Source organism: Rhodamnia argentea, chromosome 10 (assembly GCF_020921035.1).
Source record: "Rhodamnia argentea isolate NSW1041297 chromosome 10, ASM2092103v1, whole genome shotgun sequence".
In the NCBI taxonomy this organism is placed as follows: domain Eukaryota; kingdom Viridiplantae; phylum Streptophyta; class Magnoliopsida; order Myrtales; family Myrtaceae; genus Rhodamnia; species Rhodamnia argentea.
In genome coordinates, this window is record NC_063159.1 from 20,334,331 (window position 1) to 20,462,495 (window position 128,165).

Genomic DNA, 128,165 nt, shown 5'->3' on the forward strand with positions numbered 1-128,165 from the left:
ACGAAAAATAAATGATAAGAAATTCAAAGGGACAGGAATCGGAGACAATTGTTGCCAGCCATATAAATTGCAGGAAACTAAAGACAAAGGTATATTTTCAAAACAACATTGAGTTGAGTTTTGAGATTGATTTGGGGTCTTACAATGAATACATTTGGGTATTTTATAAACCTCTACTAACATTTACATACAAAGGCTATTAAAGTTAGACAAGGGAAATGAACACTACAGTCATAATTTTCGTACAATGCTAAATTGAGCGCCATAACTTTTTCTTTTTCTTTTTAATCACTTGTGTCTATAACTTATGTATTGTGTTCACTTAAATGCCATAATTTTTTTTTTTCTAATCACTTTAGTGCCATACAACTTTCAATCAATTATTTGAGTGACATAACTTTTTTTATAAACGTTCACCGCAAGGGACATGCTAGATTGAATTTTCAGCATTTGGATAAACGTTTTTAAAACATAATGGCACTCTAGTGAACGTTTTTTAGGAGTAATGACATTCAAGTGATTGAAAAAAAAATTATTGCACTCAAGTAAATGCAAGACGAAAACAGTGGCACCGGTGTTGTTCTTATCACGTTGAATAAAGAAACAAATTCCTAATCATATAGGGTAGTCACCAGAAGTTACACGATCTCCTATTATCTAGCACACTTATCCAAAACAATCACAAAAAAAACTTAAATTGTTGACAATAGCCATTACCATTCTACAGTAATAACTTTATGTCGATTGCGCTATCCATGGCTTTGTCAATCAACTTTTTAAACCTTGATGAAGACTCTCGTCAATAGCTTTCATCATAACTTCCGTGGCGACCTGTCAATTCCCATCAAAGTCGATTGTTCTCTTCGTCGTTGACCTAACTCTACTCATATCGATTAAGTCTGATACTTGTCCATAATAACAATAAAAAATTGATTATTTTTTGGCTTCAACGGTGCCCTTTTATTTTGGAGACATGAATAATTGAAGCGACGTATCGTAAAAGACTCATGGATGTGTTTCAAATGATACATGAAGAGCGATTAGTGACTTCAGGCAATCTTCTTTGGCCCAAGCCAATGAGCGGGAATGGGAGCATTTAAAGCTAGCTCGTAGGCCTAACATCTTTAAAAAAAAAAAATCCTTAACTTTAACTACAGTTTCTTTTTTATCCTAATTTTTTTCGTCTCATTAAAATAATCCAAACTTTTAGTCCGATCTCAATTCTATCCTAAATATTTTTTTTATCTCATAAAAAATCACTAACTTTATGTCCAGCCTTACTTCTATCTGGGAACTTTTTGTCTTGCAAAACATCATTGACTTTCACTTGACTTCCACATTCGCTTCCATTAATCCTCCGTTCAAAATCACCTTCAATAATGTGGTATTTCCACATCATTGCTCGAGTTTTTCCAAATTTCATATCTAAAAAGACGTCTTTTGGAGATAAATTTTCATGTCATCCCAAACGACATTTTATTGAATTTGAAATTTGTTAAAAACCAAAGCAATTAGGATGGACTTTTTTCAATTGCTCTTGTTCTTAAGAGAAACTTCATTCCATCTCGTTCGGAGATATTCAATTATGCACTCAATCTTCAATCTCTAGTGATAGGAGAGCCCGCGCTCGAGACATTTGGCTTGAGACACTCGAGCGGCTCGCACTCTAGACTTTTCTATCTCTCGGTTGTCAAGTGAAATTTTGGACGGATGGTTAATAGGAGCAGACTTAGAGCTCAAGTAAAAGATGATGGTTTTTTATGAGACAAACAAAAATCTATGGTAGAATTAAGACTAGATATAAAGTTTTAGGTTTTTTAGGAGACAAATAAATTGTGGGTAAAATACCTTACCAAAAAATAAATAAATAAATAAATTGTGGGTAAAATGGGGGAAAAGTGTAAAAAAAAAAGTCCTAAACTTATTGCATTTGTGTCAATTCAGCTTAAACTTTTTATATTTATGTTAATTGAGTACATTCGGCCAATTTTAATCGAAAATCGCTGATGTCATGTGCGGTACGGTTGATGCTGATACGAACTTTTTTTTCTATTCTTTTATTTTTTTTTTAATATTCTTTTTATTGAGAGCTAGTGAGAGCCGTCGATCGACCTCTGTTGGCCTCGCTGCCATTTGGCGACCCCTGCCGGATCCAGGCAATTTCTACTGTTCTATCCTCTGCCTTCTTCAATTCCACATGCCAACCTTTCCCAGCTGATCTGTCCTTCTTTCCGTCTTTCCTTTCAATTTCTTGTCCGTTCCTTGGCACGCGTTCCGAGGAATCTGCCAGATAGTGTCGAGAAAGTTTTTTTTTTTGTTTGATTTTGTTTTTGGAAAATAGATTTCAAGTTAATCCCATTTGAAAGAAAACCGCAATAAATGCCTAAGTACACTGTATGTGAGGATTTGGCATGAACATTTTTTTTTTTGGGAGAAAAAAAAGTTTCAGGTTTTTTGGAAATATGTAAACAAAATCTTTCGTAAAAGATTTTAATTGTCAATCGTAATGCTATCTCTAGGTTTTTAATTTATTCAATATAGTCCGTGAAATGTTAATGCTAAATGTTCAGTCTAATCTTGGGATTGTATGGAAATGTTCAACATTAATTCAAGTCAATAAAATCTGCTAATTTGGCTTCCGATTCATCAATTTTGACTATTAGATGATAAAAAAAAATTATAAGTAAATTATCCAAGCAAGATGGACATGTTGACTTGTCAATTCTAAAAATCCAACTCAGCATATAACAATCCATGTAATCGATTCGATTTGCCGTTTGAGCAAACGGAAGAACTGTATCGAATATTTACCAATAAAAAAAAAAGACATTATCCCATGTCAATTATGCTTGTCACAACTAATTTCAGTCAAATTTCAGGAAAATCAATTCTTTTTTATTTAGGTATTTTTGTCATTGTACTTTCTCCTTAAAATAACAGACCTATGGAGTGAAATAATTTGCGGGTTTATTAAGAAAATTCATTAGTTTTCGTCAGGGCAAGTAAGTTCTGGGTTGGGGTGGTGGGACAAATTTCATCCATTTTACCTCGCCCGAGATCCTGAATGTTAATTTGGGACATGTGCATTATAAGTTCTAAAAATTGTCAGGAAAGTACAATTGAATCCTAACTAAGACTTTCAAAAAATGCAATCAAGTCATTCGGTTGATTTCATCAAATTTGGCTGACAATAAATGTCCACATTTTCTTTTTTATGAGGATTACTATCACGAAAAATTTCAAACTAGTACACTTGTGAGAAATTTACCCCAAACTATTTTTTTATCACAAAAAATCCTAAATTGGGACATTTGTGATAAGTTTATCCCAAATTATTTTTTTACCATGACAAATTTTAAACTGGTACACTTGTGACAAATCTATCCAAAACTATTTTTGGACCACAAAAAATTGCAAAATGGTATATATGTGGCAAATTTATCCCAAACTATTTTTTTAACTACTAAAACCTCAAACTAGCGCACTTGTGATAAATTTATCCTAAACTAAATATTTGACACAAAAAAAAATCCTAAACTGGTACATTGATGACAAATTTACCCTCCGTTAGTTTCCATTAAATTGAGTTAATATCACGAAAAATCTCCAAAATTGATACACCTACAACAAACTATAGGTAAAAATCTTAATCTGGTGTGCCAATCGATCGTTACGTGTCATCCAACTCAGCAATTTGACAGTAAAATTTAACGAAAATTAACGAAGGGAAAATTTATCATAAGTATACTAGTTTGGATTTTTCGTGGTCAAAAAAATAGTTTGGGATAAATTTATCACAAGGGTACCAATTTGACATTTTTCATAATCAATTTTTTTTTTTGGATATATCAATTTGGAATTTTTCGCAATATTAACCATTTCCATAATTTTCTCTCTCCTACTTCGCGTCTTACGTGGCACTTAAGTTAACTAAGAACTAAAATGAAACCCCAAAATAGTGTATCCAAATTATAAGAGAGCCCATAGAAGCCGCAATTGCGTCCTTCTCTATACAAGTTCCCGAACGAGGTTTTTGAAGAGAACTTCGTTGTTGTTTTGTATCAAGCCCTAATTTATTCACACAAAGTCTTATTTAAATTAGGTTCTTTTGTCGAATTATATAAATTTGGTTTAAAAAGTCCAAAAGTTTTCCCAAAATAAAAAGACAAACTAAACAAAAAAAAAAAAAAATACAGGCAAGAGAGTCTTTGTGTGTGTGTTTTTTTATATAGCTTTTAGCCTTTCTTTTCGTTTAGTTTGTCTTTTTGCTTTTGGAAAAACTTTTAGACTTTTTTCAAACTAGTATAGCTAAGATTTTGGGTTAAAAAAATAGGATTTGTACTAGAATGACGTCGTTTTAGTACTTTAGTTAATTTTAACGCCACATACAATGCCACGGAGGAGAGAGAAAGTAATAAAGAATATACCGCACCGGCATCTTGCATTTTCACGAGCGAGATTTTTCAATCATATTTGTTTTTTTAAACAAAACAAAAAGTGACCGAAATCCGAGTACCATAACCTAGATTCCAAAAAACTTGAAACTAGGAGCTCAGTCCCCTTTTCTAGATCGGAAACTAGCCCGCCAAAAATCGATCGGGGCATCATCATACGATACTAATTTCGTTACTATTTAGAGAATTTCGTTTAGAAATTTTATTATAAACTAATTTGGTTCCAAATTCCTATTTTACTTTCCCTTTTTGGTTACGTGGTTTGCTGTGTGACATTTTTCCGTCCTTTTTTCTGCATTCCTCCCTTTTTTTTTTTTTTTTTGGGTCGAAATTCCTTTTTTCTTCATTAGAAAAAATAAAAAGAACAAGAAAAACCATGAACTCGTACGTAAGGGCAACCGGGCAACTTGTGGGTTTCGCTATCACAATCCGCGTCCACTTGTACCCTAGTCCAACCACACTGCAAGTACGAGGATCCCGTTGCTTGGACTTTTCCTTGGCCCCGTCGATCATAAATAAATACACTAAATTTAATCTGTTAAATTACTTTATTAAATAACGCAATAAGCTTAGGATAAAATTAAAATGTTTAGGGCTGCGTTGACTAAAGTGCAATAGGTCTAAGACTTTTTGAACAATTTTTTTCCCCGTCTAAAAATCTCAGCTGATTTCTTCAAAATTCTCAACATCACATCCGTGTCTTCATCAACATAATCAGCTTTTATAGAGAACAACAACAGCCTTCTGATGTTGATGATCTTGAAAAAAAAATCAATGGCGATTTTTGGACTCGGTGTTTGGAATTAGAGTGAAAGTTGAGGAATTTTTTAGATAAAGATTGGACCTAAAGTTGGGGTCTTTTGGAGAACTAACCCGATCTTAAAGCGAGGGTAATATGGAAAGGTTTTAGTGTATTTTTCGGATTATGTAAGTCGTCAATTAATTGGGACATTTCATTTCATGAAGAAAATAAAATACTGCATGCGACCGTAAAGTGTTGACCGTGAGTTGTTGACACGTCGGACTCAAGAGGGGAACGTCTCAAACTTCCCTCTCCCGTCTCTATAAGATACGCCATCGATCCTCATCCCCCTCCAGTTCTTCATCGAGAGCTCTGACCTTTCTTCATTGAAGCTCGAGCGAGGGAAGCTTCCTCTCACGATCTTTTTACGTAGATCCACAGAGACAAGGGTGAAGCGCAGAACAACCCACCTGGGATTTGTACAGAGAAGCCCCGGAAGCTCGGAACCGCGCCCTCGGGTCGGGTGAGTTGGCCTGTTCCTCACGAGCTTTCTTTCTTCTGGGACTCGTGGGCGATCGTCGTTGTGTTTACCGATTCGATGGCCCTTTTTCCCTGTTCTTCGACTGTTCGATATCGATCGCCCGTTGTATTACATACGCCTTGTTTCTTTCGTGGTACAAGATGATCACTCGGATCATCTCAGGGTCCAAACTAATGGGGGGGGGCTCTGAACAGGACTTCTGCAAATTCTCTTATCTTGCTCCTCGTTGTAACATTTAAAAAGAGGGGAAGAATAGCAATTTCTGGTTTCTAAATGTTCTTACCGGTGATATCCGACACTTGTCTAGGAGGACATTGCATTTCTGCATTTTCTTTTTCCTTTCTCGGTTTCCAGATCTTACCGCACTGGTTTTCATTTCTAGCAACAATTTTCCTTTTTTCTTTTCTATGCTGAGGGTTCCGACGTCTTACATTGACCTGACTAAAAGCACAAACTAACGATTTGTATGGTCTAATGTGCCTCGCTTGGTCCCTTCAGAGATACGACAACGTTTCTTAATCTGTCATATGTTTTTCGGGAAATCGGCTCACTTTCTGTCGGCTATTGAATGTGAAAAATTTTCTGGACTTGATCAATTTTCTATGACGTCTATATAATAATCTGGGTACTTTTCTGCATCGCCGAGAAGAGCGAGTCTTGTGAATTTATTCTTTGTGCGCTTGTGTTGTTCTGTGTTGATATTTTTATTTAATTAGTTGAACCCTTTTGGTTGTAGAACTACTTTAGGAGTTAATTAGGGGAGGTCCAATCTCCCACCCGTCGTTTTATTTATGCTCTGGATACCATAGACTCACTCTTAAAATATATTAACTAAGACATTGATATGATGTTTAATGGTCCCATGGGACTTGTCGTCGAAAGAATATATTCCTTAATTCCGCTTAAAGTTCATAATTTCTGCAGATGATTCGAATCTATCATTTTGGCTATGGTATATGCTAGTGCTACTAAAGATGGGGACAGATGACGCCCATCACTTGAAAAGTTGCTGTAATAGCCTTAGTCTCGTGTTCATGCTAAAAAAATTACTTGATGTTTAGATGGGTATACGTTTTTCCTATTATCCAGATACTGTGCTCTCTTACTTTGCTGCATTCGTGTAACATGTCCCCTTGAGCCGATTACTTATAACTGGCGCCCCAGCCGGTTGCTTGAGTTTAATTCTCTGAGTTTGAAATTATCTGTATCTGTCGCAATTACCTTGCATGAGGAGTTTGGGTTTAGGCTTTGTTGCGGTTTCGCAATCAACCTAATAAATTGCGGAGGCATGTGATAGCTTTCTTTCTTTTTCCATTGTTTACGGCACACTGTTTCATCTTTTCATGCCTAGATATGTACATCCATGACTCTGCTGTGGATGTGATTTTAGGTTCTCTGTCTTGCTTGGTCAATGTCTTATTGTGGACGGTCCTTATTTCTCCTTTGCTTATCAGGAGTACGGAGTTTCTCTAAAGATTGATATGAAAGGCTGGATTTTAAGCTCTGTCATACTTCCTTTCCGGGAAACAGACTAAATATTTGGATATTGGAATTCGCAGGCTTCCTTTGTCCAGTCCTACAGCACGGTTGTCATACTTTTGATGGAAAGATAGTACATGGGCTGCTTTTGCTCAAAAAGTGTTAAGCAGACGCCTGGGTACGAGGAGCCTATTGTTCTGGCTGCTGAGACCCCTTGTGAGTACGCATCTATGTCGTAGAGTTAAATGGCCACAGCGGCTTGATATTGAATATGCATATTCATTTTGAACATTAATTCTAGCTAGGATACAACCTGAGTTGAATTTTATCCATCTCAATTCTCAAAGTATCTTCAAAGTGGAACATAATCTCGGTATGGATGGATGAGGGAGACTTCTTCTGATCACTGGACTTATATATATGTTAAGTACAGAGTTCGAGATTCAAGTGTTGGCCTGCTCAACTATTTTTAATCAATGAATGGCAGTTTCTTTCTGCCTCATGGTATGGTCTTGTATTAGGAAACTTGGTGGTCTTTAATAGTGCATGTATATGGAGGTGGTGATTTTTATTGTTCTTTAAATGTAACAGCCCACTTTTAGGGATTCTACTCCTAAGGAAATATTAGCTTTAACCAGCATTCTTTTGGCTAAAGATATTATTAGTTCTTTTACTCATTTTATCCTCTTAGGAGTCAGTATATAATAAAGAAATATTTTTTTTTTCGTTTATTCTTATATCAGTGTGTTCATAAGGTTGATGGCTTTATGTGACTTTGATTTTATGTTCTCCAGTTACCGTAAGCGAAGTGGAGGCGTTATATGAGCTCTTTAAGAAACTAAGCAGCTCAATTATTGATGACGGGCTTATTCACAAGGTGTGTGCTTTTGTATTTGAACTTAGGAGTTATATAAATGTTGGTTGTAGTACCTATCTCGTTAATAGGCCCATTCAATCATTTCGCGATCAAAGCTCTCACATTCATGCTTGGTAGAACTGGATGATGGATTTTATTTATCGCAAACTTTTGCAGGAAGAGTTCAATCTTGCTCTTTTCAGGAACAGAAATAAGAGGAATCTCTTCGCTGACAGGGTCTGTATGCTGTCTCATTTATTTTCTTTTATTATTCTTTGGACTTAGGTTTGTATTTTGTTGACAATGAAAATGATGTATCCCCTGATATGAGCACAAAATAAATGAATAGATCGTTAAAAATCTCATTTGCTGCATTTGAATTGAGAGCTTTGACCAAAAAGGAAAAAAAATTAGCGAACTGTTTTGAGAAACAGTAGTTTGAAGTCGCTGCAATTTCAACTTGCTCTTGGCTTCCTGCTTTTTATTTGTCAGACCTGGGGGTATGTATGTGACATACATGTTCTATCTCTATCTAAATACATATGCATTGTTGATGTCTTCCAGATTTTTGACCTATTTGATGTGAAACAAAATGGTGTCATTGAGTTTGGGGAATTTGTCAGATCTCTGGGCGTCTTTCACCCGGATGCACCAATAGAAGACAAAACTGCATGTAAGAAAAGTCGCATTTTCCCTTGATTCTACTTTTAAATCTTATAGCTTCTTCATTTTACCAAGTTAAATGAACGTGCTTTGTCTAATTTCTGAGGATCTTTCTATCAGTTGCTTTCAGACTGTACGACTTGAGGCACACTGGATACATTGAGCAAGAAGAGGTGAGTGCTTCCTATAATTCCAGTACGGACAATCGTGTTCCTTTAGTTCCTTTTGATTTTGTTTCGTTTAAGGAGACTAAACCTGCCTGAATAGGTTTCTCCACTATACATGCCGATCTGTATGAGCCTTCTGATGCCCCCACTTAGAAATGAGTATCTTCTATTTTACATCTCTCTGCTTATATAATTTGTGGTTGGCCTGGACAGTTGAAGGAGATGGTATTGGCACTTCTACACGAGTCAGATCTTGTTCTTTCAGAGGATGTTGTTGAAACAATTGTGGATAAGGTGCTCACATTTCTTACATTCTGTTTCCCTTCAAACAGAGAGAGGTCAAATGAAAGATTCTTGGTGATTTTTTTATTCTTTTCAACAGACCTTCAGCGAAGCAGATGCGAAAGGTGATGGGAAGATCGACCAGGAAGAATGGGAGGAGTTTGTGTCCAAGAACCCTTCGCTGATCAGGAACATGACGCTACCGTATTTGAAGTCCGTGCTTATAGACTACATTGCACACTTAACTAAATCTATATGAAATGCTTGACTTTTGCATCTTTCTGCTCAACCCTGTCATCATAATGCGCGAATTAGCACGAGGCACAAACTCACTCTCAAATTCCTATTCATCCTAAGCACTTCCTTGTTCATGGCGGGGTCCCATTCATGCCCACTAACCACTTCACTCACCTTGGGGTGTTCGAGATTTTGGGGTTGAGCAGTTGCGCAGTAGTTGGCATAATCCTTAGCGAGACATTCATTGAATAGTTTTGCTTCTTTTCGCAGGGACATTACACTGGCATTCCCGAGTTTTGTGCTTAGTTCCGAGGTAGAAGATTCAGAGGTGTAACCTTCAGATAATGCCCGCATGGTGAAGTTAATCCATTAACCGCCATGAATGAATGCAAGCAACATCGAACGACATCCGTCATCGGCACAAAGAGAGCATCCAACATGATGCGAACCAGCACGGTAACTGGGTCATCCATCAATCAGCCTGTGCTGATGTGCTTAGCCTCTTGCGGATGAGGGTGAGCTCTCCGGAGAAGCTATACATAGGATGTGAGGGTGATAAGTGAATCCTGTCATTTAAATGCAGCTTTCTTGCCTTGTAATTTTAACGAGCTTAATGGGGAAGTTGCAAATATCTCACTAATGTCGCAGTTAAACATATTCATACATTGGAAAGTATCTATCTACCTCACTCATTTGCTAGTAGTTCTTCTCTTGTGATCGTAAATTCTCAAATCTTTTGATTATTATAACTTGCACATGACTAGGAAGTAAATCTAAAACCAATTTAGCAAGCATTTGAAGTGCTTTTTCCTCACCAGCCTCATTCAAGAAAGAAGAGCATATCCTTATCAGTAATCAATGATTCTCCCTAGCCATTAATATGTAGCTGTGAAGAAATTTAACCTACACAACACATTACCAACTTGTAGTGACTTTCCATATCAATCAGTCAGTTTCAAGCTTTGTGGGGTCTGTCAAAATCTTTCCAGAAGAATAGCTTGAACTAATTGGTATTTATTGATTTTATAACGGAAGGATGTGTTCATGGGTTCGTCTCAGTAGTTAGCAAACTCTATACTTCCTGAAGTAAAAATCATTCCAAAGTTGAAATTGCCGACACCAGCTACAACGAGCATTCTGCAGTCAGATACGGAAGTCGGGTTTGAGTCCGTTCGAGTTTAATGTTTCGTCGGTGATAGCTCGACTTGACATGATTCGATTGGAAACCTGTCCAATGTCGGGGTTTGACCGATGTTCCTCATCATCAGAAACAGAGTAGGGACCAGTTGGGTTGGGTGACTGTAAGGAATGAGCTGAAACCTGCAAAAACCATGCCAAACGAAAAAAAAAAGAAAAAGGCGCAACACGACTATTTGCTTTCCTCTCTACGCCTATTGAATATTCCGGATGCTGCTTCTGATTTCCTCTTTCAGTGCTCCAAAATCTTGTTCTGCAAACACGTGGAAAGCCTCGAATTCGGGGGGGACCTTGGGGGAATTTGATAATGAACTTACGGTGATTTTTTTTTCCCCTGGTCCACGAATCATATGCGATGACAATTCGAGGTTAGTCTCACTGTAAGGAGCCTTATTGAAGGATGTCGAAGGCTCCCAATTTCGGTGAAGTAATGAAAACCAAATAGAAACGGCAAGCCAGCGGCTTCGATTTGTATAGAAATGACATGGCTCGGCCTCGCACATATATCAAACAGTTCAAAATTAATCGTGGCTGGTAAACAGAAGCAAGATATCTATCTGATAAGTAGTGTTGACTCTTGGGCTAGATCTGTTTCATCAGCTGGTCGCTTTTCATTCCAACAGGATAAGAAAAATTTCAGTCATAAGCATACGTCCGTAACTCTTAGGACCACGAGAACCATCCAATCTTATCCAGAGTGGCTGGGAAAGATCAGTGACCCACTTTGACTTGAGCCATGAAGAAAGTAAAAATGTCGGTGACTTTCCCCCATGTCCCGGGACGCCCATGAATTCAATGCAATTGCGCTCCCTGGTCAGATGCAGATCGTGTTAAAAACACAAACAGGTGGTGGGTCATCGAGAGAGAAGAAAAAAAAAAAGTGGGCTCACTTCACAGGCATTCATTTCTTCCATCGCCACCGACGCTCCCGCCTTGCGGACCTCTCGTGTCCGAGGCAAAAAGAGCGGTCACAACCCGACAAAATTCATCCGACGCACAAGTCAAACTTGGTAGCGCGAGTGCTTTCTCTCTCCAGCTCGATCTTGCCCACGAAAATTTCTCGAACGTGTCGGCTTTTCTTGTTCATGATGTAGATGCGGAGGAAACACGTTGCGGATCCAACGAGGGGTAGCCCCAGGATCGTTCGTTCGTTTGTTAGTCCCGCAGGGTTCTTGAATGGAATTGAACGACTAAACATGGCAACGAGAAATGGGCAGCGACGTTATAGAATTCTTATTAGTATAGCTTACAAAAAATACCCAAGAAAAAAGGAAAATTTTCAAAACTATACCCATCACATCACAGGGAAGAGAGAACCCACAATGGCTTTTAAAATTTTTTTTTTTTTAGACGGTCAGTCCGGCCAAGAACGCCACCCCGGTGGACGGCAACCAGGAGGATCCGAATATGAACTGCCCGACCGTGAATTTGCCGGCCTCCACTGGGGACGTGATGACCCGGTACCCGGTCCAGTTGACCCGCTGCCCGACCGACCCGCCAGGCCCGTAGTTCATGTACTCGCCGTAGTAGAGCGTGTCGAGCGCGAACGTGGCGTTCCACTCGAGCCAGCCCCGCGGGTGGACGTGGCTGCCGATGTAGGACATCATGTACACGGTCCTCGAGTAGAGCTTCCACGGCCGGCCGAGGTACGAGAGGAAGCTCCCGTTCGAGGCGACGAGGTCGGGCGCGGCCAGGATCCGGCACGCGTGGATCGAGATGCCGGTGTTCTGGTTGGGGTCCTTGCGGTTCTGGGCCGTGATGGTGTTCTTCTGCATGGGCATGGGCCGGCGGGCGTAGAGGCTGCAGTTCTGGAACACGACGGCCGCGTTCCCGAAGATGAAGTCCACGGTCCCGTACACGTCGCACTCCCGGAAGAACTGCCGGTTCGAGTGGACGTAGAGGGTGTCCTGGTACCCGATGATGTTGCACCTGTAGACCACCGCGTGATCGGCTCCGACCCGGAGGGCCACGGCCTGGTGCTTGGCGGGCCCGGCCGAGTTCTCGAACGTGATGTCCCGAGCGATGAACCCGGCTCCCGAGGCAGCTGCAGGGGGGGGGAGCATATCAAGCACCATCGTTAAGCAACACGCGAGAAGTTAACGACCTGCTGTTCAAGTCATTCGATTCATCTATATCTTCATCATTCCTAGCCGACTGGACAGTTTGCATCTAAGTGAAGACAAGATCGAGTGTCATTCGTAAGGAATCATGATCATGTCCCCACCTGCAAGAAGATGGAGTCTCCTTTCTCACGTTCTTTTTCTCCACAGCTGCAGGTTTGAATTTGGGTCCACTCCCAGGAAAAAAATTTTAAAAAAAAAAAGGAAAGAAAGAAGAAGGACTTGCAATGATGACATTGAAGAAGATAAGGTGGTGCAGTACATGGAAGATGGGGTGTGTCCTCTTCCAGCTGGAATCTGAAACCCACGGGTCGAAATCGATTTCTCAATTTCTAAAACTTGGAATCGGACTGTGAGTGCTGTGCAACGAGGCATTGCTGCACAGTTCTCGTCTTGGCAGGGGTGAATCTTCAGCTTTCACGGGAAATTTCTTGGGTGCGGACAAACAGCAAACGACAGTCCCACGTGCGTTTTTACTCGCATTTTCTCCAACACTACACGAACTCTGTACTTGTCTTCTTTCCTCTCTGTTGTTACTGTTACCTCTTTTTTTTTTTTGTTAATAAACCCGCGGGTGGCTTATGAAAGTCCGATGAAAATGCAGGGACCGAAACGAAAAAAAGGGGAGGATTGTTTTTTCTTACCGAAGGACGCGGTGTGGAAGGTCGTCATGTTGTCGAAGACGCTCTTGCTGCCGGAAATGACGGTCTTGCCCTTCCCGTCCCCTACGAACATCAGGTTCGTCTTCTTCCTCCCGACCTTCAGATTATCTTCCTCGTACCTGGATTTTTTCAGATCATATTAACGAGACGGAAATGGAGATTAGAGGAACCCGGAGAACTTGAATAACCAACGACCATCATTAAAGCAAAGGGAAAGGACGAATGGACAAGCCAGGGCGAGAATTGAATAAACGAGTAAGTTCTTGAGAACTTGTCACGTTGGGAACATCGGGGACCGGACCAAACAGGCCGATTTCAGGATCGATTTGGGAACTGGGCCTAACTTTGGGTAAATATAAACATAACTTCCGAAAAATATAGTGTCGCGATTGAGTCGACGAATTTTTTGTGCTTCCGGGTTCGAAATCTAAACTCCGGCATATCTATCTTTTCATTAAAAACTAAGTAAAAAGAGACTAGCAATGGTTCACGAGGGGGCGGGTTAGGATCCTTAGGAACACCCTACATGACCGGAACATTTATCATAAAGACAGTTTGGAAGGAGATGACATACCTTGCTTGGAAGATAGAAAAAAAATAATAACTGTATAATAATAATAATAATGAATTTCTGAGAAAGTATATTAGTTCCTGACGTGTAAAATAATGAATTTCTGAAAAGTAGTGCGTCATTTTAATATTTACATGCCTATGTAAGTGGGAAGGCTAAAAAGCAACCAAAAAAAAAAAGGCTTATTTTTTTACCTCCCAGCTCGCACGTAAATGATGAACCGGCGGGTACCGTATTCCGGCGCCTTCTTGATGGCCTCCGAGATCGTCGTGCACGTCCCGTTCCCGTCTTTCGACACCGTCACGTCCGCCTGTATCGCCGTCACCGGCATTTGCAGCAACCTCCTCTCCTTCTTCCCCAGCCACCACGGCATCTCGTCCCCGTCGGAGTTTCCCATCAACCTCCTCCTCCTCCTGTTCTGTATCGGCACGCCGTCGAAGTCCTCGCCGGACGTCGCCGAGAATATAGCCAGGCAGTTGCTCACCAGCTCCGACAGGTCCCTCAGCCTCGCCGACATCAGCTCCTTCACTCCCCCGGACACGTCGGCGAGACCCTCCGTGCACGTGTCCTGGTTGGTCATCGCCGCGCTCAGCCACGTCACCACGTCCTACGCGCAAAAGCACTGTCAGGTTCTGACCCCCGATGGAATTGACAAGCTAAAACGCAAGCTCATGGCCTTACCTGAGCCGACCCGGACGAGGACTTGGCACCGCGGGGGTTGACGTAGTAGAGGGAGCGGCGGAGGGCGTCGACGGAGTCATCGAGGAGCTCGAGGCAGTCGTCGAACGCCGACCTCACGCGCGGCTCCATCGGGAGGTGACCTATGGTCGACGATACGTAGAGGGCCCTGCTGAACCGCTGCAGCGTGACGTTGAAGGAAATGTGGACGAGGTCCTGGTCGCTCGCGGCCTTGGCGGCGGGGAACGCCGCAAGCGCGTCGAGGCAGAGGGCCGGGTACCGTGTCAGGCCGCAAGTGCGGGAGATGGCGCTCGTGGGGGTGAGGTTTGGGCCGGACCGGCCGCCCGGGCGGAGCTTGAGGAGGAGGACGGTAGCGGAGGCGGCGGCGGAGAGGAGGAGGGCGAGGGAGAGGATGGCGAGGAGGACAAGGCGGAGGGTGCTGTTGCGGCTGCTGGAGGAGTCGGGGTCCACGTGGCGGTCGGAACCGCCGGGGTCGGAGGGTCGGAGCCTGCCGTAGTTCATTTGCTGCGGGGAGACAGTGCGGCGGTGGTGTTGGTTGTTGTGGGGGGGAGGGGTGGGGGGGGGGTGGGGAGAGGGCAGAGAGGGGGAGGGAGAAGATGGTGGGTTCTTTTCTGATATGTTATGTGTTGGTCTAGGGGGGAGTGGGGAGTGAGAGGACGGAGGTTGCTCTTATATGGTGGAGTGAAGTGGTGGCGGTGGTCGAGATGGCGGCGGCGGCGGCGGTGGTGGAGGAGGAGGAGGAGGAGGAGAGGAGGGTGGTGGGTAAGGTGTCTGTGTCGGGATGCATGAGCTGTCTCCTACTCTCTTAACTATTGCTCTCTGCTCACTGCCACTTTGTAGCCACTGAGTTGAGCTCTAGGCCAGTAAAGGTCTGCAATTTGGGCCTTTTACACTATTCATTTATCAATAGTGAGAACATAGAAAATTTTTGTCCTATAAAGAGAAAAACACTATTTACTTATCAATTATTCTTTACTATTTTCCTCCCTCGAGAGTACAGGAAATATTTCATATATCATTAAGTAAAACCATGACCGCAATAAGCCAGTCATTTAGGGGAACTAGCATAATGAATTACTGTCTAAGTTTTTCGGGGAACGAAGTCGAACTCACAAGCTTGACTTTAAACCGAAAGCATGAAACACTGCTCCTACTTAATCAACTCCGAAATTGCATGCATCACAATTAGAAGCTGCTAGCTTGACAGTATGATAGTATTGTCGGTTATTTCTGATCGCACGATCTCCCAAATAATGAGTTCTTTATACAAAACACGCGATAATGAAGTATGGATCTATTATTGAGATTGTAAAGTCTCTAACGGTATAATCGTAAAAGCGCTTCCCATCATAATTTATGATGCAATCAAAATCATTTAAGACATGTTTGTTTCCATTTGTATAAAAGTAAAACGGTACCTTTCGTTTTCTTGCCAAAATTCAAACTCTCACTCCGACCTCCTTAATTAGGTTTTTGGAAATGCAAGGTACCCCATTTGAAGTAAAACAGTTCCTCACAAATGCGTGCCTTTCCAATATTCTAAACCTCTCGAAAAGGGTAATTCTAAATTTTTAGTCACTCTGTTGGACAGGACCCTTTAACAAAGCGCGAGATTTGAATTACACAAAAGCAAAAAGCATAAGTCAATTCGGATAGACCCTCAAATCTTTCGTACGAAACTTTTGTGATTAACTCAACCTAAATGGGCTCGGGTCTAAACAATTGTCACCCTAGAAGTAAGCATGATTCCGGGCTTCAAAGCATGTAGAATAGGATTCAGATTTCAAAAATCGAAAAAACTTGTTTGAACAGATAGAGCCTAGGTTCTAGGTAAGTGAAATATGTAATTTATAACAATTTTTTTTTTCCTTAGTACATATGTTCGCGCAATCTTGCGGTATTCCACGACATCTAATATTGTGTATGTAATTTGAAATCACTAGTCTAAGCTTTTCTTTCCATTTTCGGCAATATTTATGATCGAGATTTTTACTTTGTTAATGTTTTATATGAATTAATACATATAAGTACAAGTAGTTGTCAGTGTATTGTAATAATAAATATTGATAATTAAAGGTGATGATTCAATTTAATTAAGAATATAGGTGGCGCCTGGATAGGCTCTGAAATTTGCTCATTGTTTTTAATCGCTTAGGGTAAAGACTTGAGGAGCGGTATGATCAATTACGAGGATGGGACGCCGGTTTCATAAAGGACGACGCGACGTCGGACTTGCGGAACGCGCAACAGGTTCTCGACCTCACATCCGGTTTTAGTACAGCGACGAGCAAAATCCATGTGCACATTCGAAAAGTTTGAACGATGCGGACAACGATGTCCCTCGGTCCCTTCCCCGACCGTACATCGTGCTCGCCTGCGAAAGTCGCAATTATCCGTTGACCGGATTAGATTAATTATTTGCCGTTCGGTCACCACGGGCACGGACCTCCCAAAATATACAAATTTACGTAAAACAATGTGCAAGAGATAGTTTATGTTGTCGACTTCGTTGTAATAGTCGGATTCCAGGACTTGGAATTTTGGAATTGGACAAGTTCTCCCCCTCCTATCATTATTGTAGATCCCATGGGAATATTTATTTCCCCTCATTTTCCTTCGAAACGGCATGAACTTCGAGGGTAAAATGGTCATTTCAGCTTCAGCTGCCGAGCATACCCCGTATGCTTGGTACGAGAATGTACGTGAACATTCAAATCTGATCAAATATAGGTTCCGTTTATTTCACAAGTGACCGTATCACTTAGGAAAATGAGACAACCGAAATTGTTTTCACAATCGACGGAAAATATTTCCCTACCAAAATTTAGATGCAGCTTGTTGGAAAGTAATTTCGTCTTTGAAAAATCGAAAGTCATATTTCAAGATATGACTAGGTATCGACGCTTGGACCGGATTCTCTGTACTTGGGGCATGGGAAACTTGACACTTGTTCCCGGGCTGTCGGCATTGGGGTAAAAGAAACGTTAATAAATGCATTTTTGTATGTATGTATGTATGTATACGTATTCTAAACAATTTCCAAAGAGAGAGAGAGAGAGAGATGTGTATGACTTTGCTGACGATACATATACAGTACAAATTGAATTGTCAATGCGCCCGCCTGTCTCAATCGAAACGAGTAACGAGGTGACGGGGTCCAAAAGAAACATTTCGAGCAAAGTCATGTGCTTGTTGTCACTAGAAGATTTTGCAAAGAATGTAAACAACATATGAAGCAAGAAGCATCCGGACACCATCTCACATTAGGTCCTCCAAAAGCTTTTATTATTCTCCCCATAATAGCATCAAATCCGAAGAAAAAGAAGAAGAACAACAATCATCATCATCATCATCATCTTCTACATATGTCATTAGCGAATCGCTTTCTCGTCCGCGGATGCATCGATCCTTTCCGGTCTCGTCGACTAGTCTTTATCGGCGATGCCCGTTCAGTGCCTTTCGAAAGGGGGGATGCCGAAAAAGGCACACTAAAGACGACCACCCAAACGACATAACAGCCAAAACCCACTTCCCACGTCTTGGATCGAATCACCTTCTCGATCGAGACGATTCGTCGAGCTTGCTCTCCAAGGGGATCCAAAGCTCCGCGTTACTCGCTGAGGCTTTATGATTTAAAATTCCCCGATTTCGATTCATCCCGTCGCTTTTCATGAGCATCGGGCGACAGCACATGAGTCGCCGACAGCGGTACACAGCACGGTGAGAGCGAAGCGTCCCCCACAGCCTCCCTCCTCCCATCATAATGATCCGCCGAACAGAGAAGACAGCAGAAAAAGAAATGAAAAAGAAGACAGGACAGGAATTAACGTGGGCAATGGGCACTCGAAGTCGCTTGAATCTACTAGTACTGTCCAACCCCACGAGCGTCGCTATTTCTGAACGGATGAAATCGGTGGATGATCTCACCTTTATTGACCACTTGCCGCGCTTTATGGTTTTTATAATTGACGGCCTTTCAGCACCGACACCTTTTGACGACGGAACAGCTACGTTGTTCGAGCTACTGTACGCTGATTTACGTCCTCTAATTCGTTGCGCTTTAATTAGGGGTTATTTTCGACCAAAAATACATTAGGGATGAGCGGTTTTTTCGCCCGTAAAAGAAAAAAAAAAAAAAGGCATGAGCAGTTTCAGATTCTATCTAGATTAACCTACCCGTCGGAATCGATTTCTTTATTTTTGAAACTTGGAACATATCCCGCCATAGGTTCTAGAGTCGATTTTAGGGTCTGTTCAGGTTGCACACTTGTATTCTTAATTGAACAATTGCATTAAACCATCACATTTAATGATTATCCTTTGTTGCTACAATCTACTGACCATATCTTATGTTTAAACACACAAAAAATTGAAACATTAAACAAAGTAAAAAACTCAATCACGGATATCGCTAGAAATGGAAGTTCGGACTAGCAGTTTTATATTATCCTTTTATCGCCAGATGTAATGGAATACCATATGATTGCGCAAAAATATAGAACAAGAAAAACACAAAAACTTATTCTAAATTCCAGTTTGGAATCTGGAACCTATCGGCCAAAATCGATTCCCTATTTTTTGAATTTGAAACCTACCTTATACATGCCGGAATCTGGAATCGAATCGATTCCTACGGACCTAGTTCTTCGATTCCCGATTCTACCCTAAAAACATGCTAATCTATAACCTTAATTGCTATTGTTCTTTGATTGACGAGAGTGTAATAATTCCTTCACTTAAGATATTTTTTCAGAGCATAGATTCATATTTCTTTCCCCAGAGGAGGGAGGGGGGCTTTCAATCTTCATAGTACAAATCTCCATTTCTAGGGATCGCTCGACTCCCATAAATCTAAAAGAACAATGTTAAGATTGTCAAAATTCGGTTTGCGAATTTAATTCACGAAGCGACTATGGAGGCTCTTATTCCACTTCGTTTGAACAAATGATTATAGTTTACTCCATCATTCAATCGATCATTCTTCTAAACGAGTCTCGATATCCCTAGCGTGACTGTCGGAACACTTAAAACTCAAAAGGGAAGAAACATCGAGGGATCACACAAATCCAACCCAAAGCCGAGGGAGACCAAATGGCGTGCAAAAAGGAATGACACTGGCTCTGATACCACGTTAGAAAATTCAATCCAAAAGTTTAAAGCGATAGGTGGAGGGAGATCGCATAAATATAAAGGGCATACAGGATCCGTTCACAATCGTTATGGGGCAACAACTTCAACACACTTCATCCATTCCAATTCATACTGGCCTTGAACAAGCTAGACATTAGTGAACTTGAAGAGAAAGTTTTCTTTCTTGTTTTTGGGCCAATGTGGATCGACAAGCTTTTGCGCGTCCCGGGACATGACATGCTTTGTGGACGCAACAAACTCAAAACGAAGGGGCAAGTTGACAAAGGATGATGGCGAGGTGGCGAGCTCGTCGGGGAACCGATGAATTGAGGCCACGAACCGATGCAACAAGGCACGTGAAGATCTTTCCGGGTGGTGGTGGAGGGGGTGGGCACACCGGGCCATGCCCCTACACGAGATCACATGATCTTGTTGAGCAACTTATATCGTCATAATTTCTCAGCTCTTTAATGTCTCGTAGTCTCAACCAACTAGAAATTATTCAAAAGGAACATGAAATTAGACGGTGGTTTATTTAGCCTATCCCCGAAAATGTAGACATTGATGGGGAAAGCTTGTGCTCACTCCAACCAGATAATCATTTTCGCGACTCGTATTTATATACCCAATCGAGCTTCATGATGATCCTGTTAGGTGCCGCGGTTCGTCTACCGATCATCCAATTACCACATGATTGGTCCCATCTTACCCACGAAAACAAGAAGAAGAACCAGACCATGATTGGTTTGGTTGGAGTGGATAGGCATTGGGGCTAGTTGGGGGAGGGCCACTACTCTGTAAGAACTAGATCGGTTTGATTAAGCCATTGGTATGAGCTTCACAAGCATCCTATTCCGGATATAATGCTTTCTTCTTCATCACTCGTTCGGTTTGGGGGAGGGCCACTACTCTGTAAGAACTAGATCGGTTTGATTAAGCCATTGGTATGAGCTTCACAAGCATCCTATTCCGGATATAATGCTTTCTTCTTCATCACTCGTTTTCTACTTGGAAAAAGTTGGGAACTTTAGAAGTTAGAGAAGCACCCATCTCGTGGGATTGCAATTATTCAATGTGGGCTCTTGCCTTTAGGACAATTTGAAAAGAAAGCAATCGCAAACATGTAGATATGATGAAAAGGGGCGCCTTAACAAAGCATTGATCTTGACGTTTACATCTTAGAGTGCCCACTAATCCCACTTAGCGTCACATGATCACTAAACATGTTCCGGTCGCATCCGAAGTATGCCCATGATTTGGGAATTCAGTCATAAATCTATTGTACGGATGTTAATCCAATCCCAAACTTTTCAATTTTATCAATTTTGTCATAAGCCTTTTGTACGAAATTCCAGCGCGGAAAACTCTGGCCGTCAGAGTCTGACGTGGCGGTGTGCCACGTTGGGCTGCCGGTAAAGATTGGATCATCACGTCAAAAATTGCCGGTGAAAATTGACTAGAAAGGCTGCATGAGAATTTCGCGCAAAAGTTTAGGATTAAATTGACAGAATTGAATAATTCAGTACTAAATTGACATTCGTATATTAAGTTCAGAGCTGATTGGATAACTTCACCAATGATACGTGTGTCATTTTTTTAGTACTCAGTGATATGAGACCCCAGTTTTCCACTAGCAATGCTAGCCGTTGGACCTCCAACCCCATCATTGTACATAATTCACACAGTCATGGTGCATTAAAGGCCAATGCTCCCTGTCGACATACTTTTCTCCCTAATCTGCACTGTATGCAGGTCGATAGCTATTGGCCAAAATATGATTAGAGGCCTACATTTATCTTTTCATGTGACTTGAGAGTCTTCGATATGCCCCTCCACTTGCAGTCAACATTGAAAGCAAAATTCAATAGGGGGATGCAAGCCACAATGATGAGGATGTCGTGTTCTAGTTGAAAGCATAAGTCAAGTACTCAGACATCATTCATCGTGTCCTAGTGCCAACGACATACAGGTGAGTACGGCGTCGATTTTAAATAGTCATTTATTTAGGGTTCCTACCGTATCCCAATGTTATTCTCTTGAAAAAGAAGAAGGAAACTCCTATTTACCTAAATTCGTAATCTTTCGTTTTCCATGAGATCATGATATCAAGGTGTTGCGCCAAACTTTTCGTACTACGGACACTACACTGGGTTGGAAACCGGGCACGTGAACAGGTTTTTTGAGCTCAAGGGACTATGAATGAGAGGTGGTGGAAGGTTATCGCTCAAGCATTAGACAAGAGAAGCAGCTTTTCAATCCAATCAGCCGAATTTGTCAATGGACCCTGGACGGGTGGGTGCGTTTACATAAACATAATCGGCAAATCATTAGTTCCAATAGCTTAATAGCCACACAAACTATGTGTAATTTTTGGAGAAAAAGGGACTTTCCTCAATCTAATTTCCCTCAAAAATGAGGGAAAAAAAGAACATTGGACGGTTATAATTTTTTGGCGTTTCCAATAATTAGTAGACAAATTGGAAGATCATGATATCGACATTGTCTTGTGTCTTTTTGCCACTCCGGTCGGGCCCTACATGGCCAAGACTTGGCGCCAACACCGTAATATCATGAGTCGGTTCAACCGTTCAAGCGTCGCGTAAATCAAATTCCGTTCACTGTGAGTAGTCCTGTCGTGCTCCGGTCACTTCAATAGACGCTGGTACAGCGCGTATTCCTTTGGTAGCCGCTTTTTGAGGCCCACAAGCAGATTCTTTGCCAAGCTTTTGGGCTCGGATTATGCTTTTTAGGGTCCAACGGGCCTCTGTTTCCAGCTAAATTGCTCAAGCCCATTTACCCAGGAACGCCGAATTTGACCCGAGGCCTAAAAGCTCCTCAAGGGTCTACTATTCTCCTACGCTTTTGCCGTGGTTGATCCGGCGGGATATGGCTTTCAAAAACACTGTTGAGAAGTTTTCTCTTGGCCACCTGGGGGCGTAAGTGATTCCTGAAGCCAAGTGGGCTACCGCGATACTGGCAGTAATGAACGGGTAATCCTGGACGGGTTTATTGGAAGTCGATTTACGTGAAACTTGGTGAATCTTTTCATCTTTTGACATACTGATGTGTGATCTTTATTTGAGCTACATGAAATGAGATCACAGTTTAGCAAATGATAGTAACTTAGGCTGAATCCGTGATCAGAGGAAGATTACTGAACAATGAGTACTATTATTACAAAGGAATCTAGGCACAGAGGTCAACCATTCACAGCCTCCCAAACGGGGTATGATCTGGCGTCTTTCCAGAGCTTTTGTTGTTGCAGGCATTGGGCTTCATTGCTTCCGATGAGGAAATGTGCAGCACCGACCGACATTTGGTACGATAATACCACACATTAGCTGCCCTGACTGAATGCAAGAGATGCTCCACCGCTCCCAAAGCAGACTTGAAGCGGGAGCACCTGTGGAGTGTACTTGAGATACACATCACAACTAGCTTGGAATCACCTATTGAAGTGGCCGGCGTGCGCATCATTCCTCTGAGGGTGACGGCATAAGCTGGGCCATTTCTTGCCCGATCAGGAAGCACGGACATGCATTAAGGCTATCTTTAGCAGTCAATCCGCTCGAGATGTGATGGCCCTGAATGGCTAAACTCATCCATCTCCGAAGTATTACAGCCAACGCCCTTGAGAGAAGGTACTGTTTCTGCTTCCTTCTGCTGCAATGCCGCTTCTTCCTCCCTCATTCCCTGTATTTATGGAGGCCACAGGAGCTCATGACCGTCGAAGAGTGAGAACTCCGTAATTTGCACAAAACTAAGAAAGATTTGTAAGTCAATCACAAATTGCAAACAAGAAAGACTTGCGGTCAGTGTGCACTCCACAAATCAGCCATGTGATGCGTGGTGAACTTGAGTATCAAGAAGGAAAGCCGAATTCAAAAGTCAACCAACACTAATTTCTTGGACAAGTCGAAGTTCTCGAGTAATCGAGTGTACTGTATGTCATTGTGAGCTCACAAGATCCAAACCTTAATGAAACCTTAATGAAGATATCCCAACTAATTTGATTACCTTTGGACTTTAGGTGAATCAAAGTGGGGAGCTCATGCAAGTCTCGCTCGAGCGTATATTGCTTCAGATGTATTCGCACCTCTTGCAGAGCCGTGTTTTGCCAATATAATACTGAATATTGCTTCGTGTCGAGAGAATTTCATTCTGTGTATTGTTTGTTAGTACCCTTTTTCTCTGCTTCACGGTGCGGATTGATCCATGAACCGAAACCATGCAGTATTGCCAGGATGTCATAGGAACTGCAGTTGTTCTGATCGAATTCTACGGTCCATCCTTTCTGCACCAAGAGCATCTTGAGTTTCACAGTAAGATCCCTGTACTCCCAAATTAATCATCCATTTGAGCAACTTCAGTTGAAGTCAATTTGTGATATAAAGCCACAACTTTCAGTCAAATGAATTCCCCTTTTTTCCCTTCTCATGCCACTTTGCAGAAGGTCTTCAAGTTAGATATGATCCTTTCACCAGATAGAAACGTTCCCTACTCTGGAGTGGCAGAAGGCAAGTTGGGGGTCCACTTATAGAGTAACCAGCTTGCAATTCCGATACGACATTCACCGCGAAGGACCAAAAAAGGGAGCCGATCAAGCCTACCCTGACTGATCAATTGCAGCTATTATTACGCCGTCTCCATAAGTTAGGAATGGCTAAGACCAGCTACTACTTTGGAGCTAGGATACCTATGCAGCAGTAGTAACTAAATATACCCTTAATGCAGTAACAATAGCGATACATTAATAAGCTCATTAATTTGATTAATGCGAACTAGGTGAGCACAACACTACTGGAAGCTCCACCTCTATATAAGTTAGTGCACAGTAATCATTTTGCCGGAAAAAAAGGGCGATTGCTTGCCCCACTTAAAAGCAAGACAACGAACTCAGAGGAATCAGGGATGATGAGAAAGAGAAAAGCCAATGTTGATCTTTCGCCCATTGAGATAGAGCAAGAGATGGGGAAGGAGGCGGGCAAATAGGGAGCGGACGAGCCGTTGAGTCGGAAAGCTCGTCTATTTCACGCACCTGGATTGAGCTGTTGCATCATATCGATGTTGGTTAGTCGAACAAAGCTGAACGTGGATGCCATCAAAGCCGGTCTAGAGCACCCGCCGTATCCTCACTTCTCCGACGTCCTGGTAAATTATTTAACAGATAAGACGTGATGGTTATGACGGTGATAGATTTTTTTTTTTTCAGAACCGTCTGTGAATCTAAAAGAATCACGAATGAAGTTTTCTTTATGTTCATGTATCAATTTAAGTACCGTCGCCTTGTCGAACTTGGGTTTTTTCCTGACGTTAATGTGTGGGGCAGAAGTCCTAAACTATTTGATAAGAGAGGATTCTAAGATTTGTTTGCTCATCATATCACTTTTTAGTTAGCACAATCAAACAAGCATTGTCTCTCTGCTTGTATAGACACGTTGAAACATGATGATCAATGTCAACATGAAAGAGAACTGTTGAATTAGGTCATGGATGACGAAAAGCGAGGGGAGATGAAATGGCGGAAAACCAAGATCGATGTGGATAACCACGTGATCGTCCCGCGTATAGACTGTGACAACGTCGAATCTCCGGACAAGTTCGTGGAGGACTACGTTGCGAACCTCACAATGAACCCCATGGACCTGTCCAAGCCACTTTGGGAGCTCCAACTCCTCAACCTATCGACCTCCGATGCCGAGGCAGTCATCATCCTCTGCACTCATCACTCCATCGGCGACGGCGCATCCCTCATGTCCTATCTCTTCGCCAGCTCTCACCAGAAACCATCTCTGCCTCATAAGTCTTCACTTAAGGACAAGAAAGAAATCTAGAACGTCGGTTTTCGCAAGAGGATGGGGTCTCAGCGACGGTTCCTCAACATGTGTACCAGTTTATGATTTTTTGTAGTCAAAAAATTGTTCAAGGTAAATTTGTCACATGTGTACCGGTTTGGGATTTATTGTGGTAAAAAATAGTTTGGGGTAAATTTGTCGGAGATATTCCAGTTCGGGATTTTTTTTTTTATAAAAAAATAATTTGAGGTAAATTTATCATAAGTATATCGGTTTGGGATTTTTCATGATATTAATCCTAATTTTTAATACACTACTTTTTTATTCTATGTACAATTACAATCTAAATATCAAGACATTTCTTAAAAGGTATACTTCTTAAGTGTATTGTGGCGCACGTTAGAGAAGACCCTTAGCTATTAGTTGTGATTTATTTCTTTCAAATAATAAGAGAATGTGAAAAGATAAAAACTTCTATTTTAGGAACTAGTTTGAAAGTTAAAAGGATATATCACATTTTAAAAATATACCGATATCTTCTAACTAATAATTCTTCTTTTAGGAGGAACAACAATAGTAGAATGAAACGAGTTTTGGGCTTAATAAACTTACTAGTCTTCAGGCAAACGTGTTCATGATTAGTTTTCAGTTCTTATGTAACATAACAAATAGATAAGAAAATTCGTAAATTCAATTGGAGGGTGATTAAATGAGGGAAGCATTCTAAACTATGTGAAGTTAGTTATTGCACTGTAAGAACAATTGAGGAATTTTTTTTTATCGGAAAAAAAAAACCATTTATTAATCGGGATAATGCTCGCGAGGTATATATAGAAGGCTTTCAAGCCTAGCAAATTTCAAATAACTGCAGAAAAAAGCAAGTACCGGAAAGCAACTATCAAAGTACATTTTGCAGCTAGAAGCAAACTCTCATCTTTCAAGAACAAATCTTTCACCGTAAACATTGGGCGGATCGCCAAATTCAGTGATGAGTACAAGTCGAGAACTCCCGCACCATTTGCAACGGCTTTCTTCCTAGTTATATCGCGAATATTTTAGATAAACCTCTTAAAGAATTAGAGGGACTAGTATACTACGATGTGTGGTTTGATTGAAATTCTGATTTTACTGATTCGAAATGAGAAGCTGTCATCCCGATCAATCGAATTGGGATGCCGGTAAGCATCCGGGTTCGACGTCCTCATCACCTAGACCGAAAGAACACGGATCAAATACCTGAAAGGAACTCCCGGATCTATACCTAGATCTAATTCGAGAGAATAAAATCCCCAAAATCTAGGCTAAATTTAAAATGGGAGAGGACAACGGCCTAACCTCAAAGAGTTTATGGTGCCACATCACAAAATGGATTTTAACAAGTGCATTTTCTTAGTGTAAAGTGGATAGTTAACTCCTCGAAAGCTTTTTGACAAAAAAAAAAAAAAAATTCCTTTGAAGCTGAAATTGCCTAACAATTGGAGTAACAGGTGCATAATGGTTAAATAGGAAATCTAAAAGTGAGACAAAATCTAATTTTGACTAGAGCTCTTTAATATATAGATTGATATAAAATGTGTAATATAGGATTATGGTACCGTACGCTAAATAAGGGCATGTCCGTAAACAGAATCAAAATGTATTTCTTATTATCTCGACAAAATGTAAACTATTATCCAAATTTCAGAAAATTATAAAAATAAAGAATATATCAATTACGTGTCAACACTTGATTGTTACGCAAATTTTATGATTTTTGGATTAGAAAAAAAAGTGGCGTAAGTGTGTGAGCGGCTAGATTCAAATTAAACAAAAAAGTAAAAAGTAAAAACCGATCCAAACAAGCCTAGATAATCGAATGATAATTTTTTTTTAAAATGAACATACATTTATATACTACGATTAACCATATGTTTTTAAAACCAAGCTTGTGCGATGATAATGTGGACGTAGATTAGAACTAGAGGGCGCAAGTTGATGTAATTGCAATATTTTGGAAACTTAGGCGGCGCTTCGTAATTTCAATAAAGTTGGAGGACTTGACAGCAAAACCACAACCTTCTGGAGTTCTCCACGAAGACGAGCGATTCAACGAAGGTCGTCAAAACCCCTTCAATTTCTTCGCCCAAACCCTTTAAAAACCCCCAGAAATCATACCACTCTCACTCTAACACGCCGAGCCGAGTGTGGCGATCCGATTCGCAGAGTGCGCGAAGGGCAATCTCGATTCGATTTCTCCAGAGCTCACCGTCCATGGCGATCATCTCCGACTATCAGGAGGAAGAAGAGAAGCGACCGGAGGCGAAGCCCTCGGCCTCATCCTCCTCTTCTTCCGCGGCGGAGTTCAGCGCGAGATTCGATCCGTCCAGCCCGCTGGGGTTCATCGAGAAGGTCTTCGAGTTCGTCGCCGAGCGTAGCGATTTCCTCGCGAAGGAGACGGCGGAGAAGGACGTCGCGGCGGTGGTGAGGGCTGTGGGGGAGAAGCAGAAGCAGAAGCTGAAGCAGGTTGAGAGGGAGAAGGAGAGGGAGAGGGAGAGTGCGGCGGCAGCTGCTGCTGCTGCGGCGGCTAAGAAGGTAGATGAAGAGAAGAAGGTGCAGGAGGTGGAGATGAAGGATGCAGAGGAAGAAAAGGAGAAGAAGAGCGGAGCTACAGGTAAGAGCCTTTATTTTTCTTGTGATTGTCGTAATTTGTTGCTTGCTACGTACGAAAGCGATGAATGCCTGTCGAGACGCTACTGCAGTTGAGATGTCTGGGAGATTAGATGAGAAGTACAATGGTAGGAAGATTTGTATGGTGATCGCTCTTGATGTGGCTCTTTTCTTCCGCTCCAGTAAGGCTGTGATGCTTCTGTGATGTTTTTGTGGTCATCGTCATCTATTTAGCTCGTATGTTTTCTCTGGTTGGTTATTCAATGGTGATGGGCAGGGAAACTGTTTCATTCTATTATGCTATTGGTTTTGTGCTCCTTTGTTCAGCAATCTGAACTCTCCCAAATAATTACATTTCTCTCGTGGAGATCTCTCCTATAATCTGTTTAAGCGTGCATTGGCTTAGTCAAGTACTCTAGTGATGGAATGTTTGCTGTAAGCTTCTAGCTTTTGGTTTTGGAGATGTCTTCTTATTGCAGTGTTTGGTTCTTGCAAGTTGTCTGGTGTGCTTATGCTTGGTTGTGTCTCCCTTTTTCGTTGGAATTAGCAAAAGAGGCTAATTTGCCAGTGTTATCTTGTTTTTCTTGTCATTCAAGCTGGAAAGCTATGAGATCTGATTATGGGTCAATTGTAATCATAGAATGTCTCATTGTTTTGTGGCACTTAGCCATTGGTTAATTCCCTTCAGCCTTTGGGGTTTAGCAAACTGTGGGAAGAAAAAATTAGGGCTCATAAATTAAAATTGTCAAAGACCAATTTAAAAGTGATAACTTGACCACCTCACCATCATCGTGTGATGTGGACCAATAGTTATGACTTTGGCAATCCCCATCCCCAAAATGTGAACTGAGCCTGATTTTAGCTCTTGCATTGAGTACGATTCAAATAGCTTTAGCTGAGATGACCAGTTAGGTTACCCAGTGTGCTTTGGAAAGGGCAGCTCTATAAGGGACTGTCTTGTTATGATTCCTTTTACGAGGCGGATGCATATGTTTAAAAGATATATTGTATAAAATATGCCATGTTGCTGCCGTAGCTGCTCTGACATTGTTTCTGGTTGAACAGTGCCAAACAAAGGCAATGGCCTTGATCTTGAGAATTATTCCTGGACTCAGACTCTGCAGGAGGTTACCATCCATGTTCCAGTTCCTAAGGGTACCAAAGGAAGGTTTGTGGTATGTGACATAAAGAAAAACCACTTGAAAGTTGGACTCAAGGGTCAACCTCCCGTCATAGAAGTGAGTGTGCTACTTTGAGTTTATTTAATCTGCTTGCTTTATTTAGGTATGTCTTTTGACCATGTCTGATTACTTGCAGGGGGAGCTTTTCCAGACTGTCAAGCCTGATGATTGTTACTGGAGTTTAGGTATGTAGTGGATTGAGTCAAGAATATCACAGGCTACGTGAATTCAAACACAAACAAGAATGATATGCCTCCTGTTGTTAAGTGAATAAATAATATGGTTATGCCTATGTCGCGTGATCATCTTAACGTTTGAATCTACAGAGGACCAGAGTGCGATCTCCATTCTCCTGACCAAGCACAATCAAATGGAGTGGTGGAAATCTTTGGTGAAAGGGGATCCTGAAATCGATACTCAGAAGGTAGAACCAGAGAATAGCAAATTGTCTGACCTGGACCCAGAAACTCGACAGACAGTTGAAAAGATGATGGTAAGTAGCTCTCTTTCTTGAGCTCCTCCAGGGTATTAACATAATAAACACACATTGCATGTATTACGTTGTAGATGAGCACAATGCTGGTGGCCTTGGAGTGTTTGTCTTGCAAATGCAGTACTGACATTTTGCTTTTAACTTATCAGTTTGATCAGAGACAGAAGGCAATGGGTCTTCCTACCAGTGATGAGATGCAGAAACAGGATATTCTAAAGAAGTTCATGGCAGAGGTGCGCATTGGTCGCTTTTCTTATAATTCATCGATCTTGTATGTGTAAATTAACATTGCTAATTCCGTGTCTCTGGCAAACTCTCTTGCAGCATCCAGAGATGGACTTCTCAAGAGCAAAGATTGCATGAGGGGGGGTGTTCAACTGCTGCTTCTGTAGCTTGAATTATACTATGATCAAAGATGCGTGGCTTCTAACTTCTCAAATCTGGAAGCATTTGGATGTTTACTTTGGGCACAGATGGCCGAGCTTGTTCAGTTATTTTGGTGGTTTTGACTAGGGTTTGTGGTTTGTGGTTTACAATTTTCTTTCTTCCTGATGACTGCTGAAAGAAGTTGCTACTGTGAAAACACTAATGAAGAATCAGTCTCGGTTGAGCACAATCTAGACATAATTTCAACATGGTCCTCACAAACAGGGCATATATAAGGTGGTCTAGCAGTGTCTAGCCGAAATTCGTATCCTCGCTGCTGCCATGACTTAAGGATCGTTCAGTGCCCTCCTAGGGCAGATTGTTCAGAACGAATGCAATTACAGTTTTCAAATAGCTCTCCCTGCATATCATAGCAAGTAATGGCTGGTCTGTCTTACGGCAATCCTGTAATATTTTGTTCTGTCCGGCTAACGAGCGTCCTGGAGCATGTTAGCGGAGGAGATATCATAATGCACTAGTTGTCACACTTTGAAGTTTAAGCTGTGTAAATCATATAATAGAAAGGATTTTACATGTTTCGATCGGAGTCTACTTACCAAATACAAGCAAGGCCAAGCTGTTGATAGGACGCACTCTGGAATTTGCCCGGCATTCTTTTACCTTTTTTTTTTTTTTTTTTTTTTTTGTGAAAAAAGGAGTAAATTCTGGACGTTAGATTAAGCCCGCCTTTTCAATTCAGTCCAGATTTACTTAGCCAAGGCAAAAGTTGGAAAAAAGAATTTGTTTTCAGTTCCCCAGAATATTCCGTTTATTCTAATTGAAATTCCTTCAGGAGTCCCAGTGGTTAAATGATGATCGCGCATAAGCAGTCGAATATCCCTTGCTCTTGGACCGACTATAGTATAAGCAGTATTGATACGTGACATGACATGACATATCGGCATTTTTTTTTCTAACTGGCTATATGACTTAAGTATATATGTTTTTGATAGATTTATATTTTGACTCTTAATACATTGAAAATGCATAAAATTGATCTCGCGAGCGTCGAAATGACGCGTTGAGATGTGGACTCGCGTGTCGTTGGCGTGTCTTGAGCGCCAATCACATGTTGGTCACACGTTAGTGAGTGTTAGAGTGCCCGACACGCGTCCGACACGACACGTAGGCCTTCGGAGAGTGTCGGTGCTTCCTAGCCATAATTATGGTCATGACGTAGTGTCGATATTCTATGCATTGTGCCCCCAATCCTTGAATCCAGCACAGACCCATGTTCTTGACCATATGTTTCCCGTCCGAATCACTTTAATGGAATCAAAGTCCGTCAAATAAAGTAACTAAGCATAGATACTTCACAATCAACAGCTAAAATCATCACTAAGAACCATTTACTTTACGTGTACTTTTGAAAAGTAGCATTAAATACAGAATGATGGAAGAAAAAAAATCAAGCAAAGCCGGCTACGGCACTTGTTTAGGGTAGAAACAATACCAAATTTTACTCGACCCCCTCATTCTGCCGATTATTCGATTCACATGTTATTCGACCCAAAGAAGCATGACTATGAACGATTGGGGGGTTGGGGGGGAAATGCGTGCGCTTTGTCTTTTCAGTTTTTAGGTAAAGCCATGGCGGCCCCCCACAAACCAGAATTCGTCACTTTCGGGAGAGTGTTCGACTCGGTTTTTGCATCAATTGGAATCTGAGAATATTATCTTCTTTTTCACTCACTCTCTCTCTCTCTCTCGCGCTAAAACATGCTTTGGAACACAAGACGACGGACCCTCCCATTACTGTAATTCGGCTTTTCTTGAGGGTCCGTCTCCGTTTATTCGAAGGAAAAACGTTGCTGGAAAAATTATTTTTCGACATTTTGGATGGCGGAAAACTAATTGATGTACGGAAAAAAAAGGTTTTTAATAGACTGAAAATAATAAATTTGGATAAAACGACTTCCCTTCTGGCAAAAGAGGAAACCGCCTTCCCGATAAACGGTGTAAAGTACATTTAAAAGAAGAACCCTCAAATTATCAGAGGGAGAAGATTACGTCTTCTATACACCAAGCCCGAAACACTCGATCTGGCTCGCTTTTTGTTCCTTCCGAAGTTACCCCTGAAGAAATGGAATTAAGAATATACAATTCGAGCACCTCCCTTCCTCCAATCAAAGCATGAACTGCTATCCTCGCTCATTTCCCTTCCGCTCAAAATAGCTGCTTCTTCCATTCTCGAGGCAACTCTCAAGGTAGCAAGTCTTCCTTTTTTTTTTTTTTTTTTTTGTCCGCAACTTTGATCGAACCATGGAGCAAAGTGGGAACACTAGAGGTGGTCACGCGCCGTGAACTGCCAGTTCCGGTTCGTGGCCACTATGGAACCGGAACCGGGGTGGGGCCCGGGGGAGAGGGAGGGAGGGAAAGAGCTGGTTTGGAACTCGTCCCCGAACCGCTAGTTCCGGGCCAGTTTCTAATTTTTTAAAATCGGAATCGGCCTATGAGGGATCGGGTCGGGCCGGTTCCGGTTCGGAACCGTCGGTCCCGATCAACAGACCAGTTCCGATTCTTCCACGGGCTGGTTTCGAGCTTAAATCGGTCCGTGGCCATGTCTAGGGAACCTTTTAGCCAAAAGAGAAAGACACGAATAGGGACAGAAAAAGAGGTCTACCCATTCTCTTCTCTAGGCAAAGCAAATGGAGCCTTCTGCATAGAAAGGGAGAGACGGAAGGATGATTTGATGATTGATTGATCGGGGTACGTTCCTCCTCCGCCACTAAAAGCTCAGTCGCCCACTCCTGATTTGGACCTTTTTCCGAAACCTCGGCATCTCTCCCTTGGTCGTTTCCATTCCACCCCGCCCCCCCCAAAGGGAAATGAACTTTGGGAACAAAAAGAACCGTGCGCTAGTAATGTTTTCCCGTTGGAAAATAGCACGTTCGCGATTCAATAATCGACGCTAGCCGGAACGTAGAGCGCCGACATCTCTCCGAAGAGACGATATAGAGGGGAGATCGCTCTAAGAAAAGGCCGAGTACCGGAGGAAGACAAGAGCCCCGAAAGAACATGATGATTGCTAGAGGTGAGCAAGACGGACCGATCAAATCGGGAACCGATCGCCTGGATTGGTTCTCGGTTCCCGGTTCTGTAAAATTGAAACTGGTGAGTTTCGATCCGGTTCCCGATTCTAAGGGGAACTGGATCCAACCGATTATTTTTTATTAATTTCTTATTTCTTAAATGTAAATCAAATAGTACATAGGTCGCTTCTTTTTATTTTTTTTTATTGAAAACCTAATTTTAACTAGTATATTAAAATTAAAATCCGTATTGCTCACTTCTATTGGACTGTTAGGAAACTAGACCAACTTGGATGATTTGGTTCATGGTCATAGAAACTAGGAATTGGTCTGGTTTCGATTCCTGGATGGGATTGGACCGAACTAAGAATCGATTACGTCTAACTATCACAGTCCATACGCATGTTTTACGGCAATGATCGCAGAAGCCGCTAATGTTTTCCGTCATCGGATGCTAATTAGTCTATTAAATGTAGGACGTCTAATCCTACGGCAAAGAACCAAAGTGCCTTCGACATTAATGTCCAGAGAAAATGGCAGGAGCTCTTCCACGAGTTTGATGAGAGCGGGTCGGTTCCATTCCATTCCATTCCATTCCTTTGGTCGGCTTAAGAAGTTCCAACCCTTCTTGGTGGCCGCCAAGTGTCGTGACTCTGGCTAAGCCATCTGGAATGCAATTAATGCCTCCTCGTTATATGGACATGGGAAAATTGAACTCGTTCATCTACACAGAGATAGAAAATTATATTCAACTAGAGGCTGATTTCGCCAGTCTCCCAACGAGGAGGCGGGCTAGAAATCTCGAGAATTATTTTATGTCATTATGAGGCCGACCCTAGAGCCTCTCGATTCCTTCAAAAAAAAATTTCGTTTTTACGAAATCTTAGCTTACAACTTTTCGTTAAATCACGTAAGGACATGTCTAGATCCACGTAAAGATAGAAAATTGCACGCATTTTATGAAAATGAAAGAACCTATGGAGCTTTCCCTTATTACAAGTTTAGTCTTGTCCCATGAGCCATCCCAAACGTGTATATTTATCCTCCTCATACTTGCCCAAAAGGGATTTGGATCACCTAATATTGGGATTTTCGTGACATTACTCAAATCAGGCCGTTCAAATGAAAATGGACGGCCTGATTTGAGTCACGTCATGTGTTGAAAGGGATGAAAAAAATATAAGCGGGAATTTTTTTGGGGTTTGAAAAATTTTGAATCCCAAACGTGTCTCAAATCGGTCTATCAATTTTCATTTGGACGGCCCGATTTGAGTAATGTCACTCATGTCACGGAAATCCCAATATTAAGCTATCCCGACCTGCCCAAAAGAAGAATTATTTGCTTTTTCCTCTTTTCTTTGGCATTGTTTCTACTTACACAAACGTCTCATTTACGTTTGAAATTCGATTTGAACTTTTCTTCGTTCGCTTTACAACCCAACTGGCCAAATGTTCCTCCCATGGCTTCTCTTTTTTGCAGTATTTGAAAAGATCTAGATGTTGACAAAACTAGTTCTTGATCGAAATATTCCGGAGTGGCTTTCCCCATTTTCTTTGTGGTTTCCCCGATTTCAATATGTTTCTAACAATGTCATGGACAACCCTAAAGTGACATTAAAGCAAAGATGCCACACGTAAAAGCAACCAACTAAAATGTGGCCATTCTCAATAAGATTACAAAAGGACCTTTTGTCTAGAGCTCTTCTTCAGAATGCCCAGTACACGAACGACGCGTGTCGAAAACCGATGGCAATAAAAGAAAAGAATGAGATCGGGGCGACCGACATGGAGGCTCGATTTCTTTCATAAAAAACGAGTAATTTGAAAAATATCTTCCTAAAAATAATAAATATTGTTTAGATATAAATTTTTGTCGATAATGCAAACATGTTTCATCCACTAATTATTTCCAGCGGGATAAGAAATCAATTTTTTTTAATTTTTTTTCAAATCATTAATTTTTCGAGAAATAAATGGTGCCGAAAAGTCTTTCTTTTTAAGGTATTGTTTAGCCCCAGCCGAAAAGCCATAACTCCATGCATTAGATTTAGGATGGAACACCCGTTACAGTGAAGAAAATACACTATGAACTCAATCTTTACAATTACAACGGTGTACACGTTCGTCAAACTGGCCATACGCCTGCAACAAGAGAAGAATCTCTTGCGGCTCGATGGTGTGAACTGTACTTCCCGTCTCCATTTTTGCTGATCATCATTACTTGTCAGACTTAAATTTTGTTCTTTTGCCTTGTGACTTTTGAGATGGAGAAAAGGACAAACGACATGAGGTCGACACGCCTTAAAAAATAATGTGACATTGGCGCTTGAATCCAAACTGCAAATTGTGGAGGAACAGCTCACTCCACCTCTAATGGGAATTTGAATAATCTCCTTTCTTTTTTGGTCAATGTGGAAAGCAGAATCATTCTCTCTTTCTTTCATCTCACCTCTCGTTTTGTTTAGTGTTTTCTTTTGCCCCTTTTCTGCGGCGATCTCTTGAGCAAGAAGACCAGTTGGCGGGCTTTGCATGGCGGTGCTTCAAGCATTCCAAGTCCAAGCTCTTGTGAATTGAGTGTGAAGACTGAAGCAAGCGGCTGGGGCTTGTTAGATGGTGTCTTGATTCGGCTGTGGTAGCTTTAACTCCTCCTGGAATTCTGACATGTTCATGTTGATGTTGATGCTCTTATGCCAACACAAAAGAGAAAATGTCAGATAATGAGACAGAAAAAGGAAGGAGGAAGTACAGAAATTTGACTGACCCGAATAGTCATTGCACCCAACACGTCCCTCTCAGCCCTCACTATCTCGCTGATGCATCCATCTGCGGAGCAAGTTGCAATAAAATATCAGGAAGTCCAGAGGTGAACTGTGAAGCAAATGTTCAATGTCAAAACAAAAGAGAAAGTGCTTGATAAGAGAGAGAGAGAGAGAGAGAGAGAGAGAGAGACAAGGAGGGGGGACAGTTGCATTATTAAAACTGTTCGTCCCTTTTCCCCTGTTTTGTCCACATCCTATAAAAACCCTTATTTTAGACAATCCCCAAGCACCCCCATCATGAACCCATCAAAGTCTCTACTCATCATGGCGTATTTATAAGAGGCTGGTCTATCGTGTAGTTGCCGTCCACTCGCTCTGACAGTTCCCACAGCACATCAAGAAGAAGAAGAAGAAGAAGAAGGCACTCCTTGATTGTTCGAATTGTGTTCTTGTTTCTGTAGTGTGCGACGGGAGAGGGAGATAGCGAGCGAGAGGGAGAATGTATGCAGAGACTGGATTGTTGTTCCCTTGCTTCCAGAATTTCTACCCAGAAGTTCAGCAGCTTGAAGAGTTCTATAGAGCTCAGAAATCAACTTCTTCTCTGGTACTAATCTCTCTTCGTCTCTCTCTTTCTCTCACCATGTATATGAATGTCTATGAACATGAATTTCTTGATGTTCTGGCCCACTACTAGTGATTGGGTTAGATGGGTTTCTCATTCCTGTCCTCAAGAATCTGTTTCCATTGCTAGTGCCATCTTGCCATAAGAGGTAGTGGTAGGGGGATTGAGGGACGAGAAGGTGTCTTCAGGTGACCTAATGATTGTTCTTGATCCATATCTCTAATTTTTAAACGTGAATTTGTCAGAGGAGCTTTGGTCGAAGAAGAAAACAGAGGAGATAGGTTGCTTTGCATGATTTTTTGATGATTTCTGGACGCAAAGCAAAGAAGAACCCCAGTTAATTACTCCTGTATTCCTTCACATACTTAGCCCTAAACTGGAGACCAAGAAAGTAATAGGCTAAGTTGATGATTGCAAGCATAAAAAGGATACCTTGCTGGATATCCGTGGTGAACAGATTTAGTTAATTGGACTGTTGAACTCAAAGAAATGGGAGGAAGGCAACTCCTTGGTCCTTCTGATTTCAGTGGCACATAACATGACTATGGGAAGCGAATTTGAGCAGAGAATTTGAAGCGCGTTCACACTTTTTATTTCCGAATAGATGCTTCCTATAACTTATCTCAAATTGTTTTTATTTTCTGGTTGAGTGATTTCTGAATTTACACTTGTGCGCTCTTTCTTGTCCATTAAAGACAGTTGATTTATGTTTGCAGCAAGGAACGTTTAATGAAATTTAGGGATGTTGAAATCTTTCTAGTTTCTGTTAATTGCTTAGATGACCGAACAAATCAATATTGAGGTCCGTAACACGATTAGACTGGTGTATGGGGATATGCAGCATGTGGGGATCCTGTATAAGAATATGGGTTACAGGTGAGATCTACGAGTAATTGGCTCGCATATACCACGTTGTGGCTGCATGACAACTCCTAGTTTAATACTACAGTTTCACTTGCTTATATGGTAGTTCAGTCTCTGCTAATTCCTGACTACTTGTGAGTTGTTAGCCTTCTATTACTTTGCGTGTGCTTTGTTGTTGCTGCATACAGATTCCCATTTACGCTCTAATCTTAACTTATTTCTTTTCCTGACTCAATCTGTACCAGTCGTTTCTCATTCATCTGTAGTTCTTTCTGAGAAGTCCTTGTCTGTGAATTGTCAATCTGCTTGCATAATTCCTCTGATTTCCATTTTCTCTGAATTCTATTCTGATTTTATTCTTTTCGATGCCCCTCACAGGGTAACGTGGTTCAGGGCTCCACCATATCAGAATATGACCTCGGTGGGGCAGGGGATCTATTCAAAGCTCCAGAGCCAATAATTGAGGTGCCAATTGCAAGGCTTGATCCCATGACCGCAGCCATCTCAATGATGTCTGGCCCGGAAGATGTCATTTCCTCTCAAGGCGTCAAAGCCAGTGATATCGTATCACTTCAGGGCGAGCCACTCTTGAGTGAGGTTTTCTATGAGTGTAAGAAGGATCTCTTAGCAAAAGGTGCAATCGGTGCCTCAATTGCAAATTTCATGGAAATGAAAGTTCCTCTGATGAGTATTGATGAGAACCAATCCCAAGAGAACAATTTGCCTCCCCAGGTACCATTCCCCAAGTGTGTTAGCTCGGGAAGTCTGAGTTCCATGGGAATCATTAGTGGACTGAGGCCAAGTTTCCTCGATTTCGCCGAGGTGGACTTTAGAGATGGAACGGCATGTGGAATGCGGAGGGCATTTAGTGAAGGAGATATAAAGGTCAAGTTCGATTGTTTTGTAGTATTTATGAGCTTTTCTCAGTGGAATACCCACATCTATTCCTCAGTTATTGAAGTACTATGTGACTATTTCACATTATACAATTTTGATTATGCATTACGATTTGGGGTTACTCGAAAACGTTTGCTCTCATCATAACAACTAGCATTTCTAATTTAATAAAGAGAATAGACATCGAATGCTTTAAATAGTTTGAGATTCTTACTTCTTAGTAAAGGTGGGTTGGCTTCACTCTTCCTGTCAACTGGTGTATCATCTTACTAAAAGCATAGAGATCAGTGTCTATTTTCGGGCCTTTTGTTTGTGTGGACAGGTGGACATCATACCTAGCAACAAAGATAGTTCTCAGTTTATCGTTGTTGCTGACATTATTCATGGAGATCCTAATTCCTTTCCTCAGCATAGTTAACCTCCAGTTCAGTGAAATCAAGTCGATATAAATGTCTGTGTTTTAATTTTTATGTCATCGCATCTCTGTAGCTTAAGCTGCCAAATCTTATCAGTTATCTACCAGTATGACTGCATTTTATGTGATGCATTATCCAATTCTAAAAGCTGCGAAAATGTCAACTTTCATAGATGCTAAAACCATACGAAGCCTTGTCATTGACACTTGTGATTTTGATGACAGACCCTTGATGGTGGTAATGTGGGATTCCAATCTCCACTTCAGCAGCCAATACTTAACAGCAACAACACCTCCGAAGGACGCTGGGAAAAGCTTTCTAGATACAGAAACAAGAAGAGCAAGAGGAACTTTGGCAGGAAGATCAAGGTAATGTGTTGTTCGCAAGACTCATTTCCAAGCAATCTAATGCCTTTTCATGTCTAAGAAAAAGGTGAAGACGTCATTTCATTTTGCGTGATACTTGTCCTCATCATTATCTGCTTTTCTGGATAACATGTTGGAGACAAAATCCGCATCATCTTAGTGTTATGTGACTAGGCACTGTAGTGCATTTGTTTATTCCGAACCTTTCAGGCGATTGGGTCACCGATCACATAATGTTATTTTACAGTATGCTTGCAGAAAGGCTCTCGCTGATAATCAACCAAGGTTCCGAGGAAGATTTGCGAAGATGGAAGAGTCAGACACTTCAAAAGGCAATAACTGTTAACAAGTCGGACTTAGAAGTCGCGACAATCTAAGATAGACAGATGAAATAACAGATCAAGATCAGTGGCCACCCTCTCAGAGGCTGACTCGGTCGAGACTTGAAATGACTACTGGAGGATTTTAGGTTTAATTTCTTATCGATTGTCGTCACTTGTTAGTAGACTTAAATGGCCAAGTTAGATTTGTACATGGTGAGTGTTGAATAAAAGGTAAAGCCGAGAAGAATGTATTCGACATGTTTGATAATGTTAATAAGAGCAGTGTTATTTGGTTTCGTTGGATTCATCTGTAGCTGATCGTGTTGGTGCTCTATGCTCCAAGCTTTTAGAGGGTTCGGCGATCTAAGTTTTCTGAAGTTCATCTGCATTAGCAAAATCGTGTCACATTGCTGTGCTTTCAATTGAATGCATGTCCCTCCTGATATGGCCATAAGTTCCTTGAATGGTCAGCCAAAAGGTAATTTGATAGAATGTCTTTGAGGCATATTGCAGCTGAATTCATGAAAGCAATAAGAAGAAGTCGGATATGTCTCGACACTGTAATTGTGATCAACCCAGTGCGGCGCTTAAACCTTCATAGTGTCGAAGCGGGAATAAAAATTGGAATTCATCGCTAACTTTTTCACTCTGTTCCCAGATTAAGGAATGTCAGAACAGTACATTAGCAAGTTCTAGGAACAAAAACAGGGGAAGGTGAGTTTTAGATTTCAATGTACTAGTATTGTCTGGTCAGGTATTGCACTCCCCGTTCCAAGAAAAAGAGAGAATCGTTGAAAGAATCAGATGCGCGAAATCTGACAGTGATAAAGCGATTTAAGTTTTCGCCTTTTTTTAAGTTTGATTCCTCCTCGACCATTATTTCGAAAGTCAAACCACGAGCAACCCATGACTCAAAATCTTCCAGGAGGCATGACTGGTTTGTCTAGAAAGGAGCAGTTCCAAAGTCGGTTCGGAACCAAACCGTTGGAATCGGTTCTTCAATTTGTGAAACCTGGAACGTACCATTCATATCCTGAAACCCCAAAATCCACTTATATTCTTAATTGGACGATTGAAGTGAAGTACCTTTAATAACCTCAATTTGTTGCTACAATTCATAACACATGAAACATTAATAAATTAAAAGTCTTAATAATGAATATTATCGGAAATGAAAGGTCGGACTAACGATTCCAAATTACACACTCATCGTTGAAAGTCATAAAATATCGCAGGACCTCGCGAAGACATAAAAAAAACACAAAGAGTTAATAAAGATTCCAGGCCCGTCGAAATCAATTCTTCAACTTTTGAAACTTGAAACCTATTAGGCATGTTCTAAAACTTGGAAGCAGGCCCACCCCAGGGTTTGCCATTGCCTTCACTAGCAACGTGATTCGGTTTAGTACACTCAAAAGCCAATCCAGCCATTACCTTCCTGCAAGTCAGAGAAAAGAAAGGATCAGTGAATGAATACTGATCATGAGATTGACAGGGGACGTAATTCCCCCTCCTCTCTCTCTTCGCAGCTCCCTCTCTCTCTCTCTTTCTCTCTCTATGTGGTGGTTGTCCTACTCGTCTTTGGCTCCTCAACTGTTTGCCTGGTTGCTAACAGGATCGAATCGGCACTCCAATGCTCACGTTATTTGGTTGACAGCTACAGCTTTGAGCGCAGGGCGTCCTCCGACAACACAAGCCGAACCCGTTCCAATAGCCACCCAATGTCACTCGCCGTGTGTTCAACAGGAGAGCACGGAGGGCCGGCTTACAATCGCCACACGGCCGGAACAGTTTCAGGGGCATCCTGACGTAGGAGGACACGCCGTCACCGTCCTCTGTGCTCGCAGCCGCAGACACATATTGCCTCGTATCAAGAAGCAAGTTCTCTCTCGTGCCATGATCTTTCCTCTTGATAGCTCCGAACTTCACATACCGTTCCTGTAACATAAGATGACCAGTTCTGTAGTGCGAGTAGGTGGTGGATGAAGTACTATATATATATATATAGATATACACGCGCGCGCACTCGCACTCAAGTTTTGACCTTGACCCCTCCTCCTCTCTTGGGGTGAAACGTGCGAGACTTTGCTTCTTATAAATCAAAAGCGACCAATGATTAACCACGGAAACTCCTCGTCTCCCACCCGACACGGTTCGAGGATCCCCATGATCGGCCGACCTCAAAATCGATCTCACCGTACGGAGGCTCGTGATCTGGTCTCCAACATCCCCAATAAGAACTCTTGCTTTCGACAGCCGTGCTCTCGTCTTCTTCCAAGGTCTTGTCATGGCCAAACCCTCATGAAGCACCCGCTTCTCTCTCTCTCTCTTCCGTGTATCTATGATCCTAGTACATGACCCCCAATAACAAAAGAGGACGAAACGTTAAGCTCCGTTAAAATCGGCCGCAAATGACTAACTTTTCATAAATTTCGGCTTGTCGCTTAGAGTGGACGATGCCATTGAAGCAAAAGATCCAAGCTTCGACTCTGAGAGCACCCCTTTTCCCAAATGAAATTCAATAATTTATTAAAGAAGAAGAAGAAGAAGAAGAAGAAGAAGAAGAAGAAGAGGAGACGACCCATCTCGCGACTTAATCCGTTTGCTGAGGAAAAATCACACAAATTCAGTAAACTCGTCTACAAAAATCATGTACAGCGGGAGGAAAAAGATCGACTGATTCCGTCTAGTTATCTCGTCCGGAGTTCGGAATCTTCGAATTACATGCGAAACAATTTTTTCGGAATAATGAAGGATTCTCTAGTAGTCGCTTCGTCTAATCGAAACTCAGAAAACCTCCCCTGTTCAAGTTCGACCCTCCACGAAAGTGGGAAGAGGATAGCGTGTGACTCGACACGAGCCATTAATGAAGAAGAAAGACGCCAACGTGCCCCCCAATACCATTTCGGGAAAAAGCGAGAGGAAAAATATCTGTGGACCCACCAACGAACCCAACCGCCAAAACAGACGAAGAGCAACCTCGTAGGTTCGTAATATGAAGAGCCCGACCGCGGTGACCAGACGTTGCAGCACCACCACCACCTCCACCACCCGCCGCCGGGAAACGCCGCATCCTCTTGGAGAAGACCCAAAATCAACGCGCCCACGAAGCCCCGAAAGAGAGAACGCGAATAATGTGATGGACCCATCGAACAAAATCTGTCCTACCCTTCGTGGATTCGGGGGTTATCCACGGAACATTTCGGAATTTTTTCGAAATCCTTGGGACAGAACATCGCACGGTACGCACTCGTTTCGCATGATCATAGTACGCGGACAGAACGGCGGGAAAAAAAAAAAAAGATGACACGATCGCTCACGAACGAGAAGGACGAACCAAGCGCCCCCCGGAGATTTGCACGACTCCTTCGGAACTTCTGCTCGAACATCGTCACCAAATTCGAACCCCCGACAATTTTCAGTCACCAACCTTTGACCTCTGCTAAAAGAAGAGAAGAAGAGAGAGAGAGAGAGAGGGAGGGAGGAGAAATTTGAGATCTTGAAGGCTGGCAATGATGAAAGAACCAGTGAATTCGAGAGCAGCAAATTTGGATCGATCGTGCAAATATTTGCCTGGGGACTTAGAAAAAAGGAATTGCTCTAAGCAAATCTCGCGTGATTCGCAAGTTAAGCTCGAGCTGAACCCGTCGACTCTTCACCAACATTATGCATTATATACTCTCTCTCTCTCTCTCTCACTCGCACAAGATAACGCCGTCGCGCTCTCTCTCTCTCTTCTGTGTCAGCTCACTTTCTCTCTCTAGAATTCGCTTCTTGAAAAGAAATCCGCAAGAAACTGCTATTTCCAACAAAGACACGCCCTTTTCTCACTCCGATTCTCGAAGATTTCTCTTATATTTATCTGTTTCCCGAGCCAACAAAATCAATTTTTATCCTGCGCACACACCTTCCTCTCTCTCTCTCTCTCTCTCTCTCTACTCTGAAGAAGCAGTTGGAATTGGAGCAGCTCCGTCTCGCAGATCCCTTATTTGCTTCTCGACCCTCTTCTTCTCAATCTTGTCTCTCTTCGAATTCTCCTGTTCCATCTCTCTCTTCCCTTTTCGTTTCTCGCGAATCGCACCGGGGCGGCTCCGGATTCCCCTGTTATTTAAGTTCTTCCCAGTACGTCCGATTAGGGTTTGCGGGTTGGCTCGGGGACTTTGGTATCGATGCGGGAATCGAGCGCGAGCATGGCGCTTTGAGAATTGCCGTGGGTTCCGATCGCTTTCGTGACCGAAGAGATGATAATCAAGCGCAAATTGAAATCGCGAATGCCGAGGTTGAAGCGGAGGAAACCTGGAGACCCGGCGGCGGCTGAGCACAATGGCGATGGCGAGGCCGGGGCGCGGAAGAAGAGTAAATTGGGCAATGGTTACTACCCGTTGAATCTTCTAGGCGAGGTGGCCGCAGGCGTAATCCCCGGTGTTCTCGGCGAGAAGCAATTCGCAGCCTCGTGGTGCACGGAATTGTCTTGTTCCTCGGAAGAGATCGAGTTGGAATCCCAGGCTCAAGATTCAGGGAGGGCGGCGAGCCGGGCCGAGGAGATTTCGCGGCCGCCTCTGGTGAGGACCTCCAGGGGAAGAGTCCAGGTATTGCCTTCTCGGTTCAATGACTCTGTTATTGATAACTGGAGGAAAGAGAGTACTACTAAGGTTGGATTGTTAGACAGTGACGTCGACGAGTATGAGATCGTCCAATGTAAAAAGCCGAAATTCAGTACTAAAGCGGCTAGAACTTTGAGTAATGGCTTGAAAAATAGGAGAAAGGAGGATGCAATTGGTGTCAGGTATATCGGATGTGGTACATTGTGTGAAGAAGTTGAGGAAGAAAAAGTTGGACATGGGAATATCGACATAAAGAAGTATTCAAGCTCCCGCAGTTCGCTGACGTCTATACAGGACCATCTGGGTGAGTACAACAGGTACGCTATAGAGGAGACTGACAAAAAGAAGAACTCAGTGGAATGGCGTGAGGAAAGGAAAGATGGATTGTATGGGCCTGAAGACTTCTATTCCAGCGATATTGTGTGGGCGAAATCTGGGGAATTTGAGCCTTTTTGGCCTGCCATTGTCATTGATCCAATGACACAAGCTCCAGAACTGGTCTTAAGAGCTTGTATAGCTGACGCAGCTTGTGTGATGTTCTTTGGTTATGCAGGAAGTGAGGATCATAGGGTATGCGCAGGAAGTACTTTCTATACTTGTGCTAATTTCTATTTACTCAAAAATATACATTTAACTGTTTTGAAAATAATTGGCATCTTGTTCTGAATGTTTGAGTGTTTATAATCAGGATTTCGCGTGGGTGAGACGAGGGAGAATTTTCCCATTTATGGACTTTGTGGACAGGTCTCTGCTCGGTGCTTCATTTCACTCAGATATTGGAACTTTAGTGTAAGGTTCAATTGTCCTGAGCTCAAAGTGTGCTTTTTGCAGGTTTCAGGAGCAGCCTGAGTTGAAGGACTGCAAACCTAGCGACTTCCAAATTGCAATGGAGGAGGCATTTTTAGCAGAAAATGGTTTTACAGAAAAGTTGATACATGACATTAATTTGGCTGCTGGAAATACGACCGATGCTGATTTTGTTTATAGAGGGATTGAGGAGGCTACTGGTTCAAATCAAGATCAAGAGTTTAACTCTCTTAACTTGGTGGGTTGCTTTAATGTGCCTCTTTCTGTACATACATAATTTCTACTCATGATGGTATATTATTAACATAAATCTATTACCCATCTCTTCAAATTCATGTTTGGTGCTAATGGCGCTCAAGTCTAGTTCATAGTTATATGATCTCTGCATTTTCCTGGGTTTAGTTCTCATGGAATCAGTTGGCCGCCAGAGGTTCTTCTTTGCATGACAATGGAGTTAGGATAGATTTCTTTTCTTTCTTTCTTTTTTCCTGGGTGGACCGGGAAAAGGAAGAAGAGGGTGTGTGTGTTGGGGTTGTGGGGTTGGTTGCAAACCTTGAGGGTGGGGAGTCGTCCATGCCTACCTTCCTTTTACCTTGGTCAGTAGGATGATTGGGATAAATATATGTGATGATGTTCATGATCGTCCTTATGTGGTTGAACTTCCTCTTGCAGGATGTATCTGGGACAAAGAAAGAGCCACGGTGCTGCGAAGGCTGTGGATCTATCCTTCCAGTGAGAATGACAAAGAAAGATAAAGTTCCAACTCCTGGAGGGCAATCACTGTGCAGATTGTGTTCTAGGGTCTGTAAAATCCATTTTTTCTGTAATGGCATTTGACTTGTTATTTCATATGATAGGTGGCACTGAGGGGGATGCAAACCCATATACAGCATTTAAGACATATAAGATGCTGAAATTAAACCTGAACATTTTCTATTTGCAGATGATAAAATCAAATCATTACTGCGGCATATGCAAGAAGATTTGGAATCATTCGGACAGCGGAAGTTGGGTAAGGAGAGCTGACCTTTTTAGGGATTTTATCTGATATACCGCCTTTTTTCTGTAAATCCTTCTTATAGTGAAATCGTTAATATTTTCGTGGCAATAGGTACGTTGTGATGGCTGTAAAGTTTGGATTCATGCGGTGTGTGACAAAATCTCAAGTAACCGTTTTAAGGTACAGTTACTATCATATACATCAGTTCTGTTTTCCATTGGCAAATGGTCCAACCTCTGACTATTCCTTTGTATTTTACTATTTTTGAAGGAGATGGGTGGCACTGATTATTATTGCCCTGCCTGTAGAGCGAAGTTCAATTTTGAATTGTCTGATTCCGAAAGGGGCCAACATAATATAAAGTAATTGCACTCTCTCTCTGCCAGCTGTCCTTATTCAGAAATAAACCTTCTCACTTTTGGAAATTCTTTGCCTGTTACTGAGAGAACACTAGATGTACTGCTTTTATTTATGGAGCATTGTAACTTTGTCTAGTTCTTGCTTGCTAAATAGTTGTTCAACCATTTGATGCAGGACGAACAAGGGTAGTGGTCAGTTGGTGCTGCCTAACAAAGTTACAGTCATTTGTGCTGGTGTTGAGGGCGTCTACTTTCCAAGCCTTCATTTGTAAGTTTAACTTACAGTGTCCTGCATCACTGCATATCCTTTCCATGTTCTCTGTCTTTCTGCATTCATGTGACAGTCCGAAATTGGCTCTGTTACAATCCTTAGAAATACACCAATTGGTTAATTCGATGAATTTCTTTTTAATTTCTTCTCCTTATTATCTCAGAGTTATTTGCAAGTGTGGGCTTTGTGGAACAAAGAAACAGGCACTTAGTGACTGGGAACGGCATACAAATTCCAAGTTGAGGAATTGGAGAACCAGCATAAGGGTGAAAGGTTCCATGTTACCTCTGGAGAAATGGGTTTGTGCTTAAGCCAAATTTTTGCTTTATACTCATCACTTTCATGACGTGTCAAACAAAAAGGTGCTGGTTTTTTTGGGGTTTTTTTTTTTTTAAGTATTAGTCATTATCATGCAATAATTTTAATTACTAGACCATCATTTGGACAGCAGTTGAGACATACCTTTGTAGTAGCTAGTGGTGTCTGTTCTAAAATGTAACTCAAGGAGGAAATCTTCTTGTAGCAATGCATTGGGGTGAGGTACTTTTAGTACTTTCTCTAGAAGTGCAGAATTCTGTGTCATTGGCCATTTCATACAATTGAGAAGGAGCCTTTTCCTTGCCTGAACCATCCATACCTTGGCGAAAGCAATGTCTGAATACAAGTGCACATACAACCACTAATTTAGAAATGAGTAAGTGGCCGGCACCTTCAAAGTAAAATATTATGTTGAATCTACTGCAATAATGGAGATAAGTTAGCAGTGGCAAGATATGAGCCTGAGGGAAGGAAACGGCCATATAGTTGGTGTTTCAACAAAATATAATCTTCCACTAGTTTTTGTTTCTTGCCATTTTCAATGCAGTTTTTCCCTCCTTTCGCTGATCCTTGCTAAAACTTGAGTTGAAAGACAAGCAAAAGCCACGAAAATGAGGGGCAAAAGCACCTTTCATAATTTGTGCCCTTGTGCAGACTTTTGAAGAAGTGTAACTTTTGTTGTTGACTCACTTTAGTTTCTTTTGATTGGTTTGTAAAGCCAAGTCTCTGGGTTCCTTTATAGGTAATTTCCCTATCTCTAACTGAGATGGACCATCTCTAAATCAATCTACATCTGGGGTAGTCTCAACCTTTTGAGAGAGATTTGACATTCTTGTTGGTTGCTTCCTCTTATGGATCTTGATCATCTTTCTTAGGCTGTTACCTTTTCTTGTGTTTCTGTTAGATGATGCGCCTGTGTACGGTTTTGAAAAGCTGAACAGAGATCTATTGAGTCTGAATTTTGAAACCTTACTATAACTTTTTCTTCCATGATTGGTAATAGCATGGCCAGTTACTTGAGAGATGTATATTGATATCCTTTTTGGATTTGCAGATGCTGCAATTGGCTGAATTCCATGAAAAAACTCTAGTTTCTGGGAAGCCACCTAAACGACCTCCTATGAAAGAAAGGAAGCAGAAGCTGCTCACATTTTTACAAGGTTTGCTTACGCTTATACCATATACTCTTCTGATTGAAAGAGCCAATTCTTACTTGCCAATCTTCATTGCTGAGACAGAGAGGTATGAACCAGTGTATGCTAAATGGACGACTGAGCGATGTGCTGTCTGTAGATGGGTTGAAGATTGGGATTACAACAAAATTATTATCTGCAACAGGTAATCATCGTGAAAATTGTGGTTAAATAAGTACCACCTCAATCATAACAAGCCACCTCCTATTAAGATTATACTGTAGGATTACGGGAGGAGCAGAGCATCTTGTACCCACCTTATATATTGCACGTATCTAGGTTCTGACAAAAGTACCTTTGCAGGAGATATTATTCTGGTACTTTTTTTCAAGAGACCTAAGGATTAGCATATTATTTTGGTCCCCTGACCTGTTAATACGTGTTATGATTTTCTTTTTCTTGCTTTACTTGTTTTTGGCACCTAGGTTATTCTGGAATCATAATCATGTCACTGTGTACTTATTAGATGTCAAATAGCGGTTCATCAAGAGTGCTATGGGGCAAGAAATGTGCGAGATTTAACATCATGGGTATGCAAAGCTTGTGAAACACCTGACATCAAGAGGGAATGCTGTCTTTGTCCTGTAAAAGGTACTTCGTTAGTGCTTTTTATCTTTGTGGTATATGATTTTTTTGGAAAGTGCTGTGATGTACCTTATCTGGAACTAGTCTGGAGAGGACTATTGAATTATCATCTGCACATATGAAAATCCCGTTATATATTTATTTTGTCAAATATCCGGCGCTTTCTAAGTCGGACATCATTTTGGAAACAGTTTCCTATTTAGCACTTTTGGGTCTCTGCACCTGTGCTAATTCAATTCAATTCAGGTCTGAAAGTCTTTTGGTTGTATGTGGTTGGGACGAACTTGCTCAGTAGGTTTGGTTCCTGTCTCTTCATATTTATTTGAGCTTGATGGCTGAACCTTCTCTCTAGGTGGTGCACTGAAGCCAACTGATGTGGAGCCATTATGGGTTCATGTTACATGTGCGTGGTTTCGACCTGAAGTTGCCTTTGCAAGTGATGAGAAGATGGAGCCTGCCATTGGGATCTTAAGCATTCCATCAAATTCTTTTGTTAAGGTTAGAGCCTGTCTCAGAAATTGAATTCCCAGTTTTACCTTTTCTTTTACAAATTCAGCCTAGTTTGGCATGTACGCAAAAAGACATTTAGTAATGTGAAGCTTTTAATATCCGTGGCATAATGTTCCAAATTTAATATTTGCCTCCATGATAAATTTGTGAGGTATATTACATATTTTATGATTTAGAGTATGTTATTTTTTGGCTATATTTCACTTGAATATGTTGCTGATGGTTAATGTTTGAATCAAACCTCAGATATGCGTTATTTGTAAGCAAATTCATGGTTCCTGTACGCAATGCTGCAAATGCTCAACATATTACCATGCAATGTGTGCATCAAGGGCAGGGTATCGGATGGAGGTGAGTCATCACAACCTTCAGAACTTGGGTAGTTGTCTAGTTTACTATATTTATTTGACTAAAGTCAAATACTGTTGCTTGACGGTATAACCGGAGCCAACAGAGTTAGTAGGTACTTTTGGGTTAGTAGTGAGTAACATATCTGTCTGGTTTATTTTAGAAAAGAGATTGGGAACATGGATGTCTCTTCTTTAAGTATATTTGTTTTTTGGTCTTTCAGTTGCATAGCTTGGAGAAAAATGGGAAACAGATTACAAGGATGATCTCTTATTGCGCTTATCACCGGTATGGACTCACTTCTGTGTTCTCACAATAATGACGGACACGCTTGACTCCACTGTTCACCCCCCAGATATTATTCCTTGTTCTCTCTTTCTCATTGTTTTTTCCTAATTATAGGTTATTTACCTCCTTGAATTGATAGACTGAATATCTTGCCGAATATTTAAGCCCTCTACATAGTGTCCTTTCCTCCATGAATGGCTTCTCTTGAATAAGCCTTCTTCATTCTCTCACAAGTTCAGTCACCGTCCCAGCCGTAGATCACTGTACATGTCTGTGCATTTTGTATTCGATTCACGACTGCGAGAGTATGTTCTCTTTCCTTGGAGAAGGAAAGCTTTAGCACCTCCCTTCTTCTCCAGTTATGAGAATATGTTCTCCTAGCCATATCTACCCAGAGAAACTTGAACCAAACTCATGGCTATACAATTCTTTTCAACAAGTTGCCTGGATGACCAAGCACTGCCCATATCTTCGCAACTCATTATCACTGTTGGTTTAGACTAAATGATTTTTTCTTTTGGTTCAGGGCCCCAAATCCGGATACTGTTCTCATCATACAAACTCCTGCAGGGGTTTTTTCCGCTAAAAGCCTCATACAAAACAAAAGGAGGGGTGGTTCAAGGCTCATCTCATCTAGACCAGTGCTTGAAGATGTTCCAACAGCAGAAATCAGTGAATTGGATCCACTCTCTGCTGCAAGATGCCGGGTCTTTAGAAGATTGAAAAATAACCGGAAGGTTCAATCTCACAACTTTCTCGATCTACCTGATTGTTTTGTTGCTTGCATAACATGACAAGGCTAGTCTTGTACTTATCTTCCTTTGACTTTTCATCTTGCTAGAGATCTGAGGAAGAAGCTATTCCTCACAGAGTCAAAGGATCTTGCCATCATTCTCTAGGCATAATTGACAGTTTGAACAAATTTAGAGTAAATCCTTGTCCTTTTCTAGTTGCTTTTGTGTTTTTAATATGCAAATCAAAAGTTGAGACATGTGCAGCCCCTGATTAAAATTTGCTGTCATTTCATCTACAGGAAATAGACGAGCCCAATACATTCTCATCATTCCGTGAAAGACTACACCACTTGCAGGCAAATGCTCGTCATTTCACGTTCTTTTGCTGTTTTGTCCTTTTGTTTTTCCCTGCTTTCTACTTCCTCATTTGTGGTACTGATGTGATTACAGAGAACTGAACATGATCGAGCTTGCTTTGGTAGATCTGGAATACATGGGTGGGGACTATTTGCGAGGAGGAATATCCAAGAAGGAGAGATGGTAAATGCCATGTCCTTGGCCTTTTTATGTGCGCTTTGTGTGGGTGGATCTGGGGCATTGAGCATATGTTCATATGGCATGGCGATAATAAATTCGCTTGAGACATTGTGTTGTAACGAGGAATGCCCGTGTATTTTCTTGGTGCACTGTCTTTCTCATATTTTTGAGCTGACAACCTGGGGCCGATGTCTGGTGCATTCTCTTTTGACCTGTTTGATCTGGAAAATGCAGAGGGAAAAATGGGAGATTTGCATCCAGTAATTGTTGGATTCATCATGTGATACAGATACTTCCATTCACGTATTGTAAATATCGTGTTGTTCTCTGCAGGTTATCGAATATCGAGGGGAGCAGGTGAGGCGTAGCGTTGCAGATCTTAGGGAGGCAAAGTACCGACTGGAAGGGAAGGACTGTTATGTAAGTTTTTAAGCATTGGAGTGAGGAGCTCTTCATAATTCCGTCCGTTTTCTCATGGATATATGCTGTTTTCAATTAATTTCCTGTTTCTTCCTCAAGAAATTGATTGTGAGCTAATCCTGATTGCAGTTATTTAAGATCAGCGAAGAAGTAGTGGTGGATGCTACTGAAAAAGGAAATATAGCGCGTCTCATCAACCATTCGGTAAGTTTCTTCAAGTACGGGCCCTCATCTCTGTAATTCAGATGTATGACTCTTTTCATGATCTCTTGGTTTCTCTGCCACGCAGTGTATGCCCAATTGCTATGCACGAATCATGAGTGTAGGCCACGACGAGAGCAGAATAGTTCTTATTGCGAAGACCAACGTGTCAGCCGGGGATGAACTAACGTATCTCTCTCTCTCTCTCTCTCTCTCTCTCTCTCTCTCTAGATATCCACACATATACTGTGCATATCTGAATTATCTGTGGCGTTTTTGGTAGGTATGATTACTTATTCGATCCGGATGAGCCAGACGAATTCAAAGTCCCCTGCTTATGCAAAGCTCCAAACTGCCGGCAATTCATGAATTAGGTTTTTGCATTGCACAGTCAATTTGTTTCTCCACAAGGAGGCAAACTAACCCATCTTGCGAAACGAGTGACTTCTAGGTTTCAGAGTTATGATTGTAATTCTTGCGAAAAGGAGTAGCTCAGAATCAAATCTGGTTCTTTTTTGACGATTGGTTTTTTTCTTTTCCGGCTCAATAAGAAGTAGCTGATTAGTCGGGATGTTTGGCTTCTCGAGTTTGTGTATATTTTGGTCATACTCATTTCATAGTCCCTAATCAAATGCTAACCAAATTTTCTTATGTGCTTGTGTGTACGAATGTCCAACCGAAAATTGCAGGAAATATGAGATATTTTTTGTTTCGTCTATTATCCCAATTTCGACAGATGCGGCGTAGATTTGTGAGAGTTCAAGAGAGCAATAGAAGTTGATCGTAGCAGAGCTTTTCCAGGGCTATATCTGCATGTGTGGGTGTTAGAATTTGCTCACACTCTGCATCAGTTGTCTGCTAATAACCACATGTAAACTATCGAATGCCAAACGAAAAACATGTAAATCGAGTGAGGTGTGGCATCCGCTGTATCTAATTCGAAGATCGAAGACAGTTCTAGCTACTCGGATATGGAACTATTAAGGGTGGAAGTTCGGAAAACTCTTGCAGGCTTTCGGTGGATGCGGTGGGGCACGTCTACCTGATCTACAAGGCCCGGAACATGAAATTATGTCGCAAAATGTTCAACTTCTATGTGACATGATCACCCATTAAAAGAGGAAAATCATTGATGCCAGCTTAAAAATGCAGAACTCTGCACAGTTGGGGATGCCGTAAACGTCCCTCCCAACAAAAACTCAGTACCATTTTGAACCTGAAAATTCTCGAGAAACAAAAAACATGGTGCTAAACATGTTGTCGAATGCCAGCTCCATCTTTTTTTTTCGGTCGAAAAATGCCAGCTCCATTTACTCTTGACAAGAATCGATTGAAATCGGTGGAAGTTCTTAGGGGACACACAGACTAGTCCTGGTTCTGGGCAGTATTCTTCCTTCCTCTGAAGTTAACCGACGTCATCTTTAAAGTCGCTGCAACCCATTGCATCTCGACCGCCGTCTTCTGTCGGTCTTGCCGAGCATCAGACTCGACGCGAAACAACGATAGTTGAATTCTATTGAGTACATCTAGCCCGCTTTCCTCTGCTGCGGCTCTCCAGCCAGTCCTTAGGACATACAACCATGGTTTCGGTTCCTTTGTACCGTCTTTACTGTCTTCGTTGTCATGCGCTGTTTTTGCTTTCTTCGCCCTCTTCCCCCCTGTCGTCTTCACCATCCTTGTTATGTGTCGGTTCGGCTCCGCTGTCTTCGTCTCCGCTATCTGTTATTGTCTAGCAATATCACCTAGAAGGAGGTGAATAGGCGATTCTGAACAAAAACAAATTTAATGCGGAATTGAATCAGTTTTAATAAACTACTGATAAAAAACAGTAAGAACACGTGCAGAGATAATCTAAACAAAAAACTAAAAGGTTAGGAAAGAGAAGATTGCACGCAACATTTATAGTGGTTCGGCTTGTTAGGCCTACGTCCACTCTCCCACGATGACAGCTGAGTGGCTGAATTCCACTAGAAAGAATTCAAGGAGGTTACAAGAGACGATGCTCTCAATCGCTCTTATAAAAACCTCATCAAGAAAGTAACTTTAAGCTCTTTAAAAGACACGAATTTCAATCTAAAACACTCAAGCCTTTTGGATTGTATGTTCTCACTTCTACTCTTTCTGCTAGCTTCACTTGCCCTTCTCATCGACTGCTCATTCATCAACGCCACCTTTCCCTCTACTGCTCGTGATTTTTTCTTCTCTTTCTTGGCTTTTTCCCTCTGCGACTTCTTCTCCTTTCTATAATTTTTCCTAGCGACCTTGGACACCTCCAACAATGCCCAGAATAGGAAGCAGCCATCAGGGACTCCTTCGTTCTTACCGTTGTTGAAATATTCCGGCCTAACTCCTGAATCCATCGCGAAAGTCGCCATGATAACGATATTTTACTCTCTCTCAATAATAATATCCTAAACTAGAGCCGTCTCTCAATGTGTGGATATTTATGCAAGAGGGGATGAAGATTGAACATAGAATAGAGATGAACTGATCAGAAAGAAAGAATATAATTACTTGGAGAGAGTCATGAAGAGGTTTAGAAGCTGAAAAAAGAAAGAACACGAGGGCGACTTCCCATGAAGAGGTTGTCTTCGGTGGCTTTCCGTGTTTCCTACTTTGTTCTCCAGTTGAGCTACACTTCTGATCGACACAGATTCACGTTCAGACGACCCATGAGAGAGAGAGAGAGAGAGAGAGAGAGAGAAGGCGTGTAATACGGAAGTTTCCTGATTAATACGAGTTCTTGAAGCAGTACCGTTCTAAAGTGCTTCTTTACTTTTCAAATCTCCCGTCTAATTTGACTTTAATTTATTTGGAATGTAAAAAACTTTTCAAAAACCAAAGCTAATAAATTATATATTTGCATATTATTTTCCGGTTCTGATTATATTCCAAATCCGAAAGGAAATTGGCTTGGACTCAAGCCGGATCAAGCAAGAACCCTCGTATCTAACCTGATCTTATAACTTATCGATACCAATTAGCTATATGGGCGAGATGCTAACAAGGGAAACGAAGTTGTTTAATGTTGTGTTTGCTAGGCGGAAAATTATTGGAAAAAGGAAAATGTTTTTAAGTTAAATAACTGGTTTTTATTTTCAAAACTAGTCTCTCTGCTATTATGGTATTTTATTCCTAATATAATATAATAAGATGATAACAAAATCCTCGATATCACTATTATTATTATTATTATTATTATTATTATTATTATTATTCGGTCAGATAAGATATCGCTAATTTATGGAGAATAATTTTTAAGCTTTCTTATTATCAAGATAAAGCCACTGAAGAAAAGATGCCAACAAAATAGTAAGTGCAGATAATTAATAAACTTAATCTTGTCATTGCTCACAAAACACCACATGAGAATAATTCTCCATTCTACGTAAGAGTTCATGTGGAAAAAGGACCTTGGAAAAACGATTTCTTACTTTTAGGATACACCTCAACTTTAACCACGGTGGTTATCCTTGTCGGGTAAAATCTTTTCTGCTTGTTATCCACTTTCAACGAAGTAAATAAGTGAAAGTCTGAAATATCGCATTTTCATGAAAACAAACACAAACAAAGTTTTTTTTTCTAAAAAAAAAAACATGCTCTCTCATTTTAGGAACAATAATCAATTTATTCGTTGGGGTCATTATTTCATTGAAAAACATTTTTTTTAAAAAGCGAATTAAGATGTGATGATTTCAAAAAAATGGATTGAGCCAATTAGTAGTAGAAAGGGAAAATTGATGCCAAAGCATTCCTTGAAGGCGTCGAAGGCCATCAATAACTTCTTATATTTTCAAGAGTAGTTGAATGATGTTTAGATTTCCGGGGCCTTTATTAATTGTGATTTGTATTCCCTAAAGAGTGAAAGTTCTAGCTCCTAGGAATTTATTATGTTTTCTATTTTCCATGAGTATTTTGTCTTTCATAAGAATTTTATATTTCATCGATGAGTCTCATTAGTCAAGCTTGAAGGGTTGTTCCATGCTCACCTATATGAGGATACTACGATGAATCATAACGGGGACTTGATTTGATTGATGAATTAATTTGAGCCTTTGGCATGTTAACAAGAAGGAATTTCTTGTTTCTATACTTTTATCCCTTAGATGGATTCCTACGGGTGGCGAGTATCTTATCCCGTAGTTCCTCACTTGTGTTATCTCATACTTCTCTACGCTTTCCCCCGGCGTAAAAAATGTCATAAATAGTTCCTAACTTTTGGCTTAATATCCAACATCATCTTTAAATTTTTAATTCGTTCAATGAGGTCCATTATAATGTTCAGTCTAGTACTTAAACTTTCAAGTTGTCTTATCTCTATTCTCTTAACCTTCTATTAAGAAAAAAAAAATCAAAAGTTCTCATAATTACACTATTGCGTGGATTTTACGGTATCATTTCATTTCAATCAATTTTCTTAATCAACAAAACAAAAATAAGCTATATTTTTCTTTTTTTAAAACTTTTTGGTCTTTATAGATATTTGGGAAAATGGTCAACAAAGTCCTAAACCTTTGCACTTTTGTCAATTTAATCCTAAATCTTTTAAGTTTGTCAATTCAGTCCTAAACCTTTTCACATTTTGCCAATTCAGCCCTATTGATCGAAAATTATCGACATAGACATCAACCGCCTTACGTGGCACCACCGGCGTTGACGAGGACAATTATAATAATTTTTATGATTTTTTAAATTTTTTCTTTCGATTTTTTTTTTGTTTATCTAACCCGAAAAAACGACGGCCCCACCGGCCCCAAGGTGACATATGTCAGAGGCTGGGGACCTCCGTCCAATCCTAGGCTAGGGCTGCAAAGCCCTCGCAATCGAGGGCGAAGGGTTGCAGCTCTTGCCCTTGCGGCCTTCATCTGACCTTGTTGTGGCCGGATTTGGCCACACCGGGGCCGTTATGTCCTCGAGGGCTTCAACCAATGGCTATATCTTGAAAAAACAAGGGTTGCGACGCCCTCGTTGTGGACTGCAGCTGAGAAGGCTTCGCAGTCTCACCTAAGGTTCGATGGGCCTTAGCTAGTGGCCGGCAAGGCTGCCGACCTTTGAAACTAGAAGAAAAAAGAAAAGAAAAGAAAAGAGAAACAGTTAATAAAATTTAAAATTTTATTCAAAATTATCCATGTCAACATCGACGATATCACATAGGATGATTGTTGTCCATTTCAGCGATTTCTGGCCAATAAGACTGAATTGGCAAAAGGTGAAATGTTTTAGACTGAATTAACAAATTAAAAAGGTTTAGGACTAAATTAGCAAAAGTGCGAAAGGTTTAGGACCTTTTTTTATAATTTTCCCTAGATATTTAGATAGTTCTATTTAAGTATACTTTAGTTATGATTGTAAAGGTAGAAACCCATTTAAAACTATATCTAGTTGATATTCCTGCTATTTTATTATGAGAAGTCTATTAATAAATAAATGTCGTTATCAAATATTCTTATTAGGAACAATTGCTTTTAATATAAAAGGAATTGAATTCAATATAGCGCTAAATAAGATCATATTTTCACTATTATAGAGAATTATGAAGACTAAAAAGGTTTTAAAAAGGTCACAAAAGGATAGCATTTTTTGTTGATTTGGGAAACAGGGAAAGTACCCTAAAAATTGTAAACTTATTATTTTGTATTAATTCAGTCCAAAACTATTCAATTTCATCAATTGAGTTGTAAACCTTTCAGTGATTTGCCAATGTAGTTAATTCGGTTAATTTTAATTGAAAATCACTAACATGGACAATAGCCATCTTACATGGCACGACCAGTATTGAAGAGAACAAGTTTTACAATTATTTAATTTTTTCTCTTTTTTTTTTTTTTTTTTTTTTACAACTTTGGGCCGGAGAGATCACTTGCCTACCATCACCGGCCACAAGCAAGGACCAGCGACCCTCGCCTGGCCGGCAAGGGGGTTGGGCCCTACCTGGATGTAGGCAATGGTCAGCCGGTGAACAGTAGAAAAAAAAAGGGAAAGAAATAAAAAACAAAAAAGAAGTAAAAAAAATTCAGAAACACTTTTAACGATTGTGAATGTTAACGTCGGTCATATTACGTAGAACGGCCGACATCCAAGTTAGCGATTTTCAGCCAAAAATAACGGGATGGACTACATTGACAAATCTTCAAAAAAAGTCACTCAATTAGCGTAATCGAAAGGTTCGGGATTGAATGGGCATAAATGTAATATGTTTATAACTTTTTCTTACATTTTCCTTTAGAAATAGATTGATGAAAAGATGCATAGAATGTGGGCAACAGCCCAAAAACTTATTTGACTATGTTATGATAGATTGAGAGATTAGATTATATAAATTGAAAGTTGGGAGATTAGATTGAATATTTAAGAATAGTGTAAGAATCACATTGAATAAATTAAAAATGTAAAATAACATTACATATTGAGCTAAAATTTATGAACTATTTGTGTCATTTCTCATATGAAATGTAATATCTGCAAAATTTGTTATATCACGCTAGCTGGCACTGCCCATTGTCAATTCATGTTAGACTCTACACCCATAAATATGAATTTAACTCCATGTAAAGCCTCTTTCATCCTCTTCCCAATAACAACATAAATAAAATAACAAGGAAAAAAAAAACCTTTTTGATCCTGCAAGTTAGACTAACTCATTATATTTCAATAATGATCTGCCGAGTCCCAAAATCACATGAACTGCGAAACGTTCTTTGCATGTCTTCTCTTTTCCCTAAATTCTGAGAGAGCTTCACCGTGGCCACACCTCTTCTGGTCTTCTCCTGATCTCCGTCCATTGTCCTCGCCTCCTTCAGATGCCGAGCTTCCTCCTTCGCCTAACAATATTTCTGCTATCCGCTTCCTCATACTGTCGTCATTCGTATCTTATCCTTCTCAGGAGTTCCTATCTCGAACATCTTCTTCCTAACCGAGTTCGTCGGCAGCTCGCCTCCTCTCGGTGCGATACTGCTCGAGGTTTCAATTGAAGATGCGCGGTTTTCTCGTCCACGAGTCGATCCTTCTCCCTGGTGCTTGTGCTTCGCGGCTCTGCCTACCAACCCGAGCATCTCGTTCAGTGGGAGAAGGTCCATGGAGCAGCCCTAGGAATCTTCGGAACGTAGTGGCCTCTTGTACTCATCCATTGTTAAACCTACCTCTCTTCTCAATACGAGAGGATGAAGAAGAAAGGAATTCACACCAGCATGTCTTCTCGATTTTCTCGCTTTCTTTTGATGCATTATGTAAGTGTGATGCGCCCACATAACCTTCAGTGCGAATTATGAAAGTTGTATATTTTTTGGAACTAATTATATAGTTTACCATTTATATGTACCATGCAGCCCAGCCAAGCATGCGTTTTTTGAATATGGAATTTCCTTTTTCAGGCCTCCATGGATTTAATACTATACATTTCAAATTGCACCTTCATAGAAATTATAAACGGTTTTAAAGATACGCTTAAAATCTTTTCGATGAATATGATGACAATGTATTGTTGATGGTAATACATTTGAAGCTATACAGGGCTCCTAGTATATATGTTGAATACAGGAGAAGCCACTGCATATTCATCATTGCTCCCCATCATATATGGTATACTTTAATTTACTGAATATTCTATGGAACACAAGTGTAACCCAATCGAGTACTGTAAGGATCTCCCATGAGATACTTCCTCCCAAATATGATCCTGAGTATGTAGAAAGCCACACATCTGCCGAGTCTATGATTTGATGATTCCACAAAATTGGCCATTATCAAAGTCTAATCTCTAAAAGCTTTACCAGAAAAAAGCCGGAACGAAGTAACCATACATCATGTGTATTGATCAGATGAGTAAAGCGATAATAAGGTATCGGCCACAAATAAGAAAGAATTCCATTCTTTCCTATTACTAAACTTGGCAACTCTTTTTCATCGAAAAGAAAACAAGTTCAGTACTACACTGATAGATAAATCTTTAGGATTAATCTCGAGACCGCACTTAATCAATCAGAGTTGACTCCCGAACTCTCTCTTGCTTGTTTTTCAGGCAGCACGATCAAGGCCAAGCGTAGCTCGCCGCGAGCCAAGTCTGAGTCGACCCGAAACGACCAAATCTGGACCTCGTCGTGAAGCTTGAGCTTATTATCCCTTACAAACTGGGGCCAGCCGGTCCTTAAGATGTACATATATGATGATCTCGGCCCTTCGCTACCATCCATTCCTCCTAATTCGCCCTTCTTCTTTAACGATCTGGCCTCCTCCTTGCCGCCACTGGTGTCATCTGCTCCGCCTGTGCGTGTCTCCAGTGGCTCTCTCTCCTCGCCACCGGCGGCTCTTTGACCTTTGGGTTTTTTGTGCATTATCCACAGTCTCAACTTGAGAACCTTCTCTTCTAGGTCGTCTTCTAGAGAACGGTAGCAAAGCACCCTCACATCTTTATCAACAGACGCTTCCAACAACTTCTTCTCGTCCTCCCTCAAGAATTCGGAGTCGATGATCTGATTCATGGGGATCGACACGCGACAAAGCCCGCCGCTCACGTCCGATTGGGTCAAGTGCTTCTGTATGACCAATCGCACCTCTTTGCCGGCCAAAACCCTAGTGATATGATCCTTCAACTCTCGAGGCATGTCGGGTCGGTCCTCGCTGCCCTTCGCGCGCTCCTTATTATCTTTGTTTTCGCTTTTCTTCTTAGGACGCTGCCCCTTATTTCTCGAGGACGACGCCGACAATGACCCTTCGGCGTACTCTATCCCAGAGCATGCACGTGCGTTGGAGTTCCACTCTGGATCGTCATCCTTCATCAAGCCCTTCTTATTCACTTTCTTATTGCTTTTCTCTCTGCAACTCCACTTCTTTCTAGACAATGACACTCCGGCGAAACCTAACCCCTCGGCTTCTTCTAACTCCGAGCATGTGCGCGTCTCCAAGTTCCACTCATGATCACCATCCCCGTTCGACCACTTGCTCGCTCCCTCATCGGCTTTCTTGCTACAACGCTGCTTCTTCCGTGACTCCGACAGCAACATTCCCATGAAACCCGGTTCCTCGGCGTGTTCTAGTTCGGTGAGTGCACCCATCTCCAATTCCCAGTGAGGATCGTCTCCATGTTTACGTTTCCCAGTACTCTTTCTGCTAGCTTCGCTAGCACTTCTCACCGACTCCTCATTCTTCAACGCCGTCTTTCCCTCTACTGCTCGTGATTCTTTCTTCTCTTTCTTGGCCTTTTCCCTCTGCAGCTTCTTCTCCTTTCTATAATTTTTCCTGGCGACCTTGGACACCTCCAACAATGCCCAGAATCGGAAGCAGCCATCAGGGACTCCTTCGTTCTTAACGTTGTTGAAATCCTCCGGCCTAACTCCTGAATCCATCGCTAATTTCCCAGAACTGTCGAAAGTCGCCATGATAACGAGTGTTTTGGTGATGTGTGGAAAAAGCTTTTCAATGTTTTAGATCTTATTTTCAAAAATATTCTCTAGCATTCTATTCGTAATATAATATACGAAGATGATGACAAAATCTTTGTCTAAGATATCACTATTTTCCTTTTTTGGGTCAGATAAGATAATCACTAATTTATGGAGAATAATTTTTAAGCTTTTCTTATTATCAAGACAGAGCCACCAAAGAAAAGATGCCAACAAACTAGTAAGTGCAGATAATTAACAAACTTAATCTTGTCATTGATCATAAAACACCACACGAGAATAATTCTACATTCTATGTAAGAGTTCACGTGGAAAAAGGAGCTTGGTAAAACGATTTCTTATTTTTAGGATACACCTCAACTACGGTGGTTTTCCTTGACCGGTAAAATCTTTTCTGCTTATTATCCACTTTCAGCGAACTAAATAAGTGAAAATCTCAAATATCATTTCATGCAAATCGTTTTCATGAAAGCAAACACAATCTAAGTTCTTTCTCCTTCTTTTAAAAAAAAAAAACACACGCTCACTTAATTTTGGAATAATAATCATTCTATTCGTTGAGGTCATTACTTCATTGATAATTTTTTTTTTCAAAAACTAATTAAGATGCGACGACTTCGATAAGATGGATTGACCCAGTTAGTTAACAAAAGAGGACATGTCACAAATAGTTCCTAACTTTTGGCTTAATGTCCAACGTCATCTTTAAACTTTTAATTCGCTTAATGAGGTCCTTGACATATTCCAATGTTCAATCTAGTGCCCAAATTTTCAAGTTGTTCAATACATTCTCTTAACTTTCTATTAAAAAGCAGTCAAAAGTTCTCATAATTACACTATTGCGCGGATTTTACAATATTTTTTCATTTCAATAATTTTCGTTAATCAAAAAACAAACATGCTATATTTTTCCCCTTTTAAAATTTTTGGTCTTCATAGAGATTTGGAAAAATTATCAAAAAAGTCCTAAACATTTCAGACTTATATTAATTCAGTCCTAAATCTTTTAAGTTCGCCGATTCGGTCCTCAACTTTTTCACCTTTCGTTAATTCAGTCATATTAATCGAAAATCGCTAATGTGGATGCCGACCGTCCGACGTGACACCACGGGCGCCGACATAGACCATTTCTTAATAATTCTTTAATAATTTTTTCAAAATTTTTAACTTTTTTCTTTCCTTTTTTTTTGTTTCTCGGAATTCGGAAATCGGACGTTCCGCCGACCCCCGGGCGAGAGTCTTTGGGGCCTGACGACCCTTGTCGGACCACGGGTAAGGACCGCGAAGCCTTCGCAGCCGAGGGTGAGGGGTTGTGGCTCTCGCCCAAGAGGGCAACGGCGAGGGTGTTGTGGCCTTCGTCCGCCCTCGTTGTTGTCGGATTTGGCCAAGCGAGGTGGGCCTTGGCCAATGGCCATCGGCCTTTGAAACTAGAAGAGTAAAAAAGGAAAGAAAAAAAGTAAAAAAATTGAAAAATTTATTCAAAAATGTCAATGTCGGCGGTACCTCGTAGGATGGTAGGAGTCGGCGTCAGCGATTTTTGGCTAATAGAACTGAAGTGACAAAAAGTGAAGAGGTTTAAAATTGAATCGGCAAACTTAAAAGGTTTAGAACTGAATTAGCAAAAATGCTAAAGGTTTAGGACTTTTTTTACAAGAGTAAAAAAGGAAAGAAAAAAAGTAAAAAAAATTGAAAAATTTATTCAAAAATGTCAATGTCAATGTCAATGTCGGCGATACCTCGTAGGATGGCAGAAGTCAACGTCAGCGATTTTTGGCTAATAGAACTCAAGTGACAAAAAGTGAAGAGGTTTAAGATTGAATCGGCAAACTTAAAAGGTTTAGAACTGGATTAGCAAAAATGCTAAAGGTTTAGGACTTTTTTGACAATTTTCCTTGATTTAGATAGTTCTATTTAAGTACACTGTAGTTATGATCATTATAATTGTAAAGGTACAAACCCATTTAAAGTTGTATCAAGTTGATATTCCTACTATTTTAGTTTTTTCAATTTACAGATTTAACAAAATTAATTTAAGAAAACACGTAACACAATAAATTAAAACTATCATCCAATAATTTGTGAACAATATTTAGCATAATACACATATGAGAAGTCTGTTGACAAATAAATATCGTTATCAAATATTCTTATTAGGAACAATTGATTTTGACATAAAAGGAATTTGAGTTCAATATAGCTCTAAATAAGATCATATTTTCACTATTATAGAGAATTATAAAGACTAAAATGGTTTTAAAAAGGTCATAAAAGGATAGCATTTTTTGTTGATTTGGGAAATAGGAAAGTACCAAAAAAGTTTTAAACATATTGTATTGTATCAATTCAGTCCTAAACTTTCCAATTGTTCCAATTCGGTTGCAAACCTTTTGGCGATTTGCCAATGTAGTTCATCCGGTAAGTTTTGATCGGAAATCGCTAACGTGGACAACAAGCGTGCTACGTAGCACGACCGATATTGACATGGATAAATTTTACAATTATTTAATATAGATCTTTTTCTTTCTTTCTTTTATTTTTACAACTTTGGGCTGGCAAGATCGCTTGCCTACAATCGCTAGCCACCATCGCCTAGTTTGGGCAGTGGCCGGTGAGGGCGTCAAGGCCCTCCTAGACCAAGCGAGGGCATAGCGACCCTCGCCGGCCAACGAGCAAGGGGGTTGGACCTAGCCTAGATCTAGGCGAGGGCCCGAGCCCGAGCCCTCGCTAATGGCGGGCGATGGTCAGCCGGTGAACAGTTGGAAAAAAAGAAAGAAACAGACAACAAAGAAGTAATAAAAGTTCAGAAAAACTTTTAAGGATTGTGCATGTCAGTGCCGGTCATATTGCATAAGACGGTCGATGTTCAAGTTAGTGATTGTCAGCCAAAATTATTCAGATGGACTACATTGGCAAATCATCAAAAGGCTTAGGACTCAATTAGCCTAATTGAAATGTTTAAGACTAGATGGACACAAGTATAATAGGTTTATAACTTTTTTGATATTGTTCCTTTGCAAAATAGATTGATGATTAAGATGCATAGATTGTGGGTACTATCATAATTTAAGAAAAAAAAACTTGTGAATAGTGCCGAAAAAATTATTCGACTTTGTTATGATAGATTGAGAGATTAGATTATATAAATAGAAAATTGGGGGGATTAGATTGAATATTTGGGAATAGTTTAAAAATCACATTGAACAAATTCAAAATCTAAAAATAATATTGCATGTTGGGCCAAAATTTTAATTATTTGTGTCATTTCTCTTATCAAACATAATATCTGCAAAACTTGTTATATCGCTCCAGCTGGCATCGCTTATTTCCAATTCATGTCGGACTCTACAACCATAAATATAAATTTAACTCCATGTAAAACCTCTTTCATCCTCTGCCCAATAACAGCATAAATAAAATAACAAGGGCAAAAAATACCCTCTTTGATCCTGCAAGTTAGACAAACTCATTATATTTCAATCATGATCTGTCGAGTCCCAAAATCACATGAACTGCGAAATATTCTTTTCATGTCTTCTCTTTTTCCTAAATTCTAAGAGAGCTTCGCACTATCATTTTCAAACATGTGATGCTCACCTTATATGTAATTGGTCTTGCCAAAAAGAAACTTCATATGTTTTTTAAAATACGCAAAACTCCACTTACATAGATAAATTACATTTCAGACCAAGTACGAAGTGAAAAAAAAAAACACGAATTTTGGCCCTTAGTTACCTCGGCTCTAGTGTGCCGATGCTCTCACTTCCCTTGGAGACCTTGGCGAGGGGAGCCCTCGCCTGGTGCTCGCCCTAGCACAGGCAAGGCCAACTTGCCCCGCCATCTCCTGTGGCCGATGTCCGGCACCCGACAAAGGGAAGAAAGTAAAAATATATATTCTAAAAAAAATGAGAAAAATATTAAAATATTACAAACAATTTACATGCTATCGCCGGCTGTGCCACGAAGGATGACCGCTGTCCATGTCAGTAGTTTTCAGTCAAAATTGATCGAATCAATTGGCAAATTTTGAAAAAGTTTATGACTTCATTGGTAAAATTGAACAGTTTAAGACTGAATTAGCAAAAATGCAATAAATTTAGGACTTTTTGGACAATTTTCCCGTTCACCTATTATTCAAATTTCGACGAATGCCGAGATTTCATAAAAGTTGAAGAGAGCCGTAGAAGTTGATGATAGCAGAGCTTTTCTTGGGCTTTATCTGCATGCATGCATGCATGGGTGTTAGAATTTGACCAAACTCTGCAACAGGTGTCTGCTAATAACCGCATGTACTAATGCCAAGTGAAAACGGTGTAAATCGAGTGAGGTGTCGCGTCGGTTGTATCTAATTTGAAGATTGAAGACAGTTCGAGCTACTCAGTTATCAAAATATTAAGGGTGGAAGAGTCAGTGATTTAATGGGTCATAGAGGAAAAGCTCTTGAGTATCGATTCATCAAAATTCTACATCAAGAATGATGGATCCCAAATCAGGTGGGTAAATACCTCTACTTTAATATTGCGATTCATATATCTAAACATAATAATCTTAAGCCACTGCTTAAGGTAATAATCGCACCTTATAGCCCTCTTCAGCTTCTTCATCCAGCCACCCGGATTTCCTCTTCGACCAGCCACCGCCACCACCGCCGCTGCCAGCGTGGCCGCATCTCTTCTCATCTTCTCCTGATCTCGGTTCCTTGTCCTCGCCTCCTTCAGATGCCGAGCTTCCTCCTTCGCCTAACAATATTTCTGCTATCCGCTTCCTCATATTGTCGTCATTCGTATCTTATCCTTCTCGGGAGTTCCTTTCTCGAACATCTTCTTCCCTAACCGAGTTCGTCGGCGGTTCGCCTCCTCTCGGTGCGATACTGCTCGAGGTTTCAATTGAAGATGCGCGGTTTTCTCGTCCTCGTGTCGATCCTTCTCCCTGGTGCTTGTGCTTCGCGGCTCTGCCTACCAACCCGAGCATCTCGTTGAGTGGGAGAAGGTCCCTGGAGCAGCCCTAGGAATCTTCGGAACGTAGTGGCCTCTTGTACTCATCCATTGTTAAACCTACCTCTCTTCTCAATACGAGAGGATGAAGAAGAAAGGAATTCACACCATCATGTCTTCTCGATTTTCTCGCTTTCTTTTGATGCATTATGTAAGTGTGATGCGCCCACATAACCTTCAGTGCGAATTATGAAAGTTGTTTATTTTCTGGAGCTAATTACATAGTTTATTTGTTGCGAAACTATATATTCTTACGAGGACTAACAATATATCATTTTTAGCAGTTGATGGGATTACCATGACTATTTTCCTTTCGTATGTACCATGCAGTCCAGCCAAGCATGACTTTTTCAATATGGAATTTCCTATTTCGGGCCTCCATGGACTTTATAATATACATTTCAAGTTGCGCCTTGATAGATATTATAAACGATTTTAAAGATACACCTTAAAATATTTTCGATGATGATAATATATTGTTTTCGAGGATGGTAATTCATTTCAATCTGTACATCGCTCCTCGTATATACATACGTTGAATATAGTAGAAGCCACTACATATTCATCATTGTTCCTTTTAACTAAGTGAATATTTTATGGAACACAAGTTTAACCCAATCAAGTATAAAGCCACCCATGGGCCTAATCTACAATATGATGTTTCCACAAAATTAGCCATTATCAAAGTCTAATCTCTAAAAGATTTACCAGGAAAAAGACGGAACGAAGTAAACTATATATCATGTGCATTGATCAGATGAGTAAAATAATAATAAGGTTTCAACAAAAAAAAAGAAAGAAATTCAGTCTTTCCTTTCACTTAACTTAGTGACTCTTCACCACTGAAAAGAAAACAAGTTCAGTGCCACACTAATAGACAAATCCTGATGGCTAATTTGGAGACCATGCGTTATCAATCAGAGTTGACTCCCGAACTCTCCCTTGCTTGTTTTCCAGGCTGTACAATCAAGGCCAAGCGTAACTCGTCGTGAGCCAAGTCCGAGTCGACCCGAAACGACCAAATCTGGACGAGGTCGTGAAGCTTGAGCTTATTATCCCTTACAAACTGGGCCCAGCCGGACCTCAAGATATACATATACGACGGTCTCGGCCCTTCGCCACCATGCATTCCTTCTAATCTGCCCTTCTTCTTCAACGATCTGGCCTCCTCCTCGCCGCCACTGATGTCGTATGCTCCACGTAAGCGTGTCTCCAGAGGCTCTCTCTCCTCGCCACTAGCGACCCTTTGACCTTTGGGTTTTTTGTTCATCACCCAGAGTCTCAACTTGAGAACCTTCTCTCCTAAATCGTCTTCTGGGGAACGGTAGCAAAGCATCCTCACATCTTTATCAACGGACGCTTCCAACAACAACTTCTCGTCCTCCCTCAAGAATTCAGAGTCGATGATCTGACTCTTGGGAATCGACACGCGACAAAGCCCGCCGCTCACGTCCGATTGGGTCAAGCGCTTCTGTATGACCAATCGCACCTCTTTGCCACTCAAAACCCGAGTGATATGATCCTTCAACTCTTGAGGCATGTCGGGCCGGTCCTCGCTGCCCTCCGCGCGCTTCTTATTCACTTGGATTTCGCTTTTCTTCCTCGAGGACGATGGCGACAATGATGCCGACTTTCCTGCGAAACCCAACTCCTCGGTGTCCTCCATCCTGGACAATGCACGTGTGCCGGAGTTCCACTCAGGATCGTCATCCTTCATCGAGCACTTCTTATTCACTTTCTTGTTGCTTCTCTCCCTGCAACTCCACTTCTTTCTCGACAATGACGCTCGGGCGAAACCCAAGCCCTCGGCTTCTTCTAATTCAAAACATGCGCACGTCTCCAAGTTCCACTCATGATCACCACCCTCGTTCGAGCACTTGTTCGCTTCCTCATCGGCTTTCTTGCTACAACGTTTCTTCTTTCTTGACGCCGACAGCAACATCCCCGAGAAACCCGGTTCCTCGGCGTCTTCTAGTTCAGTGAGTGCACCCGTCTCCAATTCCCAGTCAGGATCGTCACCATGTTTCCGTTTCCCAGTGCCCTTCCTGCCAGCTTCGCTAGAAGTTTTGATCGATTCCTCATTCATCAAGGCCGTCTTTCCCTCTACTGCTTGTGATCTTTTCTTCTCTTTCTTGGCTCTTTCCCTCTGCAACTTCTTCTCTTTTCTGTAATTTTTCCTAGCGACCTTGGATACCTCCAACAATGCCCAGAATCGGAACCATTCATCAGGGACCCCTCCCTTCTTGACGCTGTTGAAATCCTCCGGCCTAACTCCAGAATCCATCGTCAATTTCCGAGAACTCTCGAAATTCACCATGATAACGATCTTTCCTCTCTCTTTCTCTCAATAATAATACTCCCAAAATAGAGGCGTCTCTCAATGTGCGGATACTTATAGAAGACGTATCAGATTTCAGGGAGTAGGGCAGTTTAACCCTAGCCCAATTAGGAAATTCAGCTTGGACTCAGGCCAAGAGGATCAACAAAGTACCCTAGTTCTTAATCTTATAACTCATTCATACCAACACGATTAGGTGAATTAGGAAAAGTGTAGAGACTTAGGCTATGTGGGCAAGACGCTAAAAAAGGAAACAAGTTGGGCCAGTTTCGTGTAACTAAAGGAAATAAAGTCGTTTAATGTTGTGTTTGCATGTTTTTAAGGTAAATAATTAGTTTTTTTAGTTGTTTGGTGATGTGTGAAAAAAAAAAAAACTTTCCAATTTTTAGATGTTATTTTCAAAACGATTCTCTCCGTTATATAATATTTTGCTCCCAATAAAAGTACTAAGATGATAACAAAATCGTTGTCTAAGATATTGCAAACTTATAAAGCATAAATTTCAAGCCTTCTACTATCACGATAAAACCACTAAACAAAGAATGCCGAAAAAAAAATTAGTAAATGCAAATAATTAACAAACTTAATCTCTCATTGCTCATAAAGCATCACATGAGGATGATTCTCCATTCTATGTAACAATTCATGTGGAAAACGAGCTTGGAAAAACAAACAAATCTGAAGTTTCTGTTTTTCTCTCTCGAAAAACATATACTATCTCATTTGATGAATAATAATTTATTTATTCATTAAGGTCATTATTGTGACATCCTGAATTAACTCATTGAGATATTGTTCGCTTTGGCCTGTCCCGTACCGATTTTCATGACTTTGTCCTTTGACGTACGGGAACTCTCCCACCCAAGCACGCTTAACTTTAGACCTTACGTCAAAAGGCGCCTATGTGAGTTAATTCCAGTTTTCACGTATATATTCCAAAATCACTCCCTCTCATTCGGTGCACGATCTGATTTATTCCTACCCCTTTCAAAATCAGAAGTATGTCGGGAACCGCTTCTTGACCGGGCTCTCTAGCCCCGGCAACTACTCCTCGCCCTTGTTCGACCGGGTCGTTACGGGCCCACCAACTTTCGCTTGGCTCGTCCCCGAACCACACACCTACTGGAGGGGGTCCTGCTCTAATACCATATTTTGACATCCTGAATTAACTTACTAAGGTATTATTCACTTTGGCCCGCCCCATACTCGAACCACACACGTATTGGAGGAGCTCCCACTCTGATACCATATTGTGACATTCTGGATTAACTCACCGAGGTATTGTTCGCTTTGGCCCGTCCCATATCAAGTCTCACAGTTTGTTCCTTTCGCGTACAAGTGGGCAACTTCCCAAGAGGCTATTTATCATGAGAGTGCTCTCACCTCAGCACAGTTAACTTTAGAGTTTTCAAAGCTACATTTTGTCACTACGTCAAAAGACGCATCCATGAGTTAAATCCAGTTTTCACACATATATGTGTGTGTGTTTCAAAATTGATCTCCCCCTCTTCGGTGCATAGTCCGGTTCATTCCTACTCCCTTAATCATCCTAGAAGTTTGCTAGGAGCTACTCCTTGTTCAGGCTCTGTAGCCCCAGCTACCACTCCCTATCCTAACCTGGTCGTTACAATTCTTCCAGAACTACATCTGCATGCATGGGTGTTAGGATTTGCTCAAGCTCTGCATCAGTTTTCTACTCATAACCACATGTATCTTACCGAATGCCAAATGAAAAACATGTCAATCGAGTGAGGTGTGGTGGCCGATGTATCTAATTTGAAGATCGAAGCCGTTCGAGCTACTCGGATATTGAACTGCAAGGGAAGCATTTCCCTTCGAAAAACTCTTGCCTGCTTCCGGTGGATGAGCAATTATGTCGCAAAATTTTCAACTTCTATATGACATGGTCACCCAAGAAGGGAAATCTCATTGACGCCAGCTAGAAAAAGCAACAACTCAGTACGATTATGAGCCTGAAAATACTCGAGAAACAAAAAACATGGTACTCAACATGTTGTCAAATGCCAACTCAATTAATACTCTTGACAAAAATCTATTGAAATCAGCGGAAGTTCTAGGGGCACACAAACTAGTCCTGGTTCTGAGCGGTATTGCTTCCTTCCTCTGAAGTTGAACAACCGACGTCGTCTTCGAAGTTGCTGCAACCCGTTGCATCTCGACCGCCGTCTTCTCTCGGTAGTCTGATCAAAGCGAAGTGCAGCTGATCTTGCTGAGCATCAGAATCGGCACGAAACGACCAAAGTTGAATCCTATCGAGTACATCTAACCTGCTTTCCTCAGCTGCGGCTCTCCAGCCAGTCCTGAAGACATACATTAACCATGGTTCCGGTTCCTTTGTACCGTCTTTACCTTGCTCATCTGTTGACTTCGCTTTCTTAGTTTCTGTCTTACTGTCTTCATTGTCATGCGCTGTTTTCGCTTTCTTCGCCCTCTCCCCCCTGTTGTCTTGACCATCCTTGTTATGCGCCAGCGTCGTCTCCGCTTTCTTCGTGTTGCTTTCGCCCTTCTTTCGCTTCCCCCAGGTTGTAAAGATCAGATTCTTCTCCGACAGGTTCGGAAAGATCGCCCGGACGGGTATTTCCTTCCTCTCATCCAGCTTCCTCCTCTCTCCCTCCCTGAGGAAACCCATTCCTGTGAATTGGCCCTTGGGGAGCGAGAGGCGGCAAGTATGCCTTTTCATGTCCGACGGTCGTATCACTTTCTGCATGATCAGTGTGACCTCCTTCCCACCCAACCCATTGATCTTGTCCTTGAACTCTCGAGGCATGTCTGGTGGTGGGTTGGGAAGAAGTGGCAAGTCTTTCTTGCAGAATTTCCTCCTCCGGTTTCTGTGGCTGCTGGCCTCTCCGGCTTCTTTGTCCAGCCACCCGGATTTCCTCTTCGACCCGCCGGCGCCTCCACTGCCGCCGTGGCCGTACCTCTCCTGGTCTTCTCCTGATTTCCGTTCCTCGTCCTCGCCTCCTTCGGATGCCGAGCTTCCTCCTTCGCCCGAGTGTATTTCTGCTATCCGCCTCCTCAAACTGTCGCCATTCGGATTACATCCTTCTTGGGAGTTCCTTTCTTGAACGTCGTCTTCCCTAACTACGCTCTTTCCCGCTCTTCGACAAGGAGCGTCTATGGGCTGTTTATCGCGCCCCTCGTTCGCCGGCAGCTCTCCTCCTCTCAACGCGATACTGCTCGAGGCTTCAAGGGACGATCCTTCTCCCCAGTGCTTATCCTTCTCAGCTCTGCCTTGTGGGAGATGGTCCATGGAACATCCCTCGGAATCTTCGGAACGTAGCGGCCTCTTGCCCTCATCCATTGTGAAACTTCTCAATACGAAAGGATGAAGAAGAAAGGAATTCCCGCCACGATCTCTTCTTGACTTTTTCTCACTTTCTTTCGGTGAATAATGTAAATGAGATGCACCCATATAATCATCAGTGCGACCTTTTGTATATACCAGTGGAGAAACCAAGTACGAAACCAGGAGTCCAACTCTGTTACAAGAAGAAAGAAAGATGACTCAACGGAAAGCACCTGTAAGATTAACGAATCTGTTAACAACCAGCAGGGTTCGAGAACTATACCAAATATACGAAATTTGTATGTTTCTGGAACCAATTATATAGTTTTATTTCCGGTGAAATCGTACATTTTTTATGAGGACTAACAATATATCATTATTTTAGAATATGGAATTTTCTTTTTCGGGCCACCATAGACTTTGTACTACACATTTCAAGTTGTGCATTGATAAACATTATAACGATTTTAAAGATATGCTCAAAATGTATTTGCGGACGATAATTTATTATTTGTGAGGATGGTAATACGTGTCGAGTTACTCGATGCTCCTAGTATTTATTTTGAATATAGTCGAAGCGACTCCATTTACCCTTATTAAACGAGCTATTCACCCATTCCCGCCTCCATAAATTTCGTTAGCTGAGAGGTTTATGGGGGAAGAAAACTGACCTTGACACCCTCACGCATGTTACTTTTGTTTGTATTTATTATTTTTGGAGAAAATATTAGGTGCTCCTAGAGTGCCACGTCATTTCTAAGTCAGGCCATACAAAATTTGACACGTGTCATGCAAGGGTCCACTTTTCAGATTATTCGCACCTCCTCTTTTCACTCAATTTTTTTCCCTAAACACCCCTCACCCCGATCACGCTTCTCTCGCTTTCTCCGTTTCTCTCTCTAGAATCCACCAGAAAAAAAAGAAAGGACACCCCTCAACCGAAGCCGAGTAGCAGCTAAAGCGACCTGGCGCCCGTCTGCAGCCGATGGCGACGGAGCCGCGGGCTGAGCTGCCGAGATCACGGGCGGCGAAGATACGGCGGCGGCGACGACGACAGGGCGGAGGCAGGGGTCAATGTCTGGTTGAGGGGGAGGGGGATGCGGGCGGCGGCGGCGGATGAACAAGAGAGATCTCGCGGCGGGCTGAGAGTAACTTCTGAACAAATTGATGAAACAAAAAAAAAAAAAAATCCAAAAATGCACCGTCCCGATTCACCGATCTAAACGGGAAAATCAAGCGACCTAGTGGGGGAGGTTGAGAATGAGGAGCAATTTTCCGCACCCCGGCCCGCCGTACTCTGCCACCGCGGGCGCCGAAGGCCGCGACGGCTGGCGGCGGGGGGAGGCCTCATCGAGGGAGGTGCCCTGGCTGGGGCTCCGGGAGGAGGAGATCAACTCGGCGGAGGAGGGGAAGTTGGTCTTGGCATTGGCGCCGCGGAACTCGAGGGCGGCGGCGTTGTAGGCACGCGCGGCTTCCTCAGCGGCGTCGAAGGTGCCGAGCTACACCCGGGTCTTCTTGTCGAGGTCCCGGATCTCGGCGGCGTAGCGGGCCCAGGGCCTCTTCTGGACGCCGCGGTAGCGGATTCCGTTAGGGTTTGGGACGGACAAAGAGAGAAGCGCTGGGGGGACTGTCCGTTTCGTTTTCCCCGTCTCGGAGCCATGGCGTTTCTTTCTTTATTGTCTTTTCTGGCTGTTTCTTTTGCAAGAAGAGATAAGAGAAAGAAACGGAGAAAGAGAGAGAAGAGCGATGGGGGATGAGGGGTGTTTTGGGAAAAAAAAGTGAGTGAAAAGAGGAGCTGTGAATAATCTGAAAAGTGGGCCCTGTATGACACATGTCAAATTTTGTATGATCTGATAGAGATGACGTGGCACTCTAGGAGCACCCAATAGTTTCTCATTATTTTTGGGGTCAGACACACATGTCTGTTAACTTTAACCAACTGAACATTCTAAGGAACACAAGTTAAACACAAGTAGCCACCCATCTGTAAATGATGTTTCCGCAAAATTAGCCATTGTCAAAGCCCAATCTCGAAAAACTGTGTCACCCAAAAGACAGAACGAACCAATAATATATAATGTGTATTGATTAGACGAGTAAAATAAAGAATAAGGTCTCTGCCAAGAATAAGGAAGAATTCCGTTCTTTCCTTTTACTAAAACTTAATAACTGTTTATTATCGAAAAGAAAACAAGTTCAGTGCCACTAATAGATAAATCCTTATGACTGAATTGGAGGCCGTCTTGAATCAATCGGGTGGCGGATCCCTAACTCTCTCTTGCTTGTTTTCCGGGTAGTACGGTCAAGGCCAGGTGTAATTCATCGCTAGCCAAGTCCGAGTCGACCCGAAAAGACCAAATCTGGATGTGGTCGTGCAGCTTGAGCTTATTATCCCTTACGAATTGAGGCCAGCCGGTCCTCAAGATGTACATATGCGATGGTCTCGGCCCTTCGTCACCATCCATTCCTCTTAATTCGCCTTTCTTCTTCTTCAATAGTCTGGCCTCCTCCTCGCCACCACCGGTGTCGTCTGCTCCGCCTGCACGTGTCGCCAGAGGCTCTCTCTCCTTGCCACCGACCGTCCTTTGACCTTTGGGCTTTTTGTTCATCACCCACAGTCCCAACTTGAGAACCTTCTCTCCTAGCTTCTTTACTGGGGAACGGTAGCACAGCACCCTCACATCTTTGTCAACAGACGCTTCCAACAACTTCTTCTCGTCCTCCCTCAAGAATTCAGAGTCGATTATTTGATTCTTGGGGATCGACACGCGACAAAGCCCGCCGCTCACGTCCGATTGGGTCAAGCGCTTCTGTATGACCAATCGCACCTCTTTGCCGACCAAAACCCTAGTGATATGATCCTTCAACTCTTGAGGCATGTCGGGTCGGTCCTCGCTGCACTTCGCGCGCTTCTTATTCACTTTCTTATTGCTTTTCTCTCTGCAACTCCACTTCTTTCTCGACAATGATGCTCCGGCGAAACCCAACCCCTCGGCTTCTTCTAATTCCGAGCATGTGCGCGTCTCCAAGTTCCACTCATGGTCACCATCCTCTGCGTCTTCTAGTTCGGTGAGTGCACACATCTCCAATTTCCACTCAGGATCATCACCATATTTACGTTTCCCAGTACTCTTCATCGATTCTTCATTCATCAACCGCGTCTTTCCTGATATTTTCTTCTCTTTCTTGGCCTTGTCCCTCTGCAACTTCTTCTCCTTTCTATAAATTTTCCTAGCGACCTTGGATACCTCCAACAATGCCCAGAATCGCAACCATTCATCAGGGACTCCTTCGTTCTTGGCTCTGTTGAAATCCTCCGGCCTAACCCCTGAATCCATCGCCAATTTCCCTGAACTCTCGAAAGTCCCCATGATTTTGATCTTTCCTCTCTCTCTCTCTCAATAATATCCTAAAATAGAAGATGTAGCAGATTTCAGGGGGTAGGGTAGTTTAAACCCTAGCAAAATTGTGAAAGTAATAATGTAGTTCGATTCTGATTAAAGAGGGAAATATTCGAAACCCGAACGGAGTTTGGCTTTGACTCAAAGCCAAGACCCGAGTTTTTAATCTTATAACTTAGTCATACCAACCCGATTAGGTGAATTAGGAAAAGTGTGCAATTAGCTATGTGGGCAAGATGCCAAAAAAGGAAACAAGTTGGGCAAGTTTGGCGTAACTAAAGTAAATAAAGTTGTTTAATGTTGAGTTTGCATGTTTTTTAAGGTAAATAATTAGTTTTTAGCTGTTTGGTGATGTATGGAAAATGCTTTTCGATCTCTCATTGCTCATAAAATATCAAATGGGAATGATTCGGAAAATTATCAAAAAAGTCATAAACTTATTGCAATTGTACTAATTCAGTTCTAAATCTTCTTTTTTTTTTTTTTGTTGCCAATTCAGTGCTATACCTTTCTACATTTGTTCTAATTTTAATCGATCCGGCCAATTTTGACCAACCGACGCTGAAGTGGCATTGTTGAAGCTGACCTGTACATTTTTAAATAATATACTAATAACTTTTTAAAATTTTATGATGTTTTGCTTTTTTCTCTTATTTTCATTGCGGCCCTCACTTGACTACGACAACCTCGCCCGAGGCCAATGACGACTATAACGCCCTCGCCTAGCCAAATTTGGGCGAGATTGTCCCAGCCCTAATTGTTGGGGGAAAAAGCTACATAAAATAGAAAAAAAATTATAAAATATTCAAAAAAAATTATTAAAAATATAATTAAAACAGTCCATGTCAGCATCGGCTGGTCAAAATTTGTCGAATAGACTGAATGGGAACAAATCCAAAAGCTTTAGGATTGAAGTGAAAAAAATAATAATTTAGGACTGAAGTGGCACGATTATAATAAGTTTGAAACTTTTTTGGTAATTCTTCCAAATGATTCTCCATTCTATTTAAGAATTCATGTGGAAAGGGAGCTTGGAAAAAACAATTTCTTACTTTAAGGATAGACCTCAACTTTAACTACAGTGGTTCTCCTTCACTGTAAAATCTTTTCTGCAGATTATTCACTTTCAACGAACTAAACAATCGAAAGTCCGAAAAATCATTTCCATGAAAACAAACACATTCTATTTTTTCTTTTTTTTTTCCCCGAAAAAGCACATACTATCTCATTTGAGGAATAATAATCAATTTATAATTGAGGCCGTTACTTTATTTTTTTAAAAAGCTAATTAAGATATGAAGGCTTCGTGGAAATATAACGGGACAATTAGTTCAAACAATGAAAAACGACACAAATAGTCCCTAAATTTTGGCCTAAAGTGCAATGCCATCTTTTAAACATTTAATTTGTTCAATGAGCTTGAATAATCTATGTGTTCACTCTAGTGACTAAATTCTCAATTTATACAATATATGAAAATATTCAAAAGTTCTCATAATTACACTATTGCCGACAGACCATCACCGAACATACGTGCAAGCCCCTTACCTGATGGTCGACAAGGGGCTCGCAGCCTCGCCTAGTCTAGGCGAGGGCATCACGGCCCTAGCTAGCCATTAAGCGAGGTGATCGGCTCTCGCCTGGATTTGGGCGAGAGTTTGACACCCTTGCTTGTGACCGGTAGCCTCACCGGTCCATAGTTGGGAAAAAAGAATGCAAAGAAAGCAATAAGGAAATACAAATTCAAAATTAAAAAAAATTGAAAAAACTAAGAAAAATTGTCCACGTTAGGGTCAATCATGCCACGTGAAAGGGCCGACGTCCATGTCAGCAATTTCCAGCCAAAATTATCTAGATGGACTACACCGGCAATGGTCAAAAGATTAAGGACTCAATTAGCGCAATTTAATGGTTTATGACTAAATTGGTACAGGCGCAATAAGTTATGAATATTTTGGTACTTCTCCGTTAGGAAATAGATTGAAATGAAATGACATAGAATCTGGGCAATAATATAATCATGAGAACTTGTGAATTGTACCGAAGAATAAATTTGACTTTGTTACGAAAGATTAAGAGATCAAATTATATAATTGACAGTTTAGCGACTAGATTAAACATTCAGGAATAGTTCAAGGATCGCAGAACTAATTAAAATTCTAAAGATGACATTACAAATTTGAGCCAAAATTTAGGTACTAATTATGTCATTTTTCATAGAAGACATGATATCTGCAAAACTCGTTATATGGCGCTAGCTGGCAGTGCTTATTGCACCTGTGCTATGAAGGTTTTGTTTTTATTTTTTTTTAAATATCAGTATGAACAAATCATATATCGATAAAAACCCAAAGTACAGAACTTAACGGAAACCACAACGCGACTTGCATCGAGTTCTGGGAAGGTTTTGCTATTTTGTATATTGCTTACCTTAATTAATTCTGAAGTAATAGAAAACAGTCTTCTTTCATATATATCCTATTGTTTCGATCCACCTCTGATTATATTTACTATCTTTTTCCGTTAGGATTTTAATCTCAATTTCACGATCGGACCATAAAATATTCGAAACATTTCACATGTCAGAAAACTCACGTTATCAATAAGGCTAAAGTGTCCGACCAACTAAAAAAAAAGAGGCTAAAGTGGGTCCAGCTAGATGTGGCCAAATGGAACCGGCCAGTTGACCGAGCCCACGGTTCCGACCCGTTAAAAAAAAAGGGGGGGGGAAGAGCCGTTGGGCTCCAATTGGCCGTTGCTTAGACCAAAAAAAAATTTTGATTTTTTTTTAAAAGTTAAATAACCCTTCCTTTCTCTAAAAATATCTATCATCCCCCTTTCATTTTTCTCACAATTCCTCTCAACAATTCTCTCAAATTCTCTCAATCAGCTCAATTCTCTCAATCTCACCTCAATTCTCTCAATCGGATTTCCGATCAATTTTCTCAAAAATGGCAAGTAAAAGCAAAAATACTAGAAATGCCAAAATGGCGATGGGAGATTCCGAGTATCCTATTTCTGGATATGATCCTCGTGAGTATACATATTGGGAAGACGACGATGATAATATCAACGTTGTTCCCATTCCGAACGTCGAGCACGTCCCAACACAAGAAAGTCTTCATCTTCCTACTGGTGTTGAAGAAATGTCGACGGTAAATGAGCCGAAACGGAAGGGCCGAAAGAGTACATAAGTCGCTTCGATAAGATATATGATGAAAGCGAAGGTAAGTATAATATAAATTGTAAATATTGTTTGCAAACATATAAATTTACCAAAAGAGACGGCTACGAAACATTCCGTTGGCAATCATCTTCCTACTGGTGTTGAAGAAATGTCGACGGTAAATAAGCCGAAATGGAAGGGTCGAAAGAGTACATAAGTCGCTTCGATAAGGTATATGATGAAAGCGAAGGTAAGTATAATATAAATTGTAAATATTGTTTGCAAACATATAAATTTACCAAAAGAGACGGCTACGAAACATTCCGTTGGCATCCGACGAAAAAAATCCAACGCAAGCGGGTATTGATGCTAGGCAACAACAAATTTTCGAGTACGCCAATTCTAATACTCATACTTTATTCCGTTACACCGATGCACTTTATAAACAAACATTAGCTGAATATGTTGCCATTGATCATGCTCCATTTACTACTTGTGAAATTTTTAATTTAAAATATTTTATAAATAATATATTGGTTCCGCAAGCACCAACTATTCCAAAAACTACTCTTAAACGTGAACTTTTGCATCTTTATAACAAAACAAAAAAAAATCTCTAGCAAAATTTTTTACGGAATTCAATGGACATGTGCATTTAGGCAGCGATATTTGGAGTGATCCTTGGTAAATTCATTCTTATATGGGTGTCACATGTTATTGGATAGGTGACGATCGAACCATTCAAAAAAGACTTATTGCATTTCGAGTTTTTGATGAAAAGCATTCGGCTCATAATATTTATAGAATAATTATGCAAGTTTTAAAATAATATAATTTGATAAATAAAGTATTTTCAATTCGTTTTGATAATATCGCCGCAAATACCGCTTCCATTCTCGAATTAGAAAATATTTGTAAACCCTCTTTTGAATGACAATTTTTTAACATTAAATGTGTTTACCATGTTTTAAAATTATGGGTACAAGATGGTTTACGAACTCTTGAGACTTCTCTCGCCCCAATAAAGGGTGTAATTAAATTTTTATGGAGTTGTGTCCATTTTATGAAAGCATAGAAAAATTTTGTAAACAACATGGGAGAAGGGCAAAAAGGTTTCCAAAAGATATTCCGAGACGTTGGAATTCTATCTACAAGTTACTTCATCAAATTTTTTATTACAAAGATTTGTTATGTGTGTTTATTTTGCAAAATATTACCGAAATTACTTTACTTCCGTAACATTGGGACGTTTGCAAAAAAAATTTAGAATTTTTGAAAATTTTTAATTATGCTACTAATACTTTATCTGGTATTTATTATCCTATTACGCATTTATTTTTAATAGAGTGTGTTAATATTGGTGGTGTTTTTAGCGAATATGAAAAAGATACTGAATTAGCTCGGACTATTTTAGTAATACGAGAAAAATGGTTGCATTATTATTTCAAAATTCATCTTGTCTATTTAGTTGGTATTGTTTTTTATCCACGTATTAAATTAGATAGTTTAGTAAATTATCTGAATGTGTATTATTATGATTATTTACATTTGGAAGATGCAATAGATATTTCAAATATACAAGGAGCGGTTAAAGAATCTATAGTAGTATTATATGGAGAATTTTGTAGTAGATATGGTTTAAGTGATTGTAGATATTTAGAATCTATTACCTCACGAAGCGAAGCTGGTGGTTCACTTAATAGATGGTACAATATGCTCAAGAGTAGACAAAAAAATAAAAATGGGCAACAGATAGTAATTATGAATTAAAAAAATATTTAATCACTCAATTTGAGTTTCGTAATGCCAAATACAGTACAAATTTCCAAATCCTAGAGTGGTGGAAGAGTTACTCAATCGATTACCCAATTCCCGCCCTCATCGCTCGCGAGATATAAGCAACCACTTCTTCAACAATTGCAGTTGAACAAGCATTTAGCTTTGGAGGATTAGTTTTGGACTCTCGCCGTTCAATTTTTGTGTCGACGATTGGATGAAGGCTAGATTTCGACAACAAGAATTGGATCAAGAACACGAATTCTTTAGTGAGGATTGTGGAGATACCACCGCCACGGGTACCACAACAAGTAGCGAAGTTTAATGACGAGGTAAGTTGGGGTTATCAAAGATCAAAGAACTACATGTGCTTTAATTCTTCCGTCCCAAGAAGATATGTATGCTCTTAATGATAATTTATTAAATTCGAGCCCATTCCTCCTATCTTTTTTTCCTCAAATTTTATTACAATGTACAATTTGATTATAATTTACAATTTATAATTTATTATGTTTATTTTATTATTTATTATTTTAAAAATTAAATTTAAAAAACGGAATCGGAACCGGCCAGGACCCGGCGGTTCCACCTTTTCTAGGAACTAGAACCGGCCACGTCTAGGTCCAGCTATCTATAATAGTTAATAGAAGTCTAATTTTCATTAATAATGGCATTAGACAGCGTAGATTAATTTTTTTCAGTCGCTCCTAATTATAAAAGAAAAAAATCAGAAAAAAAAAGGGAAAGAAAATACCTTGTTCGTAGAAATGGGTCTTTGTGGAACAGCTCGGTAAATTGCCGCATCGGCTCAAAACTTGTCAAAGTCCACAAATTGCACATTCGACGTACCCAAGTTAGACGATTATGTAGCTTAGAAGAACACTCGTTTACTTGAATGAAACTTTAAAGCTCCACCCCATATATTGCCGTGCTCGAACCCTTCAAATTGACCAATGAAGGATCGAACCCCGACTTGAACAGTGGCCGGACCGAATCCAAGAACCTACTCCTTTCGAAATGGACCAAGATGATCGATGAAATCCTAATGACATCAAACAAAGACAACCGTGCACAAAGACTCCCAAAGTTTAAGAGCCAAGGGATTGATTATGTTCATGCAAGTGTCTGGAGGCAACAATGTAATGCATTCAGGCTGTCAGAGATGCCGCCATTGCAAAATAGTTTTTCCTCAAACAGTACGAACGTAAAAATAGAGTGACCATCTTTTTTCTTCATGGTCAGTTTCTCAAAAAGCGCATGTGAAAACTCTACTATCCCCAAATAAGCAATTGAAATTATCTTCATTAGGATTATATCTCAGATATGCAAAAACTAAGCAGTGGACGGGCAAAACTAAAGACGAGAGAGCAGGTAAAGAAGAAGGTCAAGAGAAAAACATATGCAATATGCCGAAACTCTCCTCTCTAGGGGGGGCCCAGAGACAAGATTTCTTTTATTTCCTTGCTGAAAGAGGAGGGAAACATGATAAGGAGAAGGCAGATAACTTTGGAAACTAAAGCACATACAAATGCATGGATATAGAAAAAGTCTAATGTGTACTTTCAGGAGAATGATGTATCCGACTCAAATTTAGCAGCTGAGACTCATTTGACCCGGGCATTGATGCCTCGTGGGTACTGGAAGGACCATCAACAACTAAAGAATCGCCTACTTTATTACCAAAATGCCCGCTTTCCTCAGAAACATGATCACTTGCAGTCTTGACCACCAACTCTCTGCCACTGTCTTCGATGGGCAAAACAGCAGCAGCTTGTGAACCATGATCACTCGATAAAATGTGATCTGCACGTGCATCATCCAGATTCACCGACATGTGCATCAAATCTCCCTTCTCCCCAGGAGATAATCCTATTGGATTTTCCCCACAATACCCCTGACCCTTTTGGACCAGTCCTGATTTTTTTGAAGAAACAAGGATAGGTTCTGGAAAATCCTTTCTAGAAATCGCAACCAAGTCCCCAATCTTCTCCTCCGCCGCAGCGCTCAAAATTGCTTTTACTTCCATTTGATCAGCAGCCGAAGTTGGTGATTGTATCCTTTCATCAACTGTACGAGCTGGCTCCTCCTTCTCAACCTCATGGCAGACTCGGTCTTGCTCTTTTACCTTATTCAGGGTTGTTGACAATACAAAATCAAGCAATCCCCCTTTAGACATGGCAATATCCCTAGTTTCTAGCCTCTCCTTTTTGTACAGGTCCATTGCTTTCTGCAAGATAAAACAATTTCAGCACTCACGAATCACGACTGCACAAATCCTATCATATTCAATTTATTGAATAAAAGTAATGAATGGCAAGTAATTTCTTGAATAAAAGTAATTTATTGAATAAGCAGCTCCATGTACGAACAACCAGCACTACAACAAATGAATACGTGCATATGTAAACAAGCAATTCACAACTTCATCCACCTTACTCACCTGAAAAACAGTATCATCTATAGCAGGAAACAGCGAACTGCTCAATGAACCATCTGTCGCCTTCGGCTCCAATCTCGGGCGACTCTATTGCACAAAAACCAAAAATAACTAAGAGAGTGCCATATGAGATGTGTGTATGCACTTGCATGTGCGCTAGAGAGCTTTTACCTTAAGAATGACACGTGTTATAGGGTCTTCATCAGCCGTAGAATTTAGTTCCCCGTCCAATAAGTTCATGCAGCACTGATAAACCTCTGAATGAACAAGCTCTGCTGAGATGTCAAGCTTAGAAAGATAGGACCTGCTAATATTCATGCGCTTATTGCTTTCTGATAACTTGGAAGAATCGGGTTTGTTTTCACCAGCTCTCTCTGTAGAAGACTTGGAGGCTTCTTTTTCAGAAGAAGCAACACTGGCCTTGATTTCAGCAGTTTTTGCCTGAACAACCTCTTGGCTATCCTCATTATTGGGCTTTTGCGTTCCTTGCCCGGCAGAACCTTCATTCACAGGAAAGAGCACTGGAATGGACTCTTTGTGGGATGTGGATGGCAAGTCCACGTTAGCACCACCGGAATGCCCTTTCCACATGTCTGCACTAGTTTCCCATCCTCGACTATTCACCGGATGCCTACTATGATCCCAATCAGGTCCGGCATAAATTGGAGGTTCGTTCCTCAAAGCACCACCGTTCACATCCCATCCATGCAAGCGAGGAGGGCCAGATGCATCAATCATATTTGGCCATCCAAGTGGGCGCATGTGGCCAGGAAATCTGTCAGTATCAGCCATCGGATAAGGTATACCAGACTGATTAATATCCATTGGAGGTCTAACACCAAATAATGGAGGAGAAGGAAAATGCGGCATCAATCCTTGGAAGTTTCCATGAGGTGGTCCATGTTGGAAAGGCATGAAACCATTTGGTACCGGAGAAGACCAATTTGGAACACTTCTCCAATTATTCACGGGTCCTCTCCCCAAGTTCAGATCCCCACTTCGCTTGTAACGGGCATTTAGGTTATTCCTACCGTCTTCTTCCAATCCCATGAAGGTAGGGCTTTCCAGTCCAGCCCTGAAAGGAGGTGGAGGTATTGAAGAACTCCTCTGACCAGGTCTATTGTAAAAAGATGAATCAGCTTGAGGAGACTCATCTAATATTGGTTTGTCTGAAGGTATATCCCGAGTGAATCTCCCCTCACCGACAGACACATCTCTAGCATCAGCGGAAGCACGGCTGCTTCGTCCTTGTTCTTCCACATCAAGACTTCTCCTAACACCAGTTCTATGCATGTGTCTACGCTCTAGACCGGGTGATGAAGGAGATCTTTCCACAAAGCCCACGGGTGATTGCTTGGAGCTTGAAGATCTTTCACCTGACAACTCCACATAGTGACCATCATCCATTTTACTTGGCTTTTCCAGAGATCTGTATTTTGAACCTCTCTCTGTTGCTTTCAGCCGACTCTCCATTGGCAGATCCCTGTACTTCAGGTCATCTTGCCTAACATGCCTGAATTTAACAAAAAATAACATGTCGCTGTCAAAATCAACAAAATCAGATAAAAAAAGTAGCCGAAGTGCATAAAAAGATAAAGTAATTTGACACACAAACTTCTAAACCAAGTTGATAGCAAACAAGTTGCTTTAGTACCTATGTTCATCAGTGCCACCATGTGAACTTGAAGTCGGAGAGGCTCGGCGTCTACTGCTGTTCACAGTGATTTCGGCATGGGCTTGACGAGATTGAGATCCAACCCTACCATCTGCCTCGAGTTTGCTTCCACTCAAAGTTCTCTTTTCTGAATCAGAATTATGAGCTTTACTACCTCGAAGTTTACCATCACTATAATCATCATGATCATCTGGAGATCTTTTCCTTCCTCTGCGATCTTTGAACTTAATACTCCTATCATCATGATGAGCAAGCTCAACCTCCCATTCACGGTCACGGTCACGGTCACGGTCACGGTCTCGGTCTCGGTCTCGGTCATGATCATGCTCCCAGTCACGATCCCTCTCCTTATCCCGAGCAGGATTACGATCACGTTCACCACTACGAATCCGATCTCGATTTCGGTATCCATCCTGATCATGCTCCCTGTCCCTGTCCCTGTCATGGTCATGGTCACGGGCAGAATCAATGTCATGCTCGCGGAGTCCATCATGGGCCTTAGATTTCTTCTGTCGAGCCTCAGTATTATCTCGATCATCCTTCGAGTACTTATCATTGGATTTGCTTCCAGTGCGATCTTTTGCAGGAAACTCATCTTTCTTCTTTTCGACACGGTTCTTGCTGTCCCTGTCAACCTCTTCCCGGCACCGATCCCTGTACCTATCATCCCTCTGCTTTTCATCTTTCCGCCTCACATCCTTCACAGCATCCTCCACAGAAGAAGCATGCCTGTTCTTTCCATCACCAATGTCATCTTGATACTTGCTCCAATCAGCAGAATCATCTCTCCTCCTCTTACTTCGTCCTTCAAGGAGGTTTTCCGATAATGAGTCAGGATTATGCACTGCCGCCTCTGCTTTTGACTCTGAAAGTAAGATAACAATAAGCTTAATCTTTTCGTGGTACTATATCAGAGAATCACCCTGCTTAACACAACTAAATGATTAAATAACCTGTCAAGAAAGAGAATAAAAGTGAAGGATGGAACACAACATTTCACTAAAAGACATGCATGGAATATGATGCAAGCTATCCAGTTGACAAGACACAACAGATGTCGCCACGAACCAAAAAATAGCTACTTCGTCGACAATTATGCTTGGTCTTAGAAACTGCATATTGCCTGTGCGAAAGACTGGGATGGGAAACACCTAAAAGAATATTGAAAATTTTACGAAGTACAAAGAAATGGGAGATCGCGCTAAAAGAAATTCCATCCTCCCTTCACCAATGATTAACTCACCCTTGTTTATACCTAATGAATACTAATTACAATAGTTAATAGCAATTGTATGGTGTCTCAGAAGTACTAGTAAATAGCAAAAGCAAAACTGCATCCTTGACACCAAATAAAGGCTTAAAAAATCTAAGTTACAGTCACAAGAGAATCAGACAAACAATAAATTGCTTGAAATCTAGCATCCAATCCACATAGTGTATGGCTTCACGGAAGTACCGGTAAATGGCAAAATCATAACTGCATGCTTGACACCAAAATGCTTAAAAATATCAAAGTCACTGTCACTAGAGAGTCAGACATAAAAATGAATTGCTTGAAATCTAGCATCCAAGACACATAGACTAATGCACAACATTTAAAAGATCATGGCAAATTCAGTCAGACCTCAAAAGCAAATATATGTAAAATCGAAAAAGGACAGGGAGGAGTAGGAGATCCAAGCTCTACAAATCCAAAATAAAGCAGATGAGGCCTGATCATGAATGCAAGTGTAATCTTACAAGAAATTGTCTATTTGGATCAGGTATCATCATGAGTAGATCATTAGTGATCCAGAAGGTTAATGTCCCATTACAAATGCTCAAGAGATATTCTAAAAATTCAAGGAAAAGACTTTTAATACCATACTGCATATAAACCACACACAAAAGGTAATAAAAGAGCCACAAGACCATAAAACAATTAGGGAACTTTATCATACACAAAACAAGTTATATATGCCTTCAGGGTTTGGCATTCTAAACCATCAAGATGATGCCCCATATGAGCCGGACATTCGACAATGAGCCTTTACACTATGCACCCAAGCAATTTTTGCTACAATTAACCTTGGGCAACATTCACATCAACTAGATTCAACAAGCAAGAGATCAGAAGAACCACTCAAAGCAGCAAGGTCATGAAAGGAAGAAGCAAAATTATTAGATATGATGACAAATTTCAGAATCTAAATCACAAATTCAATCCTCTAACAAGATCGTAAATTTATATCAATAAGATTACGAAAACAAGGCGCGGAGAAAGTAAACAGGACTCCCAGAGAGAGAGAGAGAGAGGGAGAGAGGGAGAGGGGGGCAGGGAGGGAGGACCTCTCCGGAGGGAGGGAGGACCTCTCCGACGCCGCTTAGAAATTATGAAATTCTTCATATCCTGATTCTTTCTCTACGCCCACTGTATCATCAAGGGAATATAATTCCCAGACGCCTCCAACGTCAAAGGTACTTATTCTCCTTGGAAGTTGCCCCCTTAGGTAAACAAATCCAACTTCCCCGACAAAATGTATGACAACCAACCTTGAATCAAATAAAGTAAAAATACAGCTTCTTACCCAACATACACTTTACTAAAAAGACGCTCAACTTTCCTCAATTGTGCTCCAATGTAAGTACAGTGGTGGAGCATTAACCAGTCACTTGAGCACGAAAAAGGAAATTCAAGCAATTTATTTCGGCAAGTATATCACGTTCCAATCAAATTTGCCTAAGTGGGATTTTTTTTTTTTTTTTTTTTTGGGGGGTCGCAACCTAAGTGGGATGTTACACGCCAGCAATCCAATCCTTTCAGCCATTAAGAGTAAAATATCTAATCTAACAACCTGAATAGCAAAGTTGTTGCAGAATTGACTTCAGAGGAAGTCGAATCCAAAGACTTAGATTGTCTTCGCTTTCCAATTTCCAGTCAACTTAATCTAAAGAAAATAATTAACGCTATTCATGATTTGAGCATCACACCGAATCTATTGCACTGTCATGGATGTTGGGCCATGGGATTTCTACAATCAGGAAGCGCCAAAAAATGTGTAATCAACATCCTCTCCGACTCAAGAAGACAAAGAAGCAGCAGACAATGACTGCAACACCAAACTTACAAATCCAAGCCACAAGCCATTACAGAAGAAGTACCACTACAAGAACCAGCCAGAACGGCTTTTCTAAAGACAATTTTTCATTGCGATCCCCAAGTCAAAATTTCCCCCACAAAATGTAAAGAGACTGTTCCGCTATAATTATTCAGGTAGAACTTAAATACCACAGACAAGTGCATGTCACACAAAGGGACCTGTTGTATTCACTGTGCAAAATAGCTTTTAAGATAAAATATGTTAAAATAAAAGTAATTTCTGTTTTTTCCGGAGGAAGAGGAATGTTGGACGGATCAGATCAAGATAAATTATATTGAAGCAGGTCTATTAGTAGCACTAGATTCGGGCTAGAGCACTAGCAGCAGAGTAACCTTGAGATAGCAAAAGGAATTATCAGAGACTTAAGCTTTGAGCAGTCACTTGACAAGAAGACTCATCCTGGCCATCAGACGTCCTTGTCTACACATTTTGTTTTTTCCTTACTTTCTCCTGATTCTTCAATATATAGAAAAAGAATGTCTTGTGGAAAAGGAGCAACGTCAAAGAACAAATATGCAAGCAAAATCCCTCAAATAATATAAAGCTCAGATTAATTGATTATTACAAGCATTCTTCAGGTCCGTTCCTAAATTCCTTCCCAGAGAGGCTGAACGCACAGCTGCTTCTATAAACAACCAACACAAGTATTCCTAAAATCTTCGATACTGCACTCTCAAATAACATTCAATATGGTGTTGACATCAACTATCAAAGCCTCCAAAAAGCAGTATCTACACCCCAAAAGGCATAGATAGAAGCCCTTAAGCCAGTAACAAACTGTTTATACATCAAATATGGGCCGTCACAAAATTCAGATTGCAAGGGCACCAGCATCTGGGGGCGTTTTGCATTTTTAGCAACTAGCATCTGGGGACCTAGACAAGCAAACCAAAGCACCTCTACAATCCAAGGCTTTTTAAATAAGAACTTTTCACTTAGAAATTCAACTATTCACCAGCTCCCAAAAACACTTCTACACATTAACACCAAGCAAATCAGCACAAGATTCAACCATCATATATTTTTAACAAAATGAATCTCAGCATATATTTGACAAATGCTCGTTATGATCCCTACATTTTGGCCAAACAAAGACTTACTAATTTACAAGGAATAAGTTACCTTACCAGTAGTAATTTCACGCTTAGAGCTCCTTCCTTCTTCGTTATCACCCAATTTTTCTCCTTTGGCTTCTCTCCCTCTCCTTTCGCTCTCTCTCCCCTCCTTCCGACTCGTTTCCCTGTGCTTCTCGCTCTTTCCACCACTCCTCTTCATCTCCTCAATCTCATCGTCCCTTCGCCTACTCTTCGATTCACTCGACCCCTTGGCCTTCTTCGAGCTGTCACCACCTCTTTCATCCGCTTCACCGCCACCATTCCACCTATCACTCACTCCATCGACCGCCTTATCCTTCCGCTTCTTCGAAGAACTATACTCATCCAAGTACTCTCCATTGCCGGAACCATAAAGCTCCTTACCATCCTTCGAATCAACCTTCCGCTTCTCACTCGGGCCCGAGTCCTTCAGAACCCTAGCATTGCCCTCCTCGTTCGCCTTCCGCTCCTTCAAGCTCGACTCGTCCTCCGAGTCGGAGTAATCCCTCGCGTCCCTCGAGCTGTGCTTGCTCGACTTGTGGCGCGAACTCCTCGGCATCTGGCAATCAATATAAACCCTAACCCTAACCGTAAATCCTCGAACAACACCCGGACACAACACTTAAGATCCGGCCCCCACCAAAAAAAAAACCCTACTTCCCCAAATCGCTCCAACAAAACTTCGGCCGGAACTGTATAATTAACTATATCGAACGTGCTGGACTAAATTATGCAAGTCGAATCGCGGACGGAGCAAAAAACCACGGAATCAAAATCGTGTAGTGGGAGTTAGGAGATCGAGACCTCGAGCAAATGAGAGGACTTGATGAGAACGAAAACCTAACCGGAAGGACGGAGACGACGACCGGAGACGGACAGATCGCCGGAGACTGGGGATAATGGAGGAAGAAATTACAAGAAAACCATCGCGAGGGAGTTTTGCTCGGTGGTTTTAGGGATTGAGGTCGAAGCAGCATGGGCCAGAGAGAGAGAGAGAGGGTGCGTGTGTTCTGAGACACGAGAGGGTTGAAGAGAGGCGTGGTATTTTTGTGATTTTGGCGTTTTTCTTGGGGATATTGGGAGTTCGACGGAAATTTTTACATATTTCCTTTTTTTAATTTTAATTTTAATTTGAATAATAAATAAATATAGAAAGAAAAAGGGGAATGGAGACCTAGAAAGACTTTTTGTTGGGGGGGCGGCGAGTTTGAGCCGTCGCGACGGGCGATCGCGGCTCGAGGCTTCGACGGTGGTGATTTGAGATTGCTGCCAAGGTGGAACTTCCAGTTATATTTCGACACGTGGCCAGCATGCTGACGTAGGCCAAAGCGGGGTTGTGTCTTAGGACTGGGAGAGATTCGTTGGGTGTGGGTGTTGTTCTTGTGTCGTGTCATAGATTTTGAAACCCCAGAGAGACAGCTGTTCATGAGCCAAGTCTTAGACACAACTTGGATAAAAAAAACAACAAAGAATCAATCCTGGCTCCTAGAAAGTAAAAAGCGTGTAGGTCAACACTTCTTCTTCGGAAATCAACTTTTAATCAAAGTTAATTTTTTCACTTTTACCGAGAAGTAGAAATTAATTTTTCTACTTATACTTCAGAAATTGAATTCTGATTAGAGAAATTCATTTGGTAATGGTTAAAAATTTATACTTCTAAAATGGTATTAACACAAAATTTTCAATAAAAAATTATTGTCGACGGTCCAAAAATTTCTACTTCATTTTTAAACTATTTTAAATTTCAGTAAAAATAAATTATCGTTTATCTTTTACTTCGGCGACCAGAAACGGCAACTCGGACACGGCGCTGATAGGCGTGGCGGTGGGTGGGGCAGTGGTGGTCGATGATTGTCGGTGGGGGACGAAGGATGGCGACAACCGACGGTGGGTGGTAGTTGCGGAGGGGGGTTGCCGGCGAAGGTTGGCAGTGATTGGAGGAGGTTGGTGGTAGTTGGTGGTGGTCGCGAGCGATGATGGGCGGAGGTCGGCGGTAGTTAGCAGCAAGGGGTGATTATGGGTGGCAGCAACGGAGATCTACGGCGGGGGGCGGCGGGCAATGGTGGACGGTTAGCGGTGGTTGCGGACGGTGATGGGCGATGGCCAGCAGAGGAGCAACCCGCGGAGGTTGGGCGTGGGCGGCCCCGGTGGTGGTTGGTGGCGGCGATTAGTGACGGAGGGCGATAGTCACAGGTGGTGGTGGGCGGCGGTGGTGGTGGTCAGCGGTGAGCAACGACGAAGATTGGTAGGGGATAGAGGTGAGCGTGGTCGAAAAGAGAATGATGGCATAATAAAAAAAGGGTAAGGCAAAACATACTTCTTGAGTTGAGAAGTAATTTTTTTTTTTTTCACTTCTTAAATTGAAGGGAAAACAATTTTCAAAGTAAAAATTCACTTTGGGAGTAAAAATTTATTTCAAAAATAAATAAAAAAAATCAAACGGATTTCTGTTTTAGAAGTTATGTTACCAAACTGATTTATGTTTCACTTTTTAAAAGTGTTACCATGCGCACCCAAAATAAATAATGGTTAAGCTTAAAAAAGAAAGCATTAGTTCAGGGGCAAGTGTGATTTATCTTTTGTGTATATGCAAAATCATCCAAAAGTGAATGATTCGAAATATATTTTCCTTACAAATGACTATTTACATTTGAAAACTTTTAGATATAATTTTTTTTTAAGAATAAACATGTTTTTCATTAACTAATTATTTTAAGCAATAAAACGATCATTTTCGGGAAAGTTTTTTCTAAATCGTTCATTTTCGGAGAAATAAACGAAGCCTAAAAGGCGAAAGACACGAAAGTGCGAAACCTTTTCAGATGGTAAAATTTGTAGCAATTCAATCTAATCACATCCGATCTTTATTAATGTTGACAATTTTAATTAATTTTTTTGTCAAAGATAATTGTAATTAATTAACGATCCGATAAATGAAACAAAAATGGGCACATCACACACACGCACACATAATCTTCTTTTTGTCGCTGAACAATTAGAAGGCCATTTATTTCGATGATTTGTCATAGCTAACTCATTGTAAACTTGGCTGTCGTGACAATATGGCGAGGTCTTATGTCGAGCAATCTTGTCCGGGCAAGGTAAATATTGTTTGTCATACATCATCGTGCAAGTTTTGTCCGCATCATATGAACCCATTAGATTGTATAAATCTCTTGTGAGACCATTGATATTGAACGGTTTTGAGATGAAATTGGCTCATATGACTATAACTAACGACCTTCCCTATCGTGCCCGCCAAATGCCTGAGCCTGGGAACCGAGGCGAGGAGCTGCAGGGTCCCCCCGAAGCTCGGCTTTGTAACGTGCTATTCTCACTCATGATCCAAGTTCAGAATGCCGGATCTATTTAGGTGGACTGAATTGCTCATCGGGCTCGTTCTAAATACGAAATGTTTGTTGTATCAATGGCCATTCGTGGACTTTTTAGGGGCGGTAGAGTTCATGAAGTTACTGCCTTGATGGAGAGGGTGGCATATCTCCAGTTACCCTTGTTAGAAGAACAAAATTGGGAAGAACGAAGTCAGACTTCGAGATGCGAATCCGCTGTTTTTTGAGAAATTGTTTGCTTGCTCAATCTAATGGTCATTGGGGCAAAAATCTTTCAATAAAGGCTGCATTTTAAGGGAAAAAACAATTGAAAAGTGAAAATTATTAAACCTGAAATCATAATGAAACATTATATTTAAACAGATACGACCCTGTATTTCCTCTAAAACATTGCATCCTTTTGAAATTATATTGCGAATAGACTACTTCAAAAATACGCAAATCTTCATGTTTGAAAACTATAAATTCGAATATCAGAAAAATGATCGTTGATTAATGTCAATCACAGTCCACGAGCATGCAAAGTGCTAAGTGCATCAAAATCACGCACTCACACGCCGGTAGTGTAACGTCTAATTTACTTATCTTTCGATCTTCAAGTGTAAGGCTAGAAGCCTTCCAATTATGTATTGGTCTGCACACTCGTATCTTTTCGTTCTCGTTGTCGGACAAGACACCTCTTTGCTTATTTTACAAATAAACTACCATCAATCCGTACGTATAATATGATGGTCTTTGCTGTGGCGAGGATAATGATGCCAAAATGAGCGACCCTGCAAGAAATGGTAACGAGCTCTAGTATGTACGCGTAGTTTTCTTTCCAGACCACGCTGTTCGCATTTGGCCTATGGTCTGTCGATTGACTGGAGAAGATTTGGGACTGGTTCCTCCCGAGGGAATTGCATCATTTGGTCATGGACCCTTGTTTTTTTGGTCGTGGACTTAGTTAGGTGATGTCGTTTCAATTCCTTATCTTGTGTGTCATAAAGGTATGAAGCAAGAAAAAGCTCTTCTACTTATCTGCATCTGGATTTGTTGCTGACGTAGGCTGTGTTTGGTTAGACTTTTGGAGAAAGCCTTTGGAAAAACTTGAGTTAAAGGGATTTTTTGAAATGCAAGTCGTGTTTTTACAAAAATTCACTATAAAATACCTTCGGATAAAATAGCATTTTGAAAAATTATTTTTTAAAAGAATCCTCTTTTTTAATTAAAAAAAGGGAAAAAGCTCAAACCCTTTGCCGACTCTAGCGAGGGTTGCGGCCGCCGTCCGAGGTTGCACGACCTCGGGCGGCCCCCTGATAAGAATGTGTGACCCTCGGCGATGGCTACCCGAGGTCGCTCAACTTGGCTGGCCCGTTTCCAGGTTCTTATGGACCGCGCTCACATAAAAGAAAATGAGCAGTTAAAATGCGGATGAAATCGGTAAATCGATATATAGGTGAGGATAGTTTTGGAAGAATTCTTTTTTTTTACTAACCCTATGTAAGCGTGCAGTTAAAACTCGTTATCCTTGCTTTTGTCGGGGAAGCGCTGTGCATCGTGACCTTTTCAAAAGAGAGAATCAGCAATGCCCATCGGATGTGTCGATCCTCTTTTAAGTCCCAAACCCCTTTTGGATGCAAAGGTCCAAGAAATTCCGATGAAGGGCAAAAGCGAATGAAAATGGATTTAAGATGAATGCGCTTCCGTCCGTGTACTTTGAAAATTGCATGATTTCGGTTCGGCTGTTATGAATCTGTACCATTATTTCGAGGGCAATTTAAGTACTCTCATATTGCTATTTAGGCTTCGTTTGTTTCGCAAAAAATAACTTTCCAAAAAATATTTTTCAGATTTTTCGACATTCGGGAGGCAAAAAATAAGTTAGCCCCGAAAAACATTTTCTCCTTATGAAAAAAATCCTTCAAAAGTGGAAAACTTTTCCTCACCTTTCCTTCCTCTTATCTTTCGCATCTTCTTTCTTTTTAACTATTTTTTACTTTCTTTTTATTTTTTAATTAATTTTTTCCAAAATTCAATTTTTTTTCATTTTTTCAAATAAAAATTGTTTTTGAGTTTTTAGCTAGTTTTAATTACTTTCATAAATTCTCTCTCTCTCTCTCTCTCTCTCTCTTCTTCAATTTATTGCTCAGCCGGTGGCTAGCCACAGGTGAGGCTTGACCCCTCACCATAGGCCGATGAACTATGAGGCTGGGACGAGGCCAAGCCTCGCCTGAACAATAAATTAAAGAAGAAAAAAAATTAAGAAAATCATTAAAAATAAAATATTTAAAAATAATTAAAATTTTAATTTTAATTCCAAAAAATATTTAAAAAAATTATAATTATTTAATATATTTTTTTAGGAAAATCAATTCCTAGACAAAAGACGAAAATAGTTTTCTAGTTTGTTTTTAAGTCTCAATCAAACATCGGAAAATGTAGTCATTTTTCTGAAAATAACTTTCTAGAAAATATTTTTCAAAATCATTACATTTTCCGTGAAGCAAACAAAGTCTTAAATTTAAGTTCGATTTTTGTACTTCCTTTCGACAAAAAGATACAATTGATGATATGATAATTGCTCGACAAGGATGTTGTTGTGTAGCGAACCCATAGTTTACTCGTCATTTGAAATGTGCAATTTTGAAAAACGTCCGAAAGAACATGAATTGATATGGAGTTGTTTTTATTGCAAAAGTAATGTAAGCATGGCTTTAATCAAGTTCAATATATTAAGATTCTCTGTCTATAATTAACTCTAAAACTAAAGCTCAAACCCGTTTCATGATTTACGGATCACCCGATGAGATTTTCACCGCCACCTGCGCACTCGACGAGCCGATCCATAGAATCACCAATTATTCAATGGCAACAATTTAAAGAGAAAATTTTGGTAAAAATAAATACCGGGGCGGGTCGGATATTAAAAGTCGGGTGCGAATCGAATCGGCTGTGAGTGGCGGAAATGGATCGGGCAAAGAATTATTGATCCGACCAAAAAAAAAAAAAGCGGACCAATTTTCATCGGCCGATCGCGGCGGAATCGCAGACAAGAGACCGAACGAGGACCCTGGGGCCCGGGGTGGGGGCAGCGATGACGTGGCGCGTCACGTGGAAAAACGGCGTGGAGCCTCAGGCATTTAGGAGAGAGAGAGAGATATTTGGAGAGGCAGACGGTAGACGCGAGCCGAGCCTGTGGCGACTACGCTCGTACCGTACCCTCCCACGCAACTCTCACGCTCTTCTTTCTCCCTCTTCATGTACTCTCTCTTTCCTCCTTTCCCTCCAACTCTCCCTGCGACCTTTCCAGTCCCCCGCCTCTCTCTCTCGGCTCGACGATCTCGATCGTGCCATCTTCTCCGGTGAGTTCTCTCCTGGAATGTTCCCCGGAATCGTTTTGCTTCGTCGGCGAAGATTCCGTTACCGCCGTTTCTCGTCGATTTTTTTGCCGACTTCCGGTGAAATAAACCGACGCAGAATCAGTTCGCGATTCCCATCACTAGTCGAGCTCACGTTGTTGCCGCTTCGTTGCCTGATCGACGTTCGTTTAGCTTCGTTAGAATGCTTCTGAGCCTCCTGCTAGTTTGAATATGGAGGACTTCGGTAGTTGATTTTCCTTTTCAGCTGTTAAATGGTCGAACATAGAAGTTGATAGACGTGGATCACAGATTTAAAAGCGTGCTAGGTTCCGCTAATTGCTACGATCGTGGTTAAGCCCTCTATATATATTCGCAATTTCGGCGAGCAAGAAATTTCTGCTGAAGGATGACTTCCTTTATGGTGTTTTCTATTTTAGGTAATCAGCCCATGGCATTATGCGGCACCAATATGTCTTGGGGTATGGAAAGCATAGAAGCAATGCGTTTGAGAGGAAACTCGTCGACTTTTCTTGTTAGACCTTCATCTGCATGTTTTGGTGGACCTTCATTGTGTACGCTGCCCGGGCGACGTCGGAAAATATTCTTCTCTTTGTTGAGGAGATCTTCGACCCCTGTGGAATCAAAAGGTGTTGCTGAGAGTCCTTGTTCAATGTCTGTGGATGAAGAATTGGATCATGTGAAAAGATTTAAGATGTCTGACTTTAAGGTTCTTGATTCTGTCAGCATTGGCCTTGGAGGACGGGTATGAACTATTTCGTATGTCTCGGTACATTAAATGTTTGTTTAATAATCTTGGTTAGGTCTGTCCTAAGTACTCGAAGGTTTATCCAGGCAGATGAGGTGGTCTTTGAAGCCATAGTAAATGATCCCAAGAGGTGAGGCGCCTTTGTTTTGTCCAGACGGAGGGAGTTTGTTTCAGTCTATTTAGAAAAAATGATGAATTAATGCCTGTCACATGGGATTGATTGCAGCCCTCTGTATAATACAAGTGTTGTTCTTCGACGACTCATCTCTTCTCAAGCTAAACGCCGTGGGAAACGAGCAATCCAGGTTGGTGAACTGATATTTGAACCCTATAAACCGTTTAGCATATGATAACTCACACTGAACTTCCCAGTGGGATCTGATGGTAGGTACTGAAGAAGTTGGTTCGTCGTAAAATCATGTACTATTCTTATTCAATGCAAGTTCATGGTTTCATCTCATCTCACAGTAGTCGTGGCTTACTCACGCTGGTCCATGGGGTAAGCTTATCTGTCATTGAACCACCTATGCTGCTAAATTGCATGGCAATATATACCTGAATTTACCATTGGATTTTTACATTTTAACATTTGTGCTGGACAAACTTTGCCTTAAAATTCCATCCCCTTGAGGAACTATGCCAGTTCCAAATCAGAGAATCATCTGCTCTCTATCTATTCTCAATTGATAGGGCTCAGTATATGCTGAATTTCAAACACCACAGAGATAAATTCGAGGCATTTCTTCTTCTTCCAGTATCATGGCAGTTTTTCGCTGAGACATTGGCTTCAACAAGCTGACTGGCTTCCAACACTAGAGGCCACTCTTGCATTGGATGAGGAGTCTGTTAAAAGGGTAGGAGATGATACAGTTGGAGGACCAGCAGTCACCCGGAAATTGAGGCTTATTCGCATATTAATGAGGGATCTTTTGATTGGTGTATGTCCAATTACTTCTAACGATTCTGCTATCCAATGCTTAATTAGCCTGGGGGTGATGAATGTCTACTACATATATGTCAGGTGAATTACTTGCATAGTCATGGCCTAGCTCATACAGAGTTGCGACTTGAGAATGTGCACGTTAGCCCGGTGGATGGACACATCAAAGTAAGCACAGACTTATCTGTCCAAATCTGGCTCTGTTTCTTTCTATTTGAGGTTCTCTTTTCTGATAGATAGAGAGATGGAATCTCACTGCAAGTCAATTGGAGTCATTCTTCAGTAAGAGATCATACGTGCTCTAACTTTCTGCTAAGATTATGGGTTCCTGCAAGCATTTGGATGCTATAAGTTTCTCAAAACCACGCAAGGAATGTTGTAGTCGAATATGACTTCTTAAGTCATCTTGCATCCAATGCAATCCTCCTTGTGCTGTAGCTTTAACACATGACTGCCTAGATTTGATTGCTATGCAGGAACATGGTCAATGATGATGTCGTGCAAATATTGTGTTCTGAGTTCTTATTATGTGATCGTCAGAGAATTTTATTGGTGAAGAATGGGGTCACCTCACTTTCTGATTGTGTCTGCTATAACTATGTCAATGTGCCTGAAATTTGGTCAGGTGTATAGTTTTGGGTAGTGTAAAGCTTATATTGTATCATTGTCAGGTTGGCATACTGGGAAATGCTGCGGACTTTTATGAGGAGGGCCCGATTATTTCAACAGCGGATAGCAGCCTGGATAGACGGCAGATGATGATTGCTTTTGACATGAGGTGTGGGTGGAAGAAAGCAACTAAACTTTATCACATTTTCCTGTTAAATTCGTAGGAGATGCTGAGAAGCTGATACTGTTGTATGTGAATTGCATAGGTGTGTTGGGTTCATGATGGCAAAAATGGTGTTGCGGGAACTCATGGATCCATTAATCTTTGCAAAATTCAAATCATTCTTTGCAAAGGTATTGTAAATAGAATCTCTTCTAGTTTCGTTCATTTTTTGGATTAACGATCTCTTGATGTTTCCTTTTATCTTCGGTATAATTTGCATTGAATCATGCATCCTGCCTTTAATTTTACGCAACTGGCTTATACAAAATCATAGTCTGATTTATTCCAACTCAAGATATTGATGCTCTGTAATTTAGCAGCAGAGTGATGAGTCGCTCAATAATTGATTTGGAAGCAATGACAGAATATATAGAAAAGTTCGCAGCACTTTAGCTTTTTCTGCGCCTCATAGTGCACAAGTGCAGTTTCGTAGATGTTCTGATCATGTCAAGCAGAAGAAAGTCAAGTTAACTTCCTCACCTATATTTTTTCACCAAAAGACACCACGTCACCAGTATGCTTGGCAAAAAAGAACCTTAAAAGAAAAGGAGAAACCTACCTTACAAACTATTGAAAGGAAACACAGTTATTTGGCTGAAAATCCTAGAACAAATTCACCTACATGATCTTATAATAATGAGCAGATCCACCAGCATGGTGAATTTGTTCATTTTCAAACTTGTTCAACTGCTGATAATTCCCTTTTTTTGACTGGTACAGGGCAATGACCCCTCATGTCTGCGTGAATTTTTGCTGCAAGTCCTAGACAGGAACACGTCATCTGGTAATTGCGGACTTCAAGTAGGTCTCTGGAATTTAAAGGGTTTCTTTCACTTATTCTTGTAGGTTCAAACTATTAATCTACCTTCTCCTGTCTAGATGCTTGATCGGAATTGGGGTGCAGGTTGGAATCTCTTGTCTCTATTGCTTGCAACCAAACGATCCAGTAGAATTAGGTAATATATCTTCAGTTCTTGTAAGGAAAATTCTGTGGAATCATTGACAGATTTTTTGCAATCCGCGTTTTACGACGTTTATGTGAAACTTCTCTAAATGAATATGTGGGGGGTCTTGTTAACGACTGCCCAGATGACACATAACACGAGAAAGACAATGTATTGGAAACTGCACAGTTGTCTTTACTGGCTACTTAACAAGTGCCCTAGTGGGGGGACACTTTGATGAATTTCCTATGTGAACAACTTGCCAAGTGTAAAATGCCTCATGCCTTGAACTGCTCTCGTCTCATAGTTAGCTTGTTGATGTGGTAGGACCCTGGAGGAAAATCTCGCCAATGATAAATTTACCTTGTCTCCCCCATAGTTGTTTAGATGAACTCATTTAAATAAATGCTGCATGTGACATGCTATTTACTTCACGACTCTCTTTGTGATCTATGCCAGTTGTTTGGAGGCCCTGAGACACCCATTTCTGTGTGGACCAAGATGGCGAGTGATGCCATCAATGAATATAATCAGATGGGGTCTTGGTTCGACTGCTGTAAGAATTACAGAGGAATATATCTATGGTCAGCACCAGGTAATTAAAATTCTTTTACCTTTCAATCTTAGTTCCATGCTTATTGTCATCTCTTATTTTTTCCTGGGTCCTTGTTCTCATCTTATTCATCGTGGGCAAAATTTTCGTTGCCCAAGGCTTAGGCAATAATCAGAGAATTTCATTTATGCTGATCTAAAGTGAATGGACAACTTCAATCTGAACAGTAGTGAGTAAAAAAGCCTTGTTGGAAAGAAAAGGTAGCATGTTTGATTTTCCAAAAGCCGGTGATACTGAAGTTGCACTAACTTCTACTTTTCCTTTACTTTGTTTAGCGCGGGAGGCTGGCCCACTTTATCGAATTAATGGAGATGCTGAATCCTCATACAAAGCCAAAGGTAACTCTGCTCTACTTTCCTCCTTCGGTTTCCTTGTAAATGCTTAGCATCAAGCTTTAGCTTTATGTCTGTTTAACCACAAAAATATCACTTTATTTCGTCTGAAGAGACGAATGCTCAAAGCAATTGTAACCTACAAATACTCGGCAACAGACTTTGGTAGTCGAAAATCCATTAGTCTTTACACTGCTTTAGTTATTGATAAGTTAAGACCACTAGATAATCCACGTAAAAGTGACCAATGTCCTCTCACTCCCAAGCCAAATATTCAGCGTCTAAAAGTCATGTCTTCTTTTACTGGACCTACCTGTACCTGGTAACTGGCTTCTATGGAGAAAACAAGTTCAGTGAAATGACATCAATTAATGTTTAAATAAATCCCTTCCCTGGGGCTCCTGCAGTAATCCTAGCTTTCTTGTTGTTTTCCCTTTTTGTGTCTTAATTTAACTGAAGCTCATTCTTTAATGTTGTTCAACAATGAGCAGAATTGGTTGGAATTACTGCCCGGAAAATGGCGTCTTGTGTATTACACTGGAAGGCATATAGGACTGACTCTCCGCCAACCTCCTATCCGGGTGCTTATAGGAAATGCGCACCTTATCGTCTCAAGACCGTCCGAGTTGAGCACTAATTTTTCAATGACATCTGAGATTAGCTTTTCAGCCCTGATCGGCCGAGATTGGCCCCACAACAAGAGCGGTGTAGCTGGACAGTTGCACGTGAACTCTGTTTTCAATTTAAAAGCCGGTAGACAGCTCTATCTGAAGGAGGAAAATAGCAAGGGCTATTTTTCACTCGCTCAGTCGATCGACCGTGATGCTTTGTTCCAGAAACTTGCCAGTGGAAGATGGGGAAAAGCTATTCCTTATAAGGAGTTCCCTTCGAGCCTTCCCGTGGCCACGTTCGTCTCTGACGACATTGAGCTCTTGCTCAACCTCGGTCGACCATTGAATCAGGATGTTGATAGTGCCAAGAAAGTACTCCAAGAAGTCAGGACCCAAATCCCTCCCGAAATGTTTGATCTGTCGAAACTCGTGTGTGGTACATATGTTGACTCCAGGCTTCTAGTGCTTCGGAGCGTCAATGGATCGGCCTTGCTGTTCACGAGATCTTGCGTGGATGAAAATCCAAGCTGACGAGGTTTTCTTCTTTCTGGCCCGTCTGTAACAGTTCAGCGCATAGAATGGTACTGCATTCTTCCGGTTCTCTGTGCCACACGACATATACATTCCCTGACATGAGATATGCTCGTTACATGACCGGTTAAACGAGCTGCCCTTCTCAAGATGCCTGAGATCCTGTGATTTGACATTGCCTACCCCCGAAACGTTTTTCATCATGTCCGAGCTTGGATGGGTTGTATGACACCCATACTTGCAAGGCAATTCATGCAGAAGATTGAACCTTCTCCAGAATTTCCTCTCGGGCGCCAAATTTACAGTAGATACTTTACCTTCCCCTTATAACTCTACGTAGATATTGATACATACAGCTATTTTTCTATCACAAACCTCACTCCAACATTCTCAAGTAGCATTTCGGGCTATAGTCGCATATCTCTCTTTCTCCATTTGTGGGTGTGGGGATAAAAAGAAGCAATCAACCCGCGACACCGTAATTAAAGCAGATGGGATAAAGGAAGTTTAGCATTACACGGTGGCACTTATAATAGAACAGGAGCAAAGCCCCTTATACAAAAATGGTCTCGAGTGCTATCAAAACCCGAAAAACTAAAAGCAAAGGATTTTTCGAATATGGTTTAGTTGCAGCTGTCCCTCCAAACCACATGGGAATCATATTCCATCCTCTACAATTACAAGAAACTAGAAACTGGAAGGCTACTGGGATATGGGTGGCCTTAAATGAGACCCTGGCGCTGAAGATCGGCATAAGTCTTCTTGTTATAGATGTTGCCTTCCTTGTCTTCGTATTCTTCCTCCAGATCCGGGCGCCACTTGTTCACTCCTGACCTCTCCTGTATTCTCTCCCAGAGTTCTTGTGCTTCCTGCGCCATAGTGGAAGCTCCATTCAGTCATTTTTGGGTGTATCAAACTTGTGGATTTTTAAAGATCCCAGGTCACGCATCTTCAAAAACCAGGCCAAAAAGCCAAAAGGAAATGTGGATTTCTATGGTGCCGGTGTGGCCAATCTTGCTCACCCTCGTTTAGGCCTCATGAGAAGCAAATAGGCAGATGATGCGCATTTAATCCAGTTTATTCATAGTTAAGGCATTCTCTGACACTAAAAACCAACTGCTTAACAGCTTTTATTGAACGAAAATGGGATCAACGTCAGTACGTAACTAGAGTTCTTTCTTTACTGGAACAGAAAACCGCTAAGTTAATCCTTATCACCAGCAAATGATTTCTATGGACTTAATAGTTTTCTGGTTAGAAACCAAGATATTTCTGCAATAAGTTCAGTCAAAGACAAGTTTGAAGGAAGGGTTTTACCTGGATGGATGTAATCTCATTGAAGTTCTTTGTATTTGGAATACCAAGACAGCGCATGCCATGCTGATGGCGCCATTCCTTAAAATGCCGCTCAAAAGCCCTCCGCCCCCAGTAACTGTGGTTGCCACATATCTCGCATTTGAATTCCTGAGAAATAATATTGGTCAGACACAACCTCAATAGAGAAAATACATTGTGGCTTCTGGATTTCATTCCTCCTCTCATTTATAACCTGCCGTACTTGTGCAAAATCACAAGCCACCATCTCAACGGAGCAGGCAAGGGTTATCTTATCTTGCCCAGGTAGAAAGGATAGAGGAGTGCCTCTAATTCATAAAAGCCAGTAGATTGTGGGAATCAGTATGCACCAGGCGAAAATTGGAGAAATTAAGGACTGTACAACATCTGCCATTTTAAGTGTAACTCCAGAAAGGTATCAAAAGCAGACGGAGAAGAGATAAAAATAAGATGAGAGGTATGGATTATCACATTCAAAATCAAGGCATACCTGACCAAGACCATGAAGCTTATAGAGCCAATAAGGTATAGGTTTCCCATCCCAACCCATTGGCAATTTGAGGGGGTTGTATATCTGTTGCTCATCATCATCACTTTCAGTGTCAGCTTGTGTCTCTTCCTGCACACATTCCCAATTCATCAAGCTATAGTAAACAATGACTAGAATAGACCAAAGCCAAAGTAAATTATCTACTTCAAACAACTCCTGATCAAAATCACAAAATGTGGATAACCCCTCCCTAAAAATGAAATTAGAGACTTCCAAGAACATGCTCCGTTCTGAGCACACAGCACATGTTTCTAAGATATAGGCCCCTATACAAGCACAGGTACACATAAAATAACCAGCTTCAAGTGAGAAAACCTTGATCAAGTTTAGGACGGTAATGACTAATATGGCCACAGCAAGGCATCACACACAGGGCTAACATTTAACTTACAGTATTTGTTCCCAAGGTCTTCATAGTACTGCAATATCTATTATAAACTGCAGATAATGAACAATTTCCAAAGTCTAAAAAGAGGTATGTTTAAGCACCTCCTCACGTTCTGCTTCCATTTCCTCGTATGTCAGAGCCTGCTTTTTCTCAACATTTTCTTTTGTTCGAGTAATTACCTGCAGAATCCAAAGAGCATCAACTCAGAAAAGTTTAAGCACCTCCTCACATGCGTGCATAAGTTGAGCACTTACTCTGAGGGACCAAAGTAACATAAGAAATGTGTGCCATCCGCACACATGTAATCACAAATCAAACTGAGCTTATCTCTTTACATAAATAAGTTGCAGGATATTTCTCAATATTAATGGGTGGGAAAACTTCAAAGGTACATCACTGACCTCCTCAAGCAGCGAGCAGAGTTTTTTCAGTTTAACCCCCATCAAAGCAATATCTTTCCCATTGTCCGTCTGTTGGATAGCCATACCTACACCATTCTGCTCTGACCCACGAGAACCTTTTGCAAAATGCTTTTTGTCCAGCTTATCAAGAAGTGTATGCTGCACAAATTGAATAAAGAACATTAGAATAATAATGACGACATAAAATATTTGAAACTCAAACAGACGCATGCTAGGAATAAATATTGTAGCTTAGATATAACCCACCACTTATTAAGATTAGCATATATCATACTAGTGACTGCATGCAAACCAATCATGAAGGTAGAGTTACCGCAAAGAAAAAACATTAATGACCAACATGACAATAGCCATGATCTGTCCTCAATATACGGGGTGGCCTACAATTGAAAGCTTTTGCCAACCCTCAATTCACACAGAAGCAGGATTTTTTTTTTCAAAATCAGTACTAAAGTCTCTGAAGAAACTGTCAGTGAATTCTCTTGTGAATTTCATTCTTCTTGATCAGAATTAAAACAATTTTTGCTATTCGAATCAGTTTTTTTTTTTTTTTTTTTGGTTTTCAGTTAAAATCATTACAGCATGGCTTCTGCTTTTGTTTTTCTTTTGGTCTGTGTGAGTAGTTAAGAAAGAAAGGATCACCTAAAAAGCAAAAGTAGTTATTACACAAAAACTCCACCCATGAAATGAAGGATTGAGGATTAAGAACATTAAAAGCATACACAAGCACACTTGATGCACCCATATAAACCTAAATTTATGTATCTTGCTGCACATAAGCACCTTACCTTTGTAAGGAAGAGTCTCTCGGCACGCTGCTGAATTGTGCCGCCTGATTTTAATCCTAAAGCTGTCAATGCCTGCCAAATCACAATTAACCATCAAATACTCTGAAGTAAAGTTTGAATTTATCAGCCAAAAGAAAAACAGCATAAAAGCTTTCCCAGTCCAATGTACACAATGTCGCAATGGAAAAATAAAAAGAGCTGCTCAAGTTCTAAACATGTGAACATTTCCAATACTATCCATAAGAAAAGGCCAGATCAACAGTCAGGAGCTACAAGAATTTCACGATTTCAAATTAATCTAAGCCAACAAGACAGACAAATAGCTCCAACAAGGAACTATCTAGCTCAGAGCACAGTTAGGATGACAGACCCCTGGGCCTGGGTTCTGTACTTGCCTTTATCCAAATTGGGAATACAACTTGCCTTCAGCCCAGGCTGAGGGTCACCTATCAAAAGAAAAATAAACAAATAAATAGATAGACAGGTTTGACTACCACATTGCAATTTATATAGATTACTCTGTTTCAAGTGTTAAAAGAATGACCATTTATGTCCAGCTATCAAAAGAAGCCGTCACTTCAGACAATTCCCAACAACATTATAAGTTATATGATAGAGATTATAGCAGTCGCAGGCAATCCTAACCTCGAAGTAAAAAAAATTCAAATTTTTCTTTTTGGTAAATGAACTTTCAAGTTGACTACCATTAGAAATTACGGCAAGAACAAACACACATCTGTTTACAAAGCAATAAACTAGCAATTCACCATAGCTATTAATAACACAGGATGGAATGGGAAAATGTCATTGCCCAAATCACACATCTTGCACAAGGTGCTAGCCCTAACCAACCAAACTACCCCAAAGCCACAAACGACAGTTATGCCTTTTACCACCGAGATTGTGACTCTGATAAACCACAACCGAGCAAATGAACTGTTTATGGCATCAAGATAACAATCTAGAGAAATAAAATCATAAACACGACCAATCACAAAAAGGCAGTAGCAATTATAACCAAGAGATTGGTAAGAATTTATATTACCTCCTTCAACTTCTCAGGACCAACTTCCATCAGTTCCTCTATAGAGCTATAATAGTCCAGGTCAATCACCGTATTCTGCAGTGCACCATGTCCATTTTCTTGACCCCCATTCTCCCACCCTTCAACTTTGTTCTCTGCCCATTCTTCTTCAAAATCGCCCTCAACCTGCCAAATTGCATCAATTACTTAAATTTAACAAGCAAATAAAAAAAACACCCACAATTTTGTAAGGATGGCCTAATTATGGTTGATAAATTGCCATTACCACTACATTTTGACACCGCATGGTTAATAATTTCATTTGAAAACAGCGCAACCGTAGATATTAACCTAAAGGTTCACACATGAAATCTAAATTGAAACTGCAGCACATTTTGTTCCGTTGACAGAACTCCCAAAATATAGGTAATAAACTACCATAGACTCACAAAACGAAATTTAGCATAGAAAGAATCAAACCTTTGCAAATATCCTATCCAGATCTTGCAGAGGCTCTGTTCGCTGAAAGAAATATACAAGGTATTCCAGAAGGTTTTCCAGATATTCTTTATACTGCCTGCGCCAGCCATACAAGAAAGATAGGCATCAACTACAACATGAGATCAAAAGAACTACTAGATCTCCTACCAAATTTTGAATTAAAAAGATAATCGAAATTTACCTTGTTAATTTCAATTTCCTAGAAATCCTCTCTGGTTGAGAGAAAACATCAAGATAAGCAGAGTACTCAATGGGCTCTCCGAATTTGCAGTTGATGTACTGATGGTACAATTCATGCATGTCCAAATATCGGCCAAAAGCTTCCTGAAGCGAGAAGAAATATGTTAGTTGAAGAGAAGTTCATAGCCACAATCCTGCACCTTAAAACAAATGCAGGAAAATTTCAGTTTGAGAAAAATTTCCTTCGTATACATGAAACCAAAACCTGTCTTCCAATTTAATATCCATTTAAAAAAAAAAAAAGCGCCGAGAAAACCAAAAGTATTGCGAACTGAAATTAATTAGGAGACATAATCTAGACGTCCAATTTGCTAAAGGATCATACAAGCTCTCCATCAACTTGCAAGAGAGAGAAAATAATGGAAAGGAAAAGAGGATGAAACATATCAGGAGATTTTATTTGGTTTTTGCTAGACAAGAGCTCCATTCTAGACGAAGAGAGAGGACGAACTTTAAAAAAAAAAAAAGGCAAATTTGAAAACACTGGAGGCGATAAAGCATACATTCCATCCGACTAAAACTAAAAGACAACATGGCACAGTAACTCATAACTAAAACAAGCATTGCTATAGAGAAGGCAAAGACACACCTCCCCACTGAACTCAATTTGAGGTTCCTCCTTCAGAAGCTCCTCATACTCCTCATTGGCATCGACAACACGAGCAGCTGGGTGCTTTCTATGGTACTCACGTATCTGAAATAGATGATGAAGCTCAATTGTTAGCTTAGAAATTACCGCCGAAAGGCACCTAGACAAAGCAGACCACAATCCCTCGCGAAAGCTATTCCAAAACCTTCAGAAATTTATAATCACAGAAATTTAACTGAGAAAATTTCGCTTTTCGCGAATTACAAAGCCAAATTTATGGATCCATATTAAGTTAAATATGCAAATACTCAAGGGAACAGATTTACCTCTTTCAGCCTATCATAAAAAGCACTAAAGACGTTCGTTCCTGTGGCAGTCTGGCCTCCCAAAGCCGCAATCTCATCTTTCCTAGCATTGTCCTTATCTTCGTATACCTCAATCTAAAACAAAAATTGCAGAAGAGAAACATTGAGCATGAAGTGAGCTTATGCACCCGCTTAAAATCATAATATAGATTCGCATATACACAATTTGACCAAAATACTCTCACTTCCTGAGTTAACATTGCATATATATACGCACATCAAAACCAGAATTAGCAGACGAGAAGCGCACTGGGCAATAGCACAAGAAACTTTCTCGCGGCCAATCGAGAACTCACGAGTTTCTCTGTGGTGGCGACGATAGTGTCGATCATGTGGCCAACGCGGTGGCTCTGGAAGAGCCGGTCCTTGTTGCTCGGCGGCTCGTTCTGGAGATCTTTGACGATGAGACGCTCGAGCCGCTCCACCTCCTCGTGGGCCGCGCGCGTCACCTCCAGCAACGTCGACGACATCCTCTTAGGCCTCGGTTGAGCTGATGCAGCAGAATCGCGCGCTCTCTCCCGATTGGGATTTTGGGGGTTTAGGGTTTCAAACAATGGCGTAAGGCGAGGACTCGCTGGGGTCGGTGCAAGGATATGGAAGGACGTCAAGACAAAACGACGATATAAACGCGGTCGTTTCGCCCCATCTGTAATTCTGCAGTTTTCTAGAATTGTTCACACGCAAAAAAGAAAAATTATTCTGAAACAGATCGCTTCTATTGTTTGCAAAATAAATTTCATCATTTATAAAAAAAAAATTAAAATTGAATTATTATCGATAATTTTAATATTTTCGTTAAATACCGAGCCACAGGATTCATTTATTTTTTGTGAAATAACCGGAGCCAAAGAGTAAGTTCCTTCAATCATCCGTGAGATAAAAAACAATGTGAGAAAAATTCCTTCAAAATGGTAATTTTCAACTCGTAAGGTCCTTCGACCAAAAAAAGAAAAAAACTGGTAAGGTCCCTGTCAATAGGCATGCGGCCCTGCTGATAAAGGAATTAGGGGTGAAAAAAATAGTATCATAGGTGCGGGATTTGACTCCCGCGTACCGTAAAAAAGTAATTGTACAACTTCTTAAGAACTTTTGCTATTTTTCAACCAATAAAAAATGAGATTGGTTATTGCACTATAAGTGTAATTAAATTATTTTACCCATTGCACTTTCTTGATAGAAAGTTAATAATCAATTTCCCGATTTTACCATTTTATCCTTTTTCTCCGGTCAATTTTACCTTTTGTTACTACTTGCTTAACAATTAGAGCAAATAAGTTTGTAAGGGTGAGAAATCCAAAGGAGGGATAAATGATACTTTTGATTTCTTTTTTGGTCGGAAATGATACTTTTAATCCAAACATACAAATAATGCTTATGCTTATTTATCTAGGCCGCATTATTCTCTGATTAGATTCTTTTGAAATACTTTTATAGTAAAAAAAATAAAAATATTATACTTCAGAAAATTGTGAAATAGTTCTAGATATTATTGCGTTTATTTTTTTGAAGGATTTCAAGAGATTAATAATGAATAAAAATGAACTTACGAAATCGAAAGAAAACAAAAGCCCCCCAAAGGGCGCACGTAATCTAAATTAAAGAAGCATCGTGCACAACACATAGGTAATGGAAGAAATTCGAGATTGACAAACTCGGGTAATAGAGATACGTATGAATCTACTCATAGGCACAACACGTTATTAGCTCTAGGCGTAATTATCATCTCTATAAAAAGCGTTGTAGTAAATTTGCTTTTGATGATTAAATTTGTAATTCATTGATTTTGATTGGCCTTAAATTTCTTTTGGTAGATGAGTTTTCTAGAAGCTAATCAAAAAACAAGTTTTTGGAGGAAGTTTCCTATTGCAAATTCTTGACACGAAGATTAAAATTCTCCCTTTTTTGGCAAAGTTCATTTCATTTCATCATTCACTCACTTCTTACCATTTTCATTTTGCAAAGTCTCTGCCTTTGCTCTTTCTGCGCGCACGAACCCTCTTTTACTAAAAGAAACTTCGGGCTCTGCTAGTGCTAAGGAGCTTTCGCTTATGCGAAGTGCCAGTCTGAAGCCGCAAGCTCCGAGCTTCCAGCGCGATGTGGAAGCTGAACCAGTCATTGTTCGGCGGAGAAGAAGAGGGCCGAGATGATTTCTTAGCTGAAGATTCAGATGGGATCTGTTCTCTCTCTCCTATGCAGGTCAAGCTCCCTCTTTTCTTCCTTTTTCCGACCGATTCTACGCAAATCCATGTCTTGTCTGATCGTCCCGTTGATGCTGTTCCTGGGTTTTCTCTTTTTCCGGGGTGGGGGTTGAGCAGAGAGTCTACGCTTTCGCTGCGTGTCTTCTTGTCGGCCTCGTATGTATGTTCCTGGTAAGATCACGCACCACCATCTCCGTGGATTCAATTCAACTGCTCATCGTTGGGTATCGAAATTTATGTCCATTTTTGCCGCAATGCTTGCTGCTTTTCTGCCTTGTGATGATCCGCCGAATGATCATGTTGAACGTTGCGCCGTTATCTTTTGCTAGTTCGATAAATGAAAAATTGAGAGCGAGAGTGTTTGTTTGGGAACCATTCATGGCGATGGATGAGTTCCAAATGTATTCTTTTTCCGCCTTTGGAATTTTTCCCATTGACTGAAACGTGGAACTGCAATACTAAGATTTTATTTCCTTTGACTTCTCTTCTCGCAGTCATTGATTGTGTTTGCGAAGCCTATCAAATTCGCAGTTGTTTTCACCTGTGGCAACCTTTTATCCGTCGGCAGGTAAGTGAAACTGGTCACTGGGCAAAAAATGATGTCTTAGCTCCATATGCCTATTTCTAATAATTGGAATGTTGCTTTCACGCATCAAAATTATGTCCGATTTTCATTCGTTAATTTTGTCTGAGTCAGTTTATGTGAAAAAACTCACTTTTACCCACTGTCTGGTGCCCACCTGAGACCTGTTCCAGTCGTTCATCATTCCAAGGGATAGAGCGAGGTTGCCTCTTGTAATCTGTTAGTTCCATAAATTGTTTCTCTTTTCTTGGAAATGCAAGAGTTAAGAGTCTCCTCTTCAATAATTGTTTTCCCATGTCACCACTTTAGATAAAGAGCAAATGTTACTGCTGTTGTTGCTCGTGCATGTGGTCATGATGATCTACATATCTCAGGGAATTGCCCCTAGACTAAGTTTTAGTTCCAGATTCTGAATCTTTGTTCGTGTTTGGCAGCACAGCCTTCCTTATTGGAGCTGCACAACAAATGAGGATGATGTTTGACTCAACTCGAGTCTTCGCAACTTCCATTTACCTTGGATGTGTCATTTTAGCTCTCATCTGTGCTCTTTGGGTAAGTTTTTATCCTGTTAAGGTGTTTTTATCACAGCAAACATAATGCAGGAGACACTGAAATGAATTCTTTCAGCTTCATAGTTTTCCTTACTCTACTTTTACTCCTATGGATTTAATCCTCCTAGTGGAGTATTTTCTTATGTGACTCTCTGCTTTGGATATTTTTCCTTCCTCTGATGCGTCATCTATCTTGCTATGCGGTATGTTTAATGTAGTTTTCCATGTAATTTGCTCGGGTCTTGATTGAGTTGAAACTTTTCTAAAGCTCAACATTCCTATGTTGAATATTTCGATTATATAGTTGGAAATAGAGTTTGATATCAGAGCACTTCTCACAAAGCCTGCTGTCTATCCTTCCCGCCACTGCCCTTCAACATACAAGATTGGCTCTGCTCATGAGGACTTTCGTGGATAATCGAAACCAATCACTTCTGTATGGTCCTGTAGCCTTCAGCGTCTAGTGATCTCGTCCATTTAGTCTCTGACGGTGCCCTTGACTGATTTATATTCTAGCATGTGCAATATTCTCTATGGACGTCCAGGCTATATATCATGTTAAGATGGAGGCAGTTAGTCACATTCTCATAAAAATGTCCTTATTTTTACATTATCCTAATTGGCAGATACATAATAAGGTTTTGACCATTATAGCAATCATTTGTGAGATCTGCGCCCTTATCTGGTAAGTCTGTTGTTTTCTTTGTCTATTTGCTTGCTATCTGCCTTGGCATTTCTCTTGTCTTGATTCTTTTGGATCATGACTGAGTTACTAGTGATGAAAGAACATTATGTTTGCTGTTTCCTGTGTAATTTGTATCATTTTTTAGCTCAGTAAAGGCTAAAAGCAATTACTTCGTTTGCTTTATTTCAGGTACAGTTTAAGCTACATTCCTTTTGCCCGAAGAATGGTTTCTGATTTGATGGTTAGGCTTTGTGACACTGAGTTGTAGCGGAAGTTCCTTCGCTATTGGTTTATTATTTTATGCCTAGGAGTTTCTGATGTGTGGTCATTTGGCCTGCTTTTCCTGAGCCTGTTATTGATGACCAGCAAATTCTCATATTCATTTCTTCATTGAACTGTTTGCTTTGGTTTCTTGAATCTATTTTACAATTGGGTTTGGGTCTCAAAAACTTTTGTAAGCTCTTTGTTATCCAATTTTGTTGAGCCAAGGGCTGGTAAGGATTATAATACAAGTGAGCGAAGAACAAGTATATTCCAGATACAATATCTGTCTGCTCCGTGTCGAATTGATCGGGTTGGAGATAAGAAACCACTCTACAAGGTATATTGTCCATAATGATTGCAAAATGAGATTCTTGCATGGAATTCGTGTTTTCTACCCCTCGGTTTGATCCGTCGCGAGTCGTTTTAGTTAAGGAAGACGATGAATACCGATAAACATCCTTGTTCGAGGACAAGGGCCCAGAAAATAGAGATGGTGGCCTTTGGCAAGATCAAATTACGGGAAGCCAGAGCCCTGTTAGCCTGTGCTGAGAAAACAATGAGTCCAACTTACAGGAACTGTTTGTCTGATGAACATTCTCAGGATAGCATCTCGTGAAATGAAGACAATACAGAAACGGGAAGCCTAAAATGTTTGGCTTACTAAAATAATGTGCAAATACAAGGTTTGAGCCTTGAAGCACTAGTCATTCGATGTTGTCTGGGCTTGTGGTGGGCTTGACCCTTGTGATCCACCATGTTTCAACACCTCTAATTCAAATTGATTTGAGAGATGAGGACTCAATGACAATGTTGCAAAGCCTCTTCATGTTGAACAAAAGACCATTCCTGCAGTTTTGCTTTTAAAATTTCTCGTGGGTACTTTCTGGTGTGGACTAGTGAGCATGCAGATTGCTGGGCCAAATCATCCCCAAAGTCCAAAGCAACCTCCAACCAAATAGGTTTCATAGTGAAATCTCGTGTTGACGTGAGATTCAATTATCGGCCGCCTGTTGTACTTTGATGCTATGACAGACCCGTCTTTGTGGAATGATCGAGGCTATACCAAACTGATTTATCTTTCATATCTACTTGTTTTGTTTGATTCGCATCTTTATTTTGAAGTTACGTATCTCTTTTTCAAGTGAAATGAAAATTTTCCTTCCGACCGAAAACAAAACGAAAAAAAAAAAAAGCAAAGTCTCGACCAAAATCTCAGCCACAATCGACCCCCTTTTTTTATCTACTCGAAACTTCTTTGCTACAAGCAGATCCTTTCAGATTCTGCAGATCTTCATCGTGCCAACTACCTCCACCCAAGAATCTCTCCAACCGCATGCAGATGGTGGAGGACTTCCTCACAGGACGCATATAAGTAGGAGCGCTTATAGTAAAGCCGGTGTTAGGTGATTGAGAAGGCATGCTCTGTGGCTCGCTGCCCTCTCCTACAGCACAGAAGTGGCCCCCCTGTTTGACATGAGTTCACCACCAACAACCCATGTGAAGTTGATACACACCTACCTCTGTCTAGTCCTTACTCTCTCCTTTTTCACCTACTTCGTCATCATCATACCACAATGCTCCTCGGCCACCAACCATAACACCCTTGCTTCCTAAGGTTTGATTGAGTTGTCACTGCCAATTTCATCTACTCTCTCAGACTGTTCCGATTTCCGGTCGTATCCACTCGGGACCGCCACCGCGATCCGCGCTGTCATCGCAACTTTGTTCCCCAGATTCTCTTTCGTCGCCTTCGCTTTTTGCCGGTCAAAGAGGGTCGACGGCTCATTAAATTCGCACGGGACACAATTCTCCAGCATCGTGAGTTATGGGACGGAAGACAGCATAATGAAATAATATGGTTGAAGCTTTGCTTTTTCTTAAAGGCGAAGGCTATCATTGGGCATGTAATAACCACGTGAATCTGGTGCTGAGGGTGAAAAAAGGGAAGAAATGGTGGTTCTGGGTACTTTCCACAATGACTACATAAAGACGATGCTGATGCAGCAACCTCCACCACAAAAGATTCAACTGGGTACGGGTCTTCTCTTGCAAATGATTTTTGCCTTTTGAAAGGCACTACAAAGCTGTTGGGCCCCTGTCGTTCTGGTTTCAAGGAAGCATCCATCGCTCAAAGCTATTATAGAAATTGAGTTCACACACACACGACACAGCTTTACCAGATCTCTCCCTTGCTTTTCGTCACCTCAACCGGGTCAGGTCAGATCCATGAAGAAAACTGAAAAGAGGGCTTGTTTTGGAATGTCTCAATCACTCTAGGATGCATGTAACATCACCAAAACACCAAATGGTCCTTCTTTTTTTTATAATTACATGGTCTTTTTGCTTTCTTCATAACAATTATGTGGAAAGTTAAAAATACCATAAGCTTTGGTTGGGACTAACAATAGCTAGAGAGCTTCCTATCAAGTGAAAGGGAACTGAAACTTCGTGGAAACGGGGAAGATTGTTCGAAAAGTTCTAAACCTATTGCACGGCGGTCAATTCAGTTCTAAATCTTTTAATTGTGTCAAATTTTTTTATTGAAATTATATCAATTCAGTCATAAACCTTTTGATTATGCCAATTTAATCTTAAATCTTTTAATAATTTACCAAACTAGTCCTACACCTCTTTAGGAATTGCCAATTTGATCCTTCCAGCCAATCACTCGGGTAATAGATTCGGGACTAAAATGGCAAAATTTCCAAAGATGTATGATTAAATTGGCAAATTATCAAAAGGTTTATGATTAAATTGACACACTTAAAAAGTTTAGGACCGAATACGTATAAGTATAATAAGTTTAGGACTTTTTTGATAATTTCTCCGATAAAGACGTGCCTGCCATGGGGATGGAATCATCATCTCCGACAATGTCGTTTCTCTTCAACATAGGCCAGTGAAGGAACCAATTCTCGTTACCGACACAAACCAGGAAACCAAATTTCCAAACTACCCACGTGTGCGTATCATCAACTACCACCGAGCAGCACTAGATTCGCACGTCACCCAAATCTGCACCAGAAGATTAGCTATCCCCCACCACGATCAAGCTGCTCACTTTTGATCATTAGGGACTGAATATTACGTGGCGCTTGGCCACACTTAATCTACCCTTGTCAACGGAGATAGTGAGAAGGAAGCTGCATAGGCGGACGCAAAAAAGTTGGAAATGCTTCTGAGTGCGCATTGATTAGGGCAGGACTTCTTTTGCCCAAGCAGCATCAATAAAGTTGCACCCCTTTTCTCAGCATGGTGGATCACGAGCCACGAGACTTTTTTACTGCTCTTGGCGGCTTAGCACTAGACCCGTCAAAATGGGTCGTTAATTTATTTCTTAGCTCATATGTTATGAGTTGAATTGTTAATGAATTGGCTTATTAAATAGAACATGAGTGTTAAAATAGGTCGTAAATAGATTTACAATTTACTTAGAACTAGCCCATATCTATGGCTCTCTCTCAATTCTCTCTCGCCTCCACTTGATTTCACACTCACTTACTCTGTATTTTCACCTAAAATTAGTTATGAGTTTTCATAAATTAGATCAAATATAGAAGTGTCTTATGAATATGAGTCAACTCGAGTATAGGTCATTGGATTTATATCGCAATAAATAGGTTTATTTGGGACGGACAATTTATGACCCGACTCGGCACACACATTTGACAACCCCGTCAACCACTGCTTTTGATGAAAGATCATTAGCGGACAATGCAGAATCAGTTACATGACACAAAATGTGCTCATTGGTCACTTGAATGATCCAATGAAGTGATGTTCGGAACCGACCTTTTGGCAGATTACTATGTCTGGATGTTTCTGGTAAACGTGGAACATGCATTCACGAAGCCAAACACGAGTATGCACACACATGAGATGCACCTTTTGCTCAAGAGAAGATTATTTTGAAGGGCTATCGTGCAACAAGTACTCTGCCTTTCAACACTCCGTATAGAATTCGACAAGAGGAGCATTAGATTTGTCAAAATAATTTCATGAAATTTGTGCACCTGGAAATGAAAAGAGAACTATATCGTCCGAAAGAATGCGTGCAATGACCTTTTGTTTTTGGCCAAAATCGATCTAGGTTCCGTAGCCCATTTATCACGTGTTCCATTAGTGTTCTTGCAAACGGAATTCGTCAATACAATGGAGTTAAATGAATTTTGGAGGTCACATTCCTCGCTCTACATTTCTAATAACAAAGTTTCTAAAAGGATTTAATTTTGTGATATTAATGTATTTCGGGAGATCACTAAAAGGAAATCCAAGTTTGAACTTGTTAATGTGTTTAGTTGAACCGTATTCGCTCAAAAACTTCATAAAAAAAAAATAAATCTTGCATTAACTATGATATATTAGCAGCTCTAGATTACAACTATACCTCTAATGGTAAAAGCTTCTTTAACCACAATTCACATGTGCATTTAAATAATTTCTCTCTCAGATTGAGCTCCAATGTTATAGGCAAGTGCCCCCTAGTTAGGTACCTTCTACATCGGTATATTTTTTAATTTCCATCTTGTTGCATGCGAGGATCGCAACAGCCATGGCGCCATCTTCATCACCGGTCCTTTTCGCTATACCAAACCATCGAGGCCATCCTTAACACCGTTTTGCCATATCACGACGCCCACCTTCACCCTTATTATCTTCTGCCAATTTGAAGGTTGCTCGAAAATTGCATTGCGTGGGAGAGTCTTTCCTCGAGACGTTCAGCAAACATAGACCCACATTGGGAGCCAAGCAATCAATCAAAAATTCTAATATCACTTGTTGGGAAACACGATAGAAGCTCGAAACCTTTAGCTAGTGACGAGCACATATGTAGTTTGATCCTTATTAACTCAAAAATTGAAGCGAATGAATTATGAATTAATCAATATCTATTAACTACTCTACATTACGTTATATATTCGATTTGAATCTCTTTTGACACAACTCGTGCGCAGTTCTCAATTATTCAATTTCTCTCTTTTTCTTTTATCACAACTCAATTATTGAATCCTTTTTTTTTTTTTTTCTTCCCCTCTTTTTGCTGATGGGAGAATCTAGATGGCAATGATTGAGAGGCATGTTGACAGATGACACCTCTCTATTCAAGCAAAGTGCACACATGAGGCAGGTCTCATCCTGCAGATATACCATGTAAACTCGCCAATTTTTGGTTTGTGTCATGTAATTGGCATCCTATCCTACGTCTAATTGAAGGATTTTCCACAGAAGAGAAGAGTGATTTTACAAAAGCACGTCATTTGGCTAATTCGTGCCACATGGAAAACGGAAAAGATTAGGAAATCTCTTCCAAATCCCAATCTGCACTCAATTCTTACACGGGGTTTTAACTAATCTCGAGAGAGTTCACGACCGCTCTGCAGGCTCGAACTCGAAACGACTTAGGTGACCAAACTCTTGTAGGTCTACCAAGCCACGAGTTTTACTATGCTTGACTTTACTTCTCATTTGCTAATTATCTAATCGGATACCCATTAAAAGTAATCATGATCTCCACAAATAGGACAGTGGACTGGCTGGCTCTTGAGTGACTGGCCCTTGACCTTTAGAATCTTTGAAGGAGTACAATTGCAAAGCACATGGCCAAGGAATGGCCTCCTTTCACCAATCAAACGGCCAATTCCTCCTTTTCTTTATTCCAATCTTGACCAGTTGTCTCCACCTCCCCAAATTAAATAAATCAAGCCATTCCCTTAAATATATATATTACAAAAAAAAAAAAAACCAACCTGCCATTCTGGGTCCCCCTAATAATTAATGGATTATTTTGGGTTACTTGAATAATTTGGATAAGAGTTAGGTTTGCACAAACCATCTTAATTGCTTGTGACATAGGCATCTGGATCCGAAAAGTGCAATCCTGAAATAAATGAGTTATGGAACGCACGGTCTTATGTGCACTCAGAAATCTCAGTAAAATAAATTCTTTTGCTGGCTTTTTCTTTTTGTCCGGCTTTTACTGGCTGACGTAGAAATGTGTTATTTAGTAACTTTAAGAAGCTAATGCATGTCTCTGCTTGTTTTAATAACAGATCGATACATCGAGTCGAAACTTCTCGTATCGCTTCGTCGGTCGAAACTCGGTAAAATTAGATTATCGGGTGTAACATCTTCGTGTTGAATTGATATTTATACAGGTTGGTTTGGATGGGATGCGTCATAAAATCCTAAATTATAATGTCAATTTGATTTTTTTATTATACTTTTTCTTAAAATTTTGGCGAAAACCAATTTGGCATGGTTGAGTATCCAATTTTGCCGACCATGACGACTCCACATGAATTGCAGGCCTCAGACACGTTTGTTTATATTTATGTGATTCTATTGTCTTCCAAAAAAAAAAAATAATAATAATAAAATCTATTTTTATTTTATTTTACTGACGTAATTTATATTAATATTCTGATCGACCTGCTTCAAGAAGCCGCATCCATCTCTCCCTCTCTCCTTTCGGATCGATTTTCACGGCGTCACACACAAAGACAAAAAAGCACTTGACTAGCCGGGTCGGGTCTCGTCACGTAGCTTAAGGTTAAAAAAAGAAAAGAAAATTGAAATATTAAATTATCATGACATTTTAAGCTCGTATTGATTTGCACATGAAGTTTTGATGGAAGCTTCAAGTTGCATCTAACTTCTGATTTTGTTTTAGGAATTTTGTTACTCCCACCATTTCAAATTCACCTACGATAAATCAAAATTGCTCGAAAGTGTAACACCTCGACCCCACTTGCCAGGACCGGCTTGAGCCGTGACCCCGTCGAGCTCGACTTGACACCAAGGAAGATCTAGTGGTTGAGACTTGTCCGACTCGACATTGTGGGTAAGAGAGACAGATCCGTGGAGGACTCAGCCTAGATCGATGGAAGCGCGGCGTGTGGTCAGAATCAATGACGGGAGGCTTCCATGGAGATAGAGGGCAGGGGTCGGCGAAAGACAAAGTAAGGGCAAAAAAGAAAGACGAAGGAAGGGAACAGTTTATAGTTTGGATGAGTTAAAGGGAAAATTTGAATTTTTTTTCTAGATTTTGAATTGATTTTTTTTTTTTGGTCATAAGATTTTGAATTGCTTTAAATCTTCGCTTTGATTCTATTTAGGAAGTAACTAAATACCTAGAAAAAAGATAGATTTGTAGTAACAAATTAAACTACACAAATCATAACAGAAAAAGATCTGAGCCATTTGAGAAGATCTATTCAACAACATTTAACCCACATTATTTCAAAATCCGCAGAATTTCGCACGCGCACACATCACCTGAAAAAGAAAGAAAAAAAGAAAAGAAAAACCAACAATTATGGTGATAGCAAAACACAATAATTAAATGTTACTAGTTATAGGATCCGGATCGCCTAACATTGGGATTTTCGTGACATGCGTGATATTATTCAAATCAGGCCATCCAAATGAAAATGATCGGCCTGATTTAAGCCATGTTTGAGATTCAAAAATCTCAAAATTTTTCAAATCTCAAAAAAATCTCGGCCCACATTTTTTCCCTTCCTTTCAACACACAGCGTGCCTCAAATCAAACTATCCATTTTCATTTGGACGACCTAATTTGAGTAATGTCACACATGTCATGTAAATCTCAATATTAGGCGATCCAAATCCATTAGTTGTAAGCACGCGAGATCCATTGTCGAAACGAGGCAATCCAACGGCACAAAACGCGACAAAAAATCACACCAATCTTTTATTGCGAAAAAACAAAAGGTCGAATTAATAAATGCCCGTGCTTGGCAGGCGTGCATTGAATCCTCGAGCTCTATACGATGTTAAAAAAACAAAAAAAATGTCGAGAGATTCCTATTAAAAATGCTTGGCGTCGACGAAGAGATTCTAACTCCCCTCTAAGATGTCGGCTTTTAATGAGCAAAGCGAGAAGCGGAGCTAACAAAAAAGAGGTTGGTCTTCCCATTATTCAAGTTGTCCTAGATTTCAATCTTTGGTCCTCGGACTACAACCTACGTTCGCGCGCAACGACCAAATAAGCCGCGAGTCAAAACCTCAGGATACGAAAATTGCTTATACTTGAGGCTATCGAGAATTGAATATTTTGATAGTATTCTAACAATTCGAAGAGCTAAAGTACCCGATATCGCTCATAGATGGGTTAACGTTTTCCTCCACTCGGACTTCCTGCCATAGGATCGGGGCAAGGTATTACATCACCGTTCGTCAAATTCCGCATGTCTTTCTAATCAGGCTTGCTTGTAAATGTGATCTTCGTCCAATAATTTCTCTCGTTTTTCTATTTTTCCCGCATCGGCTGGCACGAATTTATTTCTATTCCGACAAATCAGTTTTTGTTAATGATATCTTTTCTTTTGTCGATTGGTCCACCATAGATTATCAATCAGTTTGAAATTTCTGTACATGCATCTTCCCCTTTTTCTCTATTTATTTATTTATCCTCTTTTATTTTTATATATATTTTTTTCAATAATCAAGTAGCTAGATTTTCCACGAAATTGTCCGTGAGGCCAACCGAAAAATAGGTAGAATGTCATCGTCGTCAAATATACAATAATAAACAAGAAAAAAAAAACTGAAAAAGTCCACGACAAATAAAAAAATGAAAAAAAAATTGGTAAGGAAAATTCTGGGAAAATAAGGAACTTGCAGAAGTACCTTTTAGCCTTCGAAATTACGTGACGCGTCGCCTCACCTTCATGTAGATCGATTGGTCGTGGAATAAAATAGAAAAACAGAGGAAAAGGGCGAATTCCACTCTCTAAGATTAGGACAACTAATCATAGAGTAATGACCAAGATTAGGACAACTAATCAAAAAGCAATGACACGAATTTGATCATCCCTTTGTAGGCTAAGCGAAAGTGCCTTCCTCCAACTATGCTGTGGTTCTCTCCACAAGCATTGACCCGTTAGTCTCGTTGTTTTTCAAGGGACATCTCTCCCTATCTCGTCACGCGATTCAGGTAGAATGGGACAATAAAGTTAGATCGCGACTAGTATAATAAATTTACGAGAACTTGTTGACACTGATCAATATTCGATGCCTCTTGATAAGGACGTGTGCGGAAAAAGCGACGGTTTCTTATCCGGGTACATCACTAAATTAAGCCATGTGCGAAACAAGACGTGCTAGAAAATCCAACTCAAAAGCTTAAGCTTAAACTTATAGATGGAGGGAGATCACATGAATATAAAGAGCATACAAGGCTCATTCACAACCGATTTAGGACGACAACAACAACAACTACTTCAACACCTCCTCTCACGTGCAAGTCGGATTACGAGGCACGTGAAAATTGACTAATGAGGGGTGGGCCCACATACGCGGAAAGGAATAACACTGGTTTTGATATCATGTTATATTTTATGAAACCACAGCCACCTGTTCTAAAAACTTAAACTGTTAGATGAAAGCGTGGTGTAATATTTAATTACTCTAACACTCTCCCTCACGCTTAGTCTAGTCTTTTGACCAAACCGACTGTGGAAATATTTTTATTGAGGAGGCAAATAGGGGCTTGGAAAGATTTGAACCGGGGATCTCTTGCTACGATACTATATTAGAAAGAAACCGTTCAGTACGAATATGTCGGGTGAAGTAAGATGGTGGGCAAAGAAACCGTTCTTTTTGGTAGAGAAGTTCATTCTACTCGATCGGCGTGAAAATTAGGTTTCGAAATCGACCCCATGGAATCGATTTTTGTGATGGAAAACGAATGATATGGTCAAGGGAGTGGAGAGAGATTCCGGGATTGTTGCTGTATAAGAACCTGAGGAATCACTCGGATGCTCTTGCTTTTCAAGAAAATCGGATTCGCCTCAAATGACAGATCGAAAAGTCTTTGTTCATGACTGTGATATTCCATCTTTTCGTGGTGTCGTGATACTTTCCGAGGAAATGCTGGTCTACATCAGATCTTCCTTTGTTCTAGGAAACCCAAAGCTTAATTTCAACGCCATAAGAATGTACCGTGAGATATCTCATTCTCGGCAGGATGCCTAACCAGAATTTGCATTCGGGTGGACAGAGTATATTATATCAAATCACACGTTCATCTAATAACTTATTACTGATTTTCTGTATAAATACGCGTCGATTTTGCTAAATTTTTACGTGACATCGACGGGATCCGATGATCAACTCCGGTCACTTTCGATTTTCATATTTCAATCTTAGTTCCAACACGAGCCTATATGCGAGGAGAATTAAACCAGCCAACTGTTTGGATTTCGTAGTTAGAGGTGGGGTACATGCCGTACTCATTCGAGATCTGAACGAAGTAAATGATCTTGCGTTATGCCTTTCTCTTACGGCGAAAACTCAATAATTGTTTCGCCCCTCACATGTTAATCAAATTACTTACTTTCGTCGTAATTCAATTAATTACTACAATCTTAGGTGGCGAAGAGTCGACATCGCCTAGCTTCTAAGTATGGTTAACGAGGGTCTCCGGCACCATTAACAAGGTCATTTTCAACTATATTTAAAGGCTTAATTTCCTCCACGTCGACATTTTTTTTTTTTTTTTTTGGGGTGGTGGGGGTGTTTGTTTAGGTGGCAGCTTGGACCCAACAGAAACTTGACAAAAGGTGGAGCAACACATGGACCTTAAGATATAGCCAAGCTATTGTCCTACTTCCAGCAGTCATTTCATGGGCCCAATTTTTTTTTTTGGATAATATTATATTTTTCCTCATTTTATAGTTTTATTTATTTATTTTTTGGGCCAGAACAGATTCTTTCCATCCTATATTTATATTTTATTACCATGTTGTACATTGCCATGCCCATTGAACATGACTGTCACGAGGCCGCCCCTGCTGTCGTTTAACTCATATTAATCAGTGACACGAAATAATGGGGGCTTAATAGGAGAGAAAGCAAGAAGAAAGTGGCCAGCAAAATAGGGGATAGACATAAAATAAGGTGTGGAACTTTCAAGGAAAAAAATCATGTCGTAGCACGATTAATTTGAATATAATGATGGCTTGCCATGATGCCATATGCAGCAGCAATGAGTACTATATTTTCAACGATATAAGAACGGTTCAACTTAACTGTTGTAGCTGTGAACTTTTGTATGTGAAAGTCGACGTAGTGCTTCCGGTCAATTGCCTCTGGGATTTACTAACATGACATTCGGGAATGGCACATCCCATATGAGTCATCACGTTATCAATTTTCTGTGATGATCGACCGAATGACTATATTGAAAATTTACATAAATGTTTAGGATTATATTGATAAAATTAAAAAAATTTCAGGACGAGAGATTGACATCATAATAAATTGAGGACTGTTTCAATGAGAGGAAATTTTTTATCATCTCTTTATTATTATTATTTTTGCCGATTATTTCCTGTGAGAAGATAAAACTCTCTTTTTTGGGTCAAGTGAGAGGAGGAACCAAAGCTGACTGGTCGTTTTAGCAGCTGTAGAGGACATGCAAGCCATTGAATCTTGGTCCATACGCAGTACGGCCACACCGACATCACAGATTCACAAGCACAAAACAGAGGAAGCACTTCATTGCATGGTGTGCAACCGGACCGGGTTTGTCCGAAATCCGGATAAGACCACTCAAAAAATAAGTCCGGGAACCGGTTCCCATCCAAATTTGTCTGGGAACCGATTCTAAACCCGAGTCGGCTCTCGGTTCCATGTACCTAGGGACCGGGTCAATTTTGGAACTGATTTTTGTCAACTATTAAAAAAAAAACCTTAATTTTGCTTGCCTCGCCTCCTTTTATTTTTGGTGAATTATAATTTCTATTGCTCATATTAGGGATTGTTTCTTTTGGTGGATAATGAGTTTTATTCTTCGTCTTTTACTTTGAATCGTTTCATTACTACTCATATTATTTTATTGAAAAAAATAAAATTAAAAGAAAAAAAGAAAAATAGGTTCTTGGATAGACTTTGAAATCTATCCGAAAAACAGAGTGGGTTCCGAAATAGGTTCCAAGACAAACAAAGTAGGTTCTAGGTTCCAGAAATTTGAAACCAATAATAGCAAATCGGTCTTAGGGTCTAAGTTCGGAACCTATCCACTCAATCAATGCTCACTCCTGCTTTGTTGTTGTCGAGCAGGGAGGAAAATGTCCGGTCGTAGCTGAAAACAGGGTCTCGTCGGGGCTATGGGTCTCGGTCGTTCTCTCCCCGTGCCTATCGGGGGACCGCTTACTATGTTTTCAGTACTGTTCTTGTTTATTAGTGTTTTTTTTTTTGTGTGGATGTCTTGAAAATCAACGCAGTAGACGAATAACAGTACTCGGGAAAACGATAGCGACACTACGCGACATCACTTATCCGATCAAATTTACCTTTTTCGGTACCGTTGCAAAAAAGAAAGTGAAGAAAAAAAAAATGCTTAGCTAGTACGTCGTGAACGTATTGCGTTCCGTATTGTTTTCATTTCGACTTTTATTTCGATTGCATGCGTTTGTTCGCACTCCCGTGTTGTCGGAATCCCCAAATGGGGATTTTCCTGAAAAGTTTGTCTTGGGCCATTTGCTAAAGCTACCAAAATAGGAAACGCCACAATATTTAACAGGCTCAATACTAAAAAAAAACCCCATAATTTTGACATTTATTTCAATTATATCCAAATCCTTTTTTGTCTCATAAAAAAATCTCAAACTTTTACTTTTATCCTAATTCTATCCATAACTTTTACTTTTGTTCCAATTATACCGACCTAGTACTAAAAAAACCTCCACTTTAGCATATATCCCAATTATATCCAAAACTTTTTTTTTATTTCATAAAAAACTTCCAACTTTTACTTTTTTTCTTAATTCTACCATCGATAACTTTCCGTCCATAATCAACATTGATTTATCCTATGTAACATTTTGACTTGGCTAATGAATTACATCTCGGCAAAGTTGACAGAAAAAAATTCCCCGCTTCTTTTATGTTATTTGCTTTCCCTATATGTTGTCGAGAGATACAGAGTTACTCAAGACGGCACGTTTCAAATTCTCTTCGGCTAGAAGGCTAGACGTGGAGGTATTTGCCCGAAGAACGACTAGACGTGGAGATATTTGGACGGATGATCTCAAATCTCGCCATCCTTGAAACCCGCTGTTTCCAAATTTCAAAGATTCATTGGTAAGTTGAGCGATAAAATTCAAGCGACGTAGGATTAAAAAACGGTGATTATGTACGAAATATTGGTGGTGGTAGAATTGAGATAAAAGTAAAAGTTAAGGTTTTTTATGAGACAAAAAAAAATTGGATATAATTGGGACATATACTAAACTTGAGAGTTTTTTTTTTTGGGTATTAGGCTGGTAAAATTGCGACAAAAGTAAAAGTTGGAGTTTTTTACGAGATAAAAAATAGTTTTGAATATAATTGAGACAAATGCTAAAGTTGAATTTTTTTTTTTGGTATTAGGCCATGTTCAATTGGTATCCTTTTAATAAACACAATTAACACTTTCAAAGTTAAATATTTTTTCTATTAATTATGTTTGATTATCTCGAAGGGTATTGCAAACATAATAATTTTTAGATGATTGTGAAAATAACGGCATGTTGTGGACCACAAATTAAATGAACTTTTTAATAATTTTTTTAAAAATATTTTGTGGCCCAGAATAGGAAAGGCCATCAATAATCATACGCTAGTAGGTCCCTCGAAAAAAAACAACACCCGTTGTATCGCGATCCATCAAGCGACACGGTGCCTATCCGGGCTAATTATGGAAGTCATTGTCCATGTTGAATTATTACCAGTACGACGAATTATTATCTTCAAAGGACAACCCCACACAAAAAAAGAAGAAGAAGAAGAAGAGGCAATTGATGAGACGAGTGATGCTGGTTTCTTGTTTTTTTGCTCTCGAGAGAACGAAAGATTGGACACGAGCCGGTCGAGCCATCCAACTCCTACGGGGAAAAACCCCGAAGCGACGACCCTCTTGTTCTTTTGCGCTCGATGTATATACTTCGTGGGGACAAGACTCGACCCCGCGCAAAACGACGTCTTTCCGCGCCCGTTTTCGTGTCGTCTCTTTCTACGGGGGCTGGGGCTCAATTATGAAGTCATAGATGGAGTGGGAAATGTCCGATTTGCACTTTGACTTTGACCCCGCATGGGGAGTTTTTGGGGGCCCACGGTCTCGAGTCTGGGGAAGACCCTTTTTTTTTTTTTTGTTTTTTCTGTGATCTGGATGGGGATGACTGAACGAGCAGGTTTTTTAACCGCGGGAAGGGCCAGAAAGGTGGATTACCTAACCCAGCGGGGTAGGTGTCGACCAACGAATTCGAGCCTTCTTCTTTCCCTAGGTCACCGACAGTGAGTTTAGCAGTGCCTTTCTAACGGGGCTATCCTAGCCGCTTCGCTCCCCGGAGGAAAATGTCAGCGTCCTGCCTCCGTGCTTGTTGACTTTCTGACAACTGCGTGCCCTTATGACTGAACATATTCATGGCCTAGGCTACAACTTTATATAACTAATTTTTTGCAAATTTTGGGGCTTAATCTAAGTCACCCACCAAGTAAATTTTCAAAAGCTAATTGGTAATTTAATGCCGAAGAGCTCTGATCCATTCGTCTTCCCACGTCGAAAATCATACTTAAGTCGGGTCCGTTGATGTAAGTTGAGTCCTAACTACAACTCGATCCATTTTAATCACCTCTCGCATGTTCGAGAATGACATCATCGAAAAAAAACATCTCATCTAACCATTACAATTTCCAAATTTTAAATTACCCATCATCTTGAAAAATTTACGATAATTCCGTCGGAATTGCGGCACGAATCACAGGCATGCAAACTTCCGTTATCGGATCTCGAAAATCAATACCCATCATCTTGAAAAGTTTACTGTAGTTTTGTCGGAACGGCAACGTGAATCACACGCATGTAAACCTCAGTGATTGAACCACGAAAATCGATAACCCCATCATCTCGAAAAGCTTATTTATGGTAGTTTCGTCAGAGTAGCAAAGTGAATCACAGGCGCACAAACTCCAGTAATCGAATTACGAAAATCGATTACAGCAGTTCCGTGATGGCGTGAATCACGGGCAAGCAAACTTCGTTAATTGAATCAAGAGAGAACCGGCCAACAGATGAAGGGAATAAAAAAAGCCTAACCTCACGCCAGTCAATCCGTCGTCTTTGACCACAGATTTAGCAAGAATCCATGGGCAAGTCCGCCAGAACTTTCTTCAAAAAGGCCAAAACCGCCACATCCAACCACATCTGTTCCCCGAATCGACCAAAACAAGGAGACTCCTGCGTGGCGAAAGACTGTCCAAATTCAATGTTTCGTCGGAATTCCGACTTTTATAAAAATCAGCGAAAAATTGTCTCTCTTACCGCTGGCCGCATAAACGCGCCGGCACCCAAGACATCACGTCCTCAGGTGGCCGCGTAAGGGCGATAATTATAAAGATTAATCCGCATCATTAGTGCCCCCTAATACCGTCATCCGCTCCGTCACCAAAAAAGTTTGTCAACTCCTAAATTCTAATCACGCATGGACGGCGCGGCGTTTTTTTACCATAATGCTCCTGGCGTGCGGCGATATATGTATTCTTTTGGGGCGGGGCGGGGCGGGGCGTGGCGGCGCGGGGCGGCATGATTTTCTTAAGTTTTTGTTGCCAACAAGTGTGAAGTTATGGGATGTTTAATTCGATCGGGGGAGCGGGATTGGGTTGGCAAAAGTCCATGGCTCGTTGTTTCGTTTGCTGGAAAAAAAAGTCGACGAGGATGACGAGCAAGCGTTGATGGGCGATGTTGTAAGAGATTCAGGTGGCATTTTTGGTGGGGTTTGTTTCGGAGGTAGGTGAAGGGTCGAGGCAATAGTGATGCTTCGTCGAATTGATTATGGGTGCGATCCTTTTTCGAATACTTGTTTTTCACTACATGATAAAACGAATGATCACATCTCATCCGATTGTAAAAAATTTCGAGCGAAGATTTTGTCGACAGAAATATGGTCATATCGATTTCACATGCGGGACACCCGTGCGTTTTAACGAGATATTGGATGGAATGTTAACGAAAGTGGATTTGGGGCGGGAGTACCGAGTGGGGATTTCTTATAAAACAAAAGTTAATTTTGAGAAAATGAATTGTGATCACCACTTTATTTTATTTTTTAAAAAATCGGATGATTACATCTCAACCAATATTAAAAGATTTTGAGTGAAGATTTTCTTGACTGAAATATGATTACATTAATTTCATAAGAGTTAGACCCAAGAAAAAAAATATCATACGAGGGACGTATGTGCATTTTAACGGTATATCTTGGATGGAATGTTGACGGAAGTCGATTTTGGTTAGGGGTAGTGAATGCGAATTTCTTGTAAAACCAAAGTTAATTATGGGTGAATGGGCGGCGATCACCCCTTTAAAATTTTCAATGGGATCGACCCGTAAAAAGAAGTATTATCGGATAAGTCATCTAACGTGGTATGGATAATATTGAATTTTTTTGGGGAAATTTCTTTTAGAAGTTAAGACCAAAAAAAAAAAGGAGTCAGAGTTATCGAATGGTCAAATTGGGCAATTTTTTTTTTCTTCCTATCCTTCTTAAAAAAAAAAAAAAAACCAGGGTTGTACCCGGTCGGACCAAGGAAACAACCCAAGCCCCAAATTAGGCACCCTTAATTACTGCTGTACATATATGTCCGGTTAATTAACATAACCCAATTAATGTAATGAGGATGAGGCACCTTAACTACATTAATTAGGAGATCCCACAGATGAATAAATGGCAAAACGAATCATGTCCCTCGGTGGTCATTACCAAGAAAAAGCGGACGCTTAGGGGATAGTGAATTAATTAATTAATTAATTGCCTAAGTTAAGCTAAGCCCAGTAGTCTTAGATGGAAACAAAGCTTAATCTGTCTCCAAAATTCTGAATTTTTCCTTTTGTCTTCTATT

General features: G+C 40.7%; 10 protein-coding genes and 1 long non-coding RNA gene across 18 annotated transcripts; 8 read left to right on the plus strand and 3 right to left on the minus strand.

Annotated features, from left to right (window-relative positions):
- Positions 1–5,509: 5,509 nt before the first annotated feature.
- On the plus strand, positions 5,510–9,958 carry LOC115742233 (calcineurin B-like protein 4). Of its 2 annotated transcripts, none has more exons than XM_048271874.1 (9): positions 5,510–5,719; positions 7,297–7,444; positions 8,011–8,093; positions 8,250–8,309; positions 8,637–8,745; positions 8,856–8,908; positions 9,116–9,196; positions 9,285–9,397; positions 9,692–9,958. In XM_048271874.1, the coding sequence occupies exons 2-9, from the start codon at positions 7,354–7,356 to the stop codon at positions 9,753–9,755; spliced, it is 654 nt and encodes a 217-aa protein (XP_048127831.1). In that variant the 5' UTR covers positions 5,510–5,719; positions 7,297–7,353; the 3' UTR covers positions 9,756–9,958. The 2 variants fall into 2 exon arrangements, with proteins under 2 accessions (XP_048127831.1, XP_030532248.1); XM_030676388.2 differs by having other exon boundaries at positions 5,512–5,719; positions 7,297–7,432; positions 9,692–9,956.
- A 1,850-nt stretch (positions 9,959–11,808) lies between these two features.
- LOC115742231 (probable pectinesterase/pectinesterase inhibitor 34) lies at positions 11,809–15,171 on the minus strand. The gene is made up of 4 exons (XM_030676384.2): positions 14,653–15,171; positions 14,166–14,578; positions 13,383–13,519; positions 11,809–12,662 (listed from the first exon to the last, which is right to left on the minus strand). The coding sequence occupies exons 1-4, from the start codon at positions 15,169–15,171 to the stop codon at positions 11,965–11,967; spliced, it is 1,767 nt and encodes a 588-aa protein (XP_030532244.2). The 3' UTR covers positions 11,809–11,964.
- LOC115742268 lies at positions 15,082–39,916 on the plus strand. Of its 3 annotated transcripts, none has more exons than XM_048271872.1 (6): positions 15,082–15,200; positions 36,292–36,323; positions 36,617–36,736; positions 37,997–38,503; positions 39,156–39,299; positions 39,544–39,916. In XM_048271872.1, the coding sequence occupies exons 3-6, from the start codon at positions 36,632–36,634 to the stop codon at positions 39,640–39,642; spliced, it is 855 nt and encodes a 284-aa protein (XP_048127829.1). In that variant the 5' UTR covers positions 15,082–15,200; positions 36,292–36,323; positions 36,617–36,631; the 3' UTR covers positions 39,643–39,916. The 3 variants fall into 3 exon arrangements, with proteins under 3 accessions (XP_048127829.1, XP_048127830.1, XP_048127828.1); XM_048271873.1 differs by having other exon boundaries at positions 36,292–36,322; positions 36,610–36,736; XM_048271871.1 differs by having other exon boundaries at positions 15,083–15,204.
- LOC115742339 (wax ester synthase/diacylglycerol acyltransferase 2-like) lies at positions 24,697–25,656 on the plus strand. The gene is made up of 2 exons (XM_030676568.2): positions 24,697–24,951; positions 25,287–25,656. The coding sequence occupies exons 1-2, from the start codon at positions 24,865–24,867 to the stop codon at positions 25,632–25,634; spliced, it is 435 nt and encodes a 144-aa protein (XP_030532428.1). The 5' UTR covers positions 24,697–24,864; the 3' UTR covers positions 25,635–25,656.
- On the plus strand, positions 27,706–30,583 carry LOC115742338 (protein BOBBER 1). Its single transcript, XM_030676567.2, has 6 exons — positions 27,706–28,245; positions 29,307–29,479; positions 29,559–29,607; positions 29,749–29,915; positions 30,065–30,148; positions 30,240–30,583. Exons 1-6 carry the CDS (start codon positions 27,846–27,848, stop codon positions 30,276–30,278), a joined length of 912 nt encoding a protein of 303 aa, XP_030532427.1. The 5' UTR covers positions 27,706–27,845; the 3' UTR covers positions 30,279–30,583.
- A 3,262-nt stretch (positions 39,917–43,178) lies between the features above and the next one.
- LOC115742267 (histone-lysine N-methyltransferase ATX4) lies at positions 43,179–52,443 on the plus strand. 2 transcript variants are annotated; one of them, XM_030676451.2, is made up of 23 exons: positions 43,184–44,793; positions 44,912–44,967; positions 45,055–45,268; positions 45,703–45,831; positions 45,974–46,042; positions 46,142–46,210; positions 46,301–46,392; positions 46,565–46,657; positions 46,824–46,959; positions 48,033–48,138; positions 48,217–48,316; positions 48,638–48,762; positions 49,109–49,254; positions 49,513–49,617; positions 49,838–49,902; positions 50,429–50,639; positions 50,744–50,830; positions 50,936–50,992; positions 51,087–51,176; positions 51,507–51,593; positions 51,723–51,797; positions 51,883–51,983; positions 52,078–52,443. In XM_030676451.2, exons 1-23 carry the CDS (start codon positions 43,861–43,863, stop codon positions 52,166–52,168), a joined length of 3,237 nt encoding a protein of 1,078 aa, XP_030532311.1. In that variant the 5' UTR covers positions 43,184–43,860; the 3' UTR covers positions 52,169–52,443. The 2 variants fall into 2 exon arrangements, with proteins under 2 accessions (XP_048127826.1, XP_030532311.1); XM_048271869.1 differs by having other exon boundaries at positions 43,179–44,793; positions 48,033–48,316.
- Positions 52,444–81,578: 29,135 nt separating this feature from the next.
- Positions 81,579–89,592, minus strand: LOC115742276 (zinc finger CCCH domain-containing protein 13). 2 transcript variants are annotated; one of them, XM_030676467.2, is made up of 5 exons: positions 88,551–89,592; positions 84,263–85,148; positions 82,780–84,121; positions 82,612–82,695; positions 81,579–82,398 (listed from the first exon to the last, which is right to left on the minus strand). In XM_030676467.2, exons 1-5 carry the CDS (start codon positions 89,074–89,076, stop codon positions 81,721–81,723), a joined length of 3,516 nt encoding a protein of 1,171 aa, XP_030532327.1. In that variant the 5' UTR covers positions 89,077–89,592; the 3' UTR covers positions 81,579–81,720. The 2 variants fall into 2 exon arrangements, with proteins under 2 accessions (XP_030532327.1, XP_048127087.1); XM_048271130.1 differs by lacking the exon at positions 88,551–89,592 and adding an exon at positions 86,633–87,448.
- A 3,196-nt stretch (positions 89,593–92,788) lies between these two features.
- LOC125312607 lies at positions 92,789–105,125 on the plus strand. Its single transcript, XR_007196658.1, has 3 exons — positions 92,789–92,803; positions 104,123–104,127; positions 104,984–105,125. It is a non-coding gene; the product is annotated as an uncharacterized LOC125312607 (long non-coding RNA).
- LOC115742310 (probable plastid-lipid-associated protein 14, chloroplastic) lies at positions 94,929–100,928 on the plus strand. Of its 2 annotated transcripts, XM_030676530.2 has the most exons (14): positions 94,929–95,211; positions 95,646–95,971; positions 96,061–96,104; positions 96,201–96,279; positions 96,363–96,473; positions 96,730–96,912; positions 96,996–97,082; positions 97,586–97,692; positions 97,790–97,877; positions 98,467–98,547; positions 98,626–98,702; positions 99,150–99,285; positions 99,579–99,641; positions 100,127–100,928. In XM_030676530.2, exons 1-14 carry the CDS (start codon positions 94,944–94,946, stop codon positions 100,775–100,777), a joined length of 2,301 nt encoding a protein of 766 aa, XP_030532390.1. In that variant the 5' UTR covers positions 94,929–94,943; the 3' UTR covers positions 100,778–100,928. The 2 variants fall into 2 exon arrangements, with proteins under 2 accessions (XP_030532390.1, XP_030532392.1); XM_030676532.2 differs by lacking the exons at positions 96,730–96,912; positions 96,996–97,082.
- On the minus strand, positions 101,260–107,568 carry LOC115742316 (splicing factor SF3a60 homolog). The gene is made up of 12 exons (XM_030676538.2): positions 107,276–107,568; positions 106,941–107,054; positions 106,615–106,719; positions 105,967–106,109; positions 105,765–105,861; positions 105,306–105,470; positions 104,261–104,332; positions 103,452–103,610; positions 103,152–103,229; positions 102,603–102,731; positions 102,095–102,241; positions 101,260–101,646 (listed from the first exon to the last, which is right to left on the minus strand). The coding sequence occupies exons 1-12, from the start codon at positions 107,447–107,449 to the stop codon at positions 101,500–101,502; spliced, it is 1,530 nt and encodes a 509-aa protein (XP_030532398.1). The 5' UTR covers positions 107,450–107,568; the 3' UTR covers positions 101,260–101,499.
- A 1,376-nt stretch (positions 107,569–108,944) lies between these two features.
- On the plus strand, positions 108,945–111,484 carry LOC115742363 (vesicle transport protein SFT2B). 2 transcript variants are annotated; one of them, XM_030676600.2, is made up of 6 exons: positions 108,945–109,175; positions 109,295–109,348; positions 109,672–109,745; positions 110,195–110,312; positions 110,938–110,996; positions 111,186–111,484. In XM_030676600.2, exons 1-6 carry the CDS (start codon positions 109,074–109,076, stop codon positions 111,262–111,264), a joined length of 486 nt encoding a protein of 161 aa, XP_030532460.1. In that variant the 5' UTR covers positions 108,945–109,073; the 3' UTR covers positions 111,265–111,484. The 2 variants fall into 2 exon arrangements, with proteins under 2 accessions (XP_030532460.1, XP_048127739.1); XM_048271782.1 differs by lacking the exon at positions 109,295–109,348.
- The last annotated feature ends 16,681 nt before the right edge of the window (positions 111,485–128,165 follow it).

Excerpts from the sequence above, each read along its gene's own strand:
- LOC115742276 (XM_030676467.2), bottom strand. The coding sequence starts at position 89,076 with ATGCCGAGGAGTTCGCGCCACAAGTCGAGCAAGCACAGCTCGAGGGAC. Across the intron at positions 82,696-82,779 it reads TAACACGTGTCATTCTTAAG|AGTCGCCCGAGATTGGAGCC; the intron begins GTAAAAGCTCTC and ends TTTGTGCAATAG. Across the intron at positions 82,399-82,611 it reads TAGATGATACTGTTTTTCAG|AAAGCAATGGACCTGTACAA; the intron begins GTGAGTAAGGTG and ends TTTATCTTGCAG.
- LOC115742338 (XM_030676567.2), top strand. The coding sequence starts at position 27,846 with ATGGCGATCATCTCCGACTATCAGGAGGAAGAAGAGAAGCGACCGGAG. Across the intron at positions 28,246-29,306 it reads GAAGAAGAGCGGAGCTACAG|TGCCAAACAAAGGCAATGGC; the intron begins GTAAGAGCCTTT and ends CTGGTTGAACAG. Across the intron at positions 29,916-30,064 it reads AGACAGTTGAAAAGATGATG|TTTGATCAGAGACAGAAGGC; the intron begins GTAAGTAGCTCT and ends TTAACTTATCAG.
- LOC115742363 (XM_030676600.2), top strand. The coding sequence starts at position 109,074 with ATGTGGAAGCTGAACCAGTCATTGTTCGGCGGAGAAGAAGAGGGCCGA. Across the intron at positions 109,349-109,671 it reads GCCTCGTATGTATGTTCCTG|TCATTGATTGTGTTTGCGAA; the intron begins GTAAGATCACGC and ends CTCTTCTCGCAG. Across the intron at positions 109,746-110,194 it reads AACCTTTTATCCGTCGGCAG|CACAGCCTTCCTTATTGGAG; the intron begins GTAAGTGAAACT and ends CGTGTTTGGCAG.
- LOC115742310 (XM_030676530.2), top strand. The coding sequence starts at position 94,944 with ATGACGTGGCGCGTCACGTGGAAAAACGGCGTGGAGCCTCAGGCATTT. Across the intron at positions 96,105-96,200 it reads ATAGTAAATGATCCCAAGAG|CCCTCTGTATAATACAAGTG; the intron begins GTGAGGCGCCTT and ends GATTGATTGCAG. Across the intron at positions 97,878-98,466 it reads TCAAATCATTCTTTGCAAAG|GGCAATGACCCCTCATGTCT; the intron begins GTATTGTAAATA and ends TGACTGGTACAG.
- LOC115742233 (XM_048271874.1), top strand. The coding sequence starts at position 7,354 with ATGGGCTGCTTTTGCTCAAAAAGTGTTAAGCAGACGCCTGGGTACGAG. Across the intron at positions 8,310-8,636 it reads GGAATCTCTTCGCTGACAGG|ATTTTTGACCTATTTGATGT; the intron begins GTCTGTATGCTG and ends GATGTCTTCCAG. Across the intron at positions 9,398-9,691 it reads ATGACGCTACCGTATTTGAA|GGACATTACACTGGCATTCC; the intron begins GTCCGTGCTTAT and ends TTCTTTTCGCAG.
- LOC115742231 (XM_030676384.2), bottom strand. The coding sequence starts at position 15,171 with ATGAACTACGGCAGGCTCCGACCCTCCGACCCCGGCGGTTCCGACCGC. Across the intron at positions 14,579-14,652 it reads CCTCGTCCGGGTCGGCTCAG|GACGTGGTGACGTGGCTGAG; the intron begins GTAAGGCCATGA and ends TTTTGCGCGTAG. Across the intron at positions 13,520-14,165 it reads ATTTACGTGCGAGCTGGGAG|GTACGAGGAAGATAATCTGA; the intron begins GTAAAAAAATAA and ends GAAAAAATCCAG.
- LOC115742339 (XM_030676568.2), top strand. The coding sequence starts at position 24,865 with ATGTTGGTTAGTCGAACAAAGCTGAACGTGGATGCCATCAAAGCCGGT. Across the intron at positions 24,952-25,286 it reads CTCACTTCTCCGACGTCCTG|GTCATGGATGACGAAAAGCG; the intron begins GTAAATTATTTA and ends CTGTTGAATTAG.
- LOC115742267 (XM_048271869.1), top strand. The coding sequence starts at position 43,861 with ATGATAATCAAGCGCAAATTGAAATCGCGAATGCCGAGGTTGAAGCGG. Across the intron at positions 45,832-45,973 it reads TGTGCAGATTGTGTTCTAGG|ATGATAAAATCAAATCATTA; the intron begins GTCTGTAAAATC and ends TTCTATTTGCAG. Across the intron at positions 50,831-50,935 it reads ACAGTTTGAACAAATTTAGA|GAAATAGACGAGCCCAATAC; the intron begins GTAAATCCTTGT and ends TTTCATCTACAG.
- LOC115742268 (XM_048271872.1), top strand. The coding sequence starts at position 36,632 with ATGTATGCAGAGACTGGATTGTTGTTCCCTTGCTTCCAGAATTTCTAC. Across the intron at positions 36,737-37,996 it reads AGAAATCAACTTCTTCTCTG|GGTAACGTGGTTCAGGGCTC; the intron begins GTACTAATCTCT and ends TGCCCCTCACAG. Across the intron at positions 38,504-39,155 it reads TTAGTGAAGGAGATATAAAG|ACCCTTGATGGTGGTAATGT; the intron begins GTCAAGTTCGAT and ends TTTTGATGACAG.
- LOC115742316 (XM_030676538.2), bottom strand. The coding sequence starts at position 107,449 with ATGTCGTCGACGTTGCTGGAGGTGACGCGCGCGGCCCACGAGGAGGTG. Across the intron at positions 105,471-105,764 it reads TGGATAGGATATTTGCAAAG|GTTGAGGGCGATTTTGAAGA; the intron begins GTTTGATTCTTT and ends GCAATTTGGCAG. Across the intron at positions 101,647-102,094 it reads ATGAGATTACATCCATCCAG|GAAGCACAAGAACTCTGGGA; the intron begins GTAAAACCCTTC and ends ACTATGGCGCAG.